We start from the raw sequence: 114,699 nt of genomic DNA on the forward strand, positions 1-114,699 counted from the left end.
TCTTGTCATTTCTAAACTGTATTTCATGTAATAGTTTGTTAATTCTTTAAAATTTTGCATAGATAATATGCATGGTTTAAAATATTTTTTGTGTAAAGCTTACCATTTTTCTTATATCCTAGCCACCCAGTTCTCCTCAGAACAGGCTATTGGTTTCTGTTATTAGTTTCCTAGAAAAGCAGAATTATTTATGTTCTGTTCTTTGTCAGATGTCATTCTAGATTAGTTTCTGAGGACGAGCCCATCTCTTCCTGTGTAATGAAAAGCTGGACCACCTAACAGTAGTGTTTTGTTTGTTTTAAGAGATAGCATTTCACTATGTTGCCCAGGCTGGATTCAAGCTCCTAGGCTGAAGGGATCCTCCTGCCTCCGCTTCTCAAGTAGCTAGGACTATAAGTGCCCACCACCCCGCTTGGGTATAGTGTATTTTTTTTTAAGATGAGGCTGGCCACACCCCATAACCTCGTCAGAAATACCAATCATGTGATTTGAATCATGCATTATCAGTCAACCTGAAGACTGAGTTCAAGCAAGACCCTGTCTCAACATAAGAAAAAAACAACACCATCAAAAGCATCCAAATTGGAAAGGAAGAAGTAAAATTGAGCCTGTTTGAAGATAACATGACTTTTTATAGAGACACTCCTAAAGACTCCATTAAAAAGAAGTGTTAATACTAATGAAAAAATTCAATATATTTGCAGAATATAAAATCAACATTCAGAAATCACTTGCATTACTATACAGTAACAATAAACTACATGAAATAATAAACAATAAACTACATAAAAAGAAAAATTAAAGGACAATCCCATTTATAGTAGCACCCCTCCCCCTTAAAAAAGAATTAAACTTAATCATGAAGGTGAAATGTTGTTAATGTTTGTTAAAATTTTCAGTGATGTACAATTAATGCAATCCGTATCCAAATCTATCTGGCAGTTTTTATGAAACAGAAAAAAAGACCATAAAATTCATATAAAACTCATATGAAACTACAAAGAACCCAAAGTCACCAAGTCAATCTTGAGAAAGAACAACAAAGCTGAAGACATCACACTTCCTGATTTCAGCATATACTACAGAGCTACAGTTATTAAAACAGTCTGGTACTAGCATAAAGACAGGTATATAAACCAAAATAACAGAATAGAGAGTCCAGAGATTAATCCATAAATATATGGCCAACTGATCTTTAACAAAGTTGCCAAGAACACACAATGGGAAAAAAACGATCTCTTCAACAAATGATGTTGAGAAAACTAGATATTCACATGAAAAAGAATGAAATTAGACCCTTGTTTACACCATTCACAAAAATTAACTAAAATGGATTAATGACTTAAATCTAAGATCTGCAAATATAAAACTCTGGGAGGAAAGCTTTAGGACATTGGTCTTGGCAATGATTTAATTACTATGACATCAAAATCATAGCCCAAAATAGCAAAAATAGAAAAATGGGATTACATCAAACAAAAGAGTTTCTTTTTCTTTGTTTGTTTGTTTTTTTTTGAGATGGAGTTTCGTTCTTGTTGCCCTGGCAGAAGTGCAATGGTGCAATCTTGGCTCACCGCAACCTCCACCTCACGGGTTCAAGTGATTCTCCTGCCTCAGACATGTGCCACCATACCCAGCTAATTTTGTATTTTTAGTAGATACAGAGTTTCTCCATGTTGGTCAGGTTGGTCTCAAACTCCCGACCTCAGATGATCCACCCACCTCGGCCTCCCGAAGTGCTGGTATTATAGGCCTTCTGCACAGCAAAAAAAAAAAAAAAAAGCAACCTATTAAATGGGAAAACAAATTTGCAAACCATATATCTGATAAGGGGTTAATTTCCAAGATACATAACTCTTACAATTCAGTAGTTAATCAAAACAAATAAAAACAAAAACCTGGTTAAAAATAAAAATGGGCCCGGTGTGGTGTCTCACACCTGTAATCCTAGCACTTTGGGAGGCTGAGGCGGGCAGATCACCTGAGATCGGGAGTTTGAGACCAGCCTGACCAACATGGAGAAAACCCGTCTCTACTAAAAATACAAAATTAGTTGGGCGTGGTGGCGCATGCCTGTAATCCCAGCTGCTCTGGAGGCTGAGGCAGGAGAATCACTTCAACCCCGGAGGCAGAGGTTGCAGTGAGCCAAGATTGCGCCATTGCACTCCAGCCTGGGAAACAAGAGCAAAATTCCGTCTCAAAAAACAATAATAGTAATAAAAATGTACTAAGGACTTGCATAGACATTTCTCCAAAGACGATATACAAATAGCCAACAACCATATGAAAAGACGCTCAATGTCACTAATCATCGAGGGAATGCAAATCAAACCAAAAGTGAGATATCATCTTATACCTGTTAGGATAACTATTATCAAAAAAACAAAAGACAAGTGTTGGTGAGTTCGTAGAGAAATTGGAACTTTCTACCCTGTTAATGAGATTGCGAAATGGTGCAGCCACTGTGGAAAACAGCATGAAGTTTCTTCAAAAAATTAAAAATAGAACTACCAGGCCGGGTGCAGTGGCTCATCCCTATAATCCCAGCACTTTGGGAGGCCAAGGTGCATGGATCATTTGAGGTCAGGAGTTCGACACCAGCCTGAGCAACATGGCGAAACCCCGTCTCTACTAAAAATACAAAATTAGCTGGTTGTGGTGGTGCCCAGCTGTAATCCCAGTCATTCGCGAAGCTAAGGCAGGAGAATCACTGGAAGCCAGGAGGCAGAGGTTGCAGTGAGCCAAGATTGCGTCACTGCCCTCCAGCCTGGGTGACAGAGCAAGACTGCATCTCAAAAAAAAAAAAAAAAAAAAAAAAAAAATAGAACTACCATATATGATTCAGCAACCCCACTTCTGGGTATATACCCAAAAAAATTGAATTCAGAATCTCAAGGACATATTAGCACACCTATGTTCCTTACAGCATTATTCACAATATCAAAGATGAGGAAGCAACCTAAATGTTCATCAGTGGAGGGATTAATATAGAAAATATGGTATATACATACAATGGAATATTATTCAGCCTTTAAAATAAAGGAAATTCTGGCCAGGCATGGTGGCTCACGCCTATAATTCCAGCACTTTGGGAGGCTGAGGTGGGAGGATCGCTTGAGCAATATAGTGAGAGCAAAAAATTAAAATATTAGCCAAGCATGGTGGTGTGCAGTCCTAGCTACTCAGGAGATTGAGGTGGGAGGATCATTTGAGCCCAGGAGGTTGAGGCTGTAGTGAGCCAACATCATACCATTGCACTCGATCCTGAAAGGCAAAGCAAGACCCTGTCTCAAAAGAAAAAAAAAAAAGGAAATTCTGCAACATGCAACAGCATGGATCAACTTTGAGGACATTATTGTAAGTGAAATGAGCTCCCACAAATGGACAAATACTGCTTGATTCCACTTGAGATGTCTGAAACAACCAAACTCGTTGAATCAGAAAGCAGAATGGTGGTTGCCTGTGGTTGGGGCAAGGGGAAAATGGGAATTTCATTTATGCAAGGTAAGTTCTAGAGATCTGCTGTACAACATTGTGCCTGTAGTTAACAATACTGTATTGTACTCTTAAATTTTTGTAGCCGGGCGTGGTCGCTCACGCCTGTAATCCCAGCACTTTGGGAGGCTGAGGTGGGTGGATCACCTGAGGTCAGGAGTTCAAGACCAGCCTGACAAACATGGAGAAACCCCTGTCTCTACTAAAAATACAAAATTAGCCTTGGCTTGGTGGCACATGCCTGTAATCCCAGCTACTGGAGAGGCTGAAGCAGGAGAATAGCTTGAACCTGGGAGGTGGAGGTTGTGGTGAGCCGAGATTGCGCCATTGCACTCCAGCCTGGGCAACAAGAGCAAAACTCCATCTCAAAAAAAAAAATTTTTTTTTTGTCAAGGGAGTAAATCTCATGGCAAGCTCTTTTTGCCTCAATACTTTTTTTAATCAAAAGAAAAATGGACTTACCTTTACTCTCTAGCAAAATATGTGATAATACTTGCACATTACATCAAATAACTACAACTTAAAATCTTTTCTTCCTCAATTCCAATAAATTCTGCTACTAGCCCCACAAATTAGGGCCCCACCAATCTAGTGTGTACAGGCACCACTGGAACTGCCAGAAAGGTTGGGCTCCCACCTCCAGCTCTAGACTGTCTTGAATTTCTGACCCCCCACCTCTGATTGACCTCAATTTCGAGTCCCAGGGGACTTCCCATTCCACCCACTAAGGAAGAGCTTTCTGACAGCGTAGGATGGCTCCTAGCAGCGACTGAGCGCCTAACTGATAGGACCTTATGGCTCGAGCACCTAACTGGTAGGCTGTTTTGGCTGGAAAGGCCAATCTGACTCCAGTAACTCTCCCTTTGTCCCAGAGAGATGCAGCCCACATTGACCCCTAGTAAAACCATCTGGAGCCGAAGAGATGTAGATCAAATGCAGCTATGAAGTAAGTCTCAGGATTGGAGGAATGGAGCAAACTGAAAAAGAAAGGGAGATCAGCAGAATCACATTAAGCAGAGCTTCTGAAGGGCAGATATTCCTGAAAATCCTGAAGGCAGAAACCTTGTCTTATCTCCATCTGCGACCCACCTCAAATCATGCTTCCACCCCTCCCCCAGAAAAACACAACCTTCACGGAAGAGTTTTGAAAAGATTTCCGGCAAGAAAATAATGTTACCAGAGACCGTTGAGGTCTTTTGTCTGGTCACCACTGGTTAAAATAAAGAAATCAGTAAACTTTTTATTGCTGTCAAAACATATGCTCATGTGCTCATTGGCCATTAACATATTCTGCTTTGGAAGTGCCTGTTCAGGTTTTTTGCTCATAACTCTAAAAGTGAAAGATAAATAAAGTTATGAGGGGGATAAAAAAGAATTGAATATTTATGTGAGCTTGGGGAAAGAAAAATTTCTTAGGGAGACACAAAAATAACTAAACCAAAGTTAAATAAATTGGACTTCATAAAAATTAACAATTTCTTCTTCTAATTATTATTTTTGAGACGGAGTCTTGCTGGGTTGCCCAGGCTGCAGTACAGTGGTGCGATCTCGGCTCACTGTAGCCTCTACCTCCCAGGTTCAAGCAGTTCTCCCGCCTCAGCCTCCCAAGTAGCTGGGATTATAGACATGTGCCACCAAAATTAACAATTTCATCACAAGAGATCATTAAACTGTTTCCCAGACTCAAGTGACAAGAAGATATATGCAATACAAATATCTGGCAAAGAACTCTTAAGTGATATATATGGATCAATGATAAAAAGATAGCACAATGAAATGTGCGCAGATGTGATTCAAAGGGAAGCTCTGCCAGGCGTGGTGGCTCATGCCTGTAATCCCAACACTCTGAGAGGCTGAGGCGGGAGGATCTCTTGAGCCCTTGAGTTCGAGACCAGCCTGGGCAATATAGTGAGACATTCCTTCCCCCGCCTTCAACAAAACATTAAAATTTTAGCCTGGCATGGTGGCATGAGCTTGTGGTCCCAGCTACTCTGGGGGCTGAGGTGGGAGAATTGCTTGAGCCCGGGGAGTCCAGGCAGCCGTGAGCCCTGATTGTGCCACTACACTCCAGCTTGGGCGACAGAGTGAGACCCTGTCTCAAAAACAAAAAGAAAACAAACAAAAAAACCCAAACAAACAAACAACAAACCCCAAAGGGAGTTCTGCTCCGTTTGATAAACCTTGAGAGCCTCACTCTTTCCTAATTGTGAAGAGTGGCGAACCAGGTAGGTGGGACCTGTGCCACCTGCGCCTCAGCCCAGGTCAGAAGCTGCGCAACTGTAGAGACCAAAGTTAGGGCCCCACAGCGATACTAGTTTTGCAACAATGTTCAGTGTTCACCTTTGGTGTTGACGTTTGTGTTGACGACTGGAGTCGAGTTTAGTGAAAGAAGAATTAACTAAGCTAAAGTGGAGAGAGAAGAAAAAAAACAATACTGGCAGGATATATTTCTGCCCAGTTTCAGGAGAGGATTTTTCTTGTGTGTGGCAAACGTGAGAACCACTACTCTGTGGAAACTACCGTACACCCAAGAGTCACCTCTAAAAATTAAAATGGAGGTTTCTTGGATGTCCTGTATTTAGTATTGTGAAATGTATTTTTTCCTTTAGAGCATTTTCATATTTGAGGCAAGTTTTTCCTTTCCTTGTATCTTCCATTTATCAAAACCAGCAATACCAAAACTCCACAACCCAAGACCCAGGAAGGGGTTTCCCCAGTGACCCAAATACTTCACAAATGCTGGGCCAGGTGAAGAAGGAAAGGTATTTTGACAGAGGAAATTTTTTTTTTTTTTTTTTTTTTTTTTTTTGAGACGGAGTCTCGCTCTGTCGCCTAGGCTGGAGTGCAGTGGTGCGATCTCGGCTCACTGCAACCTCCGCCTCCCGAGTTCAAGCAATTCTCCCAGATTCAAGCAATTCTCCTGTCGCAGCCTCCTGAGTAGCTGGGACTACAGGCACACGCCACCATGCCCAGCTAATTTTCGTGGAGTTTTTTTAGTAGAGGTGGCTTTTCGCTGTATTGGTCAGGCTGGTCTCGAACTCCTGACCTCAGGCGATCCACCTGTCTCGGCCTCCCAAAGTGCTGGGATTACAGGCATGAGACACCGCGCCGGACCGAGCAGAGGAAACTTTTAAAGTTGACTGACTTCTTTGCTATTAATAAACTTTAAACTTTTTTTTTTGCCTTTATGAAACCACTGCAAAATTATAACTGAGACAGTGAAAGAGATCTGACCTAACCATCTTTCTTCTAACCTCCAAGCTGTCCTTGTTCATTCCTGGATGTAGGCTGAACTAACTTTGGGAGGAACTTAGTTTATAGTTTATAGTTGTTTATAGTTTAGAACAAAGACCATAACGGCTTTTTCCCAAAAGAAACTCCCTTCTTGCCTGGGGACCAGTCGCCTGTGTAGGACTAACAAATTAGCTACAAGATTACAAATTATGGTTTAGGGGTCCGTCATGCATCCTCTGGCTGCAAGAATCTGAAGCTCCCCATATTGCTCCTGGGGATAACATCACTACTGTAAAACCTAATATCGGTGCTTGAGATATTTTGCAGACCCTACATTTGATGGATCAGCTACCACCACCCAGTTCTGCAATCCCACCCAGGAGCAGAAGACAGCAAGAAAACCTCACTTCGACCCCTGCTATAATTCCATCTCCAACCCGACCAATCAGCAAGCCCCTTACCCGCTAAATTATTTTTTAATTAATTTATTTATTTTTGTTTGTTTGAGACCAACTGTCGCTCTTGTTGCCCAGGCTGGAGTGCAATGGCACAATCTCGGCACAGTGAAACCTCCGCCTCCCGGGTTCAAGCGATTCTCCTGCCTCAGCCTCCCGAGTAGCTGGGATTACAGGCTCCCCTCCCGCCACTAAGCCCAGCTAATGTTTGTATTTTTAGTAGAAATGGGATTTCACCATGTTGGCCAGGCTGGTCTCCAACTCCTGACCTCAGATAATCTGCAAACCTTGGCCTCCCAAAGTCCTGGGATTACAGGTATGAGCCACCGCGCTCGACGCTAAATTATCTTTTAAAATTACCATCCCCCAGTGCTCCAATGCTCAGGGAGACGGATTTGAGAAATAATAAAACTCCGTTCTCCCACGCAGCTGGCTCTGAGTGAATTACTTTCTCCATTGCAATTTCCCTGTCTTGATAAATTGGCTCTGTCTAGGCAGCAGGCAAGGTGAACTCGTTGGGCAATTACATTTAGTGACCTGAAAAATTTTTTTTTAATAATCTCAATATTTTGTGATTTGGTCATTTCAGAGTAATGCAGCATTTCAGAGTAAAGCAGGAAAACCTGTTTCATAGAATCTTATAACAAATTCTTCTGCATGCGAGGAAGATCAGTGAATTTCTCAGTAATTCTGTTCCTAGAAAAAGCCTGGGCCCCAACTGTGGATGTTCCATTAGTGCAGACTCTATGCCTTTCTTCTTAGTTTGGTACAGTTTCAGATACAATAGTCCCTTTACTCATGGGGGATATATTCCAAGACCCCTAGTGGATGCTTGAGACTGCTGATAGTACTAAACCCTATAATAACTGTTTTTTTCTTCTATACACGCTGTGAAAGGAAAATAAATCTTAGAACCCTAAAATCACTAAGTCAACAGAAAAGTCAAGTTGGGAACTACACGCAAAACTGCCTCTCATTTTATTCCTAAACAAGATAGCTAAAAAGATAAAAGAGCCACACACCTCCCTCACAATTTGCCCACAAGGAAATTCCTTGTGGGCTTTAAGGTATTTATCCTAAAACAATTCTGTTGAATTTCACCCTGGCAATGTAAACTAATAGCTTACCTTCACAGGTGTGGGACAGAAAGTCATCCCTCTGGCCGGGTGCGGTTGTTCACGCCTATAATCCCAGCACTTTGGGAAGCCAAGGTGGGTGGATCACCTCAGGTCAGGAGTTCGAGACCAGCCTGGCCAACATGGCAAAACCCTGTCTCTGCTAAAAATACAAAAATTAGCCAGGCGTAGTGGCATGCGCCTGTAATCCTAGCTACTGAGGAGGCTGAGACAGGAGAATCGCTTGAACCCAGGAGGCGGAGGTTGTTGCAGTGAGCCAAGATCGCACCACTGCACTTTAGTCTGGGTGACAGAGTGAGACTCTGTCTCAAAAAAAAAAAAAAAAAAAAAAAAACTGTCCTCCCTCTGCTCACCTGAGACAAATGCATATCTGATTGTTTCCTCTGCCTTATTGTTTATGTAAAAATGCAGATTCACGGAGCCAGACTAAATTGTGTATTCAGTGAAAGGTTGATCAAGGACTTAAAGGAATGCAACCTTTGTCTTTTGTGTCTTTTCTGCCTGTGACCTGGAAGACCCCACCACCACTTTGAGTTGTCCAGTCCTACTGGATTGAACCAATGTACATCTTACACATACTGATTGATGTCTCATGTCTCCTTAAAATGTATAAAAGCAAGCTGTACCCTGACCACCTTGGGCACAGGTCGTCAGGACCTCCTGAGCCTGTGTAACAGGCGTATCCTTAACCTTAGCAAAATAAACTCTCTAAATTGGTTGGGATCTGTCTCAGATATTTTGGGTTTACAACACATACCTATAATGGTTTAATTGATAAAATAGCCAGGGTAAATAACAGCAACTAATAATAAAATATAACAATTATAACAATATACTGTAATGAAAGTTACATGAATGTGGTCCTCCTCTTTTTCCCTATATCAAGCTTTTTTTTTTTTTATTGTTGCTCTTTGGTTTTGTTGTTAAAACAAGTAATTTACAACCATTTGGTTGGAGAGTTTATTAAAAAACTCAGTGAGGCACTACAGGTAGATTACAGAAGGTGGATATTAGGAGTTAGGGAATCATCTGCTTTATTACAGTGAAATTTAAAGTGACAATGCTGGTTTAGCACACTTTTTTTTTTTTTTGGCAGAGTCTCACTCTGTTGCCCAGGCTGGAGTGCAGTGGCACAATCTTGGCTCACTACAACCTCCTCCTCCAAGATTCAAGCAATTCTCATACCTCAGCCTCCCAAGTAGCTGGGACTACAGGTGCGTGCCACCACGCCCAGCTAATTTTTGTAATTTTGTAGAGATGGGGGTTTCGCCATGTTGGCCAAGCTGGTCTTGAACTCCTGACCTCAAGTAATCCACCCGCCTCGGCCTCCCAGAGTGTTGGGATTACAGACCTGAGCCACTGTGGCGTCCAGCCTAGCACACTCTTAAGTTTAAGAAAGAAATCAGTTTCTCTGTTATTGATCAGTTCAGTTGATTGGCACATCTTACCAATAATGCCGACATCTGGCATTGAGTACCCATAGAGGCCAGGCCAGTATCTAATTTTTTATTATTTATTGATTTATTTATTTTAACACTTAACAGTTTCTAAGTATCCACTTGAAATTGCCTCTTACCTATTTTGTGAAAAATTCTCTCTGCACTTAGGGGTAAAGGGCAGACAATAGAATATTAGTTATTCACTTGGCTCAAAGCATGGCCCTGTTTCTTTTTTTATTTTTTTCTCACGGGTCTGTGTCCTAAGCATTGCTTATTTTTAGAAACTCCTGAGGAAAATCTCTTTGCGAAGAACCTGCACAAGTGGCTTTGGAAATTTCAAGGAAGCCAGTCTCGCCTGCACAGTATAGCGGGGTCCTGCACCACGAGAGCTTGCTTTGGGCCCTAGAACCTACAGGCCATGCAGAGCATAAGGGGAGGGAGCTGGGACAGCGACATGCTGGGGCGCGGGAAGATGGGGCGATGTGGGCCTCGCCGCGGCTCAGGACAAAGGAGGGAGCAAAAATGTTCCTGAGGTGGCTCAAATAAAAAAAAAGGAAGATATAAGATCCTTTGATTTAGGTGCTTGTTCATATACAAAAGTCCTATCTGGTTCAAATAGAGACTCTCAGGATCAGGAACAAGACGTAAGAAGGGTAACCACTTGTTTCCGCCTGGTTTTGATCCAGGGACCTTTCGCGTGTTAGGCGAACGTGATAACCACTACACTACGGAAACAACCCTGCTGGTGGGAGTGAGAATTGAAGCACCTAGGGTGAGACAATCCAGGTTTGGCTGTAGAAAATCTATATTTTTTACTCAGATTTTTTTTTTCTGGTAGTTTCTTTCCATATCTTTCAGACTTTCCACTTATTGAAATCAAAGATATCACATCCTGACAGTTGTTATTTGCCTACCACAAATTGGTACATATATTCACCAAATATATTTACCAGAATGCCCAGTAACCTATTCAGAATAATAAAAACTACTGGAAACTTCCCAAGCACCCATCAGCAGATGCAGGAATGAACTCACATGAAATAATCTATTGCAACAAGAATGAACAATCTACAACTATGTGGATGAATCTCACAGAGATGTCGACTAAAGTAAACCAGACAGAAAAGGACGTACTCTGTGGCTCCACTGATTTAAATTATAAAGCAGGCAACATTCCGCTGTCCAGCCAGAAGTCACAATAGTACTTCCATCTGGGGAGAGTGGGTCGTAACTGAAAAGGAACTGGAAATGCTCTGGTTTCCCAGGTGTGTTCCTTTTGTGTGTACTGAAGGGGTGTGTGTGTGTGTGTGTGTGTGTGTGCCTGTAAGAGGCGGGGAGGGTGGGAGAGAGAGGCGGAGACAGAGAAGGAGGGAGGGAGAGGGAGAGAGAGGGAGAGAGAGGGAGAGATTGAGAGAGAGGTGCACAGGAATAGACGGATAAATTGAAGAAGTAATACGCTTATGCAATTGTGGAGACTGGTTAGAAAGTGCTAAATCCATAGGGCAGGCTGTAATAAAAGGCCATCAGAAAAGGCAGGCTGAAAACAATACAGACGATTCAATAAAACCAGAAGTTCTTTGAAAAGTTGTCTACATTGTCTATATTGTCAGCAAACTTGACTTTTAGCTAGACTGACTAAGGAAAAACAAAAAAAAGACAAGAGACTCAAATTATTAAAATTGGAAGCGAAAGCGGTGATATTATCACTGAATTTACAAAAATAAAAAGAATTATAAGAGTACACTATGAAAAATTGTATGCCAGCAAATTGGATGACCTAGATTAAATGAACAAACTCCTAGTAACACACAATCTACAAAGATTGAATCATAGAGAATTATAAATCTGAATAGACCTATAACTAGTAAGGATATTGAAGCAGTAATCAAAAACCTACCGTGAAAAAAAGCCCTGGACCAGCTGGCTTAACTGATGAATTCTATCAAACATTTAAATACTTAAGCAGTCCATCTCACACTTTTCCACAAAACTGAAGAGTAGGAAACACTTCCTAACTCATTTTATGAAGCTAGCATTATTCTGATACCAAAGCCAGACAAAGCCATTACAAAAAAGAAAGCTACAGGCCAATATTTTTTTATGAATATTGATGCTAAATTCCTCAACAAAATACTGGCAAACTAAATTCAACAACATATTAAAAGGATTATACACCATAGCAAAGTAGGATTTATTCCTGAAATGGAAGGATTCAGCATATAAAACAAGTAATTAATATAATGTATACATAAACAGAATGAAAGAAAAAACACAGTTCTTTGCATTAATGCAAAAAAGCATTTGACAAACTTCAAACACCTTCATGATGATGAAGGGCTTGCCAATGTGCTGGGGGTTGCCACCTTCAAAAGGATGCTCCACAGGGTTCATGGCCACACCCCGTACTCGTGGCCTACAGTTCCTCTTTGCCTTATATTTGTGGTAGGCCCGGCCAGCCTTCAAGATGGATGCCCCTGCTGGCCGCAAAGTGGGTCTCATTGCTCCCCGCCGGACTGGACGTCTCCGGGGAACGAAGACTGTGCAGGAGAAAGAGAGCTAGTGCTGAGGGGCTCAATAAAGTTTGTCTTTATGCAAAAATAAAAGAAAAGCCCCTGTCCCTCTGCCTCTGCCCCTGCCCCTGCCTCTGCCTCTGCCACTGCCTCTCCACGGTCTCCCTCTGATGCCGACCCAAGGCTGGACTGTACTGCAACCATCTCGACTCACTGCAACCTCCCTGCCTGATTCTCCTGCCTCAGCCTGCCGAGTGCCTGGGATTGCAGGCGCGCGCCGCCACGCCTGACTGGTTTTCGTATTTTTTGGTGGAGACGGGGTTTCGCCGTGCTGGCCGGGCTGGTCTCCAGCTCCTGACCGCGAGTGATCTGCCAGCCTCGGCCTCCCGAGGTGCCGGGATTGCAGACGGAGTCTCGCTCACTCAGTGCTCAGTGTTGCCCAGGCTGGACTGCAGTGGCGTGATCTCGGCTCGCTACAACCTCCACCTCCCAGCCGCCTGTCTTGGCCTCCCAAAGTGCCGAGTTTGCAGCCTCTGCCCGGCCGCCACCCCGTCTAGGAAGTGAGGAGCGTCTCTGCCTGGCCGCCCATCGTCTGGGATGTGAGGAGCCCCTCTGCCCGGCCGCCCAGTCTGGGAAGTGCGGAGCGCCTCTTCCCTGCCGTCATCCCGTCTAGGAAGTGAGGAGCGTCTCTGCCCGGCCGCCCATCGTCTGGGATGTGGGGAGCGCCTCTGCCCCGCCGCCCCGTCCGAGATGTGAAGAGCGCCTCTGCCCGGCCGCGACCCCGTCTGGGAACTGAGGAGTGTCTCTGCCCCACCACCACCCCGTCTGGGAGGTGAGGAGCGTCTCTGACCGGCCGCCCCGCCTGAGAAGTGAGGAGCCCCTCCGCTCAACAGCCGCCCCGTCTGGGAAGTGAGGAGTGTCTCCGCCCGGCAGCCGCCCCGTCCGGGAGGTGGGGGGCAGCCCCCGCCCGGCCAGGCGCCTCGTCCGGGAGGTGGGGGGCAGCCCCCGCCCGGCCAGCCGCCCCGTCCGGGAGGTGGGTGGGGGGCGCCTCTGCCCGGCCGCCCCGTCTGGGAAGTGAGGAGCCCCTCTGCCCGGCCGCCACGCCGTCTGGGAGGTGTACCCAATAGCTCATTGAGAACGGGCCATGATGACGATGGCGGTTTTGTCGAATAGAAAAGGCGGAAATGTGGGGAAAACAGAGACCAGATTGTTACTGTGTCTGTGTAGAGAGAAGTAGACATAGGAGACTCCATTTTGTTCTGTACTAAGAAAAATTCTTCTGCCTTGGGATGCTGTTAATCTATAACCTTACCCCCAACCCCGTGCTCTCTGAAACATGTGCTGTGTCCACTAAGGGTTAAACGGATTAAGGGCGGTGCAAGATGTGCTTTGTTAAACAGATGCTTGAAGGCAGCATACTCGTTAAGAGTCATCACCACTCCCTAATCGCAAGTACCCAGGGACACAAACAGTGCGGAAGGCGGCAGGGCCCTCTGCCTAGGAAAACCAGAGACCTTTGTTCACATGTTTATCTGCTGACCTTCTCTCCACTATTGTCCTATGACCCTGCCAAATCCCCCTCTCCGAGAAACACCCAAGAATGATCAATGAATACTAAAAAAAAAAAGAAAAAGAAAAAAGAAAGAAAAAGAAAAAGAAGAACAAAGTTGGAGGCTTCATACTTCCTGACCTCAACATTTACTTTAAAGCTACAGTAATCAAAACAGTATGGTACTGGCATAAGGAGAGACATACAGACACAAGCGAATAGAGGGCCCAGAAATAAACTATGGCTTATATGGCCAACTGATTTGTGACAAGGGTGCCAGGGCCATTTAATGGAGAAAGAACAGACTTTTCAACAAATGGTGCTGGGAAAACTGGATATCTACATGCAAAAGAATGAAGTTGGATGTTTACCTTATAATACAGGGAAAAACTAACTTAAAAACAGATCAAAGACCTAAACATAGGTGCTAAAAACCTTAAAATTCTTAGATGAAAACATTGGAGAAAATCTTCATGACATATGGCAATGATTTTTTGGATATCATACCAAAAGCACAGAGAACAATGACAAAAATAGATAAATTAGACTTCATCAAATTGATAACATTTGTAGGCTGGGCACGGTGGCTCACTTCTGTAATCCCAGCACTTTGGGAGCCCAAGGCGGGTGGATCACCTGAGGTCAGGCGCTCAAGATCAGCCTGACCAATATGGTGACACCCCATCTCTACTAAAATTACAAAAATTAGCCAGGCGTGGTGTCGTGTGCCTGTAGTCCCAGCTACTTGGGAGGCTGAGGCAGGAGAATCACTTGAACCCGAGAGGCGGAGGTTCAAGTGAGCCAAGATCGTGCCACTGCACTCTAGCCTGGGCGACAGAGCGAGACTCTTGTCTCAAAAAATAAATAAATAAATAAATAATAAAAATAAAATAAAAACATTTATAGTCAGGACACTGTTTAGTCAGATTTTATTGAATTATTTATTGAATTAGGACACTATCAAAAGAGTGAAAAGACAATCCATGGAATAGAAGAAAATATTTGTGAAGCATATGTCTGACAAAGAATTAATATCCAGAATATGTAAAGAACTACTACAACTCAACAACAACAACACAACCCAGTTCAAATTGGGCAAAGGACTTGGATCATTTCTCCAAAGAAGATACAAGCACAAATAGCCAATAAGCACATAAAGAAATGCTCAACTTCACTAACCATTAGGAAAATGCGAATCAAAACCACAGTGAGATAGCATCTGAGGTCCCTTAGGATGGCTATTAGAAAAAAAGAAAAAGAAAACAAAAAGCAAAATAAATACCAGCAAGGATATGGAAAATTATTATTCTGGTGCATTGCTGGTGGGAATGTAAAATAGTACAGCCACTGTAGAAAACAGTATGGCAGTTTCTAAAAAAATTAAACATATTATTACCATACGGTCCAACAATTCCACTTCTAGGTGTTTATCTAAACGAATTGAAAGCAGAAGCTCAGCCGGGCCCTGTGGCTCACGCCTGTAATCCCAGCACTTTGGGAGGCCGAGGTGGGCAGATCACGAGGTCAGGAGAGTCAGGAGATCGAGACCATCCTGGCTAACATGGTGAAACCCCGTCTCTACTAAAAATACAAAAAAATTAGCCGGGCGTGGTGGCGGGCTTCTGTAGTCCCAGCTACTCGGGAGGCTGAGGCAGGAGAATGGCATGAACCCGGGTGGCGGAGCTTGCATTAACCCAAGATCAGGCCACTGCATTCCAGCCTGGGTGACAGAGCGAGACTCCGTCTCAAAAAAAAAAAAAAAAAAAAAAAGAAAGCAAAAGCTCAGATACTTGCACGCCAGTTGTTCCCAGCAGCATTATTCACAATAGTCAAAAGATGGGGCTGGGCATGCTGGGTCACATCTGTAATTCCAGCAGTTTGGGAGGCTGAGGCTGAAGGAACCCTTGAGGCAAGGAGTTCAAGACAGGATTGGGCAAAATGCAAGACCGCTACTTCTACAAAAAAAATTTAAAATTAGCTGCCATTGCACTCCAGCCTGGTGACAGTGTGAGACCTTTTCATCCCCTCCCCCCCAAAAAAGATAGATTTAACCCAATGTCCATTGACAGATAAATGTGTGATATATACATGCAATGGGATATACTTAAGCCTTAGAAAAAATGAAATTCTCATAAATACCATGACGTGAATGAACTTTGAGGACATTAAACTAAGTGAAAAAAGCCAAACAGGACAAGTATTGTATAATCCACTTCTATTAGATACATAAAAGCACAAGCAAAATTTATAGAGATAGACAATGGGTACCAAGGGCTGAAGGGGAGCAGATGGGGAGTTTTTGTTTAATGGTTATAGAGTTTCAGTTTGGGATGCTAAAAAAGTTCTGGAGATGGATGATGGTGATGGTTCCACCACACTGAATTTATTTAATTTTACCAAAATGTACTCTTAAAATGATAAAAATGGCAAATTTTATATTATGCATGTTTTACCACAATTTAAAAAATGCCATGGGGGAAAATATGCATAAGGATATAAAGTAAGTGATCTAGAAGAGAAATGTTAAAAATATACAAAACAAAAGCTAATCCTATGTTTAGTTTTTTACCTGGTGTGGCTATATTAACTTTACTATTTGTTTGTTTATTTTTATTTATTTATTTTTTGAGATGGAGTCTCACACCGTCACCCATACTGGAGTTTAGTGGCATGATCTCAGCTCACTGCAACTTCCATCTCCCAGGTTCAAGCGATTCTCCTGCCTCAGCCTCCAGAGTAGCTGGGATTCCAGGCGTGCACCACCATGCCCAGCTAATTTTTGTATTTTTAGTAGAGACAGGGTTTCACCATGTTGGCCAGCTGGGTTTCAAATTCCTGACATCAAGTGGTCCTCCTGCCTCCACCTCCCCAAGTTATAGGATCACACCTATAATCCAAAGTGGGATTATAGGTGTGAGCCACCACATCCGGCCAACATTTTTTAAAATGTAGAATTTAAGACAAGAAGCATTACCACAGAGATATTTCATAACAATAAGGTATGCATTTTATAGTAATAGGAGACATTTTATAAAAGAGAAACATAAACATTCTAAATGTGTATGCATCCAATAACATGGTTTCAAAATATATAGACCAAAAATGATGTGAAAACTTATGTCCACACAAAAATCTGTATACAATTGTTAATAGCAGCTTTATTTGTAATAGCAAAACACTGGAAAGCATCAAAATGTCTTTCAGTATGTGAATGGTTAAATAAACAGTTGTCCATCCATACCATGGAATACTCAACAATAAAAAGTCAGGAGCTATTGATATCATGAGTTGGACGGATCTTGAGGGAACTAGGCTGTGGAAAAGGCCAATCTTTAAAGGTCATCTATTATATGATTCTATTTCTATAACATTCTCAAAACAAAAAAGAATGGTAGAATTTTTGTCAAGGCCGGGCACAGTGGCTTACGTCTGTAATCCGAGAACTGTGGGAGGCCGAGGCGAGAGGATCACTTGAAGTCAGGAGTTTGAGACCAGCCTAGCCAACATGGTGAAACCTCATCTCTACTAAAAATAGAAAAAGTAGCCAGGCCTGGCAACTGACACCTGTAATCCCAGCTACTCGGGAGGCAGAGGCAGAGGCAGGAGAATCACTTGAACGCGGGAGGCAGAGGTTGCAGTGAGCCGAGATTGCACTCCAGCCTGGGTGACAGAGCGAGACTCTATCTTAAACAAAAAAAAAAAAAAGAATTTTTGTTAAGAGGAGAGGTAAGTTGGTATGACTAATTAAGGGGTGGCATTAACAGGGAGATATTTATGGTGCTGGAATTGTTTTAGTGTCTTGTTTCCAGTGTTAGGTACACAAACCTACACATGTGATAAAAATGATTTAGAACCATACACACATGTCATACCAATATTAAATTCCTGTGTTCGATATTGTGTTATATAAGAAGTAACCATTGGGCTGGCACATTGAGTGGCTCACCCATGTAATCCCAGCACTTTGGGAGGCTGAGATGGGTGGATCACCTGAGGTCAGGAATTTAAGATTAGCTAGGCCAACATGGCGAAACCTTGTCTCTACTTAAAATACAAAAATTAGCCTGGTGTGCTGGTGGGTGCCCGTAATCCCAGCTACTCCGGAGCCTGAGGCAGGAGAATCGCTTGAACCCAAGAGGGGAGGTTGCAGTGAGCCGAGATCACGCCACTGGACTCCCTCCTGGGCGACAGAGCGAGACTCCGTCTCAAAAAAAAAAAAAAAAAAAAAAAAAGAAGTAATCATTGTAGGAAACTGGGTTAAGGGTACAGGGGAGTTCTCTACTTTCTTTGTAACTCCTTGTTAATCTATAATAATTTCAAAATTAAAAGTTAAGATGACCTGATGGTTCACAGGAACTAAATAGTGAAAAGAAAAACAGGCTGGGCACGGTGGCTCACGCCTGTAATCCCAGCACTTTGGGAGGCCGAGGCGGGCGGATCATGAGGTCAGGAGATTGAGACCATCCTGGCTAACACGGTGAAACCCCCGTCTCTACTAAAAATACAAAAAATTAGCCGGGCGTGGTGACGGGCACCTGTAGTCCCAGCTACTCAGGAGGCTGAGGCAGGAGAATGGCGTGAACCCGGGAGGCGGAGCTAGCAGTGAGCCGAGACCGCGCTACTGCACTCCAGCCTGGGCAACAGAGTAAGACTCCGTCTCAAAAAAAAAAAAAAAAGAAAGAAAAAAAGAAAACAACAAAACCACGATGGAACTAAAAATAGGAAAATCCACACTCATGGCTGAAGGTTTTCCATACTTCCTGTGAGGTCACAGGGCAAACCACTGCCCCCAAAATTGGAGAGACAGAAAGGCAAATACGGAGTACTACAACTTACCAGACCGGAAACCCAAAGAGCAAAATCCTCCACCTGAATCAGTGCTAGAGGAGGGACACCTGAGCTGTAATTAAGAAACTGCTTGAGGCTTTCTGTGGACAAATCTCAGGGAAAAACCTCCAGCTACAAATTTGTGAATTTTATCTCAGGAGCTCAACCAAGTTCTCACAATGAGGGAGAAAAATCTCCTCTGGTAGCGGGTAGGGCAAGAACCAGTTTGCAACAGGCCAGATCATTCTGTTCTTTTTTTTTTTTTTTTTTTTTTTTTTAGGACGGAGTCTCGCTCTATCGCCCAGACTGGCGTGCAGCGGCGCGATCTCAGCTTACTGCAACCTCCGCCTCCTGGGTTTTAAGCAGTTCTCTCTGCCTCAGCCTCCTGAGCAGCTGGGATCACAGGCGCCTGCCACCACGCCCGGCTGATTTTTGTATCTTTAGTAGAGACGGGGTTTCGCCATGTTGGCCAAGCTGATCTTGAACTCCTGATCTCAGGTGATCCACCTGCCTCGGCCTCCCAAAGCGCTGGGATTACAGGCTTGAGCCACCGCGCCCGGCCCATTCTGTTCTTAACAAGGTCTGCCCTCAGAAGAAACCATTTAATCTCGATCTAACCTGCTGGGGTTTTATCAAGAGCCCGATGGATCTGCGGGAAGGGAAATAACCAACTCCAGCCCACTCTAGCCATCCAGTACCACCGAAAGTGGGGAAAAACCTAAAAAGCATGTTTAAAGCTCACAGTCCACTGATACAGGCTCACTAATAGACTGAGACCTACTTGTGGGACTACAGAATGCTTTTCTCCCTCCACACTTTGCCACCACATTACTAAAGGCCTGCTTATAGCAGCTCATTTTATCCAGCACAGCATGTCCTGCTATCAAGAAAAACATAAGATATAAAAAAAGACAAAATACACAGTTTAAAGAGAGAGAGCAAACATCAGAACCAGACTCGGATATGACAGGGATGTTGGAATTCTCAAACCAGGAATTTGAAACAACTGATTAAGATGCTAAGAATAAGATGACAGCATACAAGAACACATGGGCAATGTAAGCAGAGAGATGGAAATTCTAAGAAAGAACCAAAAAGACATGCTAGTGATCAAAAACACTATAACACCAAGACAATGAAAATACAAGCTGCAGACTGAGAGAAAATACATGCAAAAGACCTATCGGATAAAGTACTGTTATTCAAAATACACAAAGAGCTCTTAAAACTCATCAGTAAGAACACAAACAACCCCATGAAAAAATGGCCAAAGACCTTAACAGTCACTTCACCAAAGAAGATATACAGATGATTAATATGCATATGAAAAGATGGTCCACAGCATATGTTTAGGGAAATTCAAATTTTAAAAAAATGAGATAACACAACATACCTATTAAAATGGCCGAAATCCAGAACACTGACAACACCAAATGCTGATGAGGATGTGGAGCGACACCAACTCTCATTCATTGCTGGTGGAAATGCAAAATTGTACCATCTCTTTGAAAGACAATTTGGCAGTTTCTTTAAAAGCTAAATATACTTTTACCATAACATTCAGCAATTGCACTCCTTAATATTTACCCAAAGAATTAAAGAGCTTAAGTCCACAAAAAACCTGCACATGAGTGTTTATAACAACTTTATTCATAATTTTCAAAACTTGGAAGCAACCAAGCTGTCCTTCAATAGGTGAATAGATGAACAAACTGTGGTATATCCATACAATGAAATATTGTTCAATGACAAAAAGAAATCAGCTATAAAGTCATTAAAAGACATAGAGGAACTTTACATGCATTTTTTTTATTTTGTATTTTGTTGTTGTTGTTGTTGTTTTTGAGACAGAGTCTCTGTTGCCCAGGCTAGAGTGCAATGGCACGATCTCGGCTCACTGCAACCTCCACCTCCCGGGTTCAAGCTATTCTCATGTCTCAGCCTCCCTAGTAGCTGGGATTACAGGCGCCCACCACCGCGCCCAGCTAGTTTTTGTATTTTTAGTAGAGACGGGGTTTCACCATGTTGGTCAGGTTGGTCTCGAACTCCCGACCTCAGGTGATCCGCCCGCCTCGGCCTCCCCAAGTGCTGGGATTACAGGCGTGAGCCACGGCGCCTAGCTACGTGCATATTTTGTTTGTTTGTTTTTTGTCTTTTATTTTCAAGACGGAGTCTTGCTCTGTTGCCCAGGCTGGAATACAGTGGCACGATCTCGGCTCACTGCAACCTCTGCCTCCCGGGTTCAAGCAATTCTCCTGCCTCAGCCTCCCGAGTAGCTGGGATTATAGGCACCGGCCACCACGCCCAGCTAATTTTTGTTTTTTCAATAGAGACGGGTTCCTCCATGTTGGCCAGGCTGGTCTCAAACTCCGCCCACCTTGGCCTCCCAACGTGCTGGGATTACAGGCATGAGCCACTGTGCCTGGTCGATATTGTATTAATATTGATTCATTCATTGTAACCACTGTACCACATTAATGCAAGATGTTAATGTTAAAAACACTTTGCACACTAGCTCAAAATGAAGTTAGGGAAGGGATTATATGGGAATTCTGTATTTTCTGCACAATTTTTATATACATCTAAAAATGGTCTAAAATATAAAGTTTATTTAAAAAGGTAAACATGGCCTGGCATGGTGGCTCAAGCCTGTAATTTCAAAAGCCAGCACTTTGGGAGGCCAAGGTGGGAGGATCACTTAAGGCCAGGAGTTCCAGACTAGCCTGGGCAACGTAGTGAGACCCTGTCTCTACAAAAATTTAAAAAATTAGCAAGACATAGTGGGACTACACATCTGTAGTCCCAGCCACTCAAGAGGTTGAGGTGGGAGGATTGCTTGAACCCAAGAGTTCAAGGTTGCAGAGAGCTACACTTCAGCTTGGGAAACAGAGACCCTGTCTCAAGAAAGGAAAAGAATAATAATAATAATAATAATAATAATAATAATAATAAAAGTAAACACAATTTCTTAGAGCTGCTAGCAGCTGTAGTTAAAAAAAAAAAAAAAAGAAAAGAAAAGAAAAAAGGCGGCCGGGTGCAGTGTCTCAAGCCTGTAGTCTCAGCACTTTGGGAGGCCAAGGCAGGCTGATCACCTGAGGTCAGGAGTTTGAGACCAGCCTTGCCAACATGGTGAAACCCCATCTCTACAAAAATACAAAAATTAGCTAGGTGTGGTGGTGGGCACCTGTAATCCCAGCTACCTGGGAGGCTGAGGCAGGAGAATTGCTTGAACACGGGAGGCGCAGGCTGCAGTGAGCTGAGATGGCGCCACTGCACTCCAGCTTGGCGGACAAAGCAAGACTCCATCTCAAAGAAAGAAAAAAAAAAGGTAAACATAGGCGGATAGGGGATAACATAATTGTAAATGACCTTAGCTGTTTAAAACATGGACTTCAATTATCTTAAATTATCAAGGAATTAGAAGAGCTACTCCTAATAGTTAAATTCTGCCATTTTTTAAAGGTAATTAACTGAATTGTTATCACAGTGGCAAAGCATGAGAGGTAATTAACTGAATTATTAGCACAGTGGCAAAGCATGAGAGGTAATTAACTGAATTGTTAGCACAGTGGCAAAGCGTGAGAGCTTTTGAAAGGGGTTGAGGCGTGGATTTAGATTTATCCATAATACCAAGTTAAACAAAAGCCACCAACAAAACCAAACCAAGGGAGCCCTCAAAGAATCAAAATCAAATCCTTACTGTGCTACCACAGACAGATGCCTGTAGCTCAGGGGTCAGGAGCTGGCCTCAGTGTGAAATCCCCAAGTTGCCAGTCAGGGGAGGACCAGAACAAGCTAGAGAGGATTTAGTGCCTGAGTGAAGAAGATGGATGTCTGAGGGAGGCTTTCACTCCTTTGTGACTCACAGCACTAACACAAAGACCAAACTCGGTAAGTGAGGAGGTTGATTTCTGTCTTTGGTTATTACAACTGGGAGAGCACTCTGGATCTGAAGATCAGAGTGTACTCTGCAGGATGGTTTTGCTTAGACTTTTATAAAGAGAGGTAGATAGTAAAAAAGATCAGTGGTTGCCAGGGAGTTGGGGAAGGTGTGGTACAAATAGGTGGAGGAAGGTGAGGTAAAAATATAACTTCAAAAGTTATAGGTGACGTTATTTACATTTGGAATTACTTGTGAGGATGATTATATGCTGAGTCCTGTGAGCCCTTCTAGCCAATCATTGAACCTAGGAGTGAGTCTTGGAGACCTGCAACACAGAGACAAACAGTTCTAATTTTAGCTAATCACTCATGAAACAGAGAACTGGATTGGCTAGGAAATAAAAGGGAACGGTCTGCCTATCAGCAGGTTCAGGCAAAAGGGGAAGGTTTGTGTCCGGGCGTGGTGGCTCACGCCTGTAATCCCAGCACTTTGGGAGGCCGACGCGGATGGATCATGAGGTCAGGAGATCGAGACCATCCTGGCTAACACGGTGAAACCCCCGTCTCTACTAAAAATACAAAAAGTTAGCCGGGCGTGGTGCGGGCGCCTATAGTCTCAGCTACTCGGGAGGCTGAGGCAGGAGAATGGCGTGAACCCTGGAGGCGGAGCTTGCAGTGAGCCGAGATCGCGCCACTGCACTGCAGGACTGGGAGAGTGGGAGAGAGAGCGAGACTCCGTCCCAAAAAAAAAAAAAAAAAAAAAAAGAGGAAGGTTGTGTTTGGCTTTGTCAATAACTAAATAGTATAAAGTTTTACATTACGTAGGAGGTAAGGTTTGTCGACTTCAACTATCTCATGTATTTTAATATAGTATATGCCAAATTATTATTCTTTTAATTATCCAAATAATGGCTATTTTCTGAATATAAATATTCTACACAATACAGGAAAAACAGCAAAAATATCTCCTCACCTGCAATGCCACTCCCTTTCTCAGAAATAATTACTATTCCTAGATTAGTGTGTTTAGCCTTATATTAGGTAGAATTTGCCAAAAAGAAATGTATATTCTCAAGTAAATATATGTGCATAATACTTCATTTTTCCTAAAACTCAATACTTCCGGCCAGGCGTGGTGGCTCACGCCTGTAATACCAGCACTTTGGGAGACGAGGCGGGCGGATCACCTGAGGTCGGGAGTTCGAGACCAGCCTGACCAACATGGAGAAACCCCATCTGTACTAAAAATACAAAAAAAAAAAAAAAAAAAAAAAATCTTGGCGTGGTACCGCATGTCTGTAATCTCAGCTACTTGGGAGGCTGAGGCAGGAGAATCGCTTGAACCCGGGAGGGGGAGGTTGCGGTGAGCCAAGATCGCGCCATTGCACTCCAGCCTGGGCAACAAGAGCAAAACTGTCTCAGAAAAACAAAAAAAAAAAAAAAAAGAAAAAAAAAAGAAAAGAAATTATCCCAGATGGTGGTGTCTGGTGGTGTCTTCAATTCTAGGAAGCATCCCATTTCAGCAGGAAGTTTTGAATCACAAAATCCCTATGCCCATCCAATTAATTTCCTAAGGAACCACATATGTTTTACTTTCTCTGAAATATAGCACCCAGAAGGGAAACTAGGAGGGTGTTCATGAAGGGCGATTTGAAAGCAACTGACAAAAAAAAAAAAAAAAAAAAAAAAAAAAAAAGAATAAAAAAAAAAACCAACTCATTCCTTATAGATGGCCGAAATAGCTCAATTGGGAGAGTGTTAGACTGAAGATCTTCTGCAGGTCTCTGGTTCAATTCCGGGTTTCGACAGCTGTTTCCGGACTCTTTTGTACATGTCGACTCTGCTAAATTAATGTTTGGCCGCGTTAACTGTGTAATACTGGCCCTCCACCAAATGTCAGCCATCTACCAATATGTAAGTCCATATTGACATTTAATTTATATGGTAAGGGAATACATGCATTTGCCTTTATAATGAAAAGGGCTCTTGTAAGTCATTTCACAAAACGCAGTTCCACGCCCATAAACATGAGCTCCTCCACAGGTTTTAGTAATTCGTTGAGGGGAAGAAAGCAATCTTATTCAGTACCTCATTCAGTGTGCACTTACATGTTTTTTTGCTTGTTTGTTTTTCAGATGGAGTCTCGCTCTGTCGCCCAGGTTGGAGTGCAGTGGCGTGATCTCGGCTCACTGCAACCTCCGTCTGTTGGGTTCAAGCAATTTTTTTGTATTTTTAGTAGAGACGGGGTTTCACCATGTTGGCTAGGATGGTCTCGGTCACCTGACCTCGTGATCCCCTCACCTCGGCCTCCCAAAGCGTTGGGATTACAGGCGTGAGCCACCATGCCCGGCCACACTTACATGTCATGATGTTATGAAACACATAAGAATCAGGGCATAAGCACTTTTTTTTTTTTTAAGACGGAGTATCGCCCAGGCTGGAGTAGCCCAGGCTGGAGTGCGGTGGCTTGATCTCGGCTTACTGCAAACTCCGCCTCCCGGATTCAAGCGATTCTCCTGCCTCAGCCTCCCGAGTAACTGGGATTACAGGGGCCCTCCGCCACACCAGGCTAATTTTTGTATTTTTTTAGTAGAGACGGGGTTTCGCCTTGTTGGCCAGGCTGGTCTCAAACTCCTGACCTTAGGTGATCTGCCCGCCTCGGCCTCCCAAGGTGCTGGGATTACCGGAGTGAGTCACGGCGCCTGGCCAAGCACTTTCAGTTCTATGCTTAACTCCCTGTGTTTCTACTTTCACTCAGAATTTGGTCTGTTAAATCCTTAAATTATTATCAGCACTTTGAATTTTTTTAGAAGCTTTGCTTGTTTTGTACAGCATTTTAGTTGTTTTCAGTTGCAGGGACAGTCCCAGTGCATAGCTAGTCATTTTTACTGTGCAGAGACGCAAGAGAGGACATATTAAAAATAACCTGAATTTTAGTAATACTAAGGCTATATGTGATTACACACACACACACACACACACACACACATATATGCGCATATATATATTCACATTGTAAAATAAATGAGCTGGGCACAGTGGCAGGTGCGGGAGCACAGTGGCCCCAGATACTTGGGAGGCTCAGGCGAGAGGATCACTTGGTTCTATAAATCAAGGCCAGCCTGGACAACACGGTGAGGTCATCCACATTTCTTTAAAAAAAAATTGTTAGTATTGATTCAGTATTTTTCCTGAGGCAGTCTTAGAAAATTAAAATAACCTAATCTGGAATATAACATAAATATTTTGAAATTATCTTACATGGTCAAGATCGGTGGCTCATGCCGGTAATCCCAACACTTTGGAAGGCTGAGGCGGCCGGATCACCTGAGGTCAGGAGTTCGATAGCGGCCTGGACAACATGGTGAAACCCCGTCTCTACTAAAAATACAAAAAATAGACGGGTGTGGTGGCGGGCGCCTGTAATCCCCGCTACTTGGGGAGGGCTGAGGCAGGAGAATCGCTTGAGCCCAGGAGGCGGAGGCTGCAGTGAGCCGAGATCGCTCCACTGCACTCCAGCCTGGGCGACAGAGACTCCGTCTCAAAAAAAAAAAAAAAAAAAAAAAAGAAAGAAAAAGAAAACAATACATATATCTTACAAGACACTTGTGACAGATGTTCCGCTGTGTTGCCTATAATGCAGGTGAAGATAGTAATGATATGCTTGATTATGCATAGATTATTTTAGGGAAGATAAGAAAGTAAGAAATTCGATAGTCTCTGAGGAGGATATGGGGATAGTTAGGATCTAGGATTAACGGAGATTTGATCCTCATTTTATATCATGTTTACGGTTAAGGAAGGACAGAAAACCTTGTATTGAACTCCTCTTTTTGTCTGGAATTACTGCTGGTAACGTTAACACATAGTATTTCATTTGAAGCAAAGTAAAGAATAATACGGTTTTTGGATCCGGGAAACACAATTGAAGGTGGGGGTGGGGTAGAAGAACAGATTTTAATCTTAGGTGTTACTAGCAAAAAATGTGATTTCTCTAGTCCCAGGTGCAGATTTTCTTCAATAGTATTTGGTTTTCGTTACAAAAGAAAGAGCAAGTACCCAGGCTGGTGCTGTTAGAGTCAGGACAGCATGAAGAGCTCTGCCTACCAACAAGCCTCAGGACAGAGTACAGGAATGTTAGAAGATTAGCTCCCATTTATCTGAAGGAGAAAAAAGGGTAATCCTTCCGGTGTTGATGTCATATATGACAAGTTCATTCCCTTGGTATGGCTTTACATGTGAACTTCGGAGGTATATAAACACCAGTCAGAATGTGCAAGAGGGATCCTCAAAAGCCAGAATGTAATTCCTTGCGACCGGTGAAGAGGATGTGTTACTGCAGGAACTGTATCAGAGAGTTTACTTTCAGGTGATTTTTGAGCAAGTAGAAGCCTCAGTTCTTGACACCTAGGATAAAACCTCTTGAGGACTAGAAGAATGAAAAACATCGAAGCTCCTGGTGGTACTTCGGTCTTTAACCGTTGAATACATTAAGAGTAACACTGGAATTCCAACACTTCCTCGCGCCAGCGTCAGTTTTAGAATCAACAAAATCGTTACTTGCTGATTCATTTAACTGCTAATATATTCGTTAAAAGTTTATTAGGCGTCAGTGATCTTGAAAGTTCCAAAAACACGAAGGAAACCCCAGGCACATGTAGAGAGATAGTTCCTGACGCTGCAGGAGGTTTCTTTCAACTTGTCTCCAGGTGATGAAACCAGTAGCCTGACCAAGGATGAAAGAGCGTATCTCACTTATTCTGGCCTCTCCAACTCGGGCTGAAATCCTTCGGTTCCCAAGTTAGAATTTGAGTGACACACAGCAAGTGCTGTTAAATGAGACTTAATACCTAGCGGGGTGCCACCACAACCTTGCCCTTCTGCAAACCTCTGTAGCCCTTTTCTACCACCCTCAAAAAACATACCAGATTTACTATGTAATTCCGGTACTGCTGGGCTACCTCAGTTTCCACCCCTGAATATCTTCGCCGATTACATCAGTGCTTATGTTTGTGACTTCAGAGACACTGAGAAGGCGCGGCTCTTTCCCTCAACCCCATTCGCCTTCCTTTCGGCGGCGTTGTCTTGAACCAACCTGAAAATAATAAGTCCTTAAGTTACAAGTCACTAAAGGGAAGTTTGCAACTTGCGATCCAGTACACTGACATGACTCTAAAAAGAGAAGGCTGCCGACTCTGGGCGTACTGCCTTTGAATTAGCCATACTCCGCAAGGAGCAGTGCCGTTCAAAAAAAAAAATTTGTTGTCTAACAACAACAAAAATAAAATAAAAAGAGGAGGTTCCCTTCACTCACCATTGAAAATCCTATTACAGCGCTTTTTCCACATCCTCTGTCAAAAATTTCTCCGTGAATTTTCTAGTCTGGCTCAGAGTTAAAATAGTTTGGACTTCCTTGCTAAAGTCTGTAAATATAGTCTCAAAGGTCTCTTGAAAGGAGTAAGAAAGAAAAAAGTTCTGTTTTATTTAGAAAAACAAAAATATCAACGAATTTATATATGGTTTCCTTTAAAACAGCAGCGCATTCGTGTGGCCGGTTAGCTCAGTCGGCTAGAGCGTGGTGCTAATAACGCCAAGGTCGCGGGTTCGATCCCCGTACGGGCCACTGGATGCCATAGTGGGGCCCTTCACTTACCTGAAGGGAGGCCTTTTAATTTAAGCCTGTCGAATCACAGGTGCTCCGAATCGAATCCCAGGTGCTCTGAATCCGAAATTAAGACGCCCTCTTATTCGTCAAGCGAGAAGGCTATTTACGTTCGTTTCCCTTTATTGTGAAAAATGAAAAGAACAGGCCGGGCACGGTGGCTCGAATCTGTAATCCCAGCACTTTGGGGGGCCGAGGCGGGGTGATCATTTGAGGTCGGGAATTGGAGACCAGCCTGACCAATATGGTGAAACCCCGTCTCTATTAAAAATACAAAATAAGCTGGGCTCATGCCTGTAATCCCAGCTACTAGGGAGGCTGAGGCAGGAGAATCACTTGAGCCCGGGAGGCGGAGGTTGCGGTGAGCTGAGGCCGTGCCATAGTACCCCAGCCTGGGCCTGGGCAACAAGAGCGAAACTCCGTCTCAAAACAAACAAAGAACAACAAAAAAGATGCAAGCATTAGGAAGAATGTACTGAAGAAAATTGGGTTGGAGTAGTGCGGCAGCTAGGTGGGTGTGTTTTAGGGAATGGGGAATTAAGAAGAGATATGACATTTGCCTGTTTAGTTTTTAGTGAAACGTTAGGAAGCAATATATACTTTTTTCTATTTTTTTCATTCTCAATATTGAAAGGGAGACAATATTATTTTGACGCTTTAAACGAGTTTCGATAGGGAAAGGAAAGCAGGCTCAGCGTGGCCAGTGACTTGGTGAGAGTGTGATACTAATAGCAGCAAGATACGAGGTTTTGTTCCTCGCAATGGCTGTGCTTCATTCTTTTTTTCTGATCCCAGGCAGTTTCCAAGGCAAATAAATGCCCACACCACGTGAGGCTGCCACTGGCTTTCACGGAAAATTTCTCCCCTTTAGCTTAAAGAGTATATAAGTGAATGCGGTGTTTTAAGAATCGCCAGTTCTCCGTTCAACTTGGCCACAGCCCAACACATTTGGACTACCAGGTTTGTGGTTTCATTCGTTTACCCGCAGTGCCCCTGACAGCGCATACTGGTAAGTGACTAAAGTAAACTCACCTGAGATGCAGAGCGAAGATCCAAGCTACACGTTCGGAAACCGAGCCACATATTAAGATGCTCTTTTGGTTTAGTTTGAGGAATTTTCCCCCGCTTGACTGTGGTTGCCTCCCAGCCTCTCTCTCCTCCACCATCTTCCTGGTCGCTGAGAAAGGAGGTCCTTCTGTTCAGACACCGCCCCAAAGCTGCCACCTTCCACACTCATCTTCTTCTGGGATATCTGTCTATCTGTCTGTCTGTCTGTCTGTCTATCTCTGTCCCTGCCGATTCTCCTGTCTTCTATTTCTCTAGGATCTCAGGGCGGAGGAAAAGTGGTGGGAACCTGGGAGGCAGAGAAGAGGCCCGTGGCGGGAGTGGTGGATTGGGGCGATGTTGAGGCTGAGGTGGGTCCACCGACTTCAGGGTTGAGCTCTGTGTAGGGGGCCCAGCTGATGCAAGGAGCAGCTTGCATCCTGCATCCCCACAGCCCTGCCTTTATGATTCAACGTTTCTTCAGATGTCCCCTTTCTTTTTGACAACAGTCATGCCCAGGGAAAGAGCTGTGCCTCAGAGACGCCAGGAATGTGGACTTCTCCCAATGGAAAAAAATACCGATGAAGAAGATATACGTGAAAAAACATTTTTTTAAAGCTTCTTTGATTTTTAAGCTTTCTAATGGTCTTTTTCTCCTTTCTCCTTTCTCCAGTTGAGAATGAGATGAAAGGTAGAAACAAAATCCTGTAAGTTGGCTCTTTCGACGCTTGTCTCTTTCACGTTCAAGTAACAGCACCACTCTGGAAAAGGACATTCACAGGATTGTTAATACGGCTTTGAAGAAGGAAAAAGTGAGAGCACAAGCGAGCCAGCCAGGAGTCGAACCTAGAATCTTCTGATCCGTAGTCAGACGCGTTATCCATTGCGCCACTGGCCCCTGCCTGTAACGCTGTCTTAACTGTTACTCTTTTCATAATTATATTGTATTATACTATTGGGGCCAGAAAAAAAAAAGATTGTTTCTTTATTTAGGTAGGGATTAAAACCCCAAACCACACTGATTCAAGGAAAGCATGTTTTCTTTTGTGGTTTGTTGGCATAATAGACATTCACATAAAGTGTCTTTATTGAAAATAATGACCATTTTTCATCTTTGAAACATTATATATGAGCTAAGATGAATGTCTTTCCTTCAAAGCAATATTGGTGTTTCTATCTTCTCTTTCATGTGTGTGCCTACTTTTTAGCTTTTTGTTACTTATTTTTCAGGCCAATCAGCTGCTTTTACCTGAATTTGATTTTTTTTTTTTTTTTTTTTTTTTTTGAGTCGGAGTTTCGCTCTTGTTGCCCAGGCTGGAGTGCAGCGGCGCGATCTCGGCTCACTGCAACCACCGCCTCCTGGGTTCAAGTGATTCTCATGCCTCAGCCTCCCAAGTAGCTGGGATTACAGGCATGTGCCTCCATGCACGGCTAATTTTGTATTTTTAGTAAAGACGGGGTTTCTCCGTGTTGGTCAGGCTGATCTCGAACTTCCTACTTCAGGTGACTCGCCCGCCTCGGCCTCCCGAAGTGCTGGGATTACAGGCGTGAGCCACCGTGTCTGGCCTGAATTTCATTTTTAATATACTTACATTGGGCACTAATGATGTATGTGGATCAGTAATGAGCAATATGTATTATTTTAAATTTAGATATTGCCAAAAGTAAAGTGCTTTGTAATACATTTCTGGAAGTATTAATCATAGTTTTTCCCTCTTCTCGTCCAAAAGGAAAAAACAAGTACCCACTCACTAGGGAGAAGTTTATTGTAAAATGGTATTACAACTCAAAGTAGCAGATGAAGACACTCAAATTTAACGAGGAGTCAAGAATTCGGGAAAGTACACATTTTTCAGAATCACATTTGACATAGAAACTTAGAAAAAGGAACTTTACTTGCATAGCTGTTCAAAGTAAGCAAAATAGTGGAAAATGAAGAAGTGCTTATAAGGAGACGAAGTTTCGTATGGGTTTAAGAAGGTGGTCAGAAGCCAAAATATATCCTCTTTGTGCCTCTGTTTCCTCGTTTATACAAAACGCTTTGAAGAGCAACTAATGCATATGACGGATTGTTATCATCCTAATTTTTTTGGCTCCCACCAGCTGTGAGATCAGGACAAATACAAAGTAAAGATTGCTGCCTGAGAATGCTTTAAGAAAGCTGTCATACTAGTAATCTAAAAGGGAAATTGTATTCCTAATATTTTCAACGTTGCACCTGTCTTGTATTTGCCATTATGATTAGATGTAAGACAACTAGTATCTTCTTTTTCTTTGAGACAGTCTCACTCTGTCTCCCAGGCTGGAGTGCAGTGGCGCGATCTCGGCTCACTGCAACCTTCGCCTCCCAGGTTCAAGCGATTCTTCTGCCTCAGGCTCCCAAGTAGCTGGGACTACAGGCGTGCGCCAGTAAGCCCGGCTAATTTTTCTGCATTTTTAGTAGAGACGGGGTTTCACCGTGTTGGTCAGGCTGGTCTCCAACCCCTGACCTCAAATGATCCGCCCGTTTCGGCCTCCCCAAGTGCGGGGATTGCAGAAGTGAGCCACCGCGCCCGGCCTTCAAATGTACATATTTCTTGATGTACATTTCCACAAGTGTGCGCGCGCTGTAAAAGCCACAGCGATAGCACTCACAACTTTCTATCCTAGTGAACTAATGAAAGCTAACTGATGAAAGTAGCAAATTGGAAATCTAACCAGAAAATGGCGACGCTGTGAGCAGGATTTGAACCTGCGCGGGGAACCCCCATTGGATTTCGAGTCCAACACCTTAACCACTCGGCCATCACAGCTCCGAGGACACTTTTTGTTTCAGAGGAAGTCGTGTTAGGCTCTTTGACTCTCTCGCTTTTTAATGTTCCCACGGCAGGTTAATGCTTCCGTGTTTGTATTTGTCACTTTTTATATATTTGTCTCTCTCTTTCAATAAGAAGTTCCTGGGAAACATAATAGTGTCTTAATCTTTACTTGTTATCTGACTCTCTATGCATCAGAAACTTATTTGGTGCTTAGTGGCTGCTTTTGTTGCTGGAACAAATCCCCGGAGACTCAGTTGTCTGTTCCCTATTCCTCCCTCCAGTTCATGAATTTTCTTCTCTCTTTACCCAGCACATGTTAGAGTCACGTTCTTGCTGCACTCTCAATTTCCCTGCCTCTCTCACTTTGTACTCCTTTGGCAAAGCCACAACCAGGGCAGCTAAACATGGCGGAAGAAAAACAATCAGTTGACAGACCTCACTTTAAATTCATGACAATGAATGTCAAGTAGGTGCTCAAGGCTACCAGGCAAATTGTACCATACGCGATTAGATTAGTCCACTCCCAATCCTCTTGTTCTAAGTCACTGTTTCAGCCGGATGCAGTGGTCCAAGCCTGTAATCCTAGCACTTTGGAGGCCGAGGCGGGGGGGGAGATCACCTGAGGTTAGGAGTTCGAGACCAGCCTGGCCAACATGGCGAAACCCCATCTCTACTAAAAAAAAAAAAAAAAAAAAGCCAGATGTGATGGCTCGCGCCTGTAATCCCAGCTACTCGGGAGGCTGAGGCAGGAGAATAACTTGAACCTGGGAGGCGGAGTTGCAGTGAGCTGAGATGGCGCCACTGCCCTCCAGCCTGGGTGACAGACAGTGAGACTCCGTCTCAAAAAAAAAAAAAATAAGTCACTATTTCATATCTCTCATGCCAATGCTCCAACACCTCCTCTCCCATCCTTGTGTTCAATTGATGACTTTACTTCCTACTTCACAATCAGAAGAGACCTTCCACGCACATCTATCACCACATTAATCCACCTACCAGCCTCTGAAGGACTGTCAGTGATCCTATAATGCCTTGACAAGGTCGCCGATTATCTCCACATGGCTAAAATCATTTCCCAGTCCTCACCTTACTTGGGATAGCTGCAGCTATTAATACATTCTCCTTCTTACAACACTTTCTTCAATTGACTTTAGGGTAACAATTTTCCTGGTTGTCTTCCACTTAGTAATAAGCATTTAAGATTCCTCCGTGTCTTTTCATGCTTTAATAACTCATTTATTTTTAGGGCTGAATAATATTCCATTGTCTGAGGTACCGTAGTATATTTATTCATTTACCTACTGAAAGACATATTGGTTACTTCCAACTTTTGGCAATTATGAATAAAGCTTCTATAAACATTTATGTGCAGGTTTTGTGTAGACATGTTTTCAGCTCCTTTGCATAGTTGCCAAGGGGTGTGATTGCTGGATCATATAATAAAAGTATGTCTAGTGTTGTAAGAAACCACCAAACTGTCTTCCAAAGTAGCTGTACCATTTTTCATTCCCACCAACAATGAATGAGAGTTTCTGTTGCTCCATAACCTCACCAGTGTAGGTGTGGTCAGTGTTCCAGATTTTGGCCATTCTAATAGGTGGGTAGTGAGTGGTATAATACAATTAAAACAATAATACATCTGTCTGTTTACATATAATGTGGAGCATCTTTTCTTATGCTCATTGGCCATCTGTATATCTTCTTTAGCAATATCTGTTAGGGTCTTTAGCCTATTTTTTTATTGGGTTGTGTTCCTGCTGTTTAGTTTTAAGAGTCCTTTGCATATTTTGAATAAGTTGTTCATTACATAAGCTTTTTGCAAATATTTTCTTTAATCTGTGTCTTCTCACTCTTCTGATATTATCTCTAGCAGAGTAGAATTTTAAATTTTAATGACGTTTATTACTTCTTTCATGGGACATATCTTTGATGTTTTATCTAAAATGTGATTGCTTAGTCATGTGTGGTGGAACACGCCTGTAGCCCCAGCTACTTGGGAGGCTGATGTGGAAGGATTGCTTGAGCCTGGGAGTCAGAGGTTGCAATGAGCCATAATCACATCACTGCACTAGGATGACAGAGTGAAACCTTGTCTTTAAAGAAAACAAAAAACCAGAGGTGACAATGACACTCTTTGGAACATTGCATAACTTTTGTACATTCTGGAGCACATAGATTTCTCTCGAATTGTATGATACGCATTTGTAGAAAATTTCTATTGAGTTGGATGATAAGCATTTATAGTAAACTATGAACTATAACTGTCTTTTCCTCCAAAACTGTGTATATGTGCATGTTTGTATGCACACAAGAAAAAAGGTTAATAAAGTAAAAATATCAATTAGTTATTCTCTAGAATAGTATCACATCATAATTATTATAGTTCTTTTCTGAAAGATTGTATATAAAAATAAGAATTATTCGAGTCGCCCAACAGAACATCTGTTTATATTTTTCTGCCAACTGGGACCCAAGCTAGGCTCCCGTGGGAGTCCTCCTTTTGACCTGCCCCTAGCGAGAGGAAGTACTGCCCACTCTCTGAGTGGGAGTCTTAGCTTTGTTGCTTTCTTGCTTTCTTTATGAGCAACTGTCTTAGGTTTTTTTTTTTTTTTTTGAAACGGAGTCTCTCGCTCTGTTGCCCAGGCTGGAGTGCAGTGGCGAGATCTCAGCTCACTGCAACCTCCACCTCCTGGGTTCAAGCAATTCCCCTGCCTCAGCCTCCGGAGTAGCTGGGACTACAGGCGCGTGCCACCTCGCCCAGCAAATTTTTTGTATTTTTAGTAGAGACGGGGTTTCACCATGTTAGCCAGGTTGGTCTCGATCTCCTGAACTCGTGATCCGCCCGCCTTGGCCTCCCAAAGTGCTGAGATTGCAGGCGTGAGCCACTGTGCCTGGCCTTTTGTAGGTCTTTTATCTTATTTCTTCTTCCATATGTTACTTCTGACAATCCTAAGATTATTAGAATCATTAGAATCCTCTCATGGGTGCCCATGTAGTTAATAAAAAAAACAAAATAGGTATGTGTCACTTTAATTATTTCTGATTTTAAAAATATCTTTTATTGATACTGAGGTAGTTTATGCTAATATTGGGCCTGATCCTTCATTAACATTTTCTAATTGAGTAATAAAATAAAATAAAATGTCATTGCCATATCCATGGTCATCTAGGTTTTCTCCTGTTATATTTTAGCTTAACAGTTTTGCATTTTATATTTAGAGCTATGATCCATTTTGAGTTAATATTTGTGAAGGGTGTGTCTGTGTCTAGGTTCACTGTTTTGCATGTGGAAGTTCAGTTGTTCAATTGTTTCCATTTGTTGAAAAGACTATCTTTGCTCTATTGTGTTGCCTTTGCTTCTTTGTCAAAGATTGACTACTTGACTACCATGTTTGTACAGGTCTATTTCTGGTCTCTCTAGATCTATTTGTCATTATTGTTTGTCATTGATCTATTTGTCTATTTTTTCACCACTCATTGTCTTTCTCCTTCAATTTCTCTTTTGCTGGTTCCTCCTGCTCTCCTCCATCCTTGTACCAGGATATCTCAGGGCTCAGTTTTTTTTTTTTTTTTTTTTTGACAGAATCTCACTCTGTCTGCCAGGCTGGAATGCACTGGCATGATCTCGGCTCACTGCAACCTCCATCTCCTGGGCTCAAGCAAGTATCCTGCCTCAGTCTCCCGAGTAGCTGGGATTACAGGAGTGTGCCACCACGCCCTGCTACTTTTTGTATTTTTAATAGAGATGGGGTTTTGCCATGTTGGCCAGGCTTGTCTTGAACTGCTGATCTCAGGTGATCCACCTGCCTCGGCCTCCCAAAGTGCTGGGATTACAGACATGAGCCACGACGCCTGGCCCACTTACGATCATTTTAAAAACACACTATATAACTTATTTATTTTGTATATTCTCTGTCTTCCCTATGAGAATGCAAACTCCATGAGGGCAAGATATTTGTTTCCTGTCAGATTACTAATACCTAGAAGAGATATGGGTGACATTCAATAAATATTTGTTGAAAATACATTAGAATACAGGTTTCATTATCCCATTTCACAGATTAGAAAATAAAATTCAGAGAGGTCACTGAGTTTCCCAAGGACACAACATAATAAACACTAAGACTGAAGCTCAGATATTCAGATTTCCTGCCTAGAGATCTTTCTAGTCTTCCAGGGAGACTTAGAGGAAGACAGTGTATTTGAGGAGGGCAAGGAGGCAAATTCGTCTGAAGTGTGGAAAGAGAAAGGACTCTAAGGGAAGTGGGATGGTTCTTGCTACCAAAACAAACAGCTTTCACCAAAAGAACCATGTATCTGACTAGAATTTCTTTTCTTTTCTTTTTTTTTTTTTGAGGCAGAGTCTCACCCTGTTGCCCAGGCTGGAGTGCAGTGGTGTGATCTCCGTTCATTTCAACATCTGCCTCTCGGGTTCAAGCAATTCTCCTGCCTCAGCCTCCTGAGTAGCTGGAATTGGCGCCACCAAGCCTGGCTAATTTGTTTTTGTATTTTTAGTAGAGACCAGGTTTTGCCATGTTGGCCAGGCTGATCTTGAACTCCTGACCTCAGGTGATCTGCCCAACTCAGCCTCTCAAAGTGCTGGGATTACAGGCATGAGCCACCGCGCCCGGCAGACTAGTATTTCTCTAATGCCCGCATCCAAGGGTAGCAATACATTTAATTTGCATTAGGGAATATTTCCTGGGCCATTGTTCATACCCATTCTCTTAAATGAAAAATGTCCTCCTTTTACTTTGAAATATGCACTTCCCATTTTCTCCAGGAAGTAGTACCAATTACAAGCATAATATTTGTACGAGTTATCTCTGGCAACTCTCCATATACTCAGAGTGTCTCTATATTGAGCTTTTTCTGCCTCTCCCTATATTGTAAAAATCATTTTCATATTATATGCTCAGTTTCACCCTCTTAATACCAGTGTCTTTTCATAGAACCTTCCTTTTTCCTGAAAACTGCAATAGTGAGGAATACTTTTTTTTTTGAGACAGAGTCTCACTCTGTTGTCTGAGCTGGAGTGCAGTGGCACAATCTAGGCTCACTGCAACCTCCGCCTCCTGGGTTCAAGCAATTCTCCTGCCTCAGCCTCCCAAGTAGCTGGGATCACAGGTGCCTGCCACTACGCCCAGTTAATTTTTTGTATTTTTAGTAGAGATGGGGTTTCATCATGTTGGCCTGGCTGGTCTCAAACTCCTGACCTCGTGATTTGTCCGCCTCAGCCTCCCAAAGTGCTGGGATTACAGGTATGAGCCACCTTGCCCGGCTGTGAGGAATACTTTGACCTCAGACACACATGGATAGAAATATTGGTTCCAAGTTCTATAACTTGTGTGAGCTTGAGGAAGTTATTTACATTATTTAACGTCCCTGCTCCTCAACTTCTGCATCTATAAGACAGGGAAATGATTGTAAGCAACAATTGCACCTACACCTTAGGCTTGCTTTGTTCGTTTACATATGAAAAATCATTAAATACTTGATTTAATGGCTGGTAATAAATTGTAGCTATTACTATTGTTCTAGTGATTTCTTTTTCATTATTAGTTTATAGGGAATTACAAAGATCAGAACTTTGGAGATTTGTTAAAAATATACCCACATCCAATAGTATATTAAGGAATGAGCAAGACTGTAAAGCCAGGAATATCTGTGTGTGAGCCATAACTCACATACTAGCTCCACACTTAGGCAAGACAGATGATCGCTGCAAGCCTCGGTGCTTCAACTTAAAATTAGGAAAATAATAGTTTACTCAGAGAATCAGGGTAAGGGTTCAGTCTTATATTCAAAGGTATTCATTGAGCGCAAGGCAGTATGGATTCATTGATGAGCAAGAACAGACACTGTTCCTGTCCAAATGCAGCTTATATTCTAGGGAGACAGACATCAATCTAGTTATTATGCTCATAAATGTAAAGGTGGCAAGGGAACAAAGTTCATGGTATTACGAGGAATACAGGACTTTCACTGATGTAGTTTAAGGAAGTCTTTCCTAAAGAAAAAATAGTTTCCCTGAGATACAGTCACGAGGTAAAGATAACTAACTAGGCAAAGCCAAGCGCAAAGCTTTTCAGCTAGAGGGAACCTCAGGTGAAAAGTCCAGTCATGAAAAAGAGACTGATTGCGTGGAGTTCATGGAGTATGAGGCATAGACTGCAGGAGACATCAAACCATGACTTGCAGATGAAGAAGCATTTTAAAAGTTAGACACGCACAGCATTTCAGGAAGTTATATATAAGGAGTGTTATAGAAGATAACACCTCTAAAATGTGTAGTATATATATCAGGGGTTTTTTTTGAGACAGAGTTTTGCTCTTGTTGCCTAGGCTGGAGTGCAATGGCGTGATCTCGGCTCACTGCGAACTCCTCCTCCCGGGTTCAAGCGGTTCTCCTGCCTCAGCCTCCCAAGTAGCTGGGATTGCAGGCGTGTGCCACCACGCCGAGATATTGTTTGTATTTTTAGTAGAGATGGGGTTTTGCCCTGCAGGCCAGGCTGGTCTCAAACTTCTGACCTCAGGTGATCAGCCTGCCTCGGCCTCCCAAAGTGCTAAGACTACAGGCGTGAGCAACCGCGCCAGGCTAATTTTTGTATTTTTAGTAGAGACAGGGTTTCGCCATGTTCGAACTTCTGACAGGTGATCTGCCCACCTCGGTCTCCCAAAGTGCTGGGATTACAGGCTTAAGTCACCGCGCCCGGCCCAGATTCTTAAAATGTTAGTTTCTGCCTCCTCTTTCCTTTACCTTGTCAAATTAACCAGGGTCTGAGGGCTGGGCGCGGTAGCTCGCGCCTTTAATACCAGCACTTTCGGAGGCTGAGGCGGGTGGATCACCTGAGGTCAGGATTTCGAGACCACCCTAACACGGTGAAGCCCCGTCTCTACTAAAAATTAGTCGGGCGTGGTGGCACATTCCTGTAATCCCAGCTACTTGGGAGGCTAAGGCAGAGAGAATCGCTTGAAACCGAGAGGCGGACCGAGAGGCGGAGCTTGCAATAAGCCAAGAACGTGCCATTGCAGTCCAGCATGGGCAACAAGAGTGAAATTACGACTCAAAAAATAAAACAACCAGAATCTGAGATCTGGTGTGAGTTAACCTCTAAGGAAGTCATTTAAATTTCTTTCAATAAGTTTGAAAGAATTCATGTATCAGCATGATCGTGAGAGTTCTCTTAGTGCACTGGGGGTAGGGGTTGGCGATCGACCATCAGGAGAGCCCAGTCTTTGCCACTTGCGGGGAGTCACTTATTGCAGGCAGGGTGTTAACTGAGTTTAACACTAGGAGACAAAATGAGGAAATAATCTCTCAGAATGTAGGTTAGGAAAGTAGAAACGCCCTCCGAGTGTATGTCTATCCCAGAAGAAAACCTGTCTTAAAGTTCGCGATTTTTACCAAAATAGGCCACGAAACACACAAAGTCGCTAAACTTTTTAACCCTTTCCTCTTTTTCTTTCTTATTTCCGAGAAATCTCGCAAACGGCGTGAACACTACGCTGATTCCAGAAATGGTCGGGTTCCCTTCCTTCACTCAGGATGGTCGCCTGCTGGGAGCTCATTTCGAACCGAGCTGAACGCTCATTGCTGAGTCCTGGGAGAAGGTCGCGTTTGTACAGAAGGCTCCTGGCAGCGAGCAAGGCCGGGAGTGGGCCCAGTGCGCACGAAGTCGCGCCCCGAATTCCCACTGGGAGGAACGCACTGGAATTGAAATGTCTGAGATCAAGCCCCGCTGAGAATCAAGTCCCAGAGGATCTTCTCGGCTGGTGGAAACGTGGAGGGGAAAGGCGGTCACGAAAATTGAAGTCTCCTAGTCCAATACAGATTATCCAGGCCGTTGACGGCAGGAATATATTTTTATTTATTCCTTTACCCTTCTCTCCTCACAGCTCTTCCTTCTCGTCCACGCTTGATGGGTTTTAGAAATATTGTGTGGCACTAACAGTACCGATAGTACTACTACTAATAATTGCCCGAGAGGTCTGCTATCCGTTAACTGACACTCGGTAGCGGCCGCTGCGGAATTTCGAATTGCGGGAAACCCGCAGACTTAGTAAGGTAAAAGCGCAGTAACACGAGGTTTCCGTAGTGTAGTGGTTGTCACGTTTGTCTAACACGCGAAAGGCTTATATTATTTTTCGTTGCTGCTAGGTTTCTATTCCCTCTTACGCACAAACCCGTTTGCGGTTCTGGACTTTAAAAATACACAATTCTGAGTTCAATTTGTGGTCCAGAAATCTAAGATGGAATTCCAAGGAAGCCAGTCTCACCTGAGCTGCGTAGGCCGAGTCCTGGGCCGTGGGCGTCTCCTGGGATTGACACCTCCTAGGGTTCTGAAGCCCAGAAGAGGAGGAAAAGCGATGGGAAACTTACTGGGGCGAGAGGAGGTGGGGTGACACGGGCTTCTGTGTCAGTGGCGTGAGAAATCTTTCATCTTAGACTTCTGGACCACAAATTGAGCTCAGAACTGCGTATTTTTAAAGTCCAGAACCGCAAACTGGTTCGTGCGTAAGAAGGAATAGAAACTAAGCAGCAACCAAGAATATCATAAGCCTACCTGTTTCCGCCCGGTTTCGAACCGCGGACCTTTCGCGTGTTAGGCGAACGTGATAACCACTACACTACGGAAACACCCTCTTTCTGCTCCCTTACCTTGAAACATGGAAGTATATATTCCCTGATCCCCAAGTTTAGAAATTTTGGAATTGTTCTTTCCTTGTAGAAAATTTTCCGATTGTAGTATTGTTCTCACCCTCACTTTTCCCATTAATTGGAATCACCAATATCACATACCGATGACAGATACGAGCAGAAATGCGTTCGCCAAATATATCGACTATATTGTTCGGAGTGTTCAGAGTAGCCTGTTGACAACAGTCAAAAAACTGGGGGCCGGGCGCTGTGGCTCGCGCCCGCAATCCCAGCACTTTGGGAGGCCAAGGAGGGGCGGATCAGCTGAGGTCAGGAGTTCGAGATCAGCCTGAGCAACATGGAGAAACCTCGTCTCTACTGAAAAAAAAAAAAAAAATTAGCCAGGCGTGGTGGCGCATGCCTGTAATCCCAGCTACTCGGGAGGCTGAGGCAGGAGAATCGCTTGAATCCGGGAGGCGGAGGTTGCGGTGAGCCTAGATCGCGCCATTGCATTCCAGCCCGGGCAACAAGAACCAAACTCCGTCTCAAAAAAACAAACAAACAAAAAACTAAAAAATGCCCCAGTGCCCATCAAGGAAGACCTCCTGGAGAAAACGACGGCAGATCTGAGACTTGATCAATGAAAAGAAGAATGATGGTTGTAGATAGGTTTTGTTTTTTTTTTTTTTTTTTTTGCTCCCTCTGGAGCTCTTAGACGAAGAAAATGATTTTTTGTCATTAGGAACTGAATGGAGTGGTCATAATCTTAGGGAGGAAATCCAAGGATTTGAAGCAGGGCTGGAAAGAAATTAGACTAAATGGGACTATATGCGCTGGATCAGAGAAGAAGGGAGGAAGTGTCTCCAAAAGAGGGGAAGATATATTTTAATCTGAATGTGATGAGAGAAATTGGAGAGATTGGGGACTAATCTTTGATTCTTGGCATGTAGATGTCGTCCAGTGAAGAGTTTTGTTTTCTTGGTTTTCTAAAAAATTTATTAAGGTGTACTAGTCAATGAACACATATGACATCAACTCACAAATTTAATTCCATCAACAAATGCCAACAAAGATAAACATAAAGAAAACTATAACTGTTCAAATTATATGAAAATGGTTGAAACCAAAGATTTAAAAAATCTTAGGGAGGCAGAGGCAGGCGGATCACTTCAGGTCAGGAGTTGGAGACCAGCCTGGCCAGCATGGTGACACCCTGTCTCTACTAAATTAAAATGATTGACTCCACAATCCAGTCAAGACGTAAATGTCAGTCCTGAAAAGTGGCAAGATTCTTGAGATTTTTTCATGTGTGATCATGGTTTAGATTTTAATCAAGTTTCAGGGAACTTAAAACAATCTGTGAGTGTTGGACATTCCTAAGTTTGGTGTGCTGCTTATGTGGAATTGTGGACACAGCGTTAGCATTAAACAGTCTTAACAAAGAGAAGAAAGTACTATAGAAGGCAGTAAGAACAGTGGACTCCAGAAAAATCTGTGCTGAGTCTGCCGGATAACAATATTTGGAAGTTGTTTTCTGTAGTGTAGTTGTTAACACGTTCGCCTCACACGCTTAAAGTTCTCTGGTTGGATACCAGATGGAAATGCCTCCTGAGACTATTTCTCCTTCCCAACATTTTCCATCATCGCCATGCCATACCTTTCACCTTTTCAGGAATATTCAAATCAATTTACTGAAGTTTATTCAGTGCCCCGCCGGGCACGGTGGCTCACTCCTGTAATCCCAGCACTTTGAGAGGCCGAGACGGGCGGATCACCTGACATTAGGAGTTTGAGACCAGCCTAGCCAACATGGTGAAACCCCGTCTCTACTAAAAATACAAAAATTAGCCAGGCGTGATGACGGGCTCCTGTAATCCCAGCTATTGGGAAGGCTGACGCAGGAGAATCGCTTGAATGGGGGAGGCGGATTTTGCAGTGAGCCGAGACCGCCACTGCATTCCAGCCTGGGGTACAGAGTGAGACTCCGTCTCAAAAAAATAAATAAATAAAATAAAGTAAAGTTTATTTATGCTCAATGTCAGGATTTAACACCTGGACGTGAAGAAGAAAGAACCACATAGTTAGCTTAAGCCAACACAAGGCTTACATTAAGAGCACACACACACATACACACACACACACACACACACACACACACACAGAGCTGTCCATTTGAGGATCCTAGGAAAAGTGGCATTTTGCCCTTGAAGAAGGAAAGTCTTTTTGAATAAAGAATATGTACCTGTATATGTGAGTAAAGATTGACATATAGTTGATAAGTCTTAGAATACCCAAAGAAACAGAGCAGATAAGACAGAAACACCTTACTCTTTACGTTTGGTGTTTTTCTCAGATCTTTTATGTGAAAATCTGCCTAGAAAAGCCTTCAGATATTAAAATGCATTTTTCATTCGCCTCTAGTCTATTGTTAATAGTTTATCAGTTTTGTCATGAATAATTCTTTAAGATGATATCACAGTCTCTTCTTTTCAGAAACTGTGGTGATATCCTAAGTCCAGAATCATTCAAAGAGGAAGAATAGCTATTACAGTAATCAATTTAAAGTTTAAGGCCGGGCGCGGTGGCTCACGCCTGTAATCCCAGCACTTTGGAAGCCCGAGGTGGGCAGATCAACCGAGGTTGGGAGTTCGAGACTAGCCTGACCAACATGGAGAAACCCCAAAATTAGCCAGGCGTGGTGGCGCATGCCTGTAATCCTAGCTACTCAGGAGGCTGAGGCAGGAGAATCGCTTGAACCCGGGAGGCGGAGGTTGCGGCGAGCCGAGATGGCGCCGTTGCACTCCAGCCTGGGCAACAAGAACCAAACTCCCGTCTCAAAAAAAAAATTAGAAAAGCCATTAGTGGTCTATTGTAAAAAAGTTTTTGAGTGCCATCTGTATTCCAGTTGCGTTCAGGGTTTTTTTTTTGTCTGTTTTTTTGAAACGGGGTCTCTCTGTCGCCCAACCTGGAGTGCAGTGGCGCCATCTCGTCACACTGCAAGCTTCGCCTCCCGGGTTCAAGCGATTCTCCTGCCTCAATCTCCGGAGTGGCTGGGATTATAGGGGCCTGCCACCAAGCCCGGCTAACTGTTGTATTTTTAGTAGAGGCGGGGTTTTGCCATATTGGCTAGGGTGGTCTGGAACTCCTGACCTCAGGTGATCCGCAAGCCTCGGCCTCCCAAAGTGCTGGGATTAAAGGCGACAGCCACCTCGCCCGGCCAAAAGGGCCTATTTCTAAAGCTGTTGAATCTGCATCACTTGCTCTCGAACGGTAGGACAAAGGAGCAAACCTCAGCTATGCTAGGCTACCTAGCCTTACAATAGGACAAATATTGTGTCTTAAAGTTATCATGAATTAGGAATGCTTGCCATGAAACTGTTGGCATTTCCCGCTTCTCGCCTAATGTACCTCCTGTTTTCTAGCAAGGCTTTTAAAAGCCTGAGTATTACAGCATTTATTGGGTGTAAATTCAGTTGCACCGGGTGAAATTACAAAATGTGTAAGGTACAGAAATCAAGGCCCCGCTGGGATTCGAACCCAGGATCTCCTGTTTACTAGACAGGCGCTTTAACCAGCTAAGCCACGGAGCCACAGCCGAGAAAGCCCTCGATCGTATACTACTTGAAAACTATTTCACACTTCCGTAATTTGCAACAATCCCAGCAACTAGTTTGTTAGGTGACTTCACAACAAAAATAGACATTCAGGTCTCAGTGAAAACCAAATAATTTTATTTTGAAAGGATTAATTCATAGGCTGGATTGAAATGACTATTTCCCCTTGAAAAGTTGTCCCGGCCCGGCGCGGTGGCTCACACCTGTAATCCGAGCATTTTGGGAGGCTGAGGCGGGCGGATCACCTGAGGTCAGGAGTTCCAGAACAGACTGGCCAACATGGCGAAACCCCGTCTCTACTAAAAGTACAAAAATTTGCCGGCGTGGTGGCGGGCGCCTGTAATCCCAGCTACTCAGGAGGCTGAGGCAAGAGAATCGCTTGAACCTGGGAGGTGGAGGTTGCAGTGAGCCGAGATCATGCCACTGCACTCCCACTCCAGGCTGGGCGACAAGAGCGAGACTCTGTCTAAAAAAAAAAAAAAAAAGAAAGAAAAAGAAAAAAATAAAAGAAAAGAAAAGTTGTTCCAACATGGATACCGCTAGACTCACTATAGGCTCTGGTGGCCAGGTAGGGACTTTTGCTGAACCTCAAAGGAAAAATGAATTGACTCTTTATTAACCGTCATTTTGTTTTAACCACACCTGTTCTCTTCTCTGTTAGTGTGGAGAAGCAGGGGTTATTGGTGGAAGATTAGCACATGTCTGACACGTGGTTGCTGTAGGAAAAGAACTATGAGGATATGTGGTGCATCTATCAGATCCCCCCCTCCTATCGCTTCTCGGCCGTTTGGCTAAGATCAAGTGTAGATTCACCACCCGGGCCCCCCACGCCCAGGTGGTGGCACTCATTCCTCAACTACAGGAATATTAACTACTGATGGCTCATGTCTGGGTCCGACTCTGGAACCTACCTTCAGTGGAAGGGAAGTCACTTGCTCCAAGTCACACCCCACCACTGGAGCAGCTCAAATCCCATGACTGTTGATGGAGGAATATATAGGTCTGCCCTTCCCGCCTCCCCACTATAATTAAGGACATTTGTGAAGGACCATTCCAGATTTATATACACCTGTGAGATGGGCTGGACGTATGTTGCGCCTGTATTGAATTCAGCTTCTGTCTTTTCTCAGTCCTGCTCACCTCACCCTCTCACAGATGCTGATTTTGAGAGCGTCCCCAATGAACTTCCCGCACACAAATCGCCATCTCAGTGTCTGTTTCCTAGGGAACTGACCGATGACAAAAAGCAAGTGACTGATGCCTACGGTGGTCTCTTGAGGTCAAAGTAAGTCTAAATGTGGCCCAGTCTTTCAGGAATCATTTACCATAACAAGTGTCCTAGTAAAACAACAATGATAATAATAATCTGTGCCACAAACTTTGAGCATTTTCACTACAGAACAAAACAAACGAAGACATCTACTAGTTGATTAAAAAGATGTACAGGCCGGGCACGGTGGCTCACGCCTGTAATCGCGGCACTTTGGGAGGCCGAGGCGGGCGGATCACTTGAGATCAGGAGTTCAAGACCAGCCTGGCCAACATGAAACACTGTCTCTACTAAAAATACAAAAATTAGCCTGGCGTGGCGGCTCGCACTTGTAATCCTAGCTACTCGGGAGGCTGAGGAACGAAAATCGCTTGACCCGGGAGGCGGAGTTTGCAGTGAGCCAAGATCACACCACTGCAATCTAGCCTGGGCAACAGAGCGACACTCTGTCAAAAAATAAATTAATTAAATAAACAAAAATAAAATAGGGCCGGGCACGGTGGCTCACGCCTGTAATCCCAGCACTTTGGGAGGCCGAGAAGGGTGGATCACGAGGTCAGGAAATCGAAACCATCCTGACAAACACGGTGAAACCCAGTCTGTACTAAAAATACAAAAAATTAGCCGGGCATGGTGGCGGGCGCCTGTAGTCCCAGCTACTCCGGAGGCTGAGGCAGGAGAATGGCGTGAACCTGGGAGGCGGAGCTTGCAGTGGGCCAAGATCGCACCACCGCACTTCAGCCTGGGCGACAGAGCGAGACTCCGTCTCAAAAAAAAAAAAAAAAAAAAAAAAAAAAGTGCAACTTTAGTGAAAGGAGCTGAAGGACACGAAAATGTGATTTATTATTTATGATGTTAAACTAATTTTAATTTTTCATATTCAAAGAGTTGAAATGTAAAGTTAGAAAATAAATGGCAAATTTGTCTAGTCAAAGGATATGATTCTCATTTCTAAGGCGAAGACATGAATATAAAGCATTAAACACATATACTAATAGTGCATATCCAAGATAAGACTTTACAATTTATATATATAAATAAGTGTATGCATATACGTCTAAATAGAGGGGGAGGGCATAAGGAGGGCATTTAAAATGTACATAGGCCAATTAACTTTTGAAAATATTACTACCCTTAACTAACAGAAACAGTCGTGGTAGGAAGAGGGGGAAAGTAGAAACTTGTCAAAAAACAGACAGTAAATCATGAATTAGCTGCTCCAGTGGCCCCTTCCTGGGTTGTCACCTGCCAGCAAGAGCATCAGGCTCCGTCTGGAAGCGGGGCACCTCTCAGGGGCAAATGTTTCACGCCTGCTTCCTCTGAGTTGTCGAATCCGGGCCTCGCCTCCTCCTCCCTTTTCAGATCATAGGATTTCTCTCCCCCGCAAATAATGGCCCTTACTTCGTAAACACGCTGGCTCCGTAATCCCTATTATTGTTTTGGGGGTTTGGTTCTGTCCAGGGAGGAGGTGAGGGCAGATGCTCAAGAGAGGCTGTCCCCACCGTCCTTTTGTCTCAGCGAACCGCAGTCCGCGCCCGAGCGCCACTAGCTGTCCTGGGACGGGAACTGCAGCGGCAAGTGTGTGACTTTCTTGAGCCCGGAGCCACAGGCCTGGGAAGCGCCGCTGAGACTTCAGGGTCGTAGTGACAGAGGAACCACCCGAGGCTAGGCGGGGAGAGGGTGCAGTTTCCGGATCCCGAAGGCTTCGAGAAGAGCCGACCTGTCTGGAAGGGTCTCCAAGAACAGAGAGGACTCTGCAACCATCACTCGGGAGCCGCGTCCTTTCATCCTTGAGACAGCTCCGTGGTCCAACGGTTCCCCGATCCGCTGGCCGAGATCTCAAGCTTGGATGCAACTTCGGATTCGCCCCAGGCAGGAGGAAGGAAGCCCCGATTGGAAACGTTGACTTGAATCTTCTCGGATCAGAATTAGCAGGTTAAGAAAAACTGTTTCCCCGTAAGAAGCAGGGTTCTTTGGTGTTCAATGTGGAGCTCCGCCACTCCCAGCCCGGGTGAAGGAAAACTGGGAAACAGAATGAATGTGATTATCTATTCGAAGATAAATTTCCACAAAGCATGCCGTTTGATAGTAGCTTATAATGTGGAAGTAAGGCATCCTGTCATCCGGCCGGTTAGCTCAGTTGGTTAGAGCGTGGTGCTAATAACGCCAAGGTCGCGGGTTCGATCCCCGTACTGGCCAAGTATTCTCTGTGGCTTTTATCACCAGAATGGATAGTAACCCAGACATCGATCTAAACGTGTACCTGTGTGTTTCTCCAGGCTTAACTTTGCCCCGAGAAAACGGATCTGTGAATTTGGTGCGCCCTCGCTTACTCGACAGCGGTTAATTTGAACGGGGACGTTTCTTTCCGCTGCCTCCAAGGCATACCCACATCCTACCCGTAAAACAAAGGGGCTATAGGCACCTTACAGTGACAGAGGTACGTTACGGTTGGAGGCTTTTGTGATTTTTGTCCTCCTCTGCCCCGGGGAAATTTTCTTGGAGTAAAATACTGAATTATTTGATTACTTCCAAAAAAAAAAAAAAAAACGCATGTAAAACCACCCACCGTTTGTATCACTCATGCTGGGTCATTCCGTTTTCTTCATTTCAGTCTAAGAGAAAACAAGATTATAAAGTGAGAAAGAAAAATTTTCAAAAACTTCAACGATAACAATGACAAAGATCTTTGTTTTATATACTCTGAACGCTTATTCCAATGTGAACAGGATACATACCTTTAAAAATATTTTTCTAATTTAAGAGTTTTTTAAAAAATAAATAACACCTTATTATTATACAAAGAAACATTTTAAAGACAATTTAAAAAGATATAGTAAAAAGTTCTCTTTTCTTTCTTTCTTTTTTTTTTTTTTTTTTTTTTTTTTTTTTTTGAGACAGAGTCTTGCTCTGTAGCCCAGGCTGGAGTGCAGTGGGCCGATCTTGGCTCACTGCAGCCCCTGTCTCCCAGGTTCAAGCTATTCTCCTGCCTCAGCCTCCCGAGTAGCTGGGATTATAGGCGTGCAGCACCATGTCTGGCTAATTTTTGTATTTTTAGTAGAGACGGGGTTTCGCCATGTTGGCCAGACTGGTCTCGAACTCCTAAGCTCAGGCGATCCACCCACCTCGGCCTCACAAAGTGCTGGGATTACAGGCGTGAGCCACGCTGCCTGGCCTTTCCTTCCATTTTTATTCTTCATCAGCTCAATTCTCACCACCACCTACTATAGGTAAACTCTGTCCTTAATTTCTCATATATCCCTACTGGGTTTCTTTATTTAAATACTGCATTTATATTGATTATTTTTTCTTCTTTTTCACACAAAAGAGAGCTTAGTTATTTACTCGTTGTTCTGCATTTACACTTTTTCTTAATGTATCTTAGATGTTTTAAATTGCACTTTTCAACTTTGTACACTGTTAAAAGCAGAGCTTATTTGGGAGGCCTAGGCGGGTGGATCACGAGGTCAGGAGATAAAGACCATCCAGCCAACATGGTGAAACCCTGTCTCTACTAAAAATACAAAAATTAACCGGGTGTGGCAGCACGCGCCTGTAGTCCCAGCTACTCGGGAGGCTGAGGCAGGAGAATTGCTTGAACCAGGGAGGCCGAGGCTCCAGTGAGCCAAGATCATGCCACTGCATTCCAGCCTAGGCGACAGAGCGAGACTCCATCTGAAAAAAAAAAAAAATCAGCTTATTTTCAAATGAGTTGATCCTACTAGCCAGGAATTGAATATAGATACTTCTTGTCCACTGTACAAAGTACAGGCTTTTTCATCGTAGGAAAGAGGGTGGTGAAGACGATACCCTTAATTTTCTCTTATAAGGTGAACAAAGCACTTTCTTTCCTAGACCATATGATCATCAAAGAGGTTTGAATATGGGCTCCCAAGCTGTACAATAATCAAAGGAAATTATATATAATTTCAACAAACATTTATTGATCTCTCACTCTTCGGTGTGGCAATCCGCTGTCTCTAGTGAAAAGATATGAAGGAAATAATGTTAAGTAACAAACTAGAGTACAAAAATATGTGTGTGCATGAATATTATATATGTATATATGTGTGTGTGTGCATATGTGTGTGTGTGTGTGTGTGTATATATATATATAGATATAGATATAGATTTTTTTTAGACACTGTAGCTCTATTGCCCAGGCTGGAGTGCAGTGGCATGATCTTGGCCAACTGCAACTGTGCCCAGCTGAAAGCCACTCCATCTTGGATGGTAACCCACCATATTGACTTCTGATTAACCCCAGTTCTGGGAATGCCTCTAAGATTTCTACTTTGAGGTACAATAAATCCTGCAATTAGGTGAAAACAACCTTGGTGTTATTGTAACCACATACTTACCATACACAAATCCTGCCCTTAGGCTAGGCGCGGTATGTCATGCCTATAATCCCAACACTTTGGGAGGCCGAGGTGGGCAGATTACTTGAGGTCCAGAGTTTGAGACCTGCCTGGCCAACATGGTGAAATGCCATCTCTACCAAAAACACAAAAATTAGTTGGGCATGGTGGGGCGTGCCTATAGTCCCAGCTACTCCAGAGGCTGAGGAAAGAGAATCGCTTGACCTGGGAGGCAGAGGTTGCAGTGAGCCAAGATCTGGCCATTCCAGCCTGGGCGACAGAAGGAGACCGTCTCAAAAGAAAAGAAAAAAAAAAATCCTGCCCTTAGGCAAATTCCCTGTGGTTCATAAGCCCTGGGTTTGGCTGGTGACAATGTGGGGATCCATCATCTTGTCTTGCTACCACTCAAGACATGGCTTCTGTTATTAAATGTTTCTTTCTGAGAAACTGAATTTGTCAGCCTCTTTCTTTGGCCTCTCAGCTTCCTCAGCCTTTAGGAGTAGACTTGTATAGACCTGCTCACGGTGGAATAAGACTGAAAGCAAACGACATCAGATTCTAACAGCTTTCAGAGGTAATGGTGGTGGGCAAGAGAAAGATACTCTTTCTGCATCAGACGTCTCATCAGCAACCTCGAATGAATGTTAGGAGAAAACAAAATAATGCCTCAAAATCTGGAGGAAAAATGTTTTAATACAGAATTCTATAGCTATGTGTAACATCAAATGTGAAGTTGGAATAAAGACATTTATAAACCTATCATGACTCAAAAAGCTGACCTACATTTTAAGACGCAAACTGAATATATATACTACAGGGAAAATAGGGGGGAAGACAGAGAAAGACATGGAACTCAGGAAATGATGAATCTGATCTAGGAGCTCAAAAATGAAAAACACAGGATGACAGCTATTCAAGAAACCTAGAATGCAACTAATCCATACGGGAGCAGGAAGCTAAAGGACTCAGAGAAGATTTACCAGATTTACCAGACAGGAGGGGATCATGCAGAATAGATTTAATTGAGAACTTGGTAAGTGTTAAGGATGTTGCATTAGAATGTATCATTCAGCTGCGAAATAAAAAATAAAAATGGGAAAAAGGAAGAATAATCCAATTGGCTTAGGACAGAAATACATCTCACGTGACAGGAACTACAGAGGTACTCTGACTCTTTCTCTGTGATTGGCACTGTTCTACCACATCTGGTGTTGGTATTACCCTTAAGCTGTCTAATCTTACAACTATAGTTAATACTGCTGCCACAAGCAGCAAAGTGGTTTTTCCCCATGCATTGAAGGAAAGTCATAACCCCTCCTCCCAATTATGAAAATATTATTATGCCAATTTAGGTCCCTTAAAGATTACATTGAACCTTAAACTTTTCTATGTAACAAACAAAATGCAGGTACTTTTACAGTGGTCATAGAACCAATTTATATATAATTTTTAAAGAATGATTAATAAGCAAGGCCATGAGATGGATGTTTATATTACACAGGAGATACAACTACATGTTTTGGAATTCTGAATTTAACAGGTGGTTGTTTCCTTTTGTTTTACAGATAGTCCTTCGAGATATTATTACAGTTAGTTAGAGAATTAAGAACAGGAGCTTTCTTAAAGATAATACAGGGACAACTGTGACTTTTCTCTCCATATGAATAAAAATTTACATTTTTCCTATCTTCTATTTTATGGCCAGAGAAAACTCTGAGTATTCAGATTTATCCCAAAAGTTTCTAAAATGACCAAACTGTTCAGAATCATGCTTTTTTCCCTTTTCTTTCTTTCTTTTTTTTTTTTGTTTTTTGTTTTTTGTTTTTTGAGATGGAGTCTTGCTCTGTTGTCCAGGCTGGAGTGCAGTGGTGGGATCTCAGCTCACCGCAACCTCCGCTATCTTGGTTCAAGAGATTCTCTTGCGTCAGCCTCTCCAGTAGCTAGGATTACAGGCACCCGCTACCACACTCAGCTAGTTTTTGTATTTTTAGTAGAGTTGGGGTTTCACCATGTTGGCCAGGCTGGTCTCGAAGTCGTGACCTCAAGTGATCTGCCTGCCTCGGCCTCCCAGAGTGCTGGGATTACAGGCGCGAGCCACCACGCCTGAGCAGAATCATGCTCTTAATTGTACTTGAAAAACAAAACTTTATCTGAAAAAACTTTCTGAGTTTTTGTTTGTATGTTTTTGTTTCTGCTAAAGCTCAAAGTTTCTGACCCTAGGCAAGTTTTTATTAGTCATAGTGCATTAATAACAAATAAATACAAATAGGGCTAATAGGAAAAAAAGGACTAAGAAACTAAGAGGTAAGAAACAGAAGAATGACAGGTTTTGCTTTAAGGAAAAGTGGAGTGGCCCGGCCTTGGTGGCTCATGCCTGTAATCCCAGCACTTTGGGAGGCCGAGGCGGGTGGATCACGAGGTCAGGAGTTTGAGACCAGCCTGGCCAAGGTGGTGAAACCTCGTCTCTACTAAAAATACAAAAATTAGCCAGGTGCGGTGGTGGGTGCCTGTAATCCCAGCTACTCGGGAGGCTGAGGAGGCTGAGGCAGGAGAATCGCTTGAACACGGGAGGTGGAGGTTGCAGTGAGCCGAGGTCGCGCCACTGCACTCTAGCCTGGGCGACAGAGCAAGATTCCGTCAAAAAAAAAAAAAAATTAAAAAGATTTGCTTCCAACCACATAAGGGGAGGAGTGGTTTATAGATTAATAAAATTGCCACGAGTTGGTATTTCTTTTCTTTCATCTTGTTTTCTTTCTTTTTTTTTTTTTTTTGAGGCGCAGTTTCGCTGTTGTTGCCCAGGCTGGAGTGCAATGGCGCTATCTCGGCTAATCACAACCTCCGCCTCCTGGGTTTAAGCGATTCTCCTGCCTCAGCCTCCCTAGTAGCTGGGATTGCAGGCATGCACCACCACATCCGGCTAATTCTTTTTATTTTTAGTAGAAACAAGGTTTCTCCATTTTGGTCAGGCTGGTCTCAAACTCCCAACCTCAGGTGATCCGCCCACCTCGGCCTCCCAAAGTGCTGGGATTACAGGCGTGAGCCACCGCGCCAGGCCTTCTTCTTCTTTTTTTTTTTTTTTTTTTTTTTTTTTTGAGAGGAGTCTTGCACTGTCGCGCGGGCTGGTGTGCAGTGGTGTCATCTCGGCTCGCTGCAACCTCCGCCTCCAAGGTTCAAGCGATTCTCCTGCCTCAGTCTCCCGAGTAGCTAGGATTACAGGCGCCCGCCACCACGCCCAACTAGTTTTTTGTATTTTTAGTACAGACGAGGTTTTACTATGTTGGCCAGGTTGGTTTCGAACTCCTGACCTTGTGATCCGCCCGTCTCGGCCTCCCAAAGTGTTGGGATTACAGGCGTGAGCCACCGCGCCCGGCCGAGTTAGTAATTCTTGAAGGTGTGTCAGGTACATTGGATGCACTGTACTATTCTGTCTACCTTTGTATATATACTTTAAAGGTTTTTCCCCACAATTTCTCTGGGAAACCTGAACCTTTCTTCCCCGTGTGTTTAGAAGGGAAGGTGAGGAGAGTCAAAGGCACATGGAGCATTAACAGTTGGAATAAACGACAGAGACACGGAAACCTCCGAGGTTTCCAGAGCGGACCCGGAAATGACGCCAGGGGATGCAAACCCTTCTGCCCCTTTTTGCTACCCCTGAAGCTTACTGTTAGTGGTCGAGTTTTTCTGGAAGTGGGCTTCCGCGATCGCGGGGACCAACGCCCTGAGCTCTTGTGCCCAAAGGGGATCGCCAGGTTTTTTGATGCGGATCGAAAGGGACTGGCCCCGGAGCCTACAACCTGACGCAGGTGGGACTTGGGGAAATGTCGAGAAACCTAGGTCTGGGACTTGAGTTGGCTTCCAGGGCACACATTCTTGTTCAGAAGAAACACATTGCAAAAATCGGGAGGTGACGGGCAGATGAAGTGTCGGCGCTTCGCCTCGGGACTCCAGTGCAACCTATGGGGCTTTTGGAAATGAGGAAGTCGATGACTCTGCAGGGACTCCTCTGACCCAGGAGCAGATGGCGCTCGTCTGGGCACTCCCCAGGAGAAAAGGTGCATCGGGAAGCAGCCTGGCTTGTGGATGGTAATAAGTCACTGTTGATGGGTTGGGTGCAGGGAGGGATTTAAGTTCTTGAGCGACAGATGCTAGGGAGTTTACCTGCTCTGGATAACAGTATCTTGTGGAGGATAGTCACCTGGAAAACAGAAATGGCGTGACTGTGTTGAATACACTGTTTGATGATTCTGGGCATCAGGTGAATAGGAAATGTGTAACGTTATGGATGAGTGTGTGCTCATCGGACAGTAGCAGTGCATCTTAACAGTCGGCCTCTCAGTCCTCCTCTTCCTTAGAATCACCTATAGAGCTTTAAAATTTCCTGGATAATGTTAATGTGCAGCCAGCGATGATGACCATTGGGCTACAGTCAAATCCAAGAGGCGCATCTCATCCTTTGTTCTGATGGACAGAAACCATTATTCTGACATCGTGCCTGTTGGAGACATTGTACCTTAACTAGCATTTAATTCATGTGTGCTGGATTCGCTGAATGAAACTTACCAGCAGGGTACTGAATCTTGAATAATACAAGGAACGAGTAGAATAAGATAGTTCTCATTTTATCCTTATCTAATCTAAGAAATCTAGCAATATTTCTCTGTTTAAGTTTTTTTTCTTCAACAAAAAACAAAATACATGTAAGAGGATTTTCTGACACTGCTGGGGGCTCATAGAATTCTAGTGTCTAGTGTCTTTTCTGTCAGTTAATGTTACAAAGTTCAGTGGTGCTCCTTTTTTGAGATGGTGTCTAGCTCTGTCACTCAGGCTGGAGTGAAGTGGTGCCAACTTGGCTCACTGCATCCTCTGCTTCCCGGGTTCAAGCGATTCTCCTGCCTCAGCCTCCCAAGTAGTTAGGATTTCAGGTGTGTGCCACAACGCCCAGCTACTTAGTAGAGCCGAGGTTTCCCCATGTTGGCCAGGCTGGTCTCGAACTCCTGACCTCAAGTGATCCACACATCTCGGCTTCCCATAGTGCTGGGATTACAGTTGTGATGATCTTAAAACCTCTAACGATTTGGAAATATTCCTCCAGTGATCTTTGTTCTGTCGCAGTGATTGTAATAACATTTATTGAGGAGTTGTATGCCCAGTACTATTAAATAGGTTTACAAATTTTGTTATTTAATCCTCACAACTCTGTTAGAGAGATTGGATATTTTTATATCCATTTAACCACAGTAAAGCTGAGGCTTAGAGGATTTAACCTGGTAATAAGTCCAACATCCCACAACTAGTAAGTGACAGAACCAAGGATTTTCATTCATGTCTGTATAACATAAAAGCCTGTGTTTTATACTTTTTTTTTTTTTTTTTTTTTTTGAGATGAAGTCTCGCTCTTGTCTCCCAATCTGGAGTACAATGGCGCGATCTTGGCTCACCGTAACCTCTGCCTCCCAGGTTCAAGCGATTCTCCTGCCTCAGCCTCCTGAGTAACTGGGATTACAGGTGTGTACCACCACGCCCAGCTAATTTTTTGTATTTTAAGTAGAGACGGGGTTTCACCATGTTGGCCATACTGGTCTCGAACTCTTGACCTCAGGTGATCCATCCACCTCGGCCTTCCAAAGTGCTGGGATTACAGGTGTGAGCTACCGCGCCCAGCCATGTGTTTTTTACTTTTTAGTCAATGGGGCACTTCAGATTACAAGATCTGTGACCCCCCCACAACCATTCCATGAACTATTGGTTCAGCATATAAGAGGACCCGTTTTCTGCCATTTCCTGCATGATGCCTCTAGCAAGCATTGCAATCACAAAGACCTGGGTTTTTAAAATTATTACAAAGAAAAGGAAAGCTTCAGTAGTATGTTGATTAAAGGAATGTCTAGAAAAGGGGAATGGGATATGAGAACCAGGTTACACCAAATTGACAGTTTATGAAAAAATAGTAACCAAGAATATGATACTAATTTTGACTAATTGGTTTTGAATAGACATGGCTTTATTCATTTAAGACAAGCATCTCCATATTTGTGGAGTTTATTCTAGAGGAAAATACAGTTTCTCAGGTGATGGTATTGTGGAGAAAAAGAAATCAGAGAAGGGCAATATGGAGTAGGGTAGAGTGAGGAATGGGTGTTGAGTTTTAAATAGGATGAATGCGGAAGACTTTACCATTATTTAAGCAAAGACTAAGGAATGAGGAGTGAATCACGGGGATTCCAGAGAAGGAACATTCTAGGAAGGAAATATGCCTTGTTTTGGAAGCCATGAAGAGCTCTATACTGTTGACTAGAGATTTGTATTTTGGGTCTGTGACAAATACACCAGGATGATCAGAATCTAGCCAGGAAGGGGTAGAGTTCATGAGAGGAAGGAAGTTGACATTGGCTGGTAAAAACAGACTCTTAAAAGAAACCTCTTTCAGGCGGTGGCTCACGCCTGCAATCCCAGCACTTTGGGAGGCCAAGGTGGGGGCGGATCATGAGGTCAGGAGTTCGAGACCATCCTGGTTAACATGGTGAAACCCCGTCTCTACTAAAAACATAAAAATTAGCCAGGCATGGTGGCCTGCACCTGTAATCCCAGGTACTCAGGAGGCTGAGTCAGGAGAATCACTTGAACCCGGGAGGCGGAGGTTGCAGTGAGCCGAGATCGCGCCACTGCACTCCAGCCTGGGTGACAGAGTGAGACCCTGTCTCAGAAAAAAAAAATAAGAAAATAAGAAACCTCTTTCAAAATAGGCTTTTGCCGGGCGCGGTGGCCCACGCCTGTAATCTCAGCACTTTAGGAGGCCGAGGCGGGCGGATCACGAGGTCAGGAGATCGAGACCATCCTGGCTAACACATGATCCGCCCCCCCTTGGCCTCCCAAAGTGCTGTCTCTATTAAAAATACAAAAAATTAGCCGGGCGTGGTGGCGGGCGCCTTTAGTCCCAGCTACTCAGGAGGCTGAGGCAGGAGAATGTTGTGAACCCAGGAGACGGAGCTTGCAGTGAGCCGAGATCGCGCCACTGCACTCCAGCCTGGGTGACAGAGCGAGACTCCATCTCAAAAAAAAAAAAAAAAAATGGCTTTTAAAAGAATATTTTTACTGACATTGAAAGTAATCTTGTATGTATGTGCTTATGGTAGAGGGAAGAAGAGAAAAGCTAGTGAAAGGAGAAGAAAGCTGACTTCCTGGAAGCTGTTGCAAAAAAAAGAATGATAGAATATTTTTTTTTTTTTTTTGAGAGGTTGTCTGGCTGTGTTACTCAGGCTGGAGGGCAGTGGTGCAGTCTCGGCTCACTGCAACCTCTGTCTCCAGAGATCAAGCGATTCTCCTGCCTCAGCCTCCTGAGTAGCTGGGATCACAGGCGTGCACCACTGGGCCCAGCTAATTTTTGTATTTTCAGTAGAGACTGGGTTTCGCCATGTTGGCCAGGCTGGTCTTGAACTCCTGACCTCAGGTGATCTGCCCACCTTGGCCTCCCAAAGTGCTGGGATTACAGGTGTGAGCCACCACACCCGGCTATTTTCACTGTTATTTATTTGTTAGGTGGCATACTTTCCAACTTTTTTCACAACACTCTATCTTAAGAGATTTCTATATTAATATACAGTGTCTTCATTTGTATATGGATATACCATAATATATTTAAGCCATTTCCTGGTGATGAACACTTGGGCTTTACTCATTTCCTGGTGATAGACACTAGGTTGTTTCTAATCTTTCACCACCACAAACAATGCAGTGAATAACTGTGTGTATGTATCATATATACATACACATATATATACACACACACAATTATATATGTACAGTTAACTATATATATAGCTTTATATATAAATATATACACACATAATCATATATATATACAGTAAACATATAACTGAAGAAACATATTTTTCCTTCATTCCCTGTATATAACACTATTACACAGAAAAATTTTGTTTTATTAAATAGCTAATGTCTGTTTTTTCCTAAAGTGTCACATTTCTTTAGGTCAGATGAACATAGATTAACAATCACATTTTAGCTGGGTGCCATGGTTTATACTTGTAATCCCAACGCTGGAAGGCCAAGGCAGGTGGATTATTTGAGCTCAGAAGTTTGATACCAGCCTGGGCAACGTGGCGAAACCCTGTCTCTACAAAAAAATTTAAAAATTAGCTGGGCGGCCGGGCATGGTGGCTCATGCCTGTAATCCCAGCACTTTGGGAGGCCGAGGCGGGCGGATCACGAGGTCAGGAGTTCGAGACCAGTCTGGCCAATATAGCGAAACCCCATCTCTACTAAAAATACAAAAGATTAGGCGGGCGTGGTGGCGGGTGCCTGTAATCCCAGCTACTCGGGGGGCTGAGGCAGGAGAACTGCTTGAACCCGGGAGGCAGAGGTTGCAGTGAGCCGAGATCACGCCATTGCACTCCAACCCGGACGACAGTGCGAGACTCGGTCTCAAAAAAAAAGAAAAAAAATTAGCTGGGTGTGGTGGTGTGTGCCTGTAGTCTCAGCTACCCAGGAGGCTGAAGTGGGAGGATTGCTAGAGCCCAGGAGGTTGAGGCTGCAGTGTGCTGTGACTGCGACAGAGCCTAGACGGGGTGACAGAGCAAGACCTGTCTCAGAAAAGAAAACAATTTTTTTTGTATTGTATGATGAGCTAACATATTGTAAACATATCCACTTTTCCATTCATGTTTAAATTTATATTGGTCCTCCAACCCGGACGACAGTGCGAGACTCCGTCTCAAAAAAAAAGAAAAAAAAATTAGCCGGGCGTGGTGGTGTGTGCCTGTAGTCTCAGCTACCCAGGAGGCTGAAGTGGGAGGATTGCTAGAGCCCAGGAGGTTGAGGCTGCAGTGTGCTGTGACTGCGACGGAGCCTAGACGGGGTGACAGAGCAAGACCCTGTCTCAGAAAAGAAAAATTTTTTTGTGTGTTGTATGATGAGCTAACATATTGTAAACATATCCACTCTTCCATTCATGTTTAAATTTATATTGGTCCTGCCACCTTGTTGAGCATTTTGCCTTTACTCTGCTTTGTATCGGGTGGTGGATTTGGATGGTGCTTATATATTGAGAGAAGGTTTATTTGCAGCTGAATTGTGCAGAAATGACTTTTATGGGAGTTGGCCTGGGTGAGCAGAACTAGCACTAGGTTATTCCTGATAACTTCTTTCTCTTTTTATAGACCTGCTTTGCTCAGAAAGGGAGATCAGGAGACCAGGTGATGCTGTAGCAAATGTCAGAGTCGAGTCCTAGGTAATATCCCACCTTTCCAGGATCTGCCTGCTTCATGGCAGCTGCCCCAATCTCCTTCACTTGGGCTAGACCCTGCCTAGCACACCACTAGTCACATGCATCTACTCAGGAATTGCAAGACCCTTCTATAGATGAATGAGATGTTTCTTGCCCAGCAGACTTTTCTCTTAACCGCCACTTTACACTTACCCTTCTTTCCATTTCTCTTCAGCCTTATTTAAACAAGCATAAACATCTTTTTATGAATCTTCTCATACTTGTTGTTTTTTTCTTTTTTGAGACGGAGTCTCGCTCTGTCACCCAGGCTGGAGTGCAGTGTTGCGATCTCAGCTCACTACAACCTCTGCCTCCTGGATTTAAGTGATTCTCCTGCCTCAGCCTCCCGAGTAGCTGGGACTATAGGCGCATGCCACCATACTCAGCTAATTTTTGTATTTTTAGTAGAGATGGAGTTTGGCCATGTTGGCCAGGCTGGTCGTTCCTTGCATGCATTTTTGTGCATGTGTGGCCTTCTCTTTAGAAAAGCAGGATCATGGGGTACGTTTTAAGAATATGGGATAGGTCAGGCTTGGTGGCTTATGCCTTTAATTCCAGCACTTTAGGGGAGGCTGAGGTGGGAGGATCATTTGAAGCCAGGAGTTGGAGACCAGCCTGGGCAACAAAGCAAGAACACCCACCCCATCCCTCTTTCCCTCAATTAAAAAAATAAAAAAAAATTAGTGGAGTGTGATGGCTTGCACCTATAGTCCTAGATACTCCAGAGGCTGAGGTGGAAGGTTGCTTCAGCCCAGGAGTTCGAGGTTACAGTGAGCTATGATTGTGCCGCTGTGCTCCAGTCTGTCTCTTCAAAAAAAAAAAAAAAAAAGAACGTTGGGTGTTTGAGGATGTGGTTGTGAACTGGGTTCTGGTAGAGTCAGGGCTTGCTCAAGACTTACCTTTTTCGGAATGAGATTTAAATATGGACCTTTTTAAAACAATTGTAATAAAATACACATAACATTTAGCATCTTAATCATTTTTTTGTTTGTTTGTTTGTTTTTTTGAGATGGAGTCTCGCTGTGTCGCCAGGCTGGAGTGCAGTGGCACGATCTCTGCCTCCTGGGTTCAAGCGATTCTCCTGCCTCAGCCTCCCATGTAGCTGGGATTACAGGCACATGCCACCACGCCCAGCGAATTTTTTTTGTATTTTTAGTAGAGATGAGGTTTCACCATGTTGGCCAGGATGGTCTCGATCTCTTGACCTCGGGGTCCGCCCACCTCGGCCTCCCAAAGTGCAGGGATTACAGGTGTGAGCCACTGCTCCCAGCCTATCTTAACTGTTTTTAAGTGTTCAGTTCAGTACTGTTAGTTACATTCACATTGTTGTGCAACCATCACTACCATCTAGCTGCAAAACTCTTTGCATCTTATAAAACTGAAACTCTATACCTATTAAGAAATAACTCCCCATTCCCCTCTCCCTTCAGCCTCTGGACATCACCATTCTGCTTTTTGTGTCTATGAATTTGACTATTCTAGGTACCTCAAATAAATGGAATCATACAGTATTTGCCTTTTTGTGACTGGCTTGTTTCACTTAGCATAGTGCTCTCTAGCTTCATTCATGTTGTAGCATGTCAATTTCCTTACTTTTTAGAGTTGAATAATATTTCACTCTACGTATATACCACATTTTGTTTATCCATTCATCTGCCAATAGTCACTTGGGTTGCTTTCACCTTTTGGTTATTGTGAATAATGCTGCTATGAACATGGGGTTTATAAATATCTCTTTGAGATCCTGCCTTCAATTCTTTTTTTTTTTTTTTTTTTTTTGAGACAGAGTCTTGCTCTGTCGCCCAGGCTGGAGTGCAGTGGCACGATCTCGGCTCACTACAAGCTCCGCCTCCCGGGTTCATGCCATTCTCCTGCCTCAGCCTCCCGAGTAGCTGGGACTACAGGTGCCCGCCACCACGCCCGGCTAATTTTTTGTATTTTTAGTAGAGACGGGGTTTCACCGTGTTAGCCAGGATGGTCTCGATCTCCTGACTTCATGATCCATCTCCTCGGCCTCCCAAAGTGCTGGGATTACAGGCGTGAGCCACCGTGCCTGGCCTACATGCCTTCAATTCTTTAGAGTATACCCAGAAAAGGAATTACTGGGTTATATGGTAATTCTATTTTTCATTTTTTGAGGAATTGCCATGCTGTTTTCCATAGAAGCTATATTATTTTGCATTCTCACCAACAGTGCACAAGGATTCCAATTTGTTTTCATCCTTGCCAACATTTGTTATTTTCTGCTTGGGTTTTTTTTTTTAAAGGTAGGTGACCTAGTGGGTGTGAAGTGGTATTCTTTGTGGTTTTTATTTACATTTCCCTAGTGATTAGTGATGTCGTGTATCTCTTTGCATTTGCATATCTTTGGAGAAATGCCTATTCAAGTTTTTTGTCTAGTTTTTAATTGGATTATGTTTTTTTTGTTAAGCTATAAAACTTCTATTTTTAAAATGAAGACCCTTCTCTGGATCTGCTAATCTTTGTAGGGATAGTAGATAAATGGGAAGATGTATTCAAAATTAATTCTTGAACTACTCAATGCTTCTGGGGTTTTTTGGGTGTGTGTGTAAATAAGGTAATACTTAAAAAAAATGAATTGTTTTCTAGGTGGACAAGGTGGAGGAGAGAGAATTCCTTGGCAGTAGCATTATGAACAAATGCAGGGCTGAGAAACAGCATGGTGGCCTTGACTAAGTTTATGGCGACAGCAGGTAAGTCTGGAGAGAAAGCTTTACAGGACATGTGGGTGGCTTGGACATGCTTCTCCTAGCCCAATGCTGTCCAATAGAACTTTATCCTGTATCTGTGTTGTCCAACACAGTAATCGCTATGTACATGTGGCTATTAAACTCTTGAGGCTGGGCATGGTGGCTCACGCCTGTAATCCCAGCACTTTTGGAGGCCGAGGCAGGCATATCCCTTGACCTCAGGAGTTTGAGACTAGCCTGGACAAAATGATGAAACCCTGTCTTCACAAAAAATACAAAAAAAATTATCAGGCATGGTGGCATGCCCCTGTAGTCCCAGCTACTTGGGAGGCTGAGGTGGGAGGATCGCTTGAGCCTGGGAGGTCGAGGCATCAGTAAGCTGTATTTGCGCCACTGCACTCCAGTCTGGGAGACAGAAATAGACCCTGCCTCAAAAAAAAAAAAAAAAACCACTTGAAATGTGGCTAGTACTAATGAATTTTTACTGAATTTTAGTGGCTACTTTATTAGACAATACAACTCAACTCTAGGCAGTGGTTTCTTAATAGGCAGGTAGTATAACCAGATTATGTCTTAGATTATAGTTATAATATGGAGAATGCATTGAACAGGGACAAGACCAAAAACAGTAAAATCAGTCAAAAGACTCTCGGAATAATCTAGGTAGGTGTGTGTAAACTTTGGCCCCCCTTTAGTTATCAGTCCTTAATTCTACTCTGATTTTTTTCAGTTAGGATGTTTATTTGATTAGTACCATAAAGACCAAGTAACAATGATTAAGCAAGATAGAAAATTTTCTTTGTCATATAAATGTGCTGTTGAAGGGCAAACCAGAGACTTCTAGAAGCCCTTCTCCACAAAGTTCTCCAGGGGTCTATGTTCTTCTAGCTGCTTTTGGACCTCCTGAGGATTGCCTTGTTCACATGGGTGAAACAGAATCACAGCCTGCAGGAAGGGGAAAGAAAATATTGTGACTTAGAAGCTTCCTTTTAAGCAATGACAGAATGAAAGTTGCATATAACACTTTGGCTCACATTCTATGTTAAGCTAAAACTTGGGAGATTCTGACATCAAAGACGCCACGTATTTAGGAAAGAGTTTATAGGCATAAAGAGTGGGAAATTTTTCAGCTACAGCTCAGCCTTTCTTGTACATCAGTGTCCTCGCATGGGGAAAGAAGAGAGTAGTGCTTGAATGGGAGGAGTGAAAGAAAACTTGTACAACATCAGAGAATCCCTGCTGTACTAGTTTATTAATGCTGCCGTAACAAAATATCACAACTGAGCGACTTAAACAACAAAAGTGTCTTTGTCTCACAGTTCTGGAGGCTAGAAATCCAAAATCAAGGTTTCAGTAGAGTTGATTCCTTCTGAGGGCAATGAGGGAAAGATCTGTTCCAGCTTCTCTGCTTGGCTTGTAGATAGCCATTCTTTCCTATGTCCCTTCACCTTGTATTCTCTCTTGGTATGTCTGTATCCAAATTTTCCCTTTTTAAAAGGACACCGGCCATATTAGGATGGGTTAGGTCACATTCTAATGACCTACTTTCAGTTGACCTCACTGTAACTCTCTAAAGGCACTGTCTCCAAATAAGGGTCACATTCTGAGGTACCAAGTTTTAGGACTTCAACGTATGAATTTTGGTGGAACACAGTTCAACCCATGATATCTGCTAGTAAGGGAGCTTGCAAATATGACTAATTTCTAACCAGTTTCTAACATCCCATTTGACAGCAGGGAATTCCATATTTAAGGAAACTATTCATATTAACATTTAACATGGTTTTATGGCCGCCCAAAATCAATTTGTCACACTTCTCTTTTTTGATGTTTAAAGGGCACAGACACCAAAAGCTGAGACTCTGAACTTGATCAGCGTATTTTCAAATTTCAGGAATTCTTCTCATCAGAGAGCCTAACTTGGAAATGACCATTTACCTTTTCCAAATTTTCTTAACCCATAAAGAGGTTAAGGCCAACATAAGGGAGCTAATACATCTGCTGATTGAAAGTCAGATTATCTCAACTGCAAAAAAAAGTTGGGGCTTGAGTTAGATATTAAAAAAATAAAAATGATTCACTGTGAAAAGTGGTACAAAACTATGTTAAACATAACATTGTTGGGACAAAACAAAAATTAATTTTATTGAAAGACTGACTTTTTAAAGTTTTTTAGCTTGTTATTTTATTTCTTTTTTGTTGTTGTTTCTTTGAGATAGTGTCTCAGTCTGTCCCGCAGGCTGGAGTGCAGTGGCACGATCTTGGCTTACTGCAACCTCCACCTCCTGGGTTCAAGTGATTCTTGTACCTCAGCCTCCTAAGGAGCTGGGATTACAGACATGCACCACCACACCCTGCTACATTTTATTTTTTTGTATGTATTTTTAGTAGAGATGGAGTTTTACCATGTTGCCCAGGCTGGTCTCGAACTCCTGGGCTCAAGCAACCCTCCCGCCTCGGCCTCCCAAAGTGCTGGGATTACAGGCTTGAGCCACTGCGCCCAGCCTAGCTCGTTATTTTAAAAAGTATTCCCCATTTCTTGTAAATCGCTTGTTCTCTGCACAGTGGAACATTCTCTTGGCTGATTTGTAGATGGGAAGGCTCTTTCTACCGAACTCAGACTCATTACTGTCAGGAGTAGCAAACGTTAACTTTCTAAATGCATTTTACCCAGAATATAAACCTATGTGCTATTCTTAAATAGATTTAAACTTTCTCAATTCTAACATTTTAATAATTTTAGAACTCATTTCCAACCTGTTTTATACACTGTTCAGCTGATACTTCACAATTAGTACTTTTGATCTAAGTGTTTTCAGGGTGAGATTCCAGATGATCCCAGTAGTTTTGTTGATAAGTCTTCCGTCTTCCCATTAAGTGAAAGTCATATGTTGAAGAATGCAAATCCTTCAGTGTTTAGGTTTTACTCCTGAATTAGTCAGTCTTTCAGACACCCCAGAATAAATCCAGTTACTGCCTCTCATCTTTAAAAACCCTTCTGGTTTCTTCAGTCAGAGAACACAAATCTCCAAGTATTATTGCCAGGCTGAAATTCAGGACACAGCAACTTATTTCGGATGTTAATGTTCCTTGCTCCCCAACTTTATGCAAATGACAAAGGACGAAAACATACAAGGACATGCTTTGGGAGTCCAGGGTGGGAGGATCGCTTGAGCCCAGGAGTTCAAGACCAGCCTGGTCAACATAGTGAAACCTCATCTCTACAAAAAAAATTGAACTTAGCTATGTATATTGGCACATGCCTGTAGTCCCAGCTACTCAGGTTACTGAGGTGGGAGATTGGCTTGAGCCTAGGAATTTGAGGCTGTAGTGAGCCATTATGGTGCGATTGCACTCCAGCCTGGGTGACAGAGGAAGATTCTGTCTCACAAAAAAAAAAAAAAAAAAAAAAAAAAAAAGTATATTATCTATTTGGGAAATCACATTAAAAACCTACACACACCAGGCCGGGCACGGTGGCTCATGCATGTAATCCCAGCACTTTGGGAGGCCAAGGGGGGCGGATCACGAGGTCAGGAGATCGAGACCGTCCCGGCTAACACGGTGAAACCCCGTCTCTACTAAAAATACAAAAAATTAGCCGCACGTGGTGGCGAGCGCCTGTAGTCCCAGCTACTCGGGAGACTGAGGCAGGAGAATGGCGTGAACCCGGGAGGCGGAGCTTGCAGTGAGCCGAGATCGCGCCTCTGCACTCCAGCCTGGGCGACAGAGCGAGACTTTGTCTCAAAAAAAAAAAAAAAAAATACACACACCAAAGAATATACTTTAGGACAAATTATAGACAAGTATATAATAGTATAAGCAGCATTTACAATGAATTCACAATCTTCTTTTAGAAAAAAGGAAAGGATACAGCAATTAAGAGAGTTCCATGCCCTCAGGTTTTATTATTTGACGTGATGGCAGACAGAGGGGATGAAAAGGAGCAGACATCCTTTTTGTGAAAACATTTAGGCCCTCAAGTCAAGAAACTAGGGCTTGAAAGCCCTTGTTTTTGGACTCTAAGGATCTCATGAAAGCTGTGGACTGACTCTTCAGAAAAATACACATACACTTGATATTTTGCACGAGTTTCTTGGTGTTCATGGGTACCCTTCAGGCAAGTGAAATATATTATCTGTCTCAAACTGCATTCTTCTTTGATTTCCTTCACCACAGTGGCTGGAGAACTAAAAATTCTTTCTTTTTCTGATTTCTCTGTAGTTGGGGTAACATGTGACCTGGATCTGATCATTGTGATTCAAGTCAGCGTCATTTAGGGTTTTCGGGAAACATTTTTTGAAAGGGAGCAACTTGGCTGGAACACTCCATCAATTCTTTGCCCTGTGCATTTTTGCCCTTCTTTCTGCCTCTCAGGAATGCAGAGAGAATTCCTGGAGGAACAGCAGCTATCATACATCCGTGATGAAAGCCATGGGACAAAGGCAATTGAGCAAGAAGACAGGAGCTGGGGACATTCTTGACAGTAGTGCCACCTCTGGATGATTTACCTTGGGACCTCTTATTAAATGAGATAGGACTTCTTCCTGTTTAATCCACTGGAGTGGAATTTTCTGTTACAGTGAATGCAGTCCTAATTGATGATATTGGCTAATACATATTAGCACCTGCTATGTCCCAGTACAGTTTAAGCATTTTATCTACTAATGTTTTAAATTTTCTCAGTGACCTTATGAGATAGGCCAAAGGTTCTCAGAGTGTGGTTCCTGGACCAGCAACATCAGCATCACCTGGAAACTTGTTAGAAATACAAATTTTAGGGCCTGGCCCTAGACCCACTGAATCAGAAACTCTAGGGGTGAGGACCTAGCAGTCTGTTTAAAAAGCCCTCCATGCTATTTTGATGAATGCCAAAGTTGGACAGCTACTGAGATAGGGTATTGTTATTATCCCCATTTTACAGATAAGGAAACAGCTGAATTTATGTCACTTGCCCAATGTCACACAACTAGCAAGACTGACTCCTTGAAGCTCATCACATGTAAGAACTGCTTTAGAGCAGTGGTCTTCAAACTTTGAAAGCATATCCTGTTGAAAAATTATGTATCCACTTCTACATTTTTAAGTTGACATCTAAAAATTTCACATCATAAGTTTAAACAGTTGTAAAAAATGTGATTTCTGGTATATTGTGAATTATGACATTTTAAAATGTATTCCATCACTCCTCTAAATGTATTCAGTGGTTTCTAAATACCATAGTGATTTAAATCTATCATCAATTTAAAAAAAAAAACAAGCTTTTTTTTTTAACATTAGATATTTTGCATCTTTTTCTCTCTTTTTTTTTTTTTTTTTGAGACAGACTCTCACTGTGTCACCCAGGCTGGAGTGCAGTGGCACAATCTTGGCTCATTGCAACTTCCACTTCCCAGGTTCAAGTGATTCTCCTGCCTCAGCTTCCCAAGTAGCTGGGATTACAGGCGTACGCCACCATGCCCAGTTAACTTTTGTATTTTTAGTAGAGACGGCGTTTCATCATGTTGGCTAGGCTGGTCTTGAACTCCTGACCTCAAGTGATCTGCCCACCTTGGTCTTCCAAAGTACTGGGACTACAGGCATGAGAAACCAAGCCCGGCCATCTTTCTCTTTTTTACTTGAATTCAGTCTTTTTATTCTTCTTCCATTCCTCTCTCTCTCTCTCTTTTTTTTTTTGAGACAGTCTCACTATGTCACCCAGGCTGGAGTGCAGTGGCGCAATCTCGGCTCACTGCAGCCTCTACCTCCCAGATTCAAGCGATTCTCCTGCCTCAGCCTCCTGAGTAGTTGGGACTACAGGTGCGTGCCACCATGCCCGGCTAATTTTTTTGTATTTTTAGTAGAGATGGGGTTTCACCATTTTGGCCAGGATGGTCTCAATCTCCTGACCTCGTGATCTGCCTGCCTTGGCCTCCCAAAGTGCTGGGATCACAGGCATGAACCACCGCTCCTGGCCTCTTTCTTTCTTTTCTGTTCTTTTCCATCTGCCCTCCCCAAACATCTCCCTCCCTACCTCCCTCCCTCCCTACTTTCCTTGCTTCCTTCCTTCCTCTCTTTCTGTTTCTCTATTTTTCTTTTTTTCCTTCTTTTTTGAGACCATCTCACTCTGTTGCCCAGGATGGAATGCAGTGGCACAATCTTAGCTCACTACAACCTCTGCCTCCCAGGTTCAAGCAATTCTCCTGCCTCAGCCTCCCAAGTAGCTGGGACCACAGGCAGATGCCACCACACCAAGCTAAAGTTTTTTTTTTATTTTTCATAGAGACAGGGGATCTCATTATGTTGCCCAAACTGGTCGTGAACTCCTGGGCTCAAGTGCTCTGCCTGCCTCGGCCTCCCAAAGTGTAGGGATTACAGGCGTGAGCCACTGTGCACGTTGGGACTAATATTTTCTTATTCGTATTTCCATGGCAGAATATTCCTCACTGCTAGAATGAGACCAGAGGTCAAAATCAGCTCTATGTCTGTTTGTCATTCTTATGGATATGAGAAATTGTGTTCACACAAGTAGATAGGAATGAAAGGAATTTTGAAATAGAAATGCAGTTCTAATTTTTCTAACTTCCATATTACGTGCCAAAAATCACATAATAATCTATCATAAGATTCTCTAGTCCTCTCTCATCTGGTGATCTTCTTTTCCACGCTTTCTTTGCAACCCCCTCATGTGGCCAACATTTAGAGTAATGTTTTCCAACTTCTTTTTCTTCAGCTCACAGTAATAAATACATTTTACATCTTGACTCCTGAATGTATATGAATTTATAACGGAAGGTTTTATAATTCACTCCTTTCCCTTGCTACTTATAAGTAAAAGTAAAAAGTTAGTATTAAATATGCATTTAATCATATTTAAATAGTCGTGCATTGTTTAATGACAGGGATACATTCTGAGAAATGTGTTGTTAGGTGATTTCATCCTTGTGCAGACTCACAGAGTGCACTTATACAAACCTAGATCATACAGCCTACTACACACCTAGGCTGTTTGCTATAACCTATTGCTCCTAGGCTATAAACCTGTGCAGCATGTTACTGTACTGAGTATTGTAGGCAATTATAACACAATGATAATATTTGTATACCTAAACATATCGAAACATAGAAAAGGCACAGTAAAAATACAACATAAAAGATTTTTTAAAATGGTACACCTGGCCGGGTGCAGTGGCTCACACCTGTAATACTAACACTTTGGGAGGCCAAGGCAGGTGGATCACTTGAGGTCAGGAGTTTGAAACCAGCCTGGCCAACATGGTGAAACTCCGTCTTTACTAAAATACAAAAAAATTAGCCAGTATGGTGGCAGGCACCTGTAATCCCAGATACTTGGGAGATTGAGGCAGTAGAATCACTTGAACCTGGGAGGCGGAGGTTGCAGTGAGCCAAGATCATGCCACTGCACTCCAGCCTGGGCAATAGAGCAAAACTCCATCTCCAAACAAAAAAAAGTATACTTGTATAGGACACTTATGGAGCTTGCAGGACTGGAAGTTGCTCTGGGTGAGTCAGTGAGTGGTGAATGAATGTGAAGACCTAGGACAATACTGTACACTACTGTAGACTTTATAAACACTACATTTAGGCTACACTAAATTTGTAAAAAATATTTTTCTTCAATAGTAAATTAACCTTAGCTTACTATAACTTTTACTTTACAAACTTTTAAATTATTTATTTATTTTATTTTATTTATTTATTTTTTTGAGATGGAGTCTTGCTCTGTCGCCCAGGCTAGAGTGCAGTGGCGCGATCTCAGCTCACTGAAACCTCTGCCTCCCGGGTTCAAGTGATTCTCCTGCCTCCGCCACGTGAGTAGCTGGGATTACAGGCGTGTACCACCATGCTCAGACAAATAAAACTGGAAAGATAGACTGAGGCTAGAATAAGGAAGGGCTTGGATGTTACCCCAAGGATTATATTTAGAGGTAATCAAAAGGAGTTAGGGGAGTTTCAAGCTGGGGAAGGGCCTGATAAACTTATTTGGGGGAGGTGCTGTTAATCTGGAGTCTAGAATGGTGGGGATAATAACTAGGGTCAGTTAAAAGACAATATAACAGAACTTAAGGCATGACACATTATGGGCATGCAGTAAGCATTTGTTAAATGAATAAGGAGTTAAACTATAGAGAGGATATTGGGGCTTGAATGGAAGACTTAAGAGAGTTTTAGAAACGAGGGATCATTAGGAATTGTCTTTGAAGGGCGAGAAGTAAATATGGAGAATTTAAAGAAACTCCTCCCTTTTTCCCCACTTACTTCTTAGGCGATGCCTCTTCATGGGTGGTGGATGAAGAAACTGAACAGGGCCATGATCCTTATCTGTAATTTCCCGGCTACCACACTGCTTTGGTGGTCTTCCCTCGTCTCTTCCTGGGTAGAAACAACTACCTGGAGATCCCAATGTTCTTGTCAGTGCACTTTTCATGGACTGCAGTGGTAAGACGATGTGTTGGATGCCCAAACACAAACCAAGTAAGTCCTGGATTTAAAAAGGAAGGGCTAAATGTCATTACTAACCTGAGCCTCAGTGCTCCCTCCCCTCATTTCCCTCACAACTACTTCTTCCTGCTGACATCCACCAAACTTTACTATGTGACCTTTAGAACTGGGGGACTCTGAAACCAGAGAGAGCCCTGAAAAGAACTTATACCCCTCTCTCTCTCTCTCTTTAGCCTACTTCATACTGGGTGGAATTTTTATGATTAGCGCCCTTCTCTCATTCTGCTTGAACTTTTTGTTGCTGACCTTCCCTCAGTTATTCCCTGAGACCCAGAAACAGTATATTTTCTGTGCATCCATCTGCATTGTCACAGGTAAAGAGAGGCAGGAATAAATTCCGAATGTCTTGGCCTTGGGGTGAGGGTGGAAGAGGCTTAATTAGCCTCTTAAAAAGTTTTCAGGAGAGTACAAGGGAAAAGGAGAAGCTAGGAGAAAAAATGGTCTGAAAGGAGGGAGAAGAAGAATGAGGGGAGGTGATGAAATAATTTGGTTCCCTGATCATAATACTACAGTTAAATCTTTAAGTATTGATAAGCTAATTAGCAGATTGATCTCTCCCTTCTTTTTTGGGGTTGACAAGTACTTTTGTGTTCTTCTCCTTACTTATGCACTATACACAAATTTTGAAAGTGAGTCAGGGACCTGACCCAACAAAAGTCACTTATAAGTTTCCTTACTTCATAAATTCATTCAGCTATGCTCTATTTCTGCTATCTGGTGAGTGATCATTGGATTCTGTGAGGCCGAAGCGGGAGAGTTAACCTCCCAGGAAGTGGATAAAGCTAATTTCTGGGCCGGGCGTGGTGGCTCACGCCTGTAATCCCAGCACTTTGGGAGGCCAAGGCAGGCGGATCACGAGGTCAGGAGATCCAGACCATCCTGGCTAACACAGCAAAACCCCGTCTCTACTAAAAATACAAAAAATTAGCCAGGCGTGGTGGCGGGCACCTGTAGTCCCAGCTACTCGGGAGGCTGAGGCAGGAGAATGGCGTGAACCTGGGAAGCGGAGCTTGCAGTGAGCTGAGATTGTGCCACTGCACTCCAGCCTGGGCGACCGAGCAAGACTCCGTCTCAAAAAAAAAAAAAAAAAAAAAAAAAAAGCTTATTTCTTTGGTCTTTCTTTTCTTTTTCTGTAAAGGTCTCATATATGTGGAAGCTATAGCAACACCCAGTCATGTAATCTACCCCTTTTTGTCTTTGATTTCTGATCATGAATGCTCATTCATCACTTCTTTGTTTTGTTTTGTTTTGTTTTGTGACAGAGTGTCTCTTCATTGCCCAAGCTGGGGTGCAGTGGCACTGTCTCAGCTGACTGCAACCTTTGCCTCCCGGGTTCAAGCGATTCTCCTGCCTCAGCCTCCCGAGTAGCTGGGATTACAGGCAGCGCCAACAAGCCCGGCTAATTTTTTTTGTATTTTTAGTAGAGTCGAATTTTCGGCATGTTAGCCAGGCTGGTCTTGAACTCCTGACCTCAGGTGATCTGCCCAACTCGGCCTCCCAGAGTGTTGGGATTATAGGCGTGACCACCATGTCCAGTCATACATGACTTCTTATGGTTCAGTGACCTATTTTTAAAAATATATCCTTCTCCAAAAAAAAAAGGACCAAAAAAAATCCTTTCTTGATTTTTTTCCCTGCACTTCACTTTTACCACCTGAACACCAGAAGAGGGATTGGGAAGCAATCCCTGTGCACCAAACATACCTCGAAAAAGGGATAGAATCCAGAGTATGGGAAAGAATTGTTTCCTTTTCTTGACAATAGAAAAAGTCTGAAGACATTCTGTCAGACCAACTGCATGATGTGTGAGGCCCAGTGTAAAATGAAAATACAGAGTCTCTTGTTCAAAAATTATTAACAATCTCCAGATGGTGATAGCAGAGCATTGAACCAATTGTGGGGCTCTTCTGGGTGCAGGGCCATTTGCAACTGTAGAAGTTAACATGCCCATGAAGCTAGTCTGGACATCTTTAGAGTGATGATAAAAATGTACATGAGTAACTCACACTTTAGTGCCTGGACTCTTAAGCTATTTGAAAATTAGCAATTGTCATCATTGAGTCATCAGTATAATTACTGTTTTCTAGGAGCCCTCTACCTTCGCAATTCCCGGTGCTGTGGAGCTGTCAGAGTTTTAACATCTCAACCAAGCCACATGGATACTATTTCCTCAGAAAAGACAAAATTGATCCAAGCAGAAGAGTGAACTCACCGAAGAGGACTCTCTACCCATAACTGGGGATGCCTCAGCCACTCACACTTACTCCAAGATTAGTGTCACTGATTATGGAAAGAATTGACTTCTTCCCCTGGTCTTGCTCATTTTTCTAGAGCCCAGGACAATAAATGTGTTTTACGGCAGAGAAAAGTGAAGACGGGTGGAATTGTGTGTGTTGAGAGAGAAGCAGATAGGCAATCTTACGCTTTGGCTCCTAGATTATGCAGGTGCCTCTTTTCTATCATCTCCATAAATCCTACCCTTACTGCGCTTCCTATTCTGCAGGGGTATTTTGTTGTCCGTAACAGAACTCCTCCTCTGTCTGTAAAGTTTAGGTTTTGATAAAAAATCCTCTTCCCTCCAGAAGCGTCTACTAAAAATACAAAAAAATTAGCTGGGTGTGGTGGCATCCACCTGTAGTCCCAGTTACTCAGGAGACTGAGGCAGGAGAATCGCTTGAAACTGGGAGGCGGAGGTCGCAGTGAGCCAAGATCATGCCACCGCACTCCAGCCTGGGTGAGAGTGATACTCCGTCTCAAAAAACAAATGAACAATAAAAAACAAACAAAAAAGAAATAAATGTCTAGGGCTAGGTGCCATGGCTCATGCCTATAATCCCAGCACTTAGGGAGACATAGGTGGGCAGATCACTTGAGGTCAGGATTTCGAGACCAGCTGGACAACATGGCAAAACCCTGTCTCTGTTAAAAATACAAAAATTAGCCAGGTTTGGTGGCCCACACCCATTGGGAGGCTGAGGCATGAAAGTCACTTGAACCTGTGGAACCTGGGAGGTGGAGGTTGCAGGGAGCCAAGATCATGCCACTGCAGGTGAGCCTGGGTGACAGAGCAAGACTCTGTCTCAAAAAAAAAAAAAAAAAAAAAAAAAAGAGAGAGAAAGAAATAAGTGTCTAGAATATTTTAAAGGCTATGGAAATAAAGCAGGAATATTTTCATGAAAGGCAGCTTATAAAGGATGAGGATGGTTTTCTCTTTAGGGTAAAGGAACTAATATTTATTAAGCACTTACTATTTATCAGGCAGTATGTGACATACAATGTATGTGGGAGTGTGTGTGTGTCTTTCCTCACAATTATTTTATAGAGTAGGGGTTAGTACAATGAAGATGTTGTAGCTTAGAGAGAGGAAGTGGCAAAACCAGAATTGGAAAACAAGACTGTTGGGCTCCAAGGTCCATGCACTTTTCCCCTTTAAAGGTCTTAGGTAAAGAGTAGACCCATTTGGATAGGCCCAAACTAACAGTCTATCTCCAGAGTCCTTGTCCTAAATTCTTTACCCCACTGCCTTCTGAGAGGAAGTTCATCTTTTTACCAGGGAGTAGCCACCTTCAGAAGAATTCTCCTGTCTATATAACCAAATTAATAGAATCCTGGTAAATCAACTGGAATGTTAACTGTTCTGATTTTCAACTGTTTTTACCTTCATCATTAATACTGAATATGGACTGTAGGTTGGATAACTGCTGTTCAAGGTAAGGAACTCTGAGCAGCAGCCTTGAGCTACCAAGGCATTAAATAGGATTTTTGCTTAAAAATCCTATATTTTTGCTTAAAAATATTAAAAATATGACTGAGTATATGTATATATTCCCCCCACATTCCAAAGATAAACACTGTTAAGCATGTAAAGCACATTTTACTGTATATATATGGGTGGCATATGTGTGTGAGTGTGTGTGTGTATACATATATACACATACACTTCTAGACATTTATATACATGTGTTGTGTGTATATGTTGTGTATGTTTTTAAAAAGGGATTGTCTTTGGCTGGGCACAGTGGCTCACGCCTGTAATCCCAGCACTCTGGGAGGCTGAGGCAGGAGGATTCCTTGAGCTCAGGGTTTTAAGAGCAGCCTGGCCAACATGGCAAAACCCCATCTCTACTAAAAATACAAAAATTAAAAAAAAGAAATTTATCTGGATGTGGTGGCGCCACCTGTAATCTCAGCTACTTGGGAGGCTGAGGCAGGAGAATCGCTTGAAGCTGGGAGGCAGAGGTTGCAGTAAGCTGAGATTGCTCCACTGCATTCCAGCCTGGGTGACAGAGTGAGACCCCATCTCAAAAAACAAAGTTGGGGCAGGGGGGGATTTGCTATCCTATTAAAAATTTTTGGATCTTTTTTTTTAAAAACTTAATGCTATTTCTTGAACACCTTTACTTAAAGAAAATAGATAGCTAAATATTGCAGTGTGAAGAAAAAGGTCAATAAATATTTGTTGAATTAATGTAACATTTCCTTTGATCACCAGCTGCTTCTAATTCCCTACTTCAGGTATTGTTGAATACTACATTGCTTTAGGCAAAAAGTGTTTTATTTCTCACTGGATCAAAAACAATTAAGGATGTCATTTTCTCTTCTTCCTTTGAGTTCCAATAAATCTACATTTGTTCTTGTTCCCTTGTTTAGAGGTGCAATGGAAAAGAAGTTTGCAGATTGTACTCCTGCCTGGTTGGATAAACTCATTTGAAAATAAGCTCCTGTTTTGTGCAGATGCAAATTTAAATGTGCTATTTGTAACTAATCACTGATAAAATAGAGATTTCCAAAATATATTGAGAAAAAGAGCTGCAGAATAATTTGCAAGTTTCATAAAATCAGGAAGAATGCATTTAAAAACTAAAGTAAGCTAGGAAGGATGGCTCATGCCAGTAATCCTAGCACTTTTGGTGACTGAGGTGGGAGGATCACTTGAGCCCAGGAGTTTAAGGCCAGCCTGTGCAACATAGATCTCATCTCTACAAAAAAATTAAAAAATTAGCTAGATATGGTGGCATATACCTATAGTTCCAGCTACTCAGGAGGCAGAGATGGGAGGATCACTTGAGCCTAGGAGGCTGAACCTGCAGTGAGTCATGATTGCACCACTGCATTCTAGCTTGGATGACACAGTGAGACCCTGTCTCAAAATAAACAAAACAAAACAAAAAAGAAAAGAAAAACTATGGTAGAAGTGGTAGGGGGAATTGAGGGAATGGGGGAAAGGAAAGGCCAAAGACTTTTTCTATGCCTTTTAATACTTTCTCATTTTTGAACCATCTGAATATATATGACTTGGGCAAAAAAAATTTAAGCAAAAAATATTGCATCTGTTTCTTTCATTGTAACTATGCTAAGTTTGGTGAAAATTGTTCTTTATTTTTAAATTTTGTTTTCTCTTACACTAAACTATTGTGATGGTTAATTTTATGTGTTAATTAGACTGGGCCATGATATGCCCAGATATTTGGTCAATCAATATTCTGAGTGTTCTGTGAGTGTATTTTTGGATGAGTTTGACTTATTAATATTATTGTTAATATTATTTTTTAGACAGGGTCTCTCTCTCTGTCACCCAGGCTGGAGTGCAGTGGTACAATCTTCGCTCACTGCAGCCTCAACCTCCTGGGCTCAAGTGATCTTCTCACCTCAGCCTCCTGAGTAGCTGGGACTACAGGCATGTGCTACCACACCTGGCCAATTTTTCTATTTTTTGTAGAGACAGGGTTTCACCATGTTGCCCAAGCAGGTCTTGAACTCCTGGTCTCAAGCAATCCCTCTACCTCTACTTTCCAAAGTGCTGGAATTACAGGTGTAAGCCACCATGCCTGGCTGAGTTTAACATTTTTAAATTTAAATTTAAATTTTTATTTTTATTTTTTTGAGACAGAGTTTCACTCTTGTTGCCCTGGCTGGAGTACAATGGTGCAATCTCGGCTCACCACAACGTCTGCCTCCAGGTTCAAGCGATTCTCCTGCCTCAGCCTCCCAAGTAGCTGGGATTACAGGCACCTGCCACCAGGCCCAGTTAATTTTTGTATTTTTAGTGGAGATTGGGTTTCACCATGTTGGCTAGGCTGGTCTCGAACTCCTGACCTCAGGTGATCCACCTGCCTCAGCCTCCCAAAGTGTTGGGATTACAGACATGAGCCACCACGCCCGGCCTTAAATTTTTATTTATATTTTGAGGGGGTCTCATTGTGTTGCCCAGACTGGAGTGCAATGGCACGATCATGGCTCACTGCAATCTCCACCTCCTAAGCTTGATTCTCCTGCCTCTGCCTCCTGAGTAGCTGGAACCACAGGTCTGCACCACCATACCAGGCTAATTTTTTGTATTTTTGGTAGAGAAGGGGTTTCACCATAGTGCTCAGGCTGGTCTCTAACTTGTGAGCTCAAGTGATCCGCCCACCTCGGCCTCCCAAAGTGCTGAGATTACAGGTGTGACCCATGGCACCTAGCCGAGTTTAACTCTTAAATAAATAAACTGTGCCAGGCATGGTGGCTTGCACCTGTAATCCCAGCAATTCAGGACATGGAGGTGGGAGAATTGCTTGAACCTAGGAGTTTGAGACCAGCATGGACAACATAGTGAGACCTTGTCTCTAAAAATATAAAATTTTAATTAAAAAAAAACTGAATAAAGCAGATTACCCTCCCCAATGTGGGTGGGCCTCATCCCGTCAGTTGCAAGCCTGACTAGAACAAAAGCCTGGCCTCCCAGGAAGAAGAGGGAATTCCTCCTGCCCGACTGTTTTTTAGCTGGGACATTGGTTTTATTTCTGCCTTTGAACTCAACCTGAAACACTGGCCGTTCCTGGATTTTGAGCCTGCTGGCCTTCAAACTGGATCTATACCACTGGCTCTCCTGGGTCTCCAGCTTCCTGACTGCAGATCTTGGGATTTGTTGGTCTCATAAATATTATATATGTATATGTAAAATGTTGATTCTGTTTCTCTTTAAAAAGAAAAGACAGCTGGCCAGGCACGGTGGCTCACACCTGTAATCCCAGCACTTTGGGAGGCTGAGGCGGGTGCATCACCTGAGGTCAGGAGTTCGAGACCAGCCTGACCAAAATGGAGAAACCCCGTCTCTACTAAAAATACAAAATTAGCTGGGCGTGGTGGCGCATGCCTGTAATCCCAGCTACTCAGGAGGCTGAGGCAGGAGAATAGCTTGAACCTGGGAGGTGGAGCTTACAGTGAGCCACCGAGATTGTGTCATTGCACTCCAGCCTGGGCAACAAGAGCAAATCTCCATCTCAAAGAAAAGACAAGACAAGACACCTTTGAGGTCCTCTTCTGGTCCTCTGCACCAGAAAGCTTGGGAGAGTGGGGACATATTTTTCCCCCATTGCTGCATTCCTAGTAACTAGATGTGTGCTGCAAAAAAAAAAAAATAGTTTAAGGAATGAATTGGTAGCTATTGTTATATGTAAATGTGAAATTAATATCTACAAATACATATCTGTATTTATAAATTGTACTTACGTAGAGAAACAAAAAAATAAAAATAATTGTAATTACATACTTAGGGAATATATGCTTCTATTAATCTAAAATTTAATTATTAGCGTCTTTTTTTTTTTTTTTTGAGACAGAGTTTCGCTCTTGTTGCCCAGGCTGGAATGCAATGGCACGATTTCAGCTTACCACAACCTCTGAGGCACGAGAATGGCTTGAACCCAGGAGGCGGAGGTTGCTGTGAGCATCACCCACTGCCAGCCTGGGTGACTGAGCAAGACTGTCTAAAAACAACAACAACAACAACAACAACAACAAACAAACAACCAACAGAAATTAGAGTTGAGTAGAAATTTTCAGCATCACTAATAATCAGACAAATATAACAAAACCAAGTGACAGATACAATAGATTCAAATCTCTTGTGGCAGAGGTGTGCATTGGGTGGTGACTTTAGGTTGCAGTTGGCCCTTCCATTAGGAAAAGTTACATAAATTAACTTCTGTAGGGATCATTCCCTAATATTGATGTCATCAGCACTACGCTCTAAACAACTGAGCTAACAGACCACACAGAAAACAGACTGCTGTGTTTTCAGAAAGATCTGATTCAGGTAAAATCTATGTCATCTGGTGAATTAGTCCATTTTCATGCTGCTGATAAAGACATACCCAAGACTGGGTAATTCATAAAGAAAAAGAGATTTAATGGACTCACAGTTCCACGTGACTGGGGAGGCCTCACAATCATGGTGGAAGGCGAAAGGCACGTCTTAGGTGGTAGCAGACAAGAGAGCATGAGAGCCAAGTGAAAGGGGAAACCCCTTATGAAATCATCAGATCCTGTGAGACTTATTCACTACCACAAGAACAGATCGGGGGAAACTGCCCCCGTGATTCAATTATCTCCCACAACACATGGGAATTACGGGAGCTACAATTCAAGATGAGATTTAGGTGGGGACACAGCCAAACCATATCATCTGGAGTTTCATTTCGAAACATAACAAAACCACTCATCCTCTTTTTCCTACCCCATCCACGTGACAGAAATAAAAGTAAGAAAACCAACCTTTGCTAGGGATGAATTATTCTCCTCTGTGGGAACTTAGTCTTTCTCAAACCTGAGTATTCTGGCTGTGAGGTTGCAAATAAACATTCTCAGAAGGTGCTTCCTTCCCTGCGCCCCAACATCCCCAACCCTCTCAAGGCCAGGAACAAACTCAAAGCACTGAGGCAGCTCATGAAAGTGACCCAATTTGTGCTGCCACCTGGATCAGATAAATTTCAAGTGTGGAATCTTGGTGTTTGATCTCAACCTAGAAACATAACTATAAGGACAATAATCATCCAACATAGAAACAAATTAACTATCAGAACAATATCTAATTTCTGAGTTTCTCTGAAGGATGGCTCTAAAGGAAAGTGTGAGTTTCTTCTAAGAGAAAAGGGTACTAACCGATATAGTGGGAAAGGGCACTTTAAAATTTGCCAGGCATTTTCTTAGATACTATATATATATATATATATATATTTCTTTTAATCCTTACAACTCCCTTCTATGAAGTAGGGATTATTATTTTTATTTAACAAATGAGGAAATCAAGATTCAGAGATTCAATGGGAAAGCCAGAATTAGGACATCTGATTGCTGAGTTCCAAAGTCCACTCTTTCAAATGCTCCTAGAGACACAAGGTCCTATGAATTTTAAAGGCAACAGAATTTAGTATGCTGTCATTTCAATCACTCTGGGAAATATGAGTATTCAGTAATGGTGTTGGGATTAGTGGTAGTCTGCTGGAACTAATGCAGAGTTGGATCTCTACCTCACATATTACACCAGAGGAAAAATGAGATCAAATAATTAAATGTAAAAAAGAATATTCTAGAAGATACAAAGTTATTTTGTGAAATGACCTCATAATGGGGAAAGGCATATCTAAGTTAAACATAAAACTTGAAGAAAAGACTGATAACTTTGGTGGTTGCATAGATACCCATTTTCACATGTCCCAAGCCACCCCAAAGTTCAAAGACAACAAACTAGACTACTTGTGATTCATGTCAAAACAAAGTTTAATCAAGCCATATTTAAAGAGACCCTACAAATCATAAGAGAAAGACCTAACAACTAAGTAGAAAAATTAGCACAGAATACTATGCATGTAACAGAAAAGGAAATACAAATGGCTTTTAAACATATAAAAAGGTGCTCAAGGACAATATAACCAGTTAAATGCAAAATAAAACTCCCTGAGGGATCATTTTCACATTTCAAACTGGAAAAAACAAGATAAACTCTGTTGAGAAGGACTCAACCATGCTCTTCAGAGTGTGTGAGAGACAGCCCTAGCTAAGGGTTGGGCTTTTCTTGTACAATCATTTGGAAACTATGAAAATCCTGGGGAGTGGCTCTTATTTCCTGGGAGGTACCTAGAACTAGAGTTTCTTACCTGTGGCCTTCCGGTCAAATAGCCTCAGAGGTTCAGTTCCTGGTGGAATTGAAAATCCTGGAGTAGGCCATGGATGTGAGCGGTGGATATGAGGGATTTTTCCTTCTATTGGCAATCTGATAGGTTGTGGTAGAGAATCATTCACACACTACTGCCTGTTGAGGCGATTTCTTTAGATTTGAAGACAAAAAAACGTCAGTGTTAACGCAAAGGGGTAGAGAAACAATTAAGTTACCTTCGCGTACTTTTTAAATGCTGGTATTGAAAGGAGTCGAAAACTTAACCTACCGAGAGTGGGGTTCGAACCCACGCGGGCACCAGCCCATTGGATCTTAAGTCCAACGCCTTAACCACTCGGCCATCCCGGTGACTGGGGCAAGTTTCAAGGCAATCATTTTTTTATAACAACAAAGGCATTTGCACTGAGAGTCAAGGAAGTACCGAATTATTCCTGTTTTTACTGAATTGTATTAAAATATAAGGAGGATATAATAGGAAAACACAGCATGTGTTCATCAATCACTTCTCCTGAGTCTCCTCACTTGGTCAAAAATTTCCGGAGAAATTTTTGTTTGTACCTGATTTGAAAAGAAAAACAAGGGAGCGGTTGGAGGGGAAGGGTGGAGAGATGAGGGGAGGGAGTGCCCTAGTGGAAACCACAGCATTAACACCACCTACTACTTCTACTTCACTAAAGGCACTGTCCCGATTTTTTCTTCAGAGATCACTGTTTTGCCTGCTGAATTCAAACCTCCACCCCAGACACACTGATGTCATTGGAGGCATCAGGACTGGGGGCCCAAGTTTTATTATATTAAAACGAGTTCATGCTGGGGTAAATTTTAAGATCTTTAGTGGACAGAAAGGCAGTTCAAATTCTTTGATTTTAGTGACAAAATGCTTTAAACTGACAATGCAACCTATCAACAAAAGGACCATATTGAGCTGTGTGTGGGCTGCACAGAAATACGCCGCCCCAGAACTCTAAGTGCTCCCGGAAAAGCTCGCAATTGTTACAACAGAGAATCCAATTCTTGTGGCTAAAGTATCTCCTGGGGGACTTATTACAAATGTGGATTCTAGAACCCCTCGTGCAATGATCCTGACTAAAGCGATTTACTATGGGTCCCAAGAATCTTAATCTTACCAAGCACCCTCAAGTAATTCTAACTTCAATAGTCTGCTAAACGGCACTCAGTGAAGGGTGCTAAAGCTGTCATGGGGAATTTAAAAACTCATGAAATAAGCTCGTAGAAAGGAAGTTTAGGGTCTGGAGGACACAGAGCTGAAATGAAATCCTGAAGTAGGGTTGGAATATAATTAATTTATGTAACAATACTGAACACCTAGTGTGTGGCGTGCCCCTTTGTTTTTCAGGTAATCAGAGGAAAGCACCACAATATGCAAAGGTTGTGTGGTCTGCAGCAGACAAGCAAAGAAAGTCAGAGAACATCTCCTCAGAATCTCATCAGCTGAGGAAACAGGAGTCCAGGTCTTATTTGTGATGCTCAGGACTGCTTGGGTCCACATCAGGATCTTTATCTGCCTGATGAAGCCATGGGAAAGGAATGGACCCCTGAAGTCCTTTGGCTGTTGGGCTCTGGGTTCTGTCTCTGGCCAGATCAAGGTTCCATTCCTAGAAGAAGAGATACGGCCTGAGAGATTCCCGCTTCTACCAAACACTGAAGGAAATTCAGGTCTCTTGCTGCTGGGGCAAGAACTGACTTGAGGATGGGAATGGAGGTGACTGGAAGGTTCCATGAAAAGCATATCAGAGAAAGAAACCATCATAAATAGATAGACATAAAAATGTTCAGAATATTCTATTGCTGTTAGCTCTGAAACTACAGAGCAGAATCAATCAGCTGTGAAGATTTTTAAAGTATACTTATATAGAGGGTTTAAATATCTACATGTGACAGTAAAAAAGAAAACTATTCGAAGTATATGAAGGATGGTCGGCCTCAGTGGCTCCAGCTATAATCCCAGCATTTTGGCAGGCCGAGGCGGGCAGATCACCTGAGGTCGGAAGTTGGAGACTAGCCTGGCCAACATGGCGAAACCCCGTCTCTAGTAAAAATACAAAATTAGCTGGGCATGGTGGCGCATGCCTGTAATTCCAGCTACTCGGAAGGGTGAGGCAGGAGAGTCGCCTGAGCTGGGGAGGTGGAGGTTGCTGTGAGCCCAGATTGTGCCACTGCACTCCAGCCTAGGCGACAGAGCGAGACTCCGTCTCAAAAAAAAAAAAAAAAAAAAAATGTATATGAAGGAGAACATCCTTATACCCAGGAGACAGAAAACTTTTGAAAACTTCAAAAGCACAAACCATAAGGCAAAAAACAAAGAAGACATATTTGCTTACATTAAAATCAAGAATATAGCCACTGTAGTCTAGCTACTGGGGAGACTGAGGCAGGAGGGTTGCTTGAGCCTAGGAGTTCAGTGCCAGTCTGGCCAACATAGCAAAACCCCCACCTTTAAAAAAATCTTTTTTTTTTTTTTTTTTTTTGAGACGGAGTTTCGCTCTTGTTGCCCAGGCTGGAGTGCAATGGCGCGATCTCAGCCCTCCGCAACCTCCGCCTCCCAGGTTCAAGCGATTCTCCTGCCTCAGCCTCCCGAGTAGCTGGGATTACAGGCATGTACCACTATGCCTGGCAAATTTTGTATTTTTAGTAGAGACAGGGGTTTCTCCATGTTGGTCAGGGTGGTCTCCACCTCCTGACCTCAGGTGATCCCCCCGCCTCGGCCTCCCAATGTGCTGGAATTACAGGCGTGAGCCACCGCGCCCGGCTAAAAAAAATCTTAAATTAAAAAATCAAGAATATGTAAGGTAAAGGATACAGTAGAAAAATAAATATGTAGATAGATGCACTAATGGGAGAATATGTTTGAATTGTCTCCAAAAATGGCAAGGGCTTAATATATATCAAGAAGCCATGAAAATCTGCAAGAGAAGGACAGCAAGATCAAAAGGAAATGAACAAAAGATAGGACAGGCAATTAAAGGAAAGAAATATGTCATGACTAACAAAGATTGCACAAAACCTTTAGTAATCACAGAAATAAAAAGTAAAAAGATATATCGCATTTACTGTCATTACATTGGCAAAACTAGAAGCTGAATAAAATCAATTTTTGCAGGACTAGTGATAAAAGAACCCTCCTGTCCTGCCAGTCGAAGTTTAAATTAATGAAGCCATTCTGGAGTACTTCTTATTCAAATTAAGTATATTCACATTCTATGATGTAACTGCTCTGCTCCTAGGCATAAATCTTCCCCCACCCTATCCACTGCCTCAAATCTTACACAACTACCGAGAGTACACATGTGATAAAGTTAATCACAGCCTTATTTTAGTCTTTTGAAATTGAAAGAAAATTTAATATTTATTATTGGAAAGTGGACAGGTAAACTGTTATAAATGCACACCATAGGCTATTAAGCAATATAAAAAGTAACAGAGTAGATATACATGCAATAATGTGGATGGAACTTGAAATTATAATACTATTGAAAAAGAACACCAATAAAAGAGATATGGGTTTCTGCTTCTACCTGTGAAGAAGTCACTGTTAGGAAAATTGCAAACAACAAGAAAAATATACTGGACATAAGTATGTGAAATAACTGTTTTCAGGCATCGCCTGCTGTCAGTTTGGGACTGCGATACCTGAGAGAAGAGAAATAAATGAGGTGAGTCTTACAAATGTTTTAGCTTATTGTCTAGAGTACGATCAGAAAATGTGGTCTAAAGATGAAGCCAAGGGTGTTATTGTAAGTCCTTTATTAATACCACAGAGAGACTTAAGGTGGTATCTAAACAAACCCCTGAGGTTCTTAAGGACATACCTTAAGGATCCTATAGTTTAAACAATAACTCTACAACTCTTAAGACTGTGGCCCTACTGCAGTTTTATGGGAAGCCAAAGGGAGACAAGGCATTATTTTCATGAATGTGGCTTTTGTTTTAAAAGAGATTGGCGAACTTTAAAAAAAATTTTTTTTATTGAGGCAGAGTCCGGCTCTGTTGCCCAGGCTGGAGGGCAGTGAGTGGTTCGATCTTGGCTCACTGCACCCTCCACGTGCCAGGTTCAAGTGATTCTCCTGCCTCAGCCTCCCAAGTAGCTGGGACTACCACCATACCCGGCTAATTTTTTTTTGTATTTTTAGTAAAGAGGGGTTTTCACCAGGTTGGCCAGGCTGGTCTCAAACTCCTGGGCTCAAGTGATCCTCCTGTCTTGGCCTCCCAAAGTGCTGGGATTATGGGGGTGAACCACTGCTTCTGGCCTGGAAAACTTTTTCTTTAAAGACCCAGATAGTAAATATTTTAGGCTTTGTGGGCCATTCAGTTGATGTGGCAATTACACAAATCAGCTGTTGCAGGAAAGCAGCTACAGATAATGCTAAATGAATGAACGTGGTTATGTTCCAATAAAGCTTTATAAAAACAGATATAAGTCCAGATTTGGCCTGTGGGCTATAGTTTGTGAACCCCTGGTCTAAAGGAATAAACTTCAGTAACTTTCATAAAGTCACATTTTTTGAAGAAAATTAGAGTATTTGAACATTGACAGTCTGGACTGAAAGGAATAAAGGACAGCATAAAATGAAAAGAATTTGGACCTCACCCCTCTTCCTCCCAGACTACTATGGGAAAGAAGTAGGCTAAGAAAACCATTCAGCTGCAAGTAAATGATATTTCTTATTAAAAGAATGAATGAATCTGAGTGTGGAATAAGATCCCAGGAGATGGACCAAAGAGCCTAGGGAGTCATTCTCAGACGGCATTACTGAGTTCCAATCAACGCACTAGCGTTATGTGCCCACTGAATTCTACAATTGCTACAGACCAGTGTGACTCTTGTTTTTTGTTTTTTGTTTTTCTTTTTCCTCTTGTTTTTGTTCTTTTTGAATAGGATTGTGTATCGAGATTATCCTATGTCTCCTGTGCCTGTAGTTGGGAGACAGGTAACTTGTATCTTAAGTACATAGATGTTCAAACTAAGTAGAACCTTATTTGAAAAAAATTTTTTTTTTTTTTGAAACGGAGTCTCGCTCTGTCACCCAGGCTGGAGTGCAATGGCGCGATCTTGGCTCACTGCAAGCTCCGCCTCCCGGGTTCAAGCGATTCTCCTGCTTCAGCCTCCCGAGTAGCTGGGACTAACAGGGGCCAGCCACCACCCCTGGCTAATTTTTTGTATTTTTAGTAGAGACGGGGTTTCACCACGTTAGCCAGGATGGTCTCAATCTTCTGACCTCGTGATCCGCCCGCCTCGGCCTCCCAAAGTGCTGGGATTACAGGCGTGAGCCACCACGCCCGGCCGAAAAAATTTACCCAAGGAATTTAATCTGCACCTTTACCTGATTTTGATAACGCCATCCTAGAGGTCGAGTTCATGTTGCAAAGAAGTCAGACGTGGCCAGGGTGACTATATTCTGCATGCTGGACAGGCAGAATCATTGGGGGCCAAGTTAAAGAAAAATGTAGAGAGAGTGTTTTTCCTGTTACCACTTACCCACTGAATGAACAAATGAAATGAGAGTTCATCAGAAGGCAAATTCACTGCCAGGCATAGGAGATGTAATTGTTCTCAAAACCAAGCAAGTTTTCTACCTGGCCGCCAGAGCTTATCGTCTGGAGGTGTTCTTGACATTTAGAGCAGTTTCCTAAAGGAAAACAGTCTTCTTAATTCAGCACCTATTCTTATTCTACAGCAAGAACATTATTCTCTGGTTTTGACTGAGATCCAGAAATGTGGTATTGTGTTACTACAAAGAAAGTCACTGAGGTAGAAACATTGACAGGCCGAGGTGTAAATTTTTATAAAATAATAAATTACCCCTACACAACACAGGTGAGGCTTCGTGGCTTAGCTGGTTAAAGCGCCTGTCTAGTAAACAGGAGATCCTGGGTTCGAATCCCAGCGAGGCCTCTTTATTTCTTCCCCTAAACTTAGGTAAATTCTTGTCACTAGTTAAACCTGACTTAGATGTATACCTAATAAAGCAGCAAACCTTGAATCTCGATGTCTGAGGCACTTTGTAGAGGAACGTGGTGATGGGTTGGAAATATTTACGATGAATTAGCTAAATCTATGCCAGAGACCAACCGTCTAGAACCATCTAGAATTGAGCTGCAATTTTCTACGTTTAAATTTTTGTAGCTACTTTTCATATTTCTAAGGAACTTACAGCTTCACGTAACATTTTTGCTTTTAATACAATTCAAAAGGAAGGCAAGGAAGGAGATGAGACATACATATGGTATAAATTGAGTGTTGTGATAACTTCCTCCTTGCATGATTCTGAACTCTAGAATTTCACTGAATATATTGAAAAGTGGAGTAACATGACAACGTCTTGAGAGGATAAGAAGAATGATTAGTGAAACACCAAAAGAAAACACAAACAAAAACAAAAAACCTAACAAGAGGCTGGAAGCAAATGGGGCCTGAAGTTGTGGATCATTTATTAGACAGATAAAAATAAAATGATGGAAAAAATTAATCAAACCCTGGATACAGTGCTATGTTTTAGCTGCTCTTTAAAGAAAAAAAAATTATCAGTTATATCTTCAAAGTATCACATTCTACAAATGCCTTCCCTCATAACATTCCTTGTTGCAGTATTGCGCTCAGCTTTTTGCTTCTCCCTGTAAGGAATGATTACATTGGATGATTACTCCTTTGTGAGCATTTAGGAGAAAAACCAGTTACGTAATTGATGAGTGCAGTGCAAAATGGAAATGTTCCTTGTTTAAGGAAATTAGGAATTTCAAACCAGCAATAGCAGAGCATTAAATCAAGTGCCTGGCCTTGTGCAAATGCGTAGGTCGCATGCCCATGAAGACAGTCGTGACTGGGAAGACGGTCCTGATTGGGAATGTGGTTATTTGTCAAAAGACTGGATTTTAGAGACACCTTGAAATGGAGTGAAATCTAAAGTGATAGTCAATGATATCAAGTACAGCTAGAAGGCTTGAGCACTTAAAAGTACTAATCAGGGGTGAGGCGCGGTGGCTCACGCCTGTAATCCCAGCACTTCGGGAGGCTGAGGTGGGCGGATCACAAGGTCAGGAGTGTGAGAGCAGCCTGGCCAATATAGTGAAACCCCGTCTCCACTAAAAATACAAAAAGTAGCCAGGCGTGGTGGCGCACGCCTGTAGTCTCAGCTACTTGGGAGGCTGAGGCAGGAGAATCGCTTGAACCCAGGAGGCGGAGGTTACAGCCACTGCACCCCAGCCTGGGCAACAGAGCAAGACTCTATCTCAAAAAAAAAAAAAAAAGTACTAAGCAGGGAAATGTTCCAGTATAAAAAGAATTCTGAAAGTCATGCTTTTATTAGTCTTCTCTAACAAAGTAACATTTCTTATACAATTCAAGTTACTCTTTTCTCAGGCAACTCCACCTCCTTCCAAATCCCATCAAATGGCACCAGCCTGGGATCTTTCAACATAGATATATGCTCCTTCTTCCTTTAGCCTCCTGTTGTCTTTGGGCTCCCACGGGGCTCCCTCTTTAAATCTGGTGTAGGAAGAGAGCAAGTCGTATTCGTAGTACTGAGTTACACAGCGTAAACCACTTACAAGCGTATAGTCATTTATTCGAATGGACGGGGTTCTAAGAGCGTGAGTCCTAAAAACGGTCGCTGTAAATTTTAGGAAGACAAGCGGTCGCTATAAGTTTTAGGAAGACAAAACTGAGGACAATACAATGTTCCCGCCTGATTTCGAACCGGGGACTTTTCGCGTGTGAGGCGAACATAATAACCACTACACTACGGAAACCCCTAACTCATATTATAGAAACCCCTAAGAGAAGGAACTATCCTGCTGGACCTAATCAGGAATTCCCTATTAATCATCCCGCCTTCCTAGAAATTTGTTTTCTTTCTATTCAAGTCAGTGTCTACAATCGCATTTTAAAACTGGTACAAAACAAGCACCACATCGAGATTAGGAAATATCCAAAACCCAGAAATTGCTAAGTATTTGAGTTCTATGAGCCTTATACTAAAACTATAACCTCCATAAGATAAATCTCAAACATCTTGGCTCTGACCAGATTTGACGTTTACTTACTTGACGTGATGACTGGAATTTGTCCTTCTGCTTACCTCAGAATTCCTTCTCACTCTCTCACCTAGAGTCAAAATCGTTGCAAAATTCTACTGAGCTTACATTCAGACTTTATAAAATGTCCTTCTCCTCTGTTGTTGATAGGTCCCTCGTTCAGGCCCTTCATATCTGTTCTTCACGACTGTCCGTACCGATTCTAGGGTTGACTCTCTGAATCAATTCTCCACCGAGCTTAAAGTCCCAAGCTTCATTTCCCTTCACAAAGTTCCACAAACATAAACCTTTCTTCTTTCTTACATATGCATTTTATAGACTTTTTTTTAAAGAGAGGTTCTAGATTCGCAGCAAAACTTTGAGCAGAAGGTACAGAGATTTCCCATATACCCCCTGCCCCCGCACATGCATAACTCCCTATCAACATGCCCCACTAGAATAGTACATTCATTACAATTGTTGACCTATCTTGACATACCATCATCACCCACAGACCGGAGTTTACATTAGGCTTCACTCTTGGTGTTGTACATTCTATCCATTTGCACAAAAGTATGATATATACCCACCAATATAGTATCATGCAGAGTAGTTTCACTGCCTTAAAAATTCTCTGTGCTTGGGCTGTTCATCCCTCCATCCTCACAAACCCTGGCAACGACTGATCTTTTTACTGTGTTCATAGTTTTGCCTTTCCAGAATGGCATATAATTACAATTATACAATATTTGCTTTTTCAGATTGGCTTATTAGTAATGCGCATTTAAGTTTCCTCCATGTCTTTTCATGGGTTGATATCTCATTTCTTTTTAATGCTGAATAATATTCCATTGTTTACATATATCACAGTTAATCCATACACTTACTGAATAATATTGTTTGCTTCCAAATTTTGGCAATTATGAATAAAGGTGCTATAAACATCTGTGTACAGATTTTCATGTGGACATAATTTTTCAACTCTTTTGGGTTAGATACCAAGGAGTACAACTGGATTGTGTGAGAAGAATAAGTTTACTTTTGCAAGAAACCATCAAACTGTCTCTTAAAGTAGCTGTGTCATTTGTGATTCCACCCGGAATGAATCAGAGTTCCTGTTAGTCCAAAGCCTCACCAAAATTTGCTGTTGTCAGTGTTCTGGACTTTAGCTGTTCTGATAGGTGTGTAGTGATATCTTATTTTTGTTTTAATGTTCATTTGCCTGATGACATATGATGCGGAACACCTTTTCATATGCTTATTTTTCATCTGTATATCTTCTTTGGTCACATGATTGTTAAGGTCTTTGGCCATTTTTTTTTTTCATGAGGTTGTGTTCTTACTGTTGAATTTTAAGAGCTCTTTGTAGATTTTGAATAAGAGTACTTTATCTGGTATATCTTTAGCAAATATTTTCTCCCACTGTGTGGCTTGTCTTTTCATTATCTTGATGTTATAGTGTTTTTGATCACTAGCACGTCTTTTTGGCTCTTTCTCAGAATTTCCATCTCTCTGCTTACATTGCCCATCTGTTCTTGCATGCCATCTTTTTTATACATTAGAGCCTTTCGCGTCTTTGTTTTTTCTTTTTTTTTGAGACAGAGCCTCGCTTTGTCACCCAGGATGCAGTGCAGTGGCTCACTGCAATCTCTGCTTCATGGGTTCAATCAATTCTCATGCCTTAGCCTCCTAAGTAGCTGGGATTACAGACATGTACCACCAGGCTTGGCTAATTTTTTTTGTATTTTTAGTAGAGACGGGGTTTCATCATGTTGGTCAGGCTGGTCTGGAAGTCCTAGCCTTATGTGATCCGCCCACCTGAGCCTCCCAAAGTGCTGGGATTACAGGTGTGAGCCACCTCGCCTGGCCAAAGCCCCTAGCATCTTAATCAGTTGTTTCAAATTCCTCGTCTGAGAATTCCAACATCCCTGTCATATCTGAGTCTGATTCTGATGCTTGCTCTGTCTCTTCTGTGTATTTTGCTTTTTATTGTGCCTTGTTATTTTTTCTTGACAGCAGGACATGCTCCACTGGGTAAAGTGAGGTGCTATAAGCAGGTCTTTAGTAATGTTGTGGGAAGGTGTGGGGGGAATAAAGCATTCTGTAGTCCCACAAGTAGGTCTCAGTCTGTTAGTGAACCTGTGTCTCTGGACTGTCAACTTTAAACATGCTTCCTAGGTTTTCCCCCACTTTAGGTGGGACTGGATGGCTAGAGTGGGCTGGAATTGGTTATTTCCCTTCCCGCAGATCAGATGGGCTCTGATAAAACCCCAGCAGGTTAGGCTGAGGTTAAATGGTTTCTCCTGAGGGCAGACCTTATTAAGAGAACAAAATGCTCTGGCCAATTGCAAACTGGTTCTTGACCCACCTGCTACCAGAGATAGAGGGGATTTTTCTCCCATATTCACTATGACAATCTGGTCAAGCTCCTGAGGTAAAATTAACAAAATCGTGGGGTACAGATGACTGAGTTCTGGAGTTTTTATCTCCTAGACTCGCCAATGTTGAGCCACCAACAATTTGCTAATTAGAGTTCAGGTTTCCCTGCTCCAGCGCTAGTTCACATGGTGTCTGTTCTGTCGGTTTCTTCTCTGGTAAGTTGTGATTCTCTGTATTTGTCTTTTTCAATTTTGGGAGCAGTGGCTTGCCCTGTGACCTCATTTTTTCTGACAGACCTAAAAAGACTTGGGTTTTCAGTTTATTCAGGTTTTACTTGTTTTTAGGACTTAGTGATGACTTGTAGCTTCTTACATGCCCGACTGGATAATTTATGTATATAAATCTATAGCTTTCTATCCAAGAACAGTGTTAGCAGCTGTCAATAAGTTTGGATATGATGTACTTTATTATTTTTAGTTCAAACTATTTTCTAATTTCTCTTGTAACTTATCTTTAACCCATAGGTTGTTTGGGAGTGAGATGTAATTTCCCCAAGCATTTGGGGATATTTTCCTTTGTTTCTGTTACTGATTTCTAGTTTAATTCTGTATTGATTAGAGAACATTCTTATTACTTTTCTTTTTTTTGAGATGGAGTCTCGCTCTATTGCCCAGGCTAAAGTACTGTGGTGCGATCTCAACTCACTGCAGCCTCTGCCTCCCGGGTTCAAGTGATTCTCCTGCCTCAGCCTCCTGAGTAGCTGGGATTACCAATGTGGGCCACCATGCCCCACTACCATCAGGTTTTTAAATTTTTAATTTTGAAATAATTATAGATTTACAGGCCATTACAAAGAAAGTACAGAGAAGTCCCCTGTACCCTTAATTTAGTTCCCCCCAATGGCTGCATGTTATATAACTATAGTACAATATCAAACCCAAGAATCTGACATTGGTACATTGTTTGTATATAGTTCTAGGTCATTTTATCATGTGTAGATTTGTGTAACTATCACTGGAAACCAGAAAAAAAAGTTTCATCACAACAAAGATTTCCCTGCGGGTGCCACCACTTAATTAGTTACACTCACTTCCCATGGCACCCACCCCACCACAACTACTAATATGTTCTTTTTTTTTTTGAGACAGTGTCACTCTGTTGCCCAGGCTGGAGTGCAGTGGCGCAACCTCAGCTCACTGCAACCTCTGCCTCCCAGGTTCAAGCCATTCTCGTGCCTCAGCTTCCCAGGTAGCTGGGACTACAGGCACGTGCCACCACACCTGACTATTTTTTGTATTTTTAGTAGGCACAGGGTTTCACCATGTTGGCCAGGCTGTTCTTGAACTCCTGACTTCAGGTGATCCGCCCACCTCGGCCTCCCAAAGTGCTGGGATTATAGGCATGAACCACCGGGCCAGGCCTAATGTGTTCTTAATCTCTGTTTTTTATTTTGTTTTTAGAATGTTATAGAAATAGGCCAGGTGCGGTGGCTCATGCCTGTAATCCCTGCACTCTGAAAGGCCGAGGCAGGTGGATCACGTGAGGCCAGGAGTTCAAGACCAGCCCGGCCAACATGGTGAAACCACATCTCTACTAAACATACAAGAATTAGCTGGACATGGTGGCTCATGCCTGTAGCCCCAGCTTCTCGGGAGGGTAAAGCATGAGAACTGCTTGAACCCAGGAGGCGGAGGTTGCAGTGAGTGGAGATGGCGCCACTGCCCTCCAGCCTGGGTGACAGAGCAAGATTCTGTGTTAAAAAAAAAAAAAAAGGATGGCCTTTTTCACAGCCTAATGCCCTTGAGATCCATCCAATTTGTTGTATCAACAGTTCCTGCCTTTTAATTGTTGAGTAGTTGTTTATAGTATGGATGTACCACAGTTTCTTTAACCATCTACCTATTGAGGTACATTTTAGTAGTTTTCTAGTGTTTTGCTATTATAAATAAAGGATTACAAATAATTGTGATAGACTTTTGTGTTGACATAGTTTTCATGTCATTTTTATTATCGTTATATATTATTGAATATATACAATATATATTGAATGCTACACATGTAGCATTCACGTTTCTGTTTTATAAAATGTCTCTGTTTCATCACTGTGAAATGCCTCCTTTTCTTTTTTATTATGTCACGTCTCTATGGTAATACTCCTTGTCTTAAAATCTACACTTTATGTTAATACATACGTTTTATGTTAATTTTTTTATGGTTCGCCTTTGTGGGGTTTTTTTTTTTTTTGGTTGTTGTTGTTTTTAACTTTATTTTATTTTATTTATTTTATTTATTTTTTGAGACTCACTCTGTCACCCAGGCTGGAGTGCAATGGCGTGATTTTGTCTCACTACAACCTCTGCCTCTTGGGTTCAAACGATTGTCATGCCTCAGCCTCCTGAGTAGCTGGGACTATAGGGGTGGGCCACCACACCTGGCTAATTTTTGTATTTTTAGTAAGAGACAGGGTTTCACCATTTTGGCCAAGCCAGTCTTGAACTCCTGGCCTCAAGTGATCTACCTGCCTCAGCCTTGCAATGTTCTGGAATTACAGGTATGAGCTACCACACCCAGCCTAACCTTTGTGTTATATATCTTTATCCCTTTACTTTTCTTTTTTTTTTGAGACAGAGTCTCACTCTGTCACCCAAGCTGGAGTGCAGTGGCGTGATCTCAGCTCACCGCAATCTTTGCCTCCTGGGTTCAAGTGATTCTTCTGCCTCAGCCTCCCAAGCAGCTGGGACTACAGGCGTGCGCCACCATGCCTGGCTAATTTTTGTATTTTTAGTAGAGATGTGGTTTCACCATATTGGCCAGGCTGGTCTCTAACTCCTGACCTCGTGATCCGCCTGCCTTGGCCTCCCAAAGTGCTGGGAATGCAGGCATGAGCCATCGCGCCCAGCCTATCCCTTTACTTTTCTAAACCACTTACTTTACATCCTTACATATTTTTAGGGCCTTTTAAAAACTGTGGTAAGGGCCGGGCGCGGTGGCTCACGCCTGTAATCCCAGCACTTTGGGTGGCCGAGGCGGGCGGATCACGAGGTCAGGAGATTGAGACCATCCTGGCTAACATGGTGAAACCCCGTCTCTACTCAAAATACAAAAAATTAGCTGGGCGCCGTGGCAGGCGCCTATAGTCCCAGCTACTTGGGAGGCTGAGGCAGGAGAATGGCGTGAACCCGGGAGGTGGAGCTTGCAGTGAGCCAAGATAGCGCCACTGCACTCCAGCCTGGGCGAAAGAGCGAGACTCTGTCTCAAAAAAAAAAAAAAAAAAAAAAAACTGTGGTAAGATATACATAATATAAAATTTGTTGTTTGAATTAGTTTTAAGTGTACATTTCAGTAGAATTAAGTACATTCACATCATCTTGCAACCATCCCCGTTATCCATCTCCAGAACTTTTTCTCATCCAAAATTGAAACTCTGTATCCTTTAAATAATAACTCCCCATTTCTCTTCACTTCCCCAGCTCTTGGTAACTACTCTTTCTGTCTCTATGAATTTTACTATTGTGGAAATCATATATTTGTCCTTTATGTTTGGCTTATTTCACTTTGAATAATGTTCTCACTCTTTATTCATATTACAGCATGTATCAAAATTTTTACTCCTTTTAGGCTTTCTGAATAGTCAACAGGTGGAATCAACCCAAATCAATAATGTTGCCGTGAAACATTGGCATACGAGTTTCTTTTTTAAATTTAAACTTTTAAATTTATTTTATTTGTTTATTTTTTGAGACAGGAGATTACCCATGCTGGAGTGCAGTGGCGCAATCATGGCTCCTCGCAGCATCGACTTCCCGGGCTCCAGCGATCCTCCCACCCACACCCAACTAATTTTTGTATTCTTGGTAGAGACAGGGTTTGGCCATATTGCCTGCGCTGGTCTCGAACTACTTGGCCCAAGCGATCCTCCTGCCTCTGCCTCCCAAAGTGTTGGGATTATAGGCATGAGCCACAGAGCCAGCTGGGATGCTTTTTATTTCACTTTCTTGCCTACTTTCTGTGGCTAGAACTGCCAACACTATGCTGAATAGAGTGGTGAATGTGGGCATTTTTGTCTTTTACTGATCTTGGAAAAAAAGTTTTCAGTCTTTCACTATTTTTTTTTTTTAATTGAGACGGTGTCTCACTCTGTCGCCCAGGCTGGAGTACAGTGGTGAGATCTCAGCTCACTGCAACCTCTGCCTCCCAGGTTCAAGTGATTCCCGTGCCTCAGCCTCCTGAGTAGCTGGGACTACAGGCGCACGCCATGCCCGGCTAATTTTTTTGTATTTTCAGTAGAGATGGGGTTTTGCCATGTTGTCCAGGCTGGTTTCAATTCCTGACCTCAGGTGATCCGCCTGCTTCCGCCTCCCAAAGTGCTGGGATTACAGGCGCGAGCCACCGCGCCTGGCCAGCCTTTCACTATTGAATATGATGTTAGTTGAAGGTTAATCATAAGTAGCCTTTATGATGTTAAGGAAGTTTTCTTCTATTTCTAGTTCATTGGGTAGGTTTTTTTGTTTGTTTGTTTTTCACGAAAGGGTGTGGGATTTTGTCAAATGCTTTTTCTGTATCAATGGAGATGATTATGTAATTTTTTTCCATTCTGTTAATGTGGTATATATTACATTGACTGATATTTGTATGTTGAATTATCCTCACATTCCAGGAATAAATCTTACTTTTTCGTAGTGTATAATCTTCTTAACATATTGCTAACCAGGCATGGTGGCTCATGCCTGTAATCCCAGCACTTTGGGAGGCCAAAGCAGAGGATTGCCTGAGCTCAGGAGTTCACGACCAGCCTGGGCAACACAGTGAAACCCCGTCTCTACTAAAATACAAAAAATTAGCTGGGTGTGGCGGCGTGTGCCTTTAGTCCCAGCTACTCGGGAGGCCGAGGCAGGAGAATTGCTTGAATCTGGGAGGTGGAGGTTGTAGTAAGCTGAGCTCACGCCACTACACTCCAGCCTGGTTGGTAGAGCAAGACTCCATCTCAAAAAACAAAAACAAAAACAAACCCAAAACATATTGCTAACTTTAGTTTGCTAGTAATTTGTGGATACATTTTTGTATCGTACTGCTTCAGTATCCTTACTAGTTATAGGTCTATTCACATTTTTTATTTCTTTTTAATTAAATTTTAATAGATTGTTTCTAGGAGCTTATCCACTTCATCTAGGTTATCCAATTTGCTGGCATACAATTCTTCACAATATTCTTTTATAATCCTTTTGATTTCTGTAAATTCGTAATGTTTCTTCTTTTCCTTCCTTCCTTCCTTTCTTTCCTTCTTTCCTTTTCTTCCTGTTTATTCTTTTCATTACAATCTCTGATTTTCATGACAGTCAATCTCAAGGGAAAGCTATGACCACCTCCATGTGAACCTGAAAATGGATATCCTATGTGTTTGGCCCAGCTACCATAGACATCTCTTGCCCCAGAGTTCCGGTGTATTTTTCCCTCTTAGTTTTTCGGTTCCTCTCCGCCATTGCACCAGCCTCAGGTCCACATAGGATGCTCTCTGCTGAGTATTGCCTTGAGTTACTGCTCTCTCTCATGTTCTAGCTGATGCTACTCGTGATCACAGTATCACCTGAGTAGGAAAGAGGATGCTAGAGGTAAAAAATGCTACCACAGCATTTTGTTTGTTTATAAAATGTTAGACCCTGGTCCCCTCCATTTTTTTCCCCTTTCATATCTAAATTTTGAGACCACTGGCCTCTAACAGTCTGTAGTAGCCCTAAGTTCAAGGTGTCATATGCTTCTCTGGTGCCTGTTAGTGAGCCAAATAGAGAAACACTATGCTAGAGAGACTGCTGACCAGGAAGATCACATCAAACCAATGGTAACAGAAATTGAACTGCAGTTCTCCAAGGACTTCGGTAATTATGGTGCATATTCTAGAGGCATACTCATTCAGATTAGAAGCGCAGAGGAGACAAAGTACATGCCCATTATCTGTGCTAATAGCAGGACATTGACACTGGAGGACTTACTGCTAGAGATGGCATAAAAGAACGTGGTATGAGCAATCCTCTGATGGATGTGGCGATGATTATTCCAACAAGAATGGAGGAAATGTGTTGGGACCAAAATTTCACATCACACTGGATTCCCAGATAATTCACAGTGATCTCAACGCCTCTTGTGACAGGATCCATTTTCCCAACTCGATCAAAAGCAATGTTGATGGTGCCATGAAAATTTTTCAAACACAGTAAATAGAGAAAAAGTAACCCAGAAAATTGAAATATTTCCTTTTGAAGGTTTTGGAGTATTCTGTTCTCTCCTTGGTAGCGTACAGATCAGCTGTTTTCAGAAAAAGCTGCCTGCTTAGTTCTTCCAAAGCATCCACTTCCTGTTGAGTAAGTGGTAATACTTTCTATCATTCCCCAGAATCCTGATGGTTTGTTATGCACCTCCCCTTTCTGGAACATCGTTCTCTGTGCCATTGCCATCCTTTTCTTTGTGGTTATGATCATATCCATGGTTTGGAGCAGTCGCTGTTCCAGGGCTAGAATATCTGTGTCAGTCACATTCCTGAGGAAATAAGACATCAAAGTGTATGTGCAGTAGACGGCACCAAATCCAGAAAGGAGGGCCATGAGAGTAACTCCAATCACACCAACCCAGCTGATGAGCTGTTCTATGGATAAGATCCCATGTTTTGGGCTGAGAATGGGAAAGGAATCTCCTAGTTTCCAGAAAAAACAGATAAAGGTCAACCACAAGAGACAGGAAAAAAGCAGTCGTTGTTTATGCACTAAGACAGAGGAGACAAAAGTAGTCGGATGTTGCTCACAATAAAATAGCCAGTTTAAAAACGCACCATGAAAACCAGAATCAGCAGAATTACACCTAGGTTCAATTTCCAGTAAAAATAACGACAGCTGCTACTCAATACTCCAAAGATTTCAAAGATGATGAGCTCAAACATAGTGCAAGAAAATGCAAACGTCACAGAGAAGATCACCTGTACAACATACTGACGCACCTCATAGTTCTTAAACAATTGGCACATGAAGAAAAGCCACCCAAATTAAAAAAAAATAGTATCTGGGAGGTAATCACGATGCTGGAATCAATCAGGAAGCCTATGGTGAAGTGTAGGGAGGGCTCCTGCCTCCATTTCCCACTTCCAAGGCCGCGGCACGCTGGGGCCACCGGCCTCTCACACAGGCGGCCTTCGCCCAGGTGCAGCCGTAGGGACTGCGGCTCGTCAGCCTGACGCCATCAAGCTGCGCCCCAGCCAGCCAGTCAATGGCTGTGTCCAGAGCTTCCCGCCTCGGGCTCAGCGTAGGTGGAGCGGACGCCTCCACTTTCATTTCTGATTTTAGTCTTCTGCGTCTCCTCTCTTGTTTATTTGTTTGTTTGTTTTTTGAGACAGAGTCTCACTCTATTGCCCAGACTTCGGTGGTGCCATTTCGGCTCACTGCAACCTCCGCCTCCTGGGTTCAGACGATTCTCCTGCCTCAGTCTCCTGAGTAGCTGGGATTACAGGCGCCGCCACAACGCTAGGCTAACTTTTGTATTTTTAGTAGAGACGGGGCTCTCGCCATGTTGGCCAGGCTGGTCTCGAACTCCTGACCTCAGGTGATCTGCCCACTTCGGCCTCCGAAAGTGCTACAGTTACAGGCATGAGCCACCGCGCCCGGCCCGCTCTTCTTTTTTCTTGGTTCATTTAGCTAAATGTTTGTCAATTTTGGTGAACTTTTCAAAGAACCAACTTTTGGTTTCATTGATTTTCTATATTGTTTCCAGCCTGTCCTTTCCGATGGCTTGCCTTTTCTGACAGCCTGCCCTATGGATTTAGCAATTACTAGCCAGGTTCACAGTTGCATAAGCCAATTCCTTAAAAAAAAATCAACCTCTCACATATAAATATTCATCTGGATGATTCTCCACAAACCGAATAAACCCCGCCTACCAGCATGCAGCTCAAGAGCACCCTAAGTTCCTTTCCAATCACTATGCGGAGGGAACCACTATTGCGACTCGCCCCACACCCACCGGCGAGAAGGCAGGGTCTTGCTTTGTAGTCCAGGCTGGAGGGCAGGGCGTAATCAGCTCACTTGAACTCCTGGGCTAAAGTGATCCTCCCTCCTCAGCATAAGCGACTAAAGGCTGGCTAATTTTTAAATTTTTTTTTGTAGAGACGGTGTCTTAATTATGTTGCCAGGGCTAGCTTCTAACTCCTGGCTCAAGTGATCCATCCGCTTCAACCAACTAAAGTGCTGGGATTGCAGGCGTGAGACACTGCGCACCGGATCACTGAAGCTGGACTGTATAGACATAGCTCCTTTTTTTTTTTTTTTTTTTTTTTTTTTTGAGACAGAGTTTCCCTCTTTGTTGCCCAGGTTGGAGTGCAGTGGCGCGATCACGGCTCACTGCTGCCTCCGCCTCCCGGGCTCAAGCGATTCTCCTGTCTCAGCCTCCGGAGTAGCTGGGATTACAGGCGCCTGCCACCACGCCCGGCTAATGTTTGTATTTGTAGCAGAGATGGGGTTTCACCATCTTGGCCAGGCTGGTCTTGAACTCCTGACTGCGTGATCCACCCGCCTCGGACTTCCAAAGTGCTGGGATTACAGGCGTGAGCCACCGCACCCGGCCTGAGACCTGGGAATTTTAGGAGAATCATTGGGTTGAACAAAAATTAGACACAGGCTGGGTGCGGTGGCTCATGCTGTAATCCCAGCACTTGGGAGGCTGAGGCAGGAGAATCGCTTGAACCCGGGAGGTGGAGGTTGCAGTGAGCCGAGATTGTGCCATTGCACTCCAGCCTAGGGGACAAGAGCCAGACTCCGTCTCAAAATAAAATAAAATAAAATAAAAAATAAAATAAAATAAAATAAAATAAGAAAATAAAAAAATAAAATAATATTCCCAGGTCTCACTTAATAGGCTGTCCAAAGCCAGTCTTGGACGCCATTAGGGAGACTCCTACCCTTTTTGCCTTACCTTTCTTTCACGTCAAAGTAATTCTGTGAATCATTGTTCTCTCGCTTTTCAAGTGGAGTCTCCTTCCTAGTTGGAGAATAGTAGCTCCTTGTCACTACTGCAGACACCCTTAGGGAGGACACCTGTGGTTTCCTGCCTTGCTTATTAGATGTCTACAATTTTTTCTTGGATTATTTTTTGAATAAATAACTTGGCTTCATTCACCATTCCAGATACTATTATTGCCACTTTACTATATGCTTACAGTATGTGTTAAATTATTTAATTTTATTAATTGAAAACAGTTTTTTGAGACAAGGTCTCGCTAGGTTACCCAGGCTGGTCTCGAACTCCTAGGCTCAAGCTACACTCCTATCTCAGACTCCCAAGTAGCTAGAATTATAGGTACATGCCACCCTGCCTGGCTTAATTTTTATGATAAGTAACACATTCACTTGGTTCAAACATCTTGAGTACAGAAAAAAAAATGCAGCTAATATCACCTTCCTCTTTCTCATCCACCCAGTTCCCAGCTTTTTAATTTAATTAATTTATTTTTCTTACGTGCTATCATGTCAAAGTACAGTTCCTAGCATTTTAAACAGGCTACCATTGTCATGAATTTCCTGCTATCTTTCCAGAGATTTTTAAAAGTGCAAATACAGTCTAATACAAATACATATTCTCTTCCACCCTGGCCCAGTCTGTATATTTAAAAGAGCATAAGGAGGCCGGGCGCGGTGGCTCACGCCTGTAATCCCAGCACTTTGGGAGGCCGAGGCGGGCAGATCACAAGGTCAGGAGATTGAGACCATCCTGGCTAACACTGTGAAACCCCGTCTCTACTAAAAAATACAAAAAATTAGCCGGGCGTGGTGGCGGGCGCCTGTAGTCCCAGCTACTCAGGAGGCTGAGACAGGAGAAGGGCGTGAACCCAGGAGGCGGAGCTTGCAGTGAGCCGAGATCGCGCCACTGCACTCCAGCCTGGGCGACAGAGTGCGACTTCGTCTCAAAAAATAAATAAATAAAAAAAGCATAAGGAGGGGCCAGGCCCAGTGGCTCACGCCTGTAATTCCAGCACTTTGAGACGTCGAGGCGGGCGGATCACTTGAGGTCAGGAGGTTGAGACCAGCCTGGCCAACATGGTAAAACCCCGTCTCTACTAATAACACAAAAATTAGTCAGGCTTAGTGGCCTGTAGTCCCAGCTACTCAGGAGGCTGAGGCAGGAGAATCTCTTGAAACAGGGAGGCAGAGGTTACTGTGAGCCGAGATTGTGCCACTTTTAAATAAATAAATGAAAACTGTTATATTTCGTATATATGGCATAATTTATTTAACTGATTATATACTTAAGATAAATAGCTTTTTCTTAATCTTTATATTACAAATAATATCAAGTGAATAATTAGAACATAATCGTTATGCCTGCAAGCATCCTTTGTACACTTGTGAAATGCACATCAAGGGACATATGATATATGCATTTGAAATGTTGATGGATTCTGCCAAATTGCCCTCTGCAGGAGGCTGAGCGTGATTTATTTCTTTGTGGTGAGCACAATAAAACAGGATCCTGGCCATACTCAATATCACATTTGCACAATATTAGATTATCTGTTACAACTATGACGCAAAATCAGGCAATCCATGAAGACTGTAGAAGAATAAAAAGTGGCTGGGTGCGGTGGCTCACGCTTGTAATCCCAGCACTTTGGGAGGCCGAGGCCGGTGGATCACCTGAGTCAGGAGTTCGAGACCAGTCTGGCCAACATGGTGAAACCGTGCCTCTACTAAAAACACAAAAATTAGCTGGGCGTGGTGGCAGGCACCTGTAATCCCAGGTATTTGGGAGGCTGAGGCAGGAGAAACGCTTGAACCCTTGAGGCGGAGGTTGCAGTGAGCCAAGACCACACCAATGAACTTCCAGCCTGGCTATCAAGAGCGAAACTCCATCTCAAAAAATAAATAAATAAAATTAAAAAATAAAAAAAGAAAAAGTAAGGTATTCTACCCATGAAGCTTGAAAGATCATGCTATACAAATAAAAAACTCTCATCTTGGATTGACCTAGATGAGTTTGTAGGCCAAGGCAAAAATTACACTTCTACTGCAGAGACTGAACCCTGCTTCATACAAAACAAAAGATACTTGAAACTGTACTAATGCTAGGAAGAAAGACATGATGACAAGCTAAGAGTGTCAATTGGCAGGACAGGCATAGTTGGGGTTCTGGGGTTTTTCTGGGGACAGAATTACTGGGAAATTCACTGATCTTCCCCACATGCAGAATAATCTGCCATCAGATTCTATAAAACAAGTTTTTCTACTTTACTTTGAAACTTTGAAGAAGATAGCCCCACAAAATATTATCATATTGCAGAAAATTTTCCTAGATCATTAAAGTAAAAGAAATGTTAATTAACAGTAAATAACTTGTTAAACTTAAATTTTCCCTCTGCTCAAAATAACTTCCCTTCTTCTTCACCACAAGTTTACTCAAATTTTAGATATACCTCAAGAATAATCTTCCCTTGGGAGGTTTCCTCAGACCAACGTGAGTTACATGTCCTTCCTCTGTTTCGATTTGTCACGACAAAAATATTATATGTATGAATTTCTACATGGAATAAAAGTAGGATTTTATTCTTAAAAAATATAGTTCTTAGATTTTGCTCTGCAGGCATTGAGTTTTTATTTTTGCATAGCTTTTTGTCTAATACCCAGCAATCCCACTTCTAGGAATATCCCTCAGTGACATTTCAGTTTATCATTCTAGTGGATTAAATGAGACTAATCATTGTAGTGATATGCGGTAACAGAGTTGAAGCAACCTGCCTGTCTGTCATCGGAGCAGGTGGGTATAAACTTCATGCTGTGCAGAGTCACAACTAACGAAGCAGCTGCGTATGTACCAAGACGGGTAGATTTTTCAAAGTGAAGTAAAATCTAAGAAACAAAAAACAAAAGATCAAAACAAATAAAAACAAAAAGCACAATACCAAGGTTAAAATCATAGCAATACGCAAAAAGCAGATTAAGTGAGACGATAGCTGAATGGGAATGGCAGGGAATTGTGTGAGAATCGGAAGAAGCTAAGTCAAGTGGTCCTAATTTTACCTTTTGTAAGACAGCTGTGTAGCACTGGCCCCTGCCCTCTTGCTGACCTGGAAGATAACCAGTCACAGGCAGCCCCCTGGCCCCATCTCAATCGACAGTCTCTCCCTGTGAGTATTTCTCTGCAGAAAAGTGCTGGAGGTCTCCTGGGCTCCTTCCTTACAAAGTGGGTTTTAAAAGTCGTTCTCTGTAATCAAGAAGTGAATGTCTGTGTGCATTGAAAGGACAGAGAAACAAGTCATAGGACTGTATAACAGTTTTGAAATTTAAATCAAATTTCTGTGTGTTCTGCCCGAGGTTTATTGGCCTGGGGTTTGTGAGATTTTGTGTCCCTGCGGAAAGCCTTCCTGGATCTTGAGTCTAGAGTTTTGGTATTTTTGGTTTTGTTACGTGGAATGTATAAGGAAAGGGAAAAAGCGCCGCAAATATGACAATGGTTGTTACAGTAGTTTCTCTAGAGTAGTAGTTCTCACGTTCACTTCACCCTGGAAGGACCCTCCGTCTGAAACTGGGCGGAAATACCTCCCAGATTCTTCCCACTCCCCTCTCTATTTCAGCTTGGGTAACTTGTTTCATCGAACTCCACCCCAGCTGAAGGAGCCAATGCTGTCCCAAGAGAAGGATCGCTATGGGGCCCTAACTAACCTCAGTCTCTATGCTGATGTGACCCAGGTTAGTAGCCTAAGGCACTGCCACATTACAGGTCCCACCTGCTGGTGAGCCTGGTCACCCTTCTCAATTAGGAAAGAGTGAGGCTTTCAAGGTTTTTGTTGTTGTTTGTTTGTTTTTGTTTTTGTTTGTTTTTGGTGGGGGGGCGGTGCGGCAGTTAGGGTCTCTCTCTGTCCCCAGGCTGGAGTGCAATGCCACGATCTTGGATCACTGCCGCCTCTGCCTCCCGGGCTCAAGCGATTCTCCCATCTCCGCTTTCCCAGTAGCTGGGACTACATGCGTCCGCCAATTTTTGTATTTTCAGTAGAGACGGGGGTTTCGCCATGTTGCCCAGGCTGCTCTCGAACCCCTGAGCTCAAAGGATACTCCCGTCTCGGCTTCTCAAAGTGCCAAGATTACAGGTGTGAGCCACTGTGCCCAGCCTCTCACGGTTTATAAAACGGAACAGAGTTCCCTTTTGAATCACAACAGCATATTTTATTGGGGTTTGTATTATTGATTTTGTATATATCACGTAAGAGTTTTTTGCTGGATACTTGTAGTGTGAATATCTTCTTCCCACCTGTGTTTGAGAAACAGCTTAATGGTGTCTTGTGATAAAATTGTTAAATTTTCACGAAGTCAAATTTATTTCAATTTTGTTTACTTATTTTTGTATCTCCCTATGAAATCTTTGTTTCCCCAAGGTCATGGAAATAGCCTATGCTCCACGACCCCCCCCCCCACTTACATAATCATTTACCTTTTATTTATTTATTTTTATTTTATTTATTTTTTTGAGCCATCTTGGCTCACCACAACCTCCATCTCCCAGGTTCAAACAATTCTCCTACCTCAGCCTCCCGAGTAGCTGGGATTACAGGCTCCCGCCACAACACCCCGCTAATTTTGTATTTTTATTAGAGACCGGGTTACTCCATGTTGGTCAGGCTGGTCTCGAACTCCCGACCTCAGGTGATCCCCCTGCCTCGGCCTCCCAAAACCCTGGGATTACAGGCGTGAGCCACTGTGCCTGGCCACATCATTTACCTTTTATTTTTAGGAATATGATCAAAAGACCTGAACAGGCGCTTCCAAAATAGAATATGTCAATGGCCAGTAAGCACATAAGCAGATGTTGTGATATCAATAAAAAGTTTGCTTATTTATTTTAACCAGTGGTGACCAGACAAAAGACCTCAACTGTCTCTGGAAACTTTATTTTATTTCCAGAAATCTTTTCAAAACTCTTCTGTGAAGGTTGTGTTTGTCTGGGGGAGGGGTGAAGTTGTGGTTTGGGATGAGTTGCAGATGAAGGAGATAAGACAAGGTTTCTGCCTTCAGGATCTTCAGGAATATGTGTCCTTTAATCAGACTGCTTAACTTGATTTGGCTGATCCCCCTTTCTTTTTCAGTTCCCTCCATCCCTCTAATCCCCATCACCTAAAAAGACCTCCAGAGACTTAGTTCATAGCTGGGCTTGATCTATATCTCTTTGCTCCAGACATTTCTGCTCTGTGTCAATGCCAGCCTGCATCTATCTGGGATGTTGGGTGGGGTAGTAGAGTGGGATCGGTCTCTCTAGCCATAAGGTCTCCTAGGTTGGGCACTCAGCAGTTGCCATCAGTGTCCAATGATTATGGGGAGACTATTCTTCAGTGGGTTAAATGGGCAGTCACACAGTTCTGTAAATTCAGGCCAACATGAGGTGAAGTTCAGAAATTCAAGACAGTCAGGAGCTGGGGGAGAGAACTCAGCCTTTCCTGGAGTTGCAGTGGTGCGGGTATGTACTAGATTTGTGGGGCCCTAGATTTGCTGGGACAGTGGCAGGATTTATCAGAATTGAGGAATGAGAGAAATAAAAGATTTTAAGTTTTAGTTATTTGATGTGGGTTTTATTATACATTTTGCTAGAAAGAGTAAAGGTCAATTTTTCTTTTGATTTAAGAAATGTATTTTATTGTAGTACGAGCACTTGACATGAGATTTATGTTCTTAACAAATTTAAATGTGTGCTATACATTTGTCCCTTGCTTTGTGGCAGAGATTGATTCCAGGACCTCAGGCATATTCCAAAATCCCTGCATAGTCAAGTCCTGCGACTTGCCCTCTGAAATCTGCCCCGCCTACATGAAGAGTCAGCTCTCCCTTTGTGCAGGTTTTGCATCTTGCCAATAGTGCATTTTTGATCTGCGAGTTTGGATGAAAAAAAATCCATGTATAAGTGGACCAAGTGCCAAGCCTGGGTAATATAGCGAGACCCTGTCTCTACAAAAATAAAAATTTTTTAAAAATGTAAAACAAACTGAATGTCCACCATCAGATGAGTGGATGAAGAAAATGAACCTTGACTGGGATTGGTGGCTCATGCCTGTAATTCCAGCACTTTGGGACGCCAAGGCAGGCAGATCACCTGAGATCAGGAGTTTGAGACTACCCTGGCCAACATGGTGAAACCCCATCTTTACTAAAAATACAAAATTAGCTGGGTGTGGTGGTGCACGTCTGTAGTCCCAAGTACTCGGGAGGCTGAGGCAGGAGAATCCCTTGAACCAGGGAGGCAGAGGTTGCAGTGAGCTGAGACTGCACCATTGCACTCCAGCCTGGGTGACAAGAGTGAAACTCCATCTCAAAATCAAATCAAATAAAATAATAATAAAAAAGAAAATGAACCTGGAGGATAATATGCGAAGTGAAATAAGCCATTAAAAGAACAAATTAATTCTATTTTAGATTAACCTCTATTAATCTTAATTTGTTATATTAACAAATTTAATTTGTAAACTACTTAATTCTACTTGAGATATCTAAAACGATCAAACTCAGAATCAGAGAGAATGGTGGTTGCCAGGGGCTTGGGAGAAGGGGAAACAGGAAGTTGCTAATCAACAAAGTTGCAGTTATACATTGTATTAGTCTGTTCTCACACTGCTAATAAAGACATACCTGAGAGTGGGTAATTTATAAAGGAAAGAGGTTTTATGGACTCACAGTATCATGTGTCTGGGGAGGCCTCACAATCACCGCAGAAGGCAAAGAAGAAGCAAAGACATGTCTTACATAGCCACAGGCAAGAGAGCTTGTGCAGGGGAACTCCCGTTTATAAAACCATCAGATCTCGTAAGACTTATTCACTACCACAGGAACAGTATGGGGGAAACCACCCCCTTGATTCAATATATCCACCTGGCCCCATGCTTTACACGTGGGGATTATTACAATTCAAGGTGAGATTTGAGTGGGGACACAATCAAACCATATCATACATGATGGAAAAGTTCTAGAAATCTCTGTACAACATTGTGCCTATAGTTAACGATACTACAGTTGACTCTTGAACAATACAGGTTTGAACTGCATTGGTCCAGTTATATGTGGATTTTTTTTCAACCAAACTAGCAGATCAAAAATGCACTATTGGCAAGATGTGAAACCTGCACAAAGAGAGAGCTGACTTTTCATGCAGGCGGGGCAGATTTCAGAGGACCAACTGCAGGACTTGATTATGAGGGGATTTTGGAATATGCCTGAGGTCCTGGAATCAATCTCTGCCACAAAGCAAGGGACAACTGTATATTATACATTTAAATTTGTTAAGAACATAAATCTCATGTCAAGTGTTCTTACTATAATAAAATACATATTTTAAATCACAAGAAAAATTGACCTTTACTCTTCCTAGCAAAATGTATAATAAAACCCACATCAAATAACTAAAACTTAAAATTTTTTCTTTCTCTTGTTCCTCAAACTCCTGATCTCCTGCCTCAGCCTTTGAAAATGCTGGGATTATAGGTGTGAGCCACTGTGCCAGGCCTGTTTCCACTTTTTTTTTCTTTTTTCTTTCTTTCCTTTTATTTTCTTTCTTTCCTTTCTTTCTCTCTCTCTCTCTCTCTCTCTCTCTCTTTCTTTCTTTCTTCTTGAGACAATCTTGCTCTGTCGCCCAGGCTAGAGTGCAGTGGCACTATCTCGGCTCATTGCAATCTCCACCTCCTGGGTTCAAGCGATTTGTGCCCCAGCCTCCCGAGTATCTGGGATTACAAGCATGCGCCACTATGCCCGGCTAATTTTTATATTTTTAGTAGAGATGGGGTTTCGTCATGTTGGCCAGGCTGGTCTCAAACTGCTGGCCTCAAGAGATCCACCCGAATCAGCCTCCCAAAGTGCTGGGATTACAGGCGTGCACAACTGCGCACCCAGCCTCCACATCTTGACAGTTGTGAATTCATTGGTTGCAATGAATACAGAAGTGGTATGTGTCTTTCAGATTCTTATTTCAGTTCTTTTGGATAAATAGCCAGCATAATCATAAGGTAGTCACATTTTAAATTTTTTGGAGGAAACACCATACTGTTTTCTACAGTGACTGTATCATTTTGTATTCCCACCTACAGTGTAGAAACAAGGGTTCCAATTTTCCACATGTTGCCTTTTGTTTTTGTTATTTGTTTGTTTGTTTGTTTTTCATAATAGCTATCCTAACAGGTGTGATGTGAATCTCATTGTCAGGTTGATTTGCATTTTTTTGATGATTAGTGACATTGAACATTGTTGCTCATTTGCATGTCTCCTTTGGATAAATGTCTATTAGCCCTTCTTAAATCAGATTGTTAGAGGTTTGTTTGTTTTGCTACTGAGTTGTAGCAGTTCTGCATTTTGGAAATTAACTCCTTAACAGGTATATGGTTTGCAAATACTTTCTCCCATTCTATAACCTATAGAATTCACTCGATTGTTTCCTTTGCTGTGGCGGCTCCTTCATTTGGAATAGTCCAATTTTTCTATTTTTGCCTGTGCTTTTGGTGTCTTATCCATGAAGTAATTGCCAAGACCAATGTTCTGAAGCTTTTCTCCTATGTTTGCCCTGTTGCCCAACCTGGAATGCAGTTGCGCAATCTCTGCTCACTGCAACCTCCACCTCCTGGGCTCAAGCGATCCTCCCACCTTAGCCTCCCGAGTAGCTGAGACTACAGGGGCAGGCCACCAGGCCTGGCTAATTTTCTGTAATTTTTGTAGAGATGGGATTTTACCATGTTGCCCAGTCTGGTCTCGAACTCCTGGGCTCAAGCAATCCACCCCCGTCAGCATCCCAAAGTGCTGGAATTACAGGTGTGAGCCACTGAGCCCTGCCTGAGACCTTGTCTTAAACAGCAGCAGCAGTAGCAGCAACAACAACAACAACAAAAACAACAAACCAAACCAAACAACAACAACAAAAAACCAGTATGATACTGATACAAAGACAAACATAGAGACCAATGGAACAGAAGAGAGGGCTGGAGAAGTGTAATGCCTCCTGGTTTATTGTTTTTTTTCTCAAGATTATTTAGTGATTCAGGGTCCTTTGTAGTTTCATATAATTTTAGGATTGTTTTCTCTGTATCTGTACAAATGCCAGTGGGATTTTGATAGAGGTTGCATTAAATCTGTAAATCACTTTGGGTAGTATGGAAACTTTAAGTCTTCCAATCTATGCACGTGGGATGTCTTTCCATTTGTTTGTGTCTTTTTGATGGATGTTTTATGGTTTTCAGTGCACAAGTGTTTCACTTTCTTAATTAAGTTTAACTAAGTATTTTATTATTTTTGGTGCCACTGTATTAGGAGATTATCTTCCTAATTTTCTCTTCAGCTAATTTGTTGTTGGTGCATAGAAACACAATTGCTTTTTAATGCTGATTTCATATCCTGCAACTTAACTGACAGTTTTTAAAATGGAGTCTTTAGGGTGTTCTCTATATAAGGCCATGCCATCAATTAACTGATTTTTGTATGTGAAGCATCTTTGCATCCAAAGGATAAATTCCACTTGTTCATGGTGTATGATTATTTTAATGTGCTGTTGAATACAGTAATACAGTTTGTTAATATTCTGTTGAAGACTTTTGCATCTATGTTCACCAGGGATACTGGCTTTTAGTTTTCTTGGTAATGTATCTGTCTTTGATATCAGGGTATTTCTAGCCTCATAAAATGAGTTTGAGGCCGGGCGCGGTGGCTCACGCCTGTAATCCCAGCAATTTGGGAGGCCTAGGCGGGTGGATCACCTGAGGTCAGGAGTCGGAGACCAGCCTGATCAATATAGTGAAACCCGGTCTCTACTAGAAATACAAAAATTAGCCAGGCGTGCTGGTGGGCACCTGTAGTCCCAGCTACTCGGGAGGCCGAGACAGGAGAATTACTTGAATCCTGGAGGCAGAGGTTGCAGTGAGCCGAGATCGTGCCACTGCACTCCAGCCTGGTGACAGAGCATGACTCTGTCTCAAAAAAAAAAAAAAAAAAAAATCTTTATTATTTCGTCCCTTCTGCTAACTTTGGACTTAATTTGTTCTTCTACTTCTTTGAGGTATAAAAATTAGATTGTTTAACCGGGCACGGTGGCTCATGCCTGTAATCCCAGCACTTTGGGAGGCCGAGGCGGGCGGATCACCTGAGGTCGGGAGTTCAAGACTAGCCTGACCAACATAGAGAAACCCTGTCTCTACTAAAAATACAGTATTAGCGGGGCGTGGTGGCGGGCACTTGTAATCCCAGCAATTTGGGAGGCTGAGGCAGGAGAATTGCTTGAACCTGGGAGGCAGAGGTTGCGGTGAGCCGAGATTGTGCCGTTGCACTCCAGCCTGGGCAACAAGAGTCAAACTCTGTCTCCAAAAAAAACAAAACAAAACAAAACAAAAACAAAATTAGCCGGGTGTGGTGGTTCACATCTGTAATCCCAACTACTGGAGAGGCTGAAGCATGAGAATTGTTTTAACCTGGGAGGTTGCAGTGAGCTGAGATTGTACCACTGCACTCCAGCCTGGGTGACAGAGCGAGACCTTGTATCCAAAAAAAAAAAAAAAAAAAAAGAAAGGAAGAAAAAGAAACTTGGTGTAATTTTGATCTTAATTTTTTAAAGACATGCTTTGTAACCTAATGTGATCTATCCTGGAAAATGTTCCGTGTACCCTTGAGAAGAATGTATGTTCTGCTGCTGTTGGGTGGAATGTTCCTAATAGGTCTATTAGGGCCATTTGATTTTCTTCTGATTTTTAACATATGGGGACTATGACCTCCCTCCCTAGACAGGTAGTATATGGGGACTACCTGTCTTTGGTACTGTAGATGGCACACGACCTGCACCTTCCGCTGGAGCACTTTTTTTCTACCCTCCCAACCTGGATGCAGGTCTGGATCTCAGCCCTAGTATATGGGGACTATGACCTAGTATATGACCTAGTATATGGGGACTATGACCTCCCTAGACAGGTAATTCAGGGAATTTTTTCTACTTTTAATTATTGTGACCTCTAGTGTTTACTTCAGTTAACATCTGTAACTTTAGTTAAAAAGGACAAAACTCAAAACACCAAGGGGGCAACAGAGACTTGAAATTCCAGTAGGACCGTAGTTTTTGTTCCTAGTGGACCAAAAGGACTTACATGATTCTTCTGATTTTATGAATTCTGTCAGATTCTTGGAAGTAAATGTAATAGGCTGTCCCTTAGATAAAATTAGACCATAATTCAGATTCTGTATATTCTGAGATGATAAAGGGTAGAGGAGGCCATTATTAAAATGGCCTTAAATGTCATGCATGCTAGACCTTTAACTACTTCTCTAGTCTTACTTAAAATCACACCTTTTTTTGCTTTATGTACGCTAGCTACACTGGCCCTAGTGTATTAATTCCTCTTATTTATAAGGTTATCTCCCACCACAGGGCCTTTTTACATGCCATTTCCTATTCTTGGAAAACTCTCCTTTCTCCAATGCATTCTCTGGACTCCAAATCAATAAATAATTTTCTAGGGACTTTCCTAAACATTTAAGTGTGTGACACCTGCATTACTCATAGCAAAATGTATCTCTCCTCGTAGCAAGTTCTACATTAGTTTGTAAGGCAACTTGATTAATGTGTTTCTCCCTCAATGGAATGTAAGTTCTATTAAGGCAGGTACAATGTCTGTTCTTGTTCACCAATGAAGCCCTACTGTCTAACACATAGACTAGTTTATAATAGGCACTCAGTAAATATTAGTGAAAGAAATGTGTCACCTTCGCGCGGTGGCTCATGCCTGTAATCCCAGCACTTTGGGAGGCCGAGGTGGGCGGATCAACTCAGGTCAGGGATTCCAGACCAGGCTGGCCCATATAAGAAGCAGCTAACACCCCTAGGGCTGAGGGCTGAGATGGAGCACGCAAGTATTCTCTTCCCCACCAGGGCTGAGATCCAGACCTGCATCCAGGTTGGGAGGGTAGAAAAAAAGTGCTCCAGCGGAAGGTGCAGGTCATGTGCCATCTAGAGTACCAAAGAAAAATGTTCATGGGGAAGTCTGTTACCAGAGATGCTCTAAAGGAGGTTCCCCCAAAGTACTGCTGGCCACCATGCACTGCAGGAGGTTCCTACTAGGTAAACTGCTCAGGCTGTGGGAGCCAGGCCACTGTGCACAGTAACGCCAAGAGATTATTTCCTCCAGCAATGTCTCTCCATCGCCCTCTATTGACAAAATTTAATATTGAGCTAAACTGCGACAGAAAATATTTAAAGGGCCCAGCTCCGTTCCATTGTTATGGAGCAAGGAAAAGTGATTTTGCTGCTGAGAGGTAATAAATAGATAACCGGACAGAAGAGAAAATGCTGACTTTCTTTGGACTGGTTCGAATTCAAACACACTTTTATATCCTTGTCCAAGTGCACAATCCATGGTGAAAGTTTAAGAGCTGTCAAAAAGTTTGTTTTGGCCGGGCGCGGAGGCTCACGCCTGTAATCCCAGCACTGTGGGAGGCCGAAGCGGGTGGGTTACCTGAGGTCAGGAGTTCGAGACAAGCCTGGCCAACATGGCGAAACCCCATCTCTACTAAAAATACAAAAATTAGCGGAGCGTGGTGGTAATCCCACCTACTCGGGAGGCTGAGGGAGGAGAATCGCTTGAACCCGGGAGGCGGGGGTTGCAGTGAGCCGAGATCGTGCCACTGCACTCCAGCCTGGCAACAACAGCGAAACTCTGTCTCAAAAAAAAAAAAAAAAAAAAGTGTTTCCTCTCTGTGCTTCAGCAAAAAAAGAGCAAATCCAATTCCCCGAAGGGCTCAAAGCGAAGCGCTCTTCCTTAGAAATCCCCGAGGAAACCCCCTCCACGAAAAACCCGCAAGTGCTGCTCTCTGGATTCCAAGAAAGCCTGTCTCACCTGCGAGGTGCAGGCGGGTGGAGTTCTGGGACTCCGGTGCCTATTGGGATTGACACCACCGGGGTCACTCAGACGGAGATCAGAAAAGGAGGATGAGGGTGAGGGTTCGGCGTGGGGTAGAGAAAGGTGTGACGCGGGATTCAGCGCCACGTCGCTGGGTGACGGAAGGAGTACAGAAGTTGAGGGTTCACGTGCTCGGCAAAAAGCAAAGATTCTATTGGTTCAAATGAAAATACTCAAAAACAGAATTAGCGATAGAAAAAAAAGCGACTCTCTTTGTTTCCGCCCGGTTTCGAACCGGGGACCTTTCGCGTGTTAGGCGAACGTGATAACCACTACACTACGGAAACCAACGGTTACAAAGCTTCTTCTTTTTGACCTAAAAGACTAGTCCTGAATTCTCCCCCTTTCCCTCCACCCCCACCTCCGATTTTTTTTTGATTATGGTGAATTACACACTTTCACATTTACTATTTATAATATAAAAACTCGATGTCCTAATTTAAGTTGAGGAACATTTGATAAATAATCGGTTTGTACTTTTTTGTATAATAAACTATATTTCCCAGTAGTTACTTATACAAAGAGGCATAGAATTAATTTGGGAAAGGTAATTTGTTAAGATTTATGCATCTATGAATCTATGAACTAATTTTTAAACCTATTTCTAGTATTTAGATGTTCTTCCCATTGTTTTATACTTTAAAAAATACTGATTAGTTTTCAAATTTATAGATATAAATGTTTTAATGTTATATAATGTTTATATAACATTATATATAATGTTATATAATGTTTATAAGATATAAACATTTTAATGTTTAGTTGTAACCAACTAGTAGCTTCAATGATAACTCAATTCGAAGGAATTCTATAAAAAGTAGAACATTATGCTTCCCATAACAAAAATAATAAATAACTGGCTAATGACTTCACCTGACTGTAGCGTAGTCTTTGGTGCTCTAATTAGAAGAGAAGCTCTTTTCTTTCTAGAAATACTTGCCGACCTCCTTGTGGAAAACCCTCCCTTTCCGCTGTCTGCATTCGGATGAGAACCAGATCACCAGGGAGATGCAGACCAGGGGGACACTTCCTCCTGTTAACACTAGCGGAGCTGGTGGAACCCAGCCGACCATGCAGGAGGGAGGAGCTGGCAACGCCCTGAACGGTGGGAGGGGAAAGCATGCGGGGTGTCAGCGTCTCTAGGGTTTGGATAAGCCGATTTCAAGTCCAGGACAGGAGAGAAAACAAAAGAGTTCTGTTCAAATAATAATAATAATAAATCTTACTGAGTTTCAAACCAAGGGTCTTTACTGTATTGGGCAAATGTGATAACCACAATACCAGTAAAACTTGCCTTTGGTCCCATGTCTCTTCTACAGGAAAAAAAAAATACAGTTTTTCCAGATGCCCCAGGTTCTATAATCTCAAAGCTGCCCTTTCTTCCCAGAAACTCTCACAGTGGTGGTACGTTTCTTGCCCTTGTACTTTTAGTGTACTAAAACCAACAGCCAAACTTTATCATTTTAGCAATCCAAGTATTCACCCATGAGCCCCAATTTCTTTGCAAATGCCAGGCAAGAAAACCTCAAGTAGATAGAGAAGTAGAGAGCAGATGATTTGATTTTTTTAAAAAAATTCTACCATAGTGTCCTTATCTTATCCATGCAACTTGTTCTGATCTTCATCTTTCTAGTGCCAGAAAATGACCCTTTTAGGAACCCGGACCTGTAAGACTGAGCTCTTGGGACTATTAGCATTTGTTACAGAGCAGGTAAGCTTCAGGATGAGATATACTGGGGAACAGGTACAAGGTTACAAGATTGGATTCTATGTCACAAATAATTATTTCTCTGGAATGTGACAGTTCAATGCTATTTGATTTAGAAAAGGAGGATAAAACGCTCGTGTATTTTTTTCTTTTCTTTGTTCTTCTCTCCCTTTTCACTGTCTTCCTCTATCTACTTTCACTGCACACCTAGAAGCAAGCTGCCTTCTTCCAGATTCCTCCTTATAACTTCACTTTGCATATAAACACCACACACTCTCTGTGCTTAGAGGTGGTGGTTGGGCTGCCAGACCA

At 42.7% G+C, this 114,699-nt stretch overlaps 3 long non-coding RNA genes, 10 other non-coding genes and 2 pseudogenes across 15 annotated transcripts, besides 22 other annotated features; 4 read left to right on the plus strand and 11 right to left on the minus strand.

The window, feature by feature from the left end:
- Window positions 2,102-2,875: an enhancer, noted in NCBI's record as "H3K4me1 hESC enhancer chr6:27610387-27611160 (GRCh37/hg19 assembly coordinates)". NCBI's record gives its function as "activates a minimal SCP1, AML or CMV promoter by ChIP-STARR-seq in naive H9 embryonic stem cells {active_cell/tissue: H9 hESC(naive)}" and the evidence as "EXISTENCE:reporter gene assay evidence [ECO:0000049][PMID:30033119]".
- Window positions 10,284-10,578: an enhancer, noted in NCBI's record as "tiled region #3569; HepG2 Activating DNase matched - State 12:CtcfO, and K562 Activating DNase unmatched - State 1:Tss". NCBI's record gives its function as "activates a minimal TATA promoter and a strong SV40 promoter by Sharpr-MPRA in HepG2 and K562 cells {active_cell/tissue: HepG2 | K562}" and the evidence as "EXISTENCE:reporter gene assay evidence [ECO:0000049][PMID:27701403]".
- Window positions 10,422-10,494, minus strand: TRV-AAC3-1 (tRNA-Val (anticodon AAC) 3-1). Its single transcript has one exon. It is a non-coding gene; the product is annotated as a tRNA-Val (tRNA).
- On the minus strand, window positions 12,085-12,227 carry RPL8P1 (ribosomal protein L8 pseudogene 1; annotated as a pseudogene).
- On the minus strand, window positions 26,466-28,067 carry LOC124901292 (uncharacterized). Its single transcript, XR_007059535.1, has 2 exons — window positions 27,842-28,067; window positions 26,466-27,622 (listed from the first exon to the last, which is right to left on the minus strand). It is a non-coding gene; the product is annotated as an uncharacterized LOC124901292 (long non-coding RNA).
- Window positions 27,935-28,453: a transcriptional cis regulatory region, noted in NCBI's record as "candidate enhancer chr6.1279 targeted for multiplex CRISPR interference". NCBI's record gives its function as "positively regulates ZKSCAN8 gene expression with high confidence in K562 cells {active_cell/tissue: K562}" and the evidence as "EXISTENCE:mutant phenotype evidence [ECO:0000015][PMID:30612741]".
- Window positions 28,013-28,295: a silencer, noted in NCBI's record as "fragment chr6:27636298-27636580 (GRCh37/hg19 assembly coordinates)". NCBI's record gives its function as "represses an EF-1alpha promoter that drives an FKBP-Casp9 reporter gene in an ReSE screen in HepG2 liver carcinoma cells {active_cell/tissue: HepG2}" and the evidence as "EXISTENCE:reporter gene assay evidence [ECO:0000049][PMID:32094911]".
- Window positions 28,042-28,231: a silencer, noted in NCBI's record as "silent region_17033". NCBI's record gives its function as "represses an Ori minimal core promoter by ATAC-STARR-seq in GM12878 lymphoblastoid cells {active_cell/tissue: GM12878}" and the evidence as "EXISTENCE:reporter gene assay evidence [ECO:0000049][PMID:35858748]".
- Window positions 28,077-28,150, plus strand: TRI-AAT8-1 (tRNA-Ile (anticodon AAT) 8-1). Its single transcript has one exon. It is a non-coding gene; the product is annotated as a tRNA-Ile (tRNA).
- Window positions 29,264-29,558: a silencer, noted in NCBI's record as "tiled region #12122; HepG2 Repressive non-DNase unmatched - State 4:PromP, and K562 Repressive DNase matched - State 5:Enh". NCBI's record gives its function as "represses a minimal TATA promoter and a strong SV40 promoter by Sharpr-MPRA in HepG2 and K562 cells {active_cell/tissue: HepG2 | K562}" and the evidence as "EXISTENCE:reporter gene assay evidence [ECO:0000049][PMID:27701403]".
- Window positions 29,392-29,441: a silencer, noted in NCBI's record as "silent region_17034". NCBI's record gives its function as "represses an Ori minimal core promoter by ATAC-STARR-seq in GM12878 lymphoblastoid cells {active_cell/tissue: GM12878}" and the evidence as "EXISTENCE:reporter gene assay evidence [ECO:0000049][PMID:35858748]".
- Window positions 30,059-30,131, minus strand: TRR-ACG2-4 (tRNA-Arg (anticodon ACG) 2-4). Its single transcript has one exon. It is a non-coding gene; the product is annotated as a tRNA-Arg (tRNA).
- Window positions 30,132-31,943: 1,812 nt separating this feature from the next.
- On the minus strand, window positions 31,944-32,025 carry TRS-CGA3-1 (tRNA-Ser (anticodon CGA) 3-1). Its single transcript has one exon. It is a non-coding gene; the product is annotated as a tRNA-Ser (tRNA).
- Window positions 38,080-38,581: an enhancer, noted in NCBI's record as "H3K4me1 hESC enhancer chr6:27646365-27646866 (GRCh37/hg19 assembly coordinates)". NCBI's record gives its function as "activates a minimal SCP1, AML or CMV promoter by ChIP-STARR-seq in primed H9 embryonic stem cells {active_cell/tissue: H9 hESC(primed)}" and the evidence as "EXISTENCE:reporter gene assay evidence [ECO:0000049][PMID:30033119]".
- Window positions 40,600-40,672, minus strand: TRV-AAC4-1 (tRNA-Val (anticodon AAC) 4-1). Its single transcript has one exon. It is a non-coding gene; the product is annotated as a tRNA-Val (tRNA).
- Window positions 40,603-40,682: a silencer, noted in NCBI's record as "silent region_17035". NCBI's record gives its function as "represses an Ori minimal core promoter by ATAC-STARR-seq in GM12878 lymphoblastoid cells {active_cell/tissue: GM12878}" and the evidence as "EXISTENCE:reporter gene assay evidence [ECO:0000049][PMID:35858748]".
- Window positions 44,145-44,284: a silencer, noted in NCBI's record as "silent region_17036". NCBI's record gives its function as "represses an Ori minimal core promoter by ATAC-STARR-seq in GM12878 lymphoblastoid cells {active_cell/tissue: GM12878}" and the evidence as "EXISTENCE:reporter gene assay evidence [ECO:0000049][PMID:35858748]".
- TRT-AGT2-2 (tRNA-Thr (anticodon AGT) 2-2) lies at window positions 44,189-44,262 on the minus strand. The gene has a single exon. It is a non-coding gene; the product is annotated as a tRNA-Thr (tRNA).
- Window positions 46,768-48,156: a transcriptional cis regulatory region, noted in NCBI's record as "candidate enhancer chr6.1284 targeted for multiplex CRISPR interference". NCBI's record gives its function as "positively regulates ZKSCAN8 gene expression in K562 cells {active_cell/tissue: K562}" and the evidence as "EXISTENCE:mutant phenotype evidence [ECO:0000015][PMID:30612741]".
- Window positions 47,409-47,488: an enhancer, noted in NCBI's record as "active region_24298". NCBI's record gives its function as "activates an Ori minimal core promoter by ATAC-STARR-seq in GM12878 lymphoblastoid cells {active_cell/tissue: GM12878}" and the evidence as "EXISTENCE:reporter gene assay evidence [ECO:0000049][PMID:35858748]".
- Window positions 47,649-47,928: a silencer, noted in NCBI's record as "silent region_17037". NCBI's record gives its function as "represses an Ori minimal core promoter by ATAC-STARR-seq in GM12878 lymphoblastoid cells {active_cell/tissue: GM12878}" and the evidence as "EXISTENCE:reporter gene assay evidence [ECO:0000049][PMID:35858748]".
- Window positions 47,682-47,755, plus strand: TRI-AAT2-1 (tRNA-Ile (anticodon AAT) 2-1). Its single transcript has one exon. It is a non-coding gene; the product is annotated as a tRNA-Ile (tRNA).
- Window positions 53,529-69,716, plus strand: LINC01012 (long intergenic non-protein coding RNA 1012). Of its 3 annotated transcripts, NR_038294.1 has the most exons (4): window positions 53,529-54,000; window positions 61,808-61,911; window positions 66,833-66,910; window positions 69,618-69,716. It is a non-coding gene; the product is annotated as a long intergenic non-protein coding RNA 1012 (long non-coding RNA). The 3 variants fall into 3 exon arrangements; NR_038293.1 differs by lacking the exon at window positions 66,833-66,910; NR_038292.1 differs by lacking the exon at window positions 69,618-69,716 and having other exon boundaries at window positions 53,573-53,720; window positions 66,133-68,651.
- On the minus strand, window positions 62,629-70,390 carry LOC124901291 (uncharacterized). The gene is made up of 2 exons (XR_007059534.1): window positions 70,168-70,390; window positions 62,629-62,853 (listed from the first exon to the last, which is right to left on the minus strand). It is a non-coding gene; the product is annotated as an uncharacterized LOC124901291 (long non-coding RNA).
- Window positions 78,745-78,824: an enhancer, noted in NCBI's record as "active region_24299". NCBI's record gives its function as "activates an Ori minimal core promoter by ATAC-STARR-seq in GM12878 lymphoblastoid cells {active_cell/tissue: GM12878}" and the evidence as "EXISTENCE:reporter gene assay evidence [ECO:0000049][PMID:35858748]".
- TRL-TAA2-1 (tRNA-Leu (anticodon TAA) 2-1) lies at window positions 80,613-80,695 on the minus strand. Its single transcript has one exon. It is a non-coding gene; the product is annotated as a tRNA-Leu (tRNA).
- Window positions 80,860-80,929: an enhancer, noted in NCBI's record as "active region_24300". NCBI's record gives its function as "activates an Ori minimal core promoter by ATAC-STARR-seq in GM12878 lymphoblastoid cells {active_cell/tissue: GM12878}" and the evidence as "EXISTENCE:reporter gene assay evidence [ECO:0000049][PMID:35858748]".
- TRT-AGT4-1 (tRNA-Thr (anticodon AGT) 4-1) lies at window positions 86,188-86,261 on the plus strand. The gene has a single exon. It is a non-coding gene; the product is annotated as a tRNA-Thr (tRNA).
- On the minus strand, window positions 96,069-98,008 carry GPR89P (G protein-coupled receptor 89 pseudogene; annotated as a pseudogene).
- Window positions 97,068-98,267: an enhancer, noted in NCBI's record as "BRD4-independent group 4 enhancer chr6:27705353-27706552 (GRCh37/hg19 assembly coordinates)". NCBI's record gives its function as "activates an origin of replication core promoter dependent on BRD2, P300/CBP, MED14 and CDK7 cofactors, and independent of BRD4, by STARR-seq in HCT116 cells {active_cell/tissue: HCT116}" and the evidence as "EXISTENCE:reporter gene assay evidence [ECO:0000049][PMID:35650434]".
- Window positions 97,731-97,850: an enhancer, noted in NCBI's record as "active region_24301". NCBI's record gives its function as "activates an Ori minimal core promoter by ATAC-STARR-seq in GM12878 lymphoblastoid cells {active_cell/tissue: GM12878}" and the evidence as "EXISTENCE:reporter gene assay evidence [ECO:0000049][PMID:35858748]".
- Window positions 97,861-98,200: an enhancer, noted in NCBI's record as "active region_24302". NCBI's record gives its function as "activates an Ori minimal core promoter by ATAC-STARR-seq in GM12878 lymphoblastoid cells {active_cell/tissue: GM12878}" and the evidence as "EXISTENCE:reporter gene assay evidence [ECO:0000049][PMID:35858748]".
- Window positions 106,492-106,571: an enhancer, noted in NCBI's record as "active region_24303". NCBI's record gives its function as "activates an Ori minimal core promoter by ATAC-STARR-seq in GM12878 lymphoblastoid cells {active_cell/tissue: GM12878}" and the evidence as "EXISTENCE:reporter gene assay evidence [ECO:0000049][PMID:35858748]".
- Window positions 112,160-112,219: an enhancer, noted in NCBI's record as "active region_24304". NCBI's record gives its function as "activates an Ori minimal core promoter by ATAC-STARR-seq in GM12878 lymphoblastoid cells {active_cell/tissue: GM12878}" and the evidence as "EXISTENCE:reporter gene assay evidence [ECO:0000049][PMID:35858748]".
- Window positions 112,390-112,479: an enhancer, noted in NCBI's record as "active region_24305". NCBI's record gives its function as "activates an Ori minimal core promoter by ATAC-STARR-seq in GM12878 lymphoblastoid cells {active_cell/tissue: GM12878}" and the evidence as "EXISTENCE:reporter gene assay evidence [ECO:0000049][PMID:35858748]".
- Window positions 112,894-112,966, minus strand: TRV-AAC1-5 (tRNA-Val (anticodon AAC) 1-5). The gene has a single exon. It is a non-coding gene; the product is annotated as a tRNA-Val (tRNA).
- Window positions 112,930-113,069: a silencer, noted in NCBI's record as "silent region_17038". NCBI's record gives its function as "represses an Ori minimal core promoter by ATAC-STARR-seq in GM12878 lymphoblastoid cells {active_cell/tissue: GM12878}" and the evidence as "EXISTENCE:reporter gene assay evidence [ECO:0000049][PMID:35858748]".

This window comes from Homo sapiens, chromosome 6 (genome assembly GCF_000001405.40).
Source record: "Homo sapiens chromosome 6, GRCh38.p14 Primary Assembly".
NCBI lineage: Eukaryota > Metazoa > Chordata > Mammalia > Primates > Hominidae > Homo > Homo sapiens.